At 43.3% G+C, this 126,701-nt stretch overlaps 5 protein-coding genes across 5 annotated transcripts; all 5 read left to right on the plus strand.

Annotated features, from left to right (window-relative positions):
* Nucleotides 1-11,915: 11,915 nt before the first annotated feature.
* LOC145341050 (granzyme K-like) lies at nucleotides 11,916-17,794 on the plus strand. The gene is made up of 5 exons (XM_080185799.1): nucleotides 11,916-11,967; nucleotides 12,113-12,257; nucleotides 13,419-13,566; nucleotides 14,651-14,908; nucleotides 17,395-17,794. The coding sequence occupies exons 1-5, from the start codon at nucleotides 11,958-11,960 to the stop codon at nucleotides 17,560-17,562; spliced, it is 729 nt and encodes a 242-aa protein (XP_080041925.1). The 5' UTR covers nucleotides 11,916-11,957; the 3' UTR covers nucleotides 17,563-17,794.
* An 18,056-nt stretch (nucleotides 17,795-35,850) lies between these two features.
* On the plus strand, nucleotides 35,851-45,798 carry LOC145341024 (granzyme K-like). Its single transcript, XM_080185737.1, has 5 exons — nucleotides 35,851-35,914; nucleotides 36,121-36,268; nucleotides 38,320-38,473; nucleotides 40,594-40,866; nucleotides 44,795-45,798. Exons 1-5 carry the CDS (start codon nucleotides 35,851-35,853, stop codon nucleotides 44,975-44,977), a joined length of 822 nt encoding a protein of 273 aa, XP_080041863.1. The 3' UTR covers nucleotides 44,978-45,798.
* A 3,666-nt stretch (nucleotides 45,799-49,464) lies between these two features.
* On the plus strand, nucleotides 49,465-64,549 carry LOC145341970 (granzyme K-like). Its single transcript, XM_080187502.1, has 4 exons — nucleotides 49,465-49,652; nucleotides 55,985-56,135; nucleotides 59,708-59,980; nucleotides 64,235-64,549. Exons 1-4 carry the CDS (start codon nucleotides 49,465-49,467, stop codon nucleotides 64,427-64,429), a joined length of 807 nt encoding a protein of 268 aa, XP_080043628.1. The 3' UTR covers nucleotides 64,430-64,549.
* A 6,811-nt stretch (nucleotides 64,550-71,360) lies between these two features.
* Nucleotides 71,361-84,132, plus strand: LOC145342721 (granzyme K-like). The gene is made up of 5 exons (XM_080188649.1): nucleotides 71,361-71,446; nucleotides 73,994-74,138; nucleotides 75,471-75,624; nucleotides 78,932-79,195; nucleotides 83,708-84,132. Exons 1-5 carry the CDS (start codon nucleotides 71,383-71,385, stop codon nucleotides 83,852-83,854), a joined length of 774 nt encoding a protein of 257 aa, XP_080044775.1. The 5' UTR covers nucleotides 71,361-71,382; the 3' UTR covers nucleotides 83,855-84,132.
* A 10,550-nt stretch (nucleotides 84,133-94,682) lies between these two features.
* LOC145341059 (granzyme K-like) lies at nucleotides 94,683-110,230 on the plus strand. Its single transcript, XM_080185828.1, has 5 exons — nucleotides 94,683-94,752; nucleotides 103,466-103,610; nucleotides 104,902-105,055; nucleotides 107,344-107,610; nucleotides 109,840-110,230. Exons 1-5 carry the CDS (start codon nucleotides 94,695-94,697, stop codon nucleotides 109,981-109,983), a joined length of 768 nt encoding a protein of 255 aa, XP_080041954.1. The 5' UTR covers nucleotides 94,683-94,694; the 3' UTR covers nucleotides 109,984-110,230.
* Nucleotides 110,231-126,701: the final 16,471 nt, after the last annotated feature.

Genomic DNA, 126,701 nt, shown 5'->3' on the forward strand with positions numbered 1-126,701 from the left:
TACAGGAGTTAGAAACAAGACAGAATTAAATGGGGACTACAGAGAATACAAGAAGGAATAAGTTAGGTTTGGAGTGCAGGGCCAGGATATTTCAGGAGGTGGTGGAACATTGGGGACAATACTGCCTCTACTGGCCAGTGAAGTCCTGATAGGATTTTACATTGAACAGGCAGTCAATTGCTGGTGTTGTGGCTTCCGATTCCTCTAAGAAAGGATAGTCTTCTTCTATGAGCTGCAAGCCAATCAGGTGATCTTCAGCCCCAGCAGCACCACCGGGAGGGGGGGAGGGGTCACAGCTGAGAGAGCAGCAGGCCCCAGACTAACAACTGTTGAGGAGGCCTGGAGTGCAGGTAAATGGGTTGGAACACTACAAGGTTAATCTGTCAGGCCTCAGCAACATTGGGAGGGGTCAATCGTTAGGAGAAAGAGAGATCTTCCAGCAGGGGTGGCACTTACTGTTGAAGGGGGTTAGGCCTCTGTGGGCCATAGTGAACCTGATCAGCAGGGACCTCACTAAGCCCTCAGGGAGATTTTATCTTGTGCAGTGGCTTGGGGGCCACTTCCCCTGAGCAAATTCCTCAAAAGTGGTGCCTTTTCAACAGGGTGTTCCTCACGGGCCCCTCAAATCTTTTCCCAAGATCTGAAGTCCTCGATCCGTGAACTGCAATTGCAGGATGCGATATGGATGCAGGGACTTCAGGCAGTGAGGAAGGCATGTAATCTCCCGAGAGGACATGCAATCACAAGGATAATTGCAGAGGCTGCGAAGGACATAAATACGCAGCCACCATGACAAATGGGCAGACGAGACTAAGCATCCCTCGCCGACAGACATCACCAGCCGAGATTGGGTTTTTATTATGTTTTGATTTTAAATACAAAATAAAAATGTAAAATGAATTTAAAATTATTTGTTATGTGTTGTGGTGCCTTTTTTAAGTGCTTGCTCCCTCTGACTTTAGAACCTGGCTACGCCCCTGATCTTGTGGCCCTCTTGATGCGGTGAAGTGCCCAGCTGCCACTGGCAAATAAGAGTGTTGGTGGTAAGAGGCTCTTAAGTGGCATCTTTTTGGCCATTTAAGGGTTTCAATTGGCCTTAGGGTGGATAAACTGCCTGCCACCTTTCTTACCAGTGATAAATCCCAGTGTTGGTGGGAGTTTTGGTGAACTGCAAGCATGAGTAGCCACGTGGTAATATGATGGGTGAGACTTCCCCAGAAATCAGCAAAAGCTGGCAGGAATAGCAGCATTGAAGCCATTTGCAGCAATGGCAACTGTCTTCAATGCATTCATAGAATCATAGAACCCTACAGTGCAGAAAGAGGCTCTTCGGCCCATCGAGTCTGTACTGAACACAATCCCACCCAGGCCCTACCTCCCGTATCCCTACATATTTTACCCACTAACCTACACATCTCAGGACACTAAAGGACAATTTTTAGCATGGCCAATCAACCTAATCTGCACATCTTTGGACTGTGGGAGGAAACCAGAGCACCGGAGGAAACCCACGCAGACACGAGGAGAATGTGCAAACTCCACATAGACAGTGACCCAAGCCGGGAATCGAACCCAGGTCCCTGGAGCTGTGAAGCAGCTGTGCTAACCACTGTGCTACCATGCCACCCATTTTTTGTTTGTTTTTATAATTAATAGATCATAAACTTTAATAAGCTCAGATTAAAAATACAGTTTAGTGATCAGATACAGAAGTCTGCTTATTATAAACAGCTCTAATAATTCTAACTGGTGGCTTTTAAAACAAAGAATTATTGCAATAATTTACATCAATACTCCATTACATTTTTCAAGAAAAAAGTATTATACTTCAATAAATACTGCCAAAACATTAGAATGGACTTACAAGTTTCAACATTCAAAAAAAAAGTAAGACGCTCTACGGTTTTTGAAAACGTTTTATAATTTAAGTTTACAATACCTAATACAGAAAAACATTGCCAGCCACTATATAATACCACCCTAAAGCATCATGATGCACCAATCATAAAGCATTGTTTAGTGAAGCAACCAATTGTTTAGTGGTGTTCAATGGAATGACCTTTTGCAATGATGATGGACAAAGTGCAACTACAGCACTCATTATATGTTCAGTATTATCTGGACAATATTGTCCCCACCACAAGTCCTTGTAAATACAGTATCCCTAAAAAAAACTTCCCAAGAATGAAGTATAATTGTTATTTTGCTTGCTTTTTTTTATCTTTCTCCACCACCTTACAAGCTCTGATGCCCATTACTGGTTCGAGGTCCCCTCTAGTCTTTTGACCTGACATCCCTTTTAGGAATTCCAGGGGTTCATAAGATTATCTTTCTCACAGATTCTGATAATTGCATCTACATCCAGCTTTTTTAGGCCAGATCATTCCGCTCGCCGAACCCTCAAGGCACCCGCATATAAATGGTGGAGGATATCTTTTTAAAGGCTATTTGAGACACATTGGTCTGTAAATGATGCTGTGCATCATGCATGGTCCTTTCGTTTTCTGTCAAGAAAGCCTTTCATTCCACATCATTGTAACTTCATCTGACTGTCTCCATCTGTTTCTTCCAAACCTCACCATCCTCACATCACAGTGCAACTTTGAGCCTTGTCCTTCCGCAAGTCTGGGAACACTGTGGACAGTTCTGGTCTGCTGGACACGTGTGAAATCCTTTTCGTGGCTCACTTTGATTGGTTGCGCTTGACGTTTTTATTTGGTTTGTTCATCCAAGCCAGCGTTGTCACGTGAAAAATGTCCCTCACGCTGTTCTCTGATGACAACGATGAGCATTGTATATATGTCGCTGCTCCAATCTGCTTCGCCATGTTGGTACCATTGGGTAGGGCTTTGGAAAAAAACTTTCAAGGATTGGTTCCCAATCGCATCACTGGTGGGGTGGCCTCTAATTTACCCACACCATCAACAACATAGCAACATGAGGATCAAGGCACCACATCGCAGAGCTTGCAAACCAGTTAACCCTGGAACCCAGGTAACCCTACGCTGTGTCAGGAAGTGCCTGGGTATTGCCCAGGAATGACCCACTCCCCTCTGAGCACTGCGCTCACCTGAGCTCTTCTGGTAAAGTCTGCCAGGCACATGCCTTAAGAAACCAAAGAACAAAGAACAAAAAAAATTCAGCACAGGAATAAGCCCTTCGACCCTCCAAGCCCGCACTGATCATGCTGCACGACTTAACTATTACCTCCTACCCTTCTGGGGACCATATCCCTCTATTCCCATCCTATTCATGGACTTGTCAAAACACCCCTTAAAAGTCACTACCATATCCACTTCCACTATCTCCCCTGGCAACGAGTTCCAGGCACCCACGACTCTCTGTGTAAAATGTTTGCCTTCTACACCTCCCTTAAACCTTGCCCCTCGCACCTTAAATATACGCCACCTAGTAACTGACTCTTCCACCCTGGGAAAAAGCTTCTGACTATTCATTCTGTCCATGCCTCTCGTAATCTTGTAGACTTCAATCAGGTCTCCCCTCAACCTCCATTGCTCCAATGAGGACAAACTAAGTTTCTCCAACCTCTCCTCATACCATACCAGGCAACATCCTGGTAAATCTTTTCTGTACTCTCTCTAAAGCCTCCACATCCTTCTGATAGTGTGGTGACCAGAATTGAACACTATATTCCAAGTGTGGCCTAACTAAGTTTCTATAAAGCTGCAACATGATTTGCCAATTTTTAAACTCAATACCCTGGCCGATGAAGGCAAGCATGTCGTATGCCTTTCTGACTACCTTCTCCACCTGCATTGCCACTTTCAGTGACCTGTGTATCTGTACACCCAGATCCCTTTGCCTATCAATACTCTTAAGGGTTCTGCCATTTACTGTACATTTCCTATCTGTATTAGGCCTCCCAAAATGCATTACCTCACATTTGTCTGGATTAAATTCCACCTGCCATCTCTCCACCCAAGTCTCCAACTGATCTATATCCTGCTTTATCCACTGATGGTCCTCATCGCTGTCATAAATCCACCAAACTTTGTGTTGTCCGCAAATTTACTAATCAATCTAGTTACATTTTCCTCAAAATTATTTACGTATATTACAACCAACAAAGGTCCCAGCACTGATCCCTGAGGAATACCACTTGTCACAGCCCTCCATTCAGAAACGCACCCTTCCACTGCTACCCTCTGTCTTCTTTGACTGAGTAAAAAGTCTGACAACACCAGGTTTTAGTCCAATCGATTTATTTGATAATAGACTCACAAGCTTTCGGGGTTAGCCCCTTCGTCAGGTGAATGGAGAGTTCTGGCCTCAGACAGAGCATATAAAGCACAGACTGTCTGTGCTTTATTAAGAACCATATTTACATTGTGTTCCTCTAGACCCAGGTTACCTTTCTAGGGGTGATTTTGCGCCTGCATTTGCCACCAGCGAGAGTTGGGAAACAAGATTCTCGCAGGGGAGATCTCATTTCCCAATTTTCCCTACCCCTTGCCAGTGGTGTAATGATATTCCGGCTCAGATGGATGGGAAATTCATTTACATACATTTTAATAAATCTGCATATTACTAAAGGGTGGATTGACTGGAGAAGTTCGAGTCGTTCACTTAGAGTAGGGGAGGTCCTGAGATGATTTGATCGGGGTGTTTAAGATCAGGAAGTGCTTCGAGTAAGTATAGGGATAGTCATTCCAGTGGCTGCAGGGCCAATAACCTGTTCAAACAGATTTAAATCCATTAGCAAAAGAACTTGAAGTGACATGAGGGAAAACATTTTAATGCAACAAATGATTAAATTTCAGAATGCACTGCCTGACAGGGTGGTGGAAACAGATTCAATAATAGCTTTCAAAAGGGAACTGGATAAAAACTTGAAGGAGAAATGTGGTAGGAGTATGGGGAAAGAACAAGGGGAAAACCAGGTTGTTGTTCAAAAGAACAGATTCAGACTCAATAGACCAAATGGCCTTGTACTGTAATATTCAATGATACAATGCCTGCTTGCATGTAGATTGAAGTTAAGACCTTAAATGTGCAGAAATAATATTCCCATGTACATTCATTGTTATTTCATGCAGACTGTTTTTGACACTTTTCATGCCCTGTATACTATGAACTGATTCTATTTTGTCTTTAGCATATACAAATTTTAACTTTAGATTCATCTGATTTCCTATGTTTCATTACTACTGGTAAAACAAATTCTGACATGCTCATATGAGGACCCCTGGTGGTAAACAAGTGCAGAGCAAAGGCAATTAGAACAGCGGATCCCGAGACAAAAATATTCAATGCCAAATAGTTTCTGTATTGTTTTGAATATTTTTATACTGTATTTTTTAATTTCCTGGGAGACAGAAATATCACAGAACCATTCATGGCTAACAGGCAGTGAATTGAACATGAGGAGAGGCCACAGTTTGCATAGATAATGCAAAGTATTCAATCCTGAACACTATGCACACTACTTAATATTCTGAAGAAAGTTTCTGGAACGTTTCTCTCTGCCCCAGGTGGTAAATTCAGTAAAATTCCAGAGTGATTGTCGAACCTTACATTCCAGATGATATATCCTAAGCTAAGCGCTTTCCTTGGCATGACTTCTTATGGTCCCACAAGTTCAAAACTCATTTTGGCTATGCCATGTTTGATTAATGTGAACAATCTCCAGATTGTGTTGAAATTGTTGCATAACATTTGGCATTTCTGACTTGACACATCCATACCAAGGGACCAGTTTTTAAGGTGGATGAGATCAAATAAAATATGAATGATTGAATGTAATCACAGAATTTCCATCATGTCACCACTGGCCCTCTGAATGAACAATTTTCTCACCTTCTCCCCATAGAGTCATAGAGGTTTATAGCATGGAAACAGGCCCTTCGACCCAACTTGTCCATGCTGCCCTTTTTTTTAAAACCTCAAAGCTAGTCCCAATTGCCTGTGTTTGGCCCTGCATATTGCTCCCTTTTCAACTAACATAGTCTTATGAATGCCTTGCTACCTCCACCAAACCTTCAGGCAGAGCATTCCAAATCCTAACCACTCGCTGCGTGAAAAGGGTTTTTCTCACGTTGCTTTCATTTCTTTTGCAAATTACCTTGAACCTGTGCACCCTTGATCCTTTCACCAATGAGAGCAGTTTCTCCAAATCTAGACTGTCCAGACTCCTCATGGTTTTGAATACCTCTATCAAATTCCCGCTCAACCTTCTCTTCTCCAGGGAGAATGATCCCAAATTCTTCAACCTATCTTCGTAACTGAAGTTCCACATCCCTGGAACCATTCTGATGAATCTTTTTTTCACTATCTCTAATGCTTTCACATCTTTCCTAAAGTGCTCAGAACTAATGCTGAGGCTGCATTAATGCCTTATACAAGGTCAACGTAACCTCCTTGTTCTTATACTCTATGCCCTATTAATAAAGACTATGATATTATATACTTTTTAAGATTGCTCCCTCAATCTGTCCTGCCACTTTCAAGACTCACATGCTTATACATGTATGTCCCTCTGTTCATGTTTGTTCGTTTATTTATTAGTGTCACAAGTACACGGCATTAACTTGCAATGAAGGTGCTGTGAAAATCCCCTAGTCACTACAGTCTCGCACCTATTCAGGTACACTGAGAGAGAATTTAGCTTGGCCAACGCACCTAATCAGCATGTCTTTGGGGGAAGAAACCGAAGCATCAGAGGAAACCCACGCAGAAACGGGGAGAACGCGCAGACTCCGCTCCGACAGTCATAAGAACATAAGAACATAAGAAATAGGAGCAGGAGTAGGCCATCTGGCCCTTCGAGCCTGCCCCGCCATTCAATAAGATCATGGCTGATCTGTCGTGGCTCAGTTCCACTTTCCCGCCCTCTCCCCATAACCCTTAATCCCCTCTCTTATCAAAAACCCATCAACCCGCTTCTTAAAAATATTTAGCGAGGCAGCCTCCACCACTTCAACGGGCAGAGAATTCCAGAGATTCACCACCCTTTGAGTGAAGAAGTTCCTCCTCAACTCCGTTCTGAACCGCCCCCCCTTTATCTTGAGGCTGTGCCCCCTAGTCCTACTGTCTTTTTTGAGCGGGAAGAGTCTTTCCACCTCTATCCTATCCATCCCATTCATCATCTTATACGTCTCAATGAGATCTCCCCTCATTCTTCTAAACTCTAACGAGTACAAGCCTAGTTTATTCAGCCTCTCCTCATAGCTCAACCCCCTCAACTCCGGTATCAGCCTAGTAAACCTCCTCTGCACTCCCTCCAAGGCCAAAATATCCTTGCGCAGGTGCGGCGCCCAAAACTGCACACAGTACTCCAGTTGCGGCCTCACCAATGCCCTATACAGCTGCAGCAAGACCTCCCTACTTTTATATTCAATCCCCCTCGCTATGAAGGCCAGCATCCCATTCGCCTTCCTGACCACCTGCTGCACCTGCAGGCTGGGTTTTTGCGACTCATGCACAAGGACCCCGAGGTCCCTCTGCACCGTCGCCTGCTGCAGTTTTTCGCCCCGTAAGTAATAGTCCTTCCTACCATTCTTCCTACCAAAGTGGACCACCTCACACTTGCCAACATTAAATTCCATTTGCCATTTCCTGGCCCATTCGCCCAGCCTATCTAGATCCTTCTGCAGACTCTCCACACCCTCCGCACAATTTGCCTTTCCCCCAATCTTGGTGTCATCAGCAAATTTCGACACCCTACACTCGGTTCCCTCCTCCAGATCATCTATATAAATGGTAAATAGCTGAGGCCCCAGCACCGACCCCTGGGGCACCCCACTAGTCACCAACCGCCAATCCGAATAGCACCCATTGACCCCCACTCTCTGCCTCCTATTTGACAACCAATCCTCTATCCACGCTAACACCCTACCCCCAACTCCATGTCCTCTGACCTTCTGCAGTAACCTCTTGTGAGGTACCTTATCAAACGCCTTCTGAAAATCCAGAAAGACCACATCCACCGGCTCTCCTCTATCCACCGCCCTAGACACATCCTCATAGAACTCCAGTAAATTTGTCAGACACGACTTCCCTTTAATGAAACCGTGTTGCGTCTGCCCTATCAAGCAATTCCCTTCAAGATGCCTCGCAATTTCCTCCTTAATGACGGATTCTAACATTTTACCTACCACAGACGTTAAACTAACCGGCCTGTAATTCCCCGCCTTTTGTCACCCAAGCCAAGAGTCGAACATGGGTTCCTGGCACTGTGAGACAGTGGTGCTAACCACTGTGCCACGTTTCTGTCCCCCCTCCACCATTCCTGTATCCCATTTAGAGTTGAACCCTTTGTTTTATATTGTCTCTCCCTGTTCTTCCTACCAATCATAGAATCATAGAATTCCTACAGTGCAGGAGGAGGCCATTCAGCCCATTGAGTCTGCACTGAACACAATCCCACCAAGGCCCCATCCTGATAACCTTACCTATATATCCTGCTAACCCTCCTGACAGTAAGGGGCAACTTAGCGTGGCCAATCCACCTAATCCGCACACCTTTGGCCTGTGGGAGGAAACAGGAGCACCCAGAGGAAACCCACCACAAGGGGGTCCTTGTGCATGAGTCGCAAAAACCCTGCCTGCAGGTGCAGCAGGTGGTCAGGAAGGCTAATGGGATGCTGGCCTTCATAGTGAGGGGGATTGAATATAAAAGTAGTGAGGTCTTGCTGCAACCGTACAGGGCACTGGTGAGGCCGCAGCTGGAGTACTGTGTGCAGTTTTGGTCGCCACACTTGCGCAAGGATATTTTGGCCTTGGAGGGAGTGCAGAGGAGGTTCACTAGGCTGATACCGGAGTTGAGGAGGTTGAGCTATGAAGAGAGGCTGAATAAACTAGGCTTGTACTCGTTAGAGTTTAGAAGGATGAGGGGGGATCTTATTGAGACGTATAAAATGATGAAAAGAATGGATAGGGTAGAGGTGGAGAGGTTCTTCCCACTGAGAAAGGACAGCAGGACTAGAGGGCACAGCCTCAAGATAAGGGGGGGCAGTTTAGAATGGAGTTGAGGAGGAACTTCTTCACTCAAAGGGTGGTGAATCTCTGAAATTCTCTGCCCGTTGAAGTGGTGGGGGCTACCTCGCTAAATATATTTAAGACGCGGGTAGATAGGTTTTTGGTAGGCAAGGGAATTAAGGGTGATGGGGAGAAAGCGGGAAAGTGGAACTGAGCCACTTCAGATCAGGCATGATCTTATTGAATGGCGGGGCAGGCTCGAAGAGCTAGATGGCCTCCTCCTGCTCCTATTTCTTATGTTCTTATGTTCACCACACACATGGAGAATGTGCAAACTCCACACAGACAGTGACCCAAGGCTGGAATTGAACACAGGTCCCTGGCGCTGTGAGGCAGCACTGCTAAGTAATATGCCAACGTGCTTCCCAAAATGAATCATTTCACACTTCTCCATATCAAACTTAATCTGCCACTTGTCCATCCATTCTACCAACTTATCTATGTCCTTTGAAGATGTATATTGTCTTCCTCACAGTTTGCAATGCTTCCAAGTTTCATATTCACAAATTTTGAAATTGTGCACTGTACTCCAAGATGTAGATTATTGATATGTATCAGGAAGTGCAAGGATCTTAATACTTGCCCCTGGGAATCTCCACCACAAACCTTCCTCCCAAAAAGCATCCTATAGTCAATATTTGCTATTTTCTGTCCCTCAGCCAATTTTGTATCCAAGTTGTATCCTTTTTCTCCATGAGCTATAACTTTGCTCATAAGTCTGTTGTGCGGCACTGTATCAAATTCTCTTTCGAAGTCCAGGTACACCATATCAACAGCACCATACTCATCAATCCTCACTGTCACCTCTTTAGAAAACTCCTGCACACTAGTTAAACACAATTTTCCCTTAAGAAAGATGTGTTCACTTTCCTTAATTAACCTGAATTTGTCCCCGTGACTATTAATTCTGTCCTGAAATATTGGCTGGAATTTTCTGGCAATCCAAAGTGGGATCTTTCACAGCCCACCTCAGCCACAGTGTTCCCAGCAGTGAGGGATTCATTCAATGGGGAACCCTACTGACAAGGTGGGACCAGAAGATCTCACCACCAGACGGTGTCGGACCATCTCCATCCTGATGAAACACACAGCAGGTGGCATAGAAAATCTTGTACACTTTTCTGGAAGTTTTCCCACTACTGAAGTTAAACAGATTGGCATGTAGTTGCTAGGCTTATCTTCAGACCTTTTTTTATTTTTTTTATTTGAATTATAATTGTCACATGTACCAACACAGTGAAAAGTATTGTTTCTTGCACGCTATACAGACAAAATATACTGTTCATAGAGAAGGAAACGGGAGAGTGCAGAATGTAGTGTTACAGTCATAGCTAGGGTGTAGAGAAAGATCAACTTAATGCAAGATAAGTCCATTCAAAAATCTGACAGCAACAGGGAAGATGGTTGAAGCATGACGTCAGACCTTTGTATCTTATTCCCAATGGAAGAAGGTGGAAGAGAGAATGTACGGGGTGCGTGGGTCCTTAATTACTGGCTGCTTAATTACTTAATTGCTGGCTGCTTTACCGAGGTAGTGGGAAGTGTACACAGAGTTAGAATCATAGAAATCCTACAGGGCAGAAAGAGGCCATCTGGTCCATCGAGTCTGCACTGACCACAATTCCACCCAGGCCCTATCCCCACACATATACTCGCTAATCCCTCTAACCTATGCATCTCAGGACACTAAGGGGCAATTTTAACATGGCCAATCAACCTAACCCACACACCTTTGGACTGTGGGAGGAAACCAGAGCACCTGGAGGAAATCAACGCAGACATGAGAAGAATGTGCAAACTCCACACAGACAGTGACCCAAGCCGGGATGGGGACGGGGGGGTCGCGATTGATCTGGGTAGTGGGTGGGGGTGGGTGGATAAGGGGGACAGTGATGTCTGTGGGGGCCATCACTCCCACTTTTTGCTCCCAGGCCACTTTCTCCGTTTTCTGCAGCCTGAGAGCGATGTGACACAGGCACACTTTTTCAAATCTTTTTTCTAATTGCGCATGCACAGTTCAGAGCTCTGATCATTTCGGTTGCAATAAGAGCTGTCCACAGGACAGTTCAGATCAGCGATTTTTTTCCAAGCTAAGTGCTAATGGAGGTGCTTGAGAACAGATTTCCAAGTCGGATCTGAATTACGCCCAGATTCAGCACTTAGAATGAAAATGGTAAAATCAGGCCCTGTGGGTCAATACTGGAGAAAGTGACTATTTCAAGTGGTAAGTTACTCACCACAGAATTCTACTCAACAGTAGCCTTCACAATGTTATTCAGAGGTTCAGCTATAGTAATGTCACTGAATGTCAGTGAAAGATGGTTAGATTCTCTCTTGTTGGAGATGGTCATTGCCTGGCACTTGTGTGGTGTGAATGTCACTTGCCACTGGAGGTTTTTGAAGAGGTGACATGAGAGTTGATGAGGGTGATGCCATATTAACAGAATGTTGCCCATGTTTGCTGCAAATGAATACAGACTACTTTGGTATCTGCAGAGTTGTGAATGCTGCTGAACACTATGCAATCATCAGTAAACATCCCCACTTCTGACCTTACAATGGTCCTGGTCAGGCTTTCTCTACTCTCCCTGAGAAGTAAACCATTTTCAGACCTGATGGGATTCTCTGTTGACCATTACCAATCAGATTGCACCATATCAGTGATACAAACCACACTGTTTTAACTTCCATTGATATTTGGATGAATCCAGAACCAAATATTAATATTCCATGGCACAATTTCGGACACTTAAAAACTATCATTTGTTACTGAATTGCAATCTCTCATTTGTTACCAGTAGTCAGAAGCATTGACCATTGTGGTCAATAACTTATTCTTCCCACTTCCTGTTCAGCTGTATAAAAGATGTTGTTGCCTTTGTGCTGAACATAACAGAACTGTCAAGATGAATAATTTACGGTCAGTGGTGTTGAACATTACTGCAGTCATCTACCTGTCCATGCAAGGATGTAAGTGTGTGAAATAAGTAATTTGGTGTTCATAAATCTTTGGTCTGTATTTTATTACTGGACCTTGTATTGACACTGAGAAAGAAAGCAGATCAAACTGTAGTTGCTCACATTCTACAACCTAGCTTCTGTTTCTCCATTGCAGATGATTTTTTGGATATCATCGGGGGTCAAGATGTTAACAGTCATTCAAGACTTTACATGGCATCTATTCAGCATCACAGAAAACATTTTTGTGGTGGAGCATTGATCGAGCCTCAGTGGGTATTGACTGCAGCACACTGCGACATGTAAGACAATGTCATTTGCTTAAATTGAGCCTATGTTCCATTTGCAACGGACCTCCAGTTTACAATAAAACTCTAGCTGTCAGATTTGGCTCAGTGGTAGCCCACTTATTAGTGTCAGAAGATTGTGCATTGATGCTCATTTCAAGAGATGAAGCCACAGCACCTAGGCTGACAATTCAGGCCAGGCACTAACTTCTGAGTGTGATTTTAAACTGAGACCTCTTTTCAGATGCACTTGTTCCTTGTGTGAATGTCACTTGCCACTTGTTAATTTATTAATCTGCTGGAGGTTTTTGAAGAGGTGACATGAGGGTTGATGAGGGTGATGCCATATTAACAGAATGTTGCCCATGTTTGCTGCAAATGAATACGTACTACTTTGGTATCTGAAGAGTTGTGAATGTTGCTGAACATTATGCAATCGTCAGTCATTCTAAGTTTTAACTATTGTATTTCTTAAAATTTATTCATTAAGTTAGAATCATTGAGTCATAGAGGCTTACAGCATGGAAACAGGCCCTTCGGCCCAACTTGTCCATGCCGCCCTTTTTTTAATCCCCAAAGCTAGTCCCAAATGCCCGTATTTGGCCCATACCCCTCTATACCCATCCTACCCATGTAACTATCTAAATGCTTTCTAAAAGACAAAATTGTACCCACCTCTACTACTACCTCTGATAGCTTGTTTCAGGCGCTCGCCACCCTCTGTATGAAAAAATTGCTGCTCTGGACACTTTGGTATCTCTCCTCACTCACCTTAAACTTATGCCCTCTAGTTTTAGACTACCCTACCTTTGGGAAAAGATATTGATTATCTTACTGATCTATGCCCCTCATTATTTTATAGACCTCTATAAGATCACCCCTCAGCCTTCTATGATCCAGAGAAAAAAGTCCCAGTCTATTCAGCCTCTCCTTATAACTCAAACAATCAAATCCAGGTAGCATCCTAGTAAATTCTTTGTATGTGACGTGTGATTCTTAACCCAATCTAACCCAGCAATAGCATAAATGCATAAAGTAGCCAACCTGACTGAAATATTAGAATAGAAATTAATTCCATTACACTACAGTGTGGGTTAAGGTTACTTCTCTTGTACTAAACCACTTGTAGTCACTTTTGACTTGAAAGTAATTAAGTTGTACTTGGAACAATTGCAGAGGTAATAAAGTAGAAGATCTAGAAGTGGTTCTTGGAGTTCATTCACTTTCCAAGCAAAAAAACAAGCAGAGAATAAAGGTGATGAAGATGGTTCCGCATCCAGACTATGAAAAGTCACCTCCTGAAAATGACATCATGCTACTTCAGGTAGAATCTTCATGTTTAGTAACAAGTCTGATGGGCTGTAAATTCATTCAGTGAACACCATCATGCAGGCTTCCACTGATTCCCTGCTGGCACGTGACATCATAGACAACTAGCTGCGTGCACTATTTATTCTTCTGCTCCCCTATCCCTTCCCATCCCTGGTAAGCTGACAAATGAACCATCCTTTACTCTTGGCCTGTCAACAGCCCACTCATGACTGGTGATTCACCATGTACTAGCATTCAATATCATTGTTGCAGCTCGTTGCTGCGAATATCAGATCAAGTGATAAGGCTGCTTCATCTGTTCTGCACTGTTAATATTTTTCCCCCATGATTGCTGTGTTAGGGCAGGTGTAGTTCTTGAGTGTCTGAAAGCAGTAGCTCAGAAGGGGAAAGCTGTTGAGAAGGAAAATGGGTGAGAGATGGTGATGCAGAGAACTCGATGGCTCAAGCAATGAAGGCATCTTTGTCCCTGCCAACATTGACTGCATTCACCACTGACACTTACACCATGAGGAGAGTACAAGGGGAGGACCCTGGCACAGGTAATCAGTGGAATCTAGAGGAGAGTGCAAGAGGAAGATCCCAAACCAGGCAGCCAGCAGCATGTAGAGGAGAGTGCGAAAGGAGGACCTTGAGTTAACTAGTCAGTAGCACCTAGAGGAGTAGGTGTGAGGGGTATCCAGGGGCTGCTAGTCAGCAGCACCTTGAGGAGAGTGCAAGAGAAGGACCCTGAGCCTGGCAGTCAGTAGTATCTAGCAGAAAGGGTGAGAGGAGGCCCCTGAGACAGGCTGCCAGCAGTACTTAGAGGGTGACAGGAGCACCCCAAGACAGGCAGTCAGCAGAACCTAAAGGACTGAGTGGATAAAAGAAAAATGAAAGGTGCACAAGAGGGTGTATTTTGAAAATATCCAGGAATGGCAGCACATGGGAAACTTAAGTGCATTGAGTGGGAGCCAGAACCAGTGCAGTAGGGACAGTAGTCTTAGTAAGTAGGACCTAGTGAGTATTTCTATTGTATAACCTTTAAACTTAAAATTAGAATAAATAACTAGCTGAAATTTCACCTTGCCCTTTTGCAGCTGAAGAATAAGGCCATTCTAAACACGTCGGTCTTGACTTTAAAGTTGCCTAAATCAACAGGAAGAGTCAAGCCTGGAACAAAATGCAGTGTTGCAGGATGGGGAGCAACTGGTGCATCTGACCCACAATCTGATACTCTTAAAGAAGCTAACGTGACTGTTCTGAAAATCAAAATCTGCAAGAAAATATATCCGTTTAGACTCACAAAAGACCAGATTTGTGCTGGTGATGAAAATCAAAAGCAGGATGCATGTAGGGTAAGTTGACAGCTTTTGTTAGAACTTAAAGAAAGCAATTTAAACTTCCTTTCTTTTACATTTTTTTCTGTGATTGTTAAGATGAGTAAAATTCCCTCTGCAGGGGCGGATGGTGGCCTGGTGGTATTATTGCTAGACTATTAATCCAGAGACTCAGCTAATGTTCTGGAGACTTGGGTTTGAATCCCACCACGGCAGATGATGGAAGTTGAATTCAATAAAATAATACCCAGAATTAAGAATCTATTGATCACCATGAAACCATTGTTGGAAAAACCCCTCTGTTCACTGATGTCCTTTAGGGAAGGAGATCTGTCTTCCTTATCTAGTCTGGCCTACATGTGGCTCCAGAGCTACAGCAATGTGGTTGATTTTCAACTGCCTTCTGAAATAGCCAAGCAAGACACTCAGTTCAATGGCATATAGGGATGGGCAATAAATGCTAGCCAGCCAGCGACGTCCATGTCCAAAAAATGAATAAAAAACTGTAAGCCTCTGTATAGTTTTAACCTGTTAATAAATGAGATTCACTTCCCTGACATGGTGAACAAGCATCTTTAAATCAGTCTCCAGGATGAATAACAAGGCGATTTGACAGAGATTACTTGCAGAGATCAATATAAAATTTAAACAAGTAATGGTGATAGCACAGGCAATGGAAAATGCTAGAAAAGGAGCACAAGAGTTACAGATCACACAAAATGGTGCCAATCACCAGTTAGGGCGAGAACCTGCGGTTAGCAGTGGCGTCAAAGCCAAAGTAGCAGCCGCAAGGTGGGAAACGAGTTCAGCTACAAATAAGACAAGAAGATTTCGAAGAGGCAATCAATCAACTACGTTTGAACCAGAAAGCTGCCTGTGTGGAGGTAACGATTCCCCTGAATCCTGCAGGTACAAAGAAGATGGGTGCTTTTTTTGTCACAAGAGGCTACATAAAGCACAGGTGTAAAGCCAAGTCAAGTCTACCGAGCAGCCAGATAAATAATGCATCACCAGTATACAATGTAGCAGTCTAGCACCAATGATTTAAATACTCACTCGCAGTTTAATATAAAAGCAGGCAAGACAGCCCCCATTACTGTAATGTTCTGGGTAAATGAGAAGACTCCTAAAATGAAGGGGCATCAGCTACTGTGATAGGTGAGCATATATATCGGCACTGGAGAGAAGGAATTGAACTGTTGAATTTGAGGAGTACTGTGGTCAAGTTAACAACTTATCTTGGAGACGGGCTAAAAAACAGCGGGCACTGCAATAGCGCCTGTAAGCTATGAGCGACAGTCTGACCCAACACCCGGTGATCAGGGTGACCGGTGAAGGATCAAGCCCTCTCAGCTACGATTGGCTTAAGGAACTCAAGTTAAATTGGGCTGAGATTTACCAACTGCAGGAAAAAAGATAGCTCGAACTGATGAAAACATATGAAAATGTCCTCAAGGATGAATTAGGCAAAAATAAAAGGCCTGCAAGTGAAGATCTATGAGAACGTAAAGTGACCCCTCAATTCTTTAGCGTGAGACCAGTGTCATATGCTTTACGAGAGAAAGTAGATAGTGAATTAAAGAGTTAGGAAAAACTAGACATTATCCAGCCAGTTCAATTCTTGGAATGGGCAGCACCACAGTTCTTCTGTTGCTCAAGTTGCAGGCATGGTGGAAAATAGACATGCTGTTATTGATAAAGTTGCAAAGTCAATTCTCTAACCATTGCCTCCCCCACCATCACCACAGACATTTTATTCTTCAGTGTTTCCAATCACACCTCAGGCTAAACGTCCTCTAGCATTTCCTGTGCAAGGCCTCTCATCATCTCTACCTTTGCAAAATCATTTTTCTTCTCATGAGCCGCAAGCCTACACCTAACTAAAATATATTTCCCCTGATAAGTGAAATGGTTTAGCCTTCATTTTAAAGATGGTCAGACCATCTCTTTACTGTCCAGATTAGTAAGAAATGTTAGAAAAGAGAATCTGTGTAATTACAAAACTGTTCTGCAAAATACAGATTCAGTAATTGGTCACTGATTGTGACCTTATTGATTTTGAGAAAGTAAAATATATATTATTTTTACTTGTACACCTTTTGCTACTCCACAAGAAATTGTGTATGTATTAACATACGTTTGTTCTTAAAGAGTGAAGGTTTGCTTATGCGAATGGAAGTGGCCTCTGAGAGTCAAATATCAGAGTAACAATTCTATAATGCTTCTGGCGTTATGAAATAATCAGCTACAGTATATGCAAAGGTCACAATATTGTACCATACTTCTGCGAAAGATTTGCAAAAGCCCCACCAGAACAGAGTAAAGAAGAATTATTTCTCCAGGATTTATGCCAAACCTCTGCTGGGGATGTGGTAGGTGATCACAAGAACTTTCTCCATTTCGGAAAATGCAGGCGTAATTACAGTGAGAAATAACATGAGAGATCTGCTAATATTTCCTATAATTATGTGGCTTTTCACTTTTGCTAACATTTGTTTTAACAGGGTGATTCTGGTGGTCCATTACTGTGTAAAAAGAAAGGGTCTCATCAAGATGAGTACAGGGGCATTGTTTCATGTGGAAGTCCCTGCAATTTTCCAACCAAACCTGGTGTTTACACACATTTATCAAAAAAGTATCTCACTTGGATCAAGAAAGTAATGCGAAATTAAAGTCATGGTATGACAAAGGATCAACTTTATCAGGAAAACTATTGTTTATGTTTGTGGAATATTACAAATTTTCTTAGTAGTCCTTAACTTCCATATCGACTGAACTGGCTCAAAGCCTGTAATTGAAAAAAACCTGCCTTAAGTAGAATTTTTATAATGTTTATTCTTTGGAAATTGTGCTATAAAAGAGCTTAAATGTTAAATTACACCTCCAATAAAATATCAGCTGAGCAACCCACTGTACGATTTCAATGCACAGTATTTCTATTTTTAAATGGATGTATTCTTTCTATCTCTAGTTTAACAGTTGCATTGTGACTAACAATTGATTTGTTATGAATAAATGTTTCTCAAGTGGAAAATGTTAACCTGGTTTTGCAAATATTTGATCATGTGCTTTAATCAAAATGCAATTACCAGAATGAGGGCGGCACAGTGGCACAGTGGTTAGCACTACTGCCTCACAGTAAGAAGTCTTACAACACCAGATTAAAGTATAACAGGTTTATTTGGTAGCACAAGCCACTAGGTTTCAGAGCACTGCCCCTTCACCAGGTGAGTGGGATTTCAGTTCACAGACAGGGTATATAAAGATACAAACTCAATTTACAAAATAATGGTTGGAATGCGGGTCTTTACATGTAATCAAGTCTTAAAGGTACAGACAATGTGAGTGGAGAGAGCGTTAAGCACAGGTTAAAGAGGTATGTATTGTCTCCAGCCAGGACAGTTAGTGAGATTTTGCAAGCCCAGGCAAGTCGTGGGGTTACAGATAGTGTGACATGAACCCAAAATCAAAGAACAAAGAACAAAGAACAAAAACAGCCCGGGAAACAGGCCCTTCGGCCAAATGAGCCCGCGCCGCCATTTTAACATTACCAGTCCCCCCTCCACCCATGACCCTTATCTATGCTTATGGCATTCCACATTGAGGGAAACTAATTTAGGGACAATTTATTACCTCCAATCAGCCTAATAGCACATCTTTGGGGTGTGAGAGGAAACCGGGGCACCCGGAGAAAACCCACGCAAGCACAGGGAGAATGCACAAACTCCCACAGACACTGGCCCAAATCCATGTGTCTGCACAGCAAACAGTGATAGTCACTGAGCTGTCGTGTTGCCCAGCATCTGGTCCAGTTTAAGCACACACTAACGACGTAAAGTACTAGGCTACTCTCGAACATCCAAGCGCAGCCCTTGTACGACCCATCATGTGTATGCCCTTTGTTGGACAACAAGGCGGACCGACTTAAAACCTGTGAATTAAAAGAGAAAAATCCCGGTTGAGGCCGTCCTCATATGTGCGGAACTTGGCTATCAGTGTCTGCTCAGCGACTCTCCACTGTCGTGTGTTGTGATGGCCGCCTTGGAGAACGTTTACCCAAAGATCAGAGGCCGAATGCCCGTGACCACTGAAGTATTCCCCAACAGGAAGAGAGCACTCTTGCCTGGTGATTGTTGAGTGGTGTTCATTCATCCGTTGTCGTAGTGTCTGCATGGTCTCCCCAATGTACCATGCCTCGGGACACCCTCACAGTGCCAAGGACCTGGGTTCAATACACGGCTTGGGTCACTGTCTGTGTGGAGTTTGCAGGTTTGTCCCATGTCTGTGTGGATTTCCTCTGGATGCTCCTATTTCCTTCCACAGTCCAAGTGCATTGGCCATGCTAAATTCTCCCTCAGTGTACCCAAACAGATGCAGGAGTATGGCAACTGAGGGATTTTCACACACAACAAAAACAGAGAATGCTGGAAAATCTCAGCAGGTCTGACAGCATCTGTGGGGAGAGAATAGAGCCAACATTTCAAGTCTAGGTGAGCCTTCGTCAGAGCGGATTTTCACAGTAACTTCTTTGCAGTGTTAATGTAAGCCAACTTGTGACACTAATAAATAAACTTTAAACTTCAAAACGTTTTTACAATACAGTATTTCATTAAGAAGCTCCTTTGCCAAGTCCATACCTTAACTATCGTACATTTCCTTTACTGGTCTAATGTCAAATAATTAAAAACAAAAGGGCTGCAATTATAGATCGGTGGCAGAGTTGTGGCAGGATTGAGTTTGGGAAACCCAAAGAGCTGACTATAAGTTGCCTGATTATAACTTGCTTTTCTCAGTCAGTCAGGATGAGAGGCTATCTGAATGCTGAGCAGCCAGGCTTCATTATCAGACTGCATCCAGGCAGCAGAGGGGAGTGAGTGAGGGGAGGGGCAGGGGAGACGGCAGGAGGTGGTCGGAAATGGAGGGTGGAGGGATGTTGACTAACAGGGTGAGAGGAGAAGGGAGTGATGGAAGATGAGTGGTCATTGGAATCAAATGCCAGGGCAACATGGGAAAATAGAGGTTTGAGTGAGAGTTAGGGGATTGTCGGAGATTGGATCATCAATGAACTATGACCCACCTCCTGAAGCGTTTCAGTTAAGGGTGATGTGGGGAGCCAGAAGGTGAGAGGTGCACGCAGCCCATTGCTAGTGCAGCTGCCAGCCTTCACTGGGTTATTAAAGATGGTGTAGCTGAGGGCCATGCAGCAGAAGTGGCTAAGACTTGTTATAATTCAGGCCAGAAACTTCAAAGTATTTTATGAAGTCTGTCTGGGCCGTAAGTTTTGCAATTTGAATTTGAAGAGGGTAAGCATGAGACGTTTCACTTTAGCTATGATTGAAATTACCCACTAAGGAGCTTTTATTAAACAAAGTTTATGAAGAATACAGTTAACATGTATAGAAAGAAAAATGAGCAATAACTTTTACCAATTACAGCCAAGAAAAGAAACATGACATTGTATAACCTTAACAGCTAAACACAGTTCCAATCAAACAAATCCATAAACAAAACCCTTGCCTCAGGTTTAGCACAGACAATATGAATGCTCACGTGATGATGGAACTTAGTCATTTGGTTTGATGCTGCAGTTTTCTTGATAAGCTTGAAATCAGAACAGCTTCCCAATACACTGGGGAGAAAGACAGAGGGAGACTCAAGTTACTAGCTAGCAACCACCAACAGCAGAATTTTCACTCCAAGAAGGCCAGACCTGCTCTCAGCTAGCCAGCAGAATTTACAAGACCAGGGAGAGAGAGAAAACCCTGCCTGCCACTTGACAACCAGGACAGATTCTGACTCAAAACCAAAACTCAAAATGAATTCTTCAATTCTTATGGGGAGGAAGCACCTGACTTTGATTTGCCAATCAATATCCCCCCCCCCCCGACCCTCACAATGGAAAAGGTCATCAAATCCCAGGAAGTACCTGAGGCCTAGAATAAAAATAAACAAAACCCCATTTAAATGCTTGAAGTAGCAATAAAAGGACTTCTAGCAGACAGTTTGGCAACACTGAAACCAAAAATCTTGAAACTGCAGAGAACATGATTTTAAAAAAAAATTTCTTAAGGTACACTAGTGACACAGACCCAATTGAGGTGCCATCATTGTCAGAGAAGCAGCCAGCACTGCAACATTCAATTGAAGACATCAATTTCCAGGAGGTCCAGTGATAGATAGTGGTATTGTGGTTATGTCACTGTACCAGTAATGCAGCTGTGGGGGCAAGAGTTCAAATCCCACAGCAGCTCCTGGAATTAGTTTAAATTAATAAATTTGGAATTAAAAGCTGATCTTGCTAATACTGACCATGACACCATTGTAATGATTGTCAGTTGTCATAAAACTACACCAGACATATCTAAAAATTAATTGTCAACCTGGTGAAAATACAATACAGCGCTACATGCATGCCGCACAGTGAAAGCTGTATGCAATAGACAAAACTAAGCAATCCCAAAACCAATAGATCAGATCGAAACTCTGCAGTTCTTCACCATCATTCACACTGATGTGAATGATGGTGGAAAAAAAACAATGAAGAGGAAAAGGAGGCTTCACAAATATCCCCATCTTCACTGATGAAGGAGGCCAGCAACCCAGTGCAAAAGATAAGGCTGAAGTATTTGTGGCCATCTTTAGACAGAAGTGCCAATTGGATGATCCATCTTGTCTCCACCTGAGGTCCTCAGCATCACAGATGTCAGTTTTCAGCCCATTCGATTCAGTCCACATGATATCAAGAAATGGCTGAAGACACTGGATACTGCAAAGGCAAAAGGCCCTGACAATATTAGAGCCCAGAAGCAGTGCCAAGGTGCCAGATGGGCAGTGCCAGGATGCCAGGCTCCCCCCATTGAGGCTCCTCCTGCCCCAACCTCCTGGGGAGGGTCCTCAATGGCCTCTATCCCCACCAGTGGGTTGATCATGCCTGGTCCCCATTTATAGGGACCAACTTTAATTGCCGCTGGTGGGAACCACTCCCGGCAGCATGGCAGACATTGGCAAGCCCAGAGAATACCGTCCTGGGCTTGCTAATGATATGGAATTTGTAATTTCCATGTTGTAATCAGCCTTGCACTGATTTCCATGAGGCGTGTGTGAGAGAGAGGTGAGAATTTGCGGGCTGATTCTCCCATTGCATCCAGCAACTTTTCTGGCGGGTTGGGTCAGGAGGTGTGCATGTCGGCCATTTCATGGGTTTCCCACAAGTGTTTACGACCCGCTCAGTTCTTCCAACTGGAAGAAAATGGCGCTGTCAGGAATGCGCAGAAAACCGGCGGGAATTGAGGTAAGTTATTTGAATATGTTTCACATATATTTTAAATATATTTTAAAAGTGATTATTGGGCCTGGAACAGAACTTGTCAGGCCCGATAGCATCTCCCACCCCACCAGGAGTACTTCATTCCTGCGGGGTTTACAGTAGCTCCCCACATTTGGGGAACTAGTGGGAGACCCCACTGGAGTGAAGGGTACAATCAGGGCCTTCCAGAGGGTTGGGCAGTGCCCCCTAGGCCTGGGTACCCTGACAGTGCCATTCTGTGCCCCCTGGCCTTGCCCAAGGGGCAAAGTGCCCATGCCCAGGGGGCACCTTGGCACTGCCCACTGGGCATTGGGCAGTGCCAATGGGTGGGGCTTATTGTGGGTGGGGCCTAGGGGCAATTGGTAGGAGTGATGGGGTCCCGCTGCCACTGTATTGGGATAGGTCTGGGCTGGAGGGAGGTCAGCAATCAGGGCGGGCTGGGGGGTGGTCTGCTGGTGGGGGGGAGGCATGCTTCCTGGGGAGGGGTTGGTGGGGGAGATCTGCCAGGATGAGAAGAATGGGGAGATCACCACTGCTGGAGGAGGTGGTCTGAACATCAGGGCGCTCTAGGGCAAGAGGGTTCAGGGCTGGCCCGGGAATTGTCCTGGGAGCCACAATCAGGTCATGGCGGGTGCTGGAGGGGTGGTATTGTGGGGGTCCCAGGCTAGCCAGCAAACAAATTGGCCAGCAAATGGGGAGACTGACAGATTGGGACCACTGCGCATGCGCAGAGTTTCAGAACTGTCTACTCTGGCTCAAATAGGCCCTGCGCCCCCCAGGTTTTTTTGATATTCACAGTTGCGACCTCTGCAGTGCACAGAATGCAGAGATTCAGGTCTGAAAAAATAGTTGTGATCCAGAACAGTTTTCTCATCAATTCAGAATATTTGGGGGGGGGGGGCGGATGCGGTGGTGGTGTGTGTGTGTGTGTGTGTGTGTGTGTGTGTGTGTGTGTGTGTGTGTAAGGTGAGAATATGTGTGTGTATGAAAGGTAAGAGGTGAAGAGTGTGTGAGAGGTGAGTGTGTGTGTGTTTGTGTGTGTGTTGTATGCATGTGTTTGTGTGTGTGTGTGTGTGTGTGTGAGATGTGAGAATCCACTCTCCATCAGCATTCATAATATTAGACGCACTTGTCAGCCTAAGAAGGCACAACACTTCTCCCACTAAAAGTAGCAAAAAGAGGGTAAGACTTAAGTATTTGTTGAATAAGATAACTTTTTAATTATAATAAATGTATACATAAAGGAAATAGAAAAGACTTTAGGAAATTTTTATTAAATGTTTGTACCTATTGTACAAAAAAATCTTTTGTGGTTTAACTTTTTGGGATTTCATCAGTAATCATGCAAAGTTAAAAATTGGGAAATACTGTTTTACATCAACAATAGTTTTAGTGAAAAGTGTGAAGTGTCGAAATATATTTCTCTGTTCACCAATGCTGCCAAACCTACTTAGTATTTACAGTATTTTCTATTTTGAAATTGGAGTATTTTAAGTTTATTGGTAAATTGATTCAAAATTAGGTTTCCGAAATGTGCAGGAAAACCAATGGAGCACCCAACACTTTAAAGTGGTGCTGCGCCAATCTTTAATAAAGTGCATTAGAAAAAACCTCAAGCAGTGTGAGCAGGTCTTACTTTGAGTCAGGTAGCTCCCAAGTTGCATTATCAAACTGCACTGTCCCTAGTATAGTTCAAGATTGATAAGGAGGAAGAAACATAGAAACATAGAAAAACTACAGCAAAATACAGGCCCTTCGGCCCGCAGATTTCTGCCGAACATGTCCCTACCTTACAGATAACTAGGCTTACGTATAACCCTCTATCTTACTAAGCTCCATGTACTTATCTAAAAGTCACTTAAAAGACCCTATCGAATCCGCCTCCACCACCGTTGCTGGCAGCCCATTCCATGCATCCACCACTCTCTGAGTGAAAAACTTACCCCTGACATCTCCTCTGTACCTACTCCCCAGCACCTTAAACCTGTGTCCTCTTGTGACAACCATTTCAACCCTGGGAAAAAGGCTCTGACTATCTACTCGATCAAAACCTCTCAACATCTTATACACCTCTATCAGGTCACCCCTCATCCTTCATCTCTCCAAGGTGAAAAGGCCGAGCTCCCTCAACCTATCCTCATAAGGCATGCTCCCCAATCCAGGCAACATCCTTGTAAATCTCCTCTGCACCCTTTCTATGACTTCCACATCCTTCCTGTAATGAGGCGACTAGAACTGAGCACAGTACTCCAAGTGGGGTCTGACCAGGGTCCTATTGAATAGATTGTCAGTTGAATAGATCATCAGTCCTTAAAGTTGACAAGGCATCAGGACCAGATGAGATGCATTCAAGGATATTGAAGGAAGTGAGAATGAAAATCACTGGAGCACTGGCCATGTTCCTCCTGTCTTCTCTAGACTCAAGGGAGGTGCCAGAGGACTGGAGAATTGCAAATGTTACACCCTTGTATAAAAAAGTTTCTAAGGATAGCCCCAGAAATTCCAGGCCAGTCAGTTTAACATCAGTTGTGGGCAAGCTTCTGGAAACAATTATTCAGGATAGGATCAGTAGTCAGATGGAAAAATGTGGGTTGATTAAGAAGACCTAACATGAATTTTTAAAGGGGAAATTGTGTTCAACCAACTTGCTGGCATTTTTTGCAGAGGTAACAGGAAGGGTCTATGAGCATAGTGCTGTTGATGTGGTGTATATAGACTTTCAAAAGGCAGTTGATATAATGCCACACAACAAATTTGAGATAAAGGTTATAGCTCATGAAGTAAAAGGGACGGTAGTATCATGAGTGCAAAATTTGCTGAATAATAATAAGCGGAAAGTAATAGTCAATGGATATTTTTCAGGCTGGAGGAATGTTTGTAGTGGTGCTCACCAGGTGTCAGTAAATACACCCTTGTGTTTCCTGATATATGTTAATCATGTAGATCTTGGTGTGCAGAGAATCATTTCAAAGTTTGTGAATGATACTAAATGTGGAAGTTTTGTAAGCTGTGAAGACGTGACCGTGCAGCCACAGAATGTTAAAAGGACAAGAGACAAGGTGGAGTAGGCAGATAGTTGGTAGATGAAGTTCAGTGCAAGAAGCGAGGGGTGATACATTTTGGTAGGAAAAAAACGAAGAGACAATTTTTAATAACAGGGAACATCCTTCAGTTGGTGCAGGAACAGAGGGACTTGGGTGATATGTGCATAGATCATTAAAAGTGGCAGGACCAGTGGAGAGCAATTAATAAATCACATAACATCTTGGGCTTTATAAAAAGGGACACAGAGTACAAGAAAAAGGAGGTTATACTGAACTTATACAAGACACTAGTTGTACATCAGCTAGAATATTGTGTAAAGTTTTGGGCACCATGCTACAGGAAGGATGGGAACACATTGGAGAGAGTGCAGAAGAGGTTTACAATGAATAGTTCTGGGATGAGAAACTTCAGTTCTGAGGATAGATTGGAGAGGTTGGGACTGTTCTTCTTGGAGAGAAGGCAGTTAAGGGGAGATTTAATAAGAGATGTACAAAATCTAGAGGCTAGACACAGTAGACAGGAAGAAATTGTCCCACTCATAAAAGGATCAAGAATGAGTGGGCACAGATTTAAAAGTCATTTGTAAAAGAATAAATGTGATGTGAGAAAATACTTTTTCACACAGCGATTTGTTCAAGTCTAGAATACACTGCCTGGAGGTGTGGTGGGGGTACATTCAACTGAGGCATTCAAGAGGGCATTACAGAATTACAGAATTATTATGGCACATAAGGAGGCCATTTAGCCCATCATGCCTGTACTGGCAATGTTCATTTGAGTCAAAACAATGTGCAGGGGAAACAGGCAGGGCAATGATACAAAGTCATTATGCTCATTTGGACAGCCAGTGCAGACACGATGGGCTGAATGGCCTTCTTTGTGCTGTAACTAGTCTGTGATTCTGTGTCATTCACTTTTATATCGAGACACAGGTACAGCCACTTCACAATGGCATTAAGGTGATAATCTAAGAGATGCTCTTAATTTGATTTCCTGTTACATTGTTACATGTTCAGTTGGCACCTTTCTGCTACTTTTTAATTCTTTTACTTGCAGAATATTTGATTCTCTTTCTGTTCCTGGTTGTTCATAGAAATCATAGAAACCCTACCATTCGGCCCATCTAGTCTGCACTGAACACAATCCCACCCAGGCTCTACTCCCATATCCCTACATATTTTACCCACTAAAAAAGGTGTTATACTGTTTGTGGGGAGGGCCACATACAATTACTGAGGAGGTGCAGAAACCTCATCTTCCATCAGCTGAATTTGAATTTACAGCCAGAAATAAATTCAATCATTTATGGGATTTTGTTTGAAATTGTTCAAATTGAACAGTTTAACAAGTGAACACAAGTGAGAGGAGTTATAGTAAACTAAAATTAATCATTTGTTTGTATGGGTCTGACATGGATTAGAACAATCAACATGTTAAAATGTCTCCAAATATCAAATGAATGAGGTAATACAATAATAGCATATCATGCATTTGAAGTTCACACTCTCTGTTTATGTTAGGTTAAATATTTTTCTGAACATGGAGAACTTTGGCAAGGACGTTGCTCAGGAGTCTTCAAATATATTGAGAGACACCTTTGAAATTGAACTCGCAAAAACAATACACCTACCCAACACAGAACATTGGTAAATTTCCATTAGACTGCACCTACACATCAAAACATTGGTTTACAGGATGGTCTGCAGTTGATTGCGAAACCGTTCCCCCGCTGCCCTATCCCCTCCCACTCCTGCCCCAGGTCCCCTTCTCACCTAGTTAATGCTTTTGAACACTCAGCAGCTATTAGAGGATGAAAAAAGTTATAAAAAGCAGCACCTCCTTCCATCTCTTCAACAAATTCCCGCTTGCATCAAAGTCAGCATTCATTCCTCATTACCCTCAGGCCACGCTATCTCCATTCTGAGCTCATCCACTTCCTGTGGAAGCGAATTCCACATTTTTACTATTTGTGTAAAGAGTTTCCTATTAGGTTTCTCATTGACTATTGGTGGCCTCAATTTATGCTCTTCAGCAGAAGAGGAAACATTTTCTCTGTATCCACTCATCAAAAGCATTCTCATGTTAAAGACCTCTATTAGATCACCCCTCGTGTTTCTTTTTTCAAAAGAAAAGATATCCAACCTGGCAATCCATTCCTCATATTTACAGCCAAACATTCCTGGTATCATCTTTGTAAATTTTCTCTGTACCCATTCCAGTGCCTCTATGTCTGTTTTATAAGATGGGGACCAGACTGCACACAGTGTGGTCTAATCAATTCAGGTTTAGTACAGCTTCCTAGCCTTTGACTTCTATCCCTCTAAAAATAAATCATTGTGCTTGGTTGGCATTTTTTTTAAGGCCTTGCTAGCCCATTGCACAGCTTTTAGTTTTAAAGTTTATTTATTAGTGTTGCAAGTAGGTTTACATTAACACTGCAATGAAGTTACTGTAAAAATCCCTGGTCATCAAACTGTTCACCTGTTCGGGCACACTGAGGGAGAATTTAGCATGGCCAACGCACCTAATCACCACATCTTTCGGACTGTGGGAGGAAACCAGTCCGTGATCCAAGCCAGGAATCAAACTTGGGACCCTGGCCCTGTGAGGCAGCAGCACTAACCACTGTTTTACTGTGTGATTGAAGTATCTGTGTTCTGAGATTGCTTGAGCTTGTACATTACTAAGACTTGCATCTACCAGGTAATAAGTGACCTTCCTAATCATTCCTACCAATATGTGCGACCTCAGATTTATCTGTGTTAAACTTCATTTGCCAATTATTTGACCATGCTGCAACACTGACTGTCTCCCCACACCCAATTTGGTGTCATCCACAAATTTAGAATGTGCTTTTGATACCAACACCCAAACTGTTAATATAAATTGTGCGCAGCAGCAGTGATCATTGTGGATTACCGCTTCCAATCATCAGACACTATGAATGAGCACCCTTTGCTTTCTGTCTTGAAGTCAGCCACCAATCCATTCTTCCATTTGTCCCTTAATGCTGCATTCATTAGTTTATTAAATTCAGATAAATTACATCACCATTGCCTCTGTTCTTCTTCAATTCGCTGCTCAAAAAAAAGTCTGACCTACAGAATCACCAGAGGTATGGCAGGGAGGCAGGTCCCAACTCTATGCCAGCCAGGATGTGAATCAAACCACATGATCTTGGCACCAACCTGATCCATACTGGCCGTCCAACCAACTGAAACAACCATCTCCCCCAAAGTGTCTGGTTTGCTGGAGTAGAATGCAATTGTACATGCTTGGAGAGTGCTGGTAGAGACTTCAATGTTGTTTGTGCCACATGGCTGCCCAGCAATTTCTCACCACCAGCCAATAGCATACACTGGAAGGATTTACAAGTTGATACTCAAAGAACAAAAACAGCCTGGGAAACAGGCCCTTCAGCCTAACGAGCCCGCGCTGCCATTTTAACATTACCAGTCCCCCCTCCACCCATGACCCTTATCTATGCTTATGGCATTCCACATTGAGGGAAACTAATTTAGGGACAATTTATTACCTCCAATCAGCCTAATAGCACATCTTTGGGGTGTGGGAGGAAACCGGAGCACCCGGAGAAAACCCACGCAAGCACGGGGAGAATGCGCAAACTCCCACAAACACTGGCCCAAATCCATTTGTCTGCACAGCAAACAGTGATAGTCACTGAGCTGTCATGTTGCCCAGTATCTGGTCCAGTTTAAGCACACACTAACGACATGAAGCACTAGGCCAATCTCGAAAATTCAAGAGCAGCCCTAGTATGACCCATTGCGTGTATGCCCCTCATTGGACAACAAGGCAAACCGACTTAAAACCTGTGAATTAAAAGAGAAAAACATTAGTATCATACCACATCCTTTTACATTACCAGGGATGTCCCAATGCTAATGAACCTTATTTAAAACAATCTCCTATATCCTCCCATTTCCAACCCACTCATGTGCCTGTCTAAGTTACTCTTAAACAACTCCAGCGTGCCTGCCTCCACCACCTTACTTGGCAGAGCATTCCATACCCCCACTACCCTCTATGTGAAAAACCTCCCTCTAATATCTGTGTTATACCTCTCCCCCCTCAACCTAAGCTCGTGGCCCCTCGTACTGTGTGTCTCTAACATAGGAAATAGCTTACCTCTGTTTACTCTACCCTTCATAATCTTATATACCTCTATTAGATCCCCCCTCAGTCGGCGTCTTTCAAGGGAAAACAGCCCCAATTTGCTCAATCTTTCCTCTTAACCCAGCCCTTCCATACCAGGCAGCATCCTGGTAAACCTCCTCTGCACTCTCTCCAGAGTCTCCACGTCCTTCTGGTAGTAAGGCGACCAGAACTGGACGCAGTACTCTAAATGCGGCCTAACCAACGTTCTATACGACTGCAACATTAGACTCCAGCTCTTATATTCTATACCCCTTCCTATAAAGGCTAACATATCATAGGCTTTCTTCACAACTTTCTCCACTTGTACTGCCACCTTCAAAGACTTGTGCACTTGCACACTCAGGTCCCGCTGCATTTCTATACTCTTTATAGGCCTACCCTCTATCATATAACTCCCTCCTACATTATTCCGGCCAAAATGCATCACCTCACATTTATCAGGATTAAACTCTATTTGCCACATATCTGCCCAATATACCAGCCTATCTATATCCCGTTGTACTGCCAGACATTGCTCCTCACTGCCCGCCAATCCAGCCATCTTAGTGTCATCTGCAAATTTGCTGATCACACCACTTACTCCCTCTTCCAAGTCATTTATATATACTACAAAGAGAAGAGGTCCCAGTCCTGAGCCCTGCGGCACACCACTAGTGACAGACCTCCAGCTAGAAAAGGACCCTTCCACTACTACTCTCTGTCTCCTCTTTGCAAGCCAGTTCTCAATCCATCTAGATACCTGGCCTTGTATCCCATGAGCCTTAATCTCTTCTACCAACCTACCATGAGGGACTTTGTCAAATGCCTTACTGAAATCCATATAGACAGCATCAACGGCTTGTCCTTCGTCGACCGTTTTTGTCACCTCCTCAAAAAATTCTACCAGGTTTGTAAGGCAAGACTTCCCCTTTACAAAGCCATGCTGTGTATCCTTAATCAGATCGCAACGCTCTAAGTGCTCATACATCCTATCCCTAAGAATCCTCTCCATCTATTTGCCTACCACCGACGTCAAACTCACCGGCCTATAGTTACCCAGGTTATCCTTCCTACCCTTTTTAAACAGCGGTACCACGTTCGCTATCTTCCAGACCTCTGGGACCTCACCTGTTATGACCATGTTATGAACGCACCTTCCATAGAGCCATTGAAAAGTTATGGTACAGAAGGAGGCCATTCAGTCCATCTTGTCCATGTCAGCCTGAGCACACCAGGTGCTCTTTTTAATCTTTCATCCAGCCCATAGCCCAGTAGCTAACAGCACTTAAGGTGCAGGTCTAGGCACTTCTAAAAGTGTTTAGGGTCTCTGCCTCCATCACCAACTTGGACAGTGGATTTCAGACCTTTAGTGTAAAAAGGTTCTTCCTCATGTCCCCTCTATACCTATTGCCACTTATCTTGAATCAATGTCCCCTGCTTCTAGAATTCTCCATCAAGGGAAACAATCTTGTCCTCTCCACTCTCTTCTCCTCAAAATTTTGTACACCTCCATCAAGTCACTCCCATGCCTTCTTTGTTCCAAGGAAAATAATCCCAGTCTATCCAATCTCTCCTCATAACTATATTTTTTGAACCCCAACAACATTCTTCTATACCTCTTTTGCACTCTCTCCAGAACAATTATGTCCTACCTGTAACACGATGACCAGAACTGCACACAATACTCCAGTTGTGATCTCATTATTATACAGTTCCAACATTATATTCTTACTTTTATATTCTATACCTCTGCCAATGAAGGAGAGCATTCCATGTCCCTTCTTTACAACCTTATCTACTTTACCTACTGCTTTTAGGGACTTGTGTACTTGTATGTCAAGATCTCTCACTTGCAAGTTAATGTTTTTGTCTTTTTATTCCGCAGGTGGAGGTCCACCTCGTTGTCAAACGAGGGGCATGCACACGGTGGGTCGTGCGTGGGCTGCTCTTGGAGGTTCCGGGAGTGGCCTAGTACTTTGTGTCGGTGTGTGTGCTTGATCCTGGACCGGTAGACGGGCGCCGCAACAGCTCAGGTGTAGGGTGATGCTGGCTGTGCAGATACATGGATTTGGGCCTGTGTCTGTGGGAGTTTGTGCATTCTCCCTGTGGTTGCGTGGGTTTCCTCCGGGCGCTCCGGTTTCCTCCCACACCCCAAAGATGTGCTCTTAGGCTGATTGGTGTAACAAATTGACACTATTCTCCCCTGAATCTGGCTAAGTCAGGGGTTCCATTCGTAGACACGCAGGGTAGAATAGGTGTAGGAGGATGCGGCGGCGCGGGCTCGTTGGGCCGAAGGGCCTGTTTCCCGTGCTGGGTTGTTCTTTGTTCTTGGTTCATCTATCCTTCTTAGTATAGTCCCATTTATTGTGTATTCCCTATAACTGTTAGACCTCCATAAATGCATTACCTCACACTTCTCTGTGTTAAAATCCATCTGCCATTTTACTGCCTACTCCACCAACACATTTATGTCATTTTGTAGATTATAGCTATCCTCTACAATTCCCACTACTCAGCCAATCTTTGTGTCAGCTGCAAATTTTCCAACTGTGTCCCCACATTCATGTCCAAAAGCAAATGGGATGGGCCCAATTCTGCCAAAAGAATTCTAAGTGCTGAATTGACAGGAAGGATGGTGTGATTCAGATTGTTTTTTTCAGTGTGAGTTCAGACTCAAGATTCCAAATGCAAAAATCATTAAAAGCTCAGGGGGCGGGGCCTACTCACGCCAGAGTCTGACAGTTTTGGAACTCTGTGCATGTGCAGTAGTCCTGATCTGTCAGCCTCCGGTTTGCTGACCAGCTCGATCGCTGGCCAGCCCGGGACCACACAGTGCTGCCCCTCCAGCCCCTCCCACAAGCATTCCAGTCCCGACCCCCACCCATTCCAGAGCACCCTGATCTCCAGCCCCACCCCCCTAGCGGTGATGATCCCACCCACCGCCCCCACCCCTGCAGACCCCCCAATCCCATGGGAGGCAGACCCCACCACCTCTGTGAGGCAGACACCCCTGGGAGGCAGACCACCACCCCCTCCCCAGCCCCCCGTCCTGATCACTGGCCTCTCTCCAGCCCCGACCAAATCCCCATGCAGAGAGGCAGTCCCTGCCTCTTTGGCACTGCCCCATGCCTGGTGGCAAGTGCCAAAGTATCCCCTGGCCATGGGCACCTTGCCTCTTGGGCACTTCCACGGTGTCCAGGCCCAGGGGCACCACCCCCTCACCACTCGACACCTCCCCCTTCACTCCAGCAATGTCTCCCGCTAGTTCCTCAAGTATGAGGAGCTATTCTAAACCCTACCGGAATGAAATACTCCTGGCAGGATGGGAGATGCTATCAAGCCAGAGAATTCAGTCCCCGGCCAGATAATGACATTTAAATGATCACTTACCTAATCTTCCTGCTGGTTTCCACCGTGGTCTCAACTGGGCCTGTTCTCTGGCATTGGGAAACGCACATGCATCAGGAACGCATGCGTGAATCCCGCAAAATGGTCGACATGCGCATCTCCAAACCCAACCCGCCAAAAATGTCGCAATGGGGGAATCAGGCCCGATGTGTCCCAACACTGAAGCCTGTGGAATATCACTTGAAACAACTTTCCATTCACAAGAGCAGCCATCAAACATTACGTTTCTTTCCTGTTACTTAGTCAACTTTTGGTCCAGTTTGCCACATTACCCTGTATCCCATTGGCTTTGACTGTTTTGACCAATCTGCCATATGGGGCCTTGTCAAACACCCTGCTAAAATCCATGTACACAACCTCCACTGAACTAACTGCATTAACCCTCTTGACACTTCCTCAAAGAATTCAATCAAGCTTGCCAGGCCTCGAGTCTTGAAGTGGGACTTGAACCCAGAGCTTCTGGCTCAGAGGTAGGATCATTACCCACTGCACCACAAGACCACCTACTGTTCCTATAACTTCCTCAAAATATCCAATGATCATGATCAAGCAAGATTTTTCATTTTGTAACCCATGCTTACACTGTATTGTTTTTCATTTTGAGATGTTCTTCTATTCTCTTTAGCAGGGATTCCATTATTTTTCCTAACAATGGTATTAAACTGCCTGGTTTATGGGATGGATGTTATGCTCACCATTGGCAGGTTTAAAAGCAAAAGGCAACCATAAAATCCAGAACTCGGCCTTACTTAAAGTTTTAAAGTTTAAAGTTTATTTATTAGTGTTACAAGTAGGCTGACGCTAACATTGCAATGTGAAAATCCCCTAGTCACTACATTTCAGCGGCCTGTTCAGGTACACTGAAAGAGAATTCAGCATGGCCAATGCATCTAACCAACAGGTCTTTCAGACTGTAGGAAGAATCTGAAGGATCCAGAGGAAATCCATGCAGGCACGCGGAGAATGGGCAAACGCCGCACAGTGACCCAAGCCCAGAATCAAACCAAGCTTCCCTGGTGCTGTGAGGCAGCAGTGCTAATCACTGTGTCACCATGCTGCCCCTGCCACATATCCTAAATTTTACAGGTGATAAATAATACCACATCACACAAGTGCAAGGCAATGGCTTTCTATGACATCACTTGAAACAAGTTTCCTTTCACAAGAGCAGCCATCAACCATTACCTTTCCCTGTCCACCCATGGCCCTTAAGTGGCCAATTTACACTTCTGCTGATTTCTATTCCCATAACAGTTGATGGTGAGCTTGACAGGGAGGAGTAGTTCAATAGTAATGCCATTGAAAACTGAGACAAGATGATTAGGCTATCATTGCCTTGCACCTGTGTGATGCGGTATTGTCACCTATCAGCTAGATCCTGAGCATCATCCAGGACTTGCTTCATTATCTGAGGAATTGTGAACAAGGCTTAAAACTTTGATTTATTATTATCACGTGTATAGTAGACAGTGAAAATTGTTTCTTGCATTATACAGACAAAGCATATCATACATAGAGACTGGAAGGAGAGGGTGCAGACGTAGTGTTACAGTCACAGTTGGGGTATGGAGAAAGATCAATTTTATATAAAACTGTGTAATGATCAATGAGCAGCTCTAATTTGGACCTTGTCCAGAGGGGAGACTCATTAATGGAAAAGTTGAAGACATTTGTGCTGATGGTATTCTAATGAACTCCTGCAATGATGTTTTAGGTGAGAAATGATGGTCTCCAACAGTTACACCACCTTCCTTTATGCTAGGTATGGCTCCAGCCAGTGAAGAATTGTCCCCAGGTTCTCATTCACCTTAGTGTCATAAGAACATAAGAACATAAGAAATAGGAGCAGGAGTAGGCCATCTAGCCCTTCGAGCCTTCCCCGCCATTCAATAAGATCATGGCTGATCTGTTGTGGCTCAGTTCCACTTTCCCGCCCTCTCCCCATAACCCTTAATCCCCTCTCTTATCAAAAACCCATCAACCCGCTTCTTAAAAATATTTAGCGAGGCAGCCTCCACCACTTCAACGGGCAGAGAATTCCAGAGATTCACCACCCTTTGAGTGAAGAAGTTCCTCCTCAACTCCGTTCTAAACCGCCTCCCCTTTATCTTGAGGCTGTGCCCCCTAGTCCTACTGTCTTTTTTGAGCGGGAAGAGTCTCTCCACCTCTATCCTATCCATCCCATTCATCATCTTATACGTCTCAATGAGATCTCCCCTCATTCTTCTAAACTCTAGCGAGTACAAGCCTAGTTTATTCAGCCTCTCCTCATAGCTCAACCCCCTCAACTCCGGTATCAGCCTAGTAAACCTCCTCTGCACTCCCTCCAGGGCCAAAATATCCTTGCACAGGTGCGGCGCCCAAAACTGCACACAGTACTCCAGCTGCGGCCTCACCAATGCCCTATACAGCTGCAGCAAGACCTCCCTACTTTTATATTCAATCCCCCTCGTTATTTGTGCTTTTGGTGGCTCACTTGGTCAGATGTCAAGGGCAGTTTGAGTCAAGAACAGCTTCTTCCCTGCCACTGTCAGACTTTTGAATGGACTTATCTTGCATTAAGTTGATCTTGCCCGACGCTCTAGCTATGACTGTAACACTACTTTCCTTCTCTAAGAACGGTATACTTTGTCTGTATAGTGCGCAAGAAACAATACTTTTCACTGTATGTTAACACATGTGACAGTAATAAATTAGATCAATTCAAATCAAAATCAAAGTTACTTTTATCCCACTTCTGAATTCAGCTCATGTCCACATTACAAACAAGGCTGTTGTGAGGTCTGAAACCAAGTAGACCTGACGAAATCCAAACTGAGCTTTGGTGAACAAGTTATCCGTGAGAAAGTGTTGCAAGATAACACTGTTGATGACACTTTTTGTGATGATTAAAAAGTAAGCTGATGATATTTGAATGTCAGTGAACTGCAAGGTGTTTGCTGTCACAAAAGTTGCCAATTGTTTTGCATGTAAAAATGTAACCACATCCTTGAATCAATGCTATAAATTGAAACACATTTTTTGTCTTTACTTATCTAACAAAATGGACAGCTTAATTTGGGTATCGTTCCTTGCTTTCAGAATTAATTTTTTGACATGGCAAGGGTGTAAGTTGAATATCTCTAATTAACAAACAAATCTATTATGCTAAAAGGGGTTTCCCTTCATTTCATGTTCAGTTTTGCCAAAACTCCACCGAAAATGAGAAATATTACCAGGACAGCGATCTCTGCAGTTTTTTGTTTTTGTTCCGATTTTCAATTTTTGCAGTTTTTTCAGAACATTCATGGCAAATTATTATCTTTTACCACAGGTGCCTGGGGCACAGAAATTATTGGGGGTCAAGAAGTTAAGCCCCATTCTAAGCCATACATGGCGTCTATCCAGATGAACAAACAACATATTTGCGGAGGAGCTTTGATCACATCGAGATGGGTATTGACTGCAGCACACTGTGAAAAGTAAGTAATATAACCCTCTTGCTGCATAACATAAGTAAGCTGGAACATTGTAAATTCTAATTTTGTTTAAATTTAATCATGTTGTCTAATGTAATAAGTTAAACATTTCTGGAATGTTAGTAGTTTAAGTAGAATGAAATAGATTAAGCACATAGATGGCATGTCTGAGAAATCTATTAAAATTTATAATCCCCATTATAGTGGTTAAAAAGGATTTACCTTATCCAAACAGTCTTCCAGATCTCCTCCCATTCCTGTGATTGATGCAACCCCCAAAATCCAACTGCTGGTGAGCCCTTGTAACTTTTCCATTGACACAATGGATATGTCATCCTGCCCATCCTCCCTAATTGGCAGCAAACCTGAATGCTGATGCCTTTGCTCTGGGCGAGAGCTGTGGCCAAGCCTGCCCATAAGGATAAGGGATTGTCAACAGAAAATGGCCCTACCAACCCAGCATCGACAAAATCTATAAGATTCCATTCAGGCTCGCTCCTAGGAGGATGTAGTGGTTTGCTTCTGGCTTTGTACAATCCCAGAAACCAGGGCTCCTCACTAAGAATGTTGGGGGTGGGGGGGGAGAGTGATCCTCCTACCCCCGCTGTGCTAATTATCTAGCGCAGAGTGGTGGGAGAGTTTCACGTCTGAGCGTGTGTGGGATTCATACGTGCATTCCTGCCATGTGCGCATCTCCCTGCACCAGATTTCCAGCGCTGTCTGATTCGCACTGGAAACCAACGGGAACACCAGCGGGAACACCAGGTAAGTCCTTTACATCTTATTTTAATATTCTATTAATGTGATTAGCGGGCCCGCTACTGAATTCTCTGGCCCTGCTACTGAATTCTCCTACCCTGCCAGGAATGTTTCACTCCAGCAGGGTTCAGACTAGCTCCCCACTTTCGGGAAAACTAGCGGGGTGGCCCCACTTGAGTGAAAGGGAGGCAATTGAGGATCCCAGGGGGTCGGGCACTGGGGAGGTGGTGCCCCGTGGGCATGGGCACCCTGGCAAAGCCCCAAGGGGCAAAGTGTCTATGCCCAGGGGCACTTTGGCACTGCCCACCACTCACAGGGCAGTGCTAAGGGGGTGGGGCATATTGGGGCAGGGCCTGGGGGCAGGGCCTGTTGATGGCGGGGCCTGGGGGGCAATAGGTGGGGGTGGGAAGGGTCCCGCTGCCATCTGCACTGGGATCCGATCAGGGTTGGAGGGAGGCCAGTGATCAGGGCAGGCTGATGGTCAACTGGGGTGAGGGGACGGTCTGCCGGGGGGGGTGGTATGATGTCTGCCATGGGGTGTCTGCCTGCAGGGGATCATCATCCCTTGACATTGGGGCAGGCCTGGTCCAGACGGGGGCTTGGGGCTGGCCCACAAATGGACAGGGGGCTGTGATTGGGCCATGGAGAGGTTGGAGGAGGAGCAGCAGTGCTGGGGTCCTGGCCCGAGAATCGTTGTGGGGGCTGCGATCGGGCTGTGGGGAGGCTGGAGGGGCAGCACTGTGGGGGTCCCGGGCTGGCCAGCTATCGAGCTGGCGAGCAAATGGGGAGACTGCCATATTGAGACCACTGCACATGCGCAGACTTCCAGAACTGTCAAACTCCGGCACGAATAGGCCCCACGCCCCAGGCTTTTATTGAGATCCACAACTGGAATCTCTGCAGTCAACGGAGTGTGGAAATTCAAGTGGGAAGTTGAACTGACAAAACAGTCGGGATCTAGAACAGTTTTCCTGCCAATTCAGTGCTTTTGGGGGAATCACAGCTGTTATTTCTGTTACTATGGTGTGATATAAAAAGCATGCACTTCTAAAAACTTACTGCAAACTTTTCCTATCATCACTTGAATATTAAATAATAGTTTTTCACATTTCTATTAATATAGTGGCTTGTTAGTTACTTGTGGAGTGTTAAAGGTTCTTATGTGATTTATTATGCGTTTCCCTTGTCACTAACAGCACCATATTCTTGTAATTTCATGGATGAATCTTTCAATTAGGACAAATGTTAAAGCCCTTGTATTTCTGCAATGGAATTTTTTTTTGGAACTGTTCCAGAGTTTGGAAGAATAGGGAGATTGAAGTGATACTTGGAGCTCATTCACTTTCCAAGAGAAAAGAAGAGGAACAGCAGGTGTTGAAAGTCCAGAAGTGTTTCCCTCACCCACATTTTAACTGGAAAAGGAAAGAAAATGATATTATGCTGGTTCAGGTACTTACGGCTGCATCACATCAGTAAGCATAGAGGTTTAATGATTATACCAGAGGACTAAATTCCCAGACTGGGTCACGGTTTTTGGGAGGGTGGGGAATTTTAACCCCCCTCACCTGCCGGAAACTGGGTGGGATGCCAATCAATATGAAACACAACACTTATAAATTACTTTCCCAACCTGTTGTGGCCAGCAATACATACTGCAAACCATAGGGACATACTTGCAAGTTTAGTGTGCCAATCATCTGCTATTTTAACTTGAGGGCTAAGCAGGTGGGAGGTCGTGACTTCCCACGAGGCCAAACTTGCTGGGAACAAGTTGCAGGTCAAGAAGAGGCCCAGTAATGTCAGTTAAATTTTTACAGGTTCCCTTGCAGGCCAAAGGAAACAGCAATGCACTTCTGTGCCTCAGGTTAAACCCTGGGTCTTTCCTGATTCTTTCCCTGATTGGGAATGCCCTCGTGAAGTGTTAGCCAGGTAAGTTCAAGGGATCCCAAAGCAGGAGGGTAGGAAAGGCCTCAGGGGAGCCCAAAAGGGATAATCAGGGTCTTAGAGGAGAGGCCATGTGGGAGAGAGATCTGGTGATCTGGTGACCACTTGACCTTAGGTGTCTTCACTAAGGTCTTCTGAGGGAGCCCCCCACCCCCTCCTGCTCCCCCCACTGCCACACTCAGAAACTTCCTGCCCAAGATGTAATTCTTTTATTTTTGGCCTTTTCCCACCTAAGTTCAATCCTCCTGCCAGTCTAAAAATTGAGAATGGCTGGAAAATAGCCCTTAAATGGCCAATAATTGATCACTTAAGGACCTTATTTCTTATGTTCTTATGTTCTTATGTTAAATGGGGCAAGGAGTCAAGGATGTCCAAAGATGTGCAAGTTAGGTTGATCAGCCATGATAAATTGTCCCTTAGTGTCAAGGGTACTCGCAGGGTAAATGCGTGGGGTTAATGAGATAGGGCAGTGGTAGGATTATTGTCAATGCAGGCTCAATGGGCCAAATAGCCTCCTTCTGCATTGTAGGGATTCTATCATTCTAAGGATGGACTTCCTATCTGAGGCCTTGCCAATCCCAGTGCAAAATCACTGATAAGTACAGGCAGGAACCTGGAGAGAATCCCATCCTTTCAATGTTACACTCTAACCCTCTCAACAGAGGAGCTGTCAGTGGGAGAGCTTAAAATTCTGGTCAATGCCTCAAGCTACATTTGTTTCTTAGCTTCAACAAAAGTAGAACCTTCTTCTGATGGTGGCTGTATCATATGTTTAAGGGAAACATCAATGTAAGGAAACTCGCTTCAACATTCAGAGGAAGCAATTGATGAATGGAATGACTCAAGAAGGGAAATTGTACCTGATATTTAACAGGCGTGGCCACATTTATAGCATACAGCTGGAATTAATGTATTCAAAATAATTTTCTCTACAAGTGCTTGCAGTGTTAAAAAAAATTCACAATTTTCCAAGCAAAAATAGCAGCAGGTATGCAGAGCAGCAATTATCATTCAAATAACCTTTCTTTTAGAAAGTATTCCAGTCAATCACTCTTGATAAGGTAAACAAATACTGAATCTTTATTGAAAACAGTAAGAAAAATTATGGTAAAAATATGTTCAGTGGGAGGAACCAACATTTACCCAACATCTTTTAACTAACTGAAACAAGTCTAATAAACAAATGACTGACCACTGAGGTTATTCAGAAGAAACTTACTTCCAACTAATGCTGCCAAATGAATAATGTCAAGTCTGGAAGAGTGTACAATGCTGGAGTTTATGTCAATGATTCAAGAACAGCTTCTTCCCTGCTGCCATCAGGCTTTTGAATGGACCTACCTTGCATTACGTTGATCTTTCTCTACACCCTAGCTATGACTGTAACACTACATTCTGCACTGTCTCCTTTCCTTCTCTATGAATGGTTTGTTATGTCTATATAGTGCGCAAGAAACAGTTCTTATCACTGTATACTAGTACATGTGACAATAATAAATCAAATCAAATCAAATCAAAATCAAATCAATTATGAATGATATCAATGATCTTGGTATTCAGTTCTTAGTTCTAATAGTCTAATAGTTCTAACAATACATTCTATTTTCCATGTTCATTTGGGACAGTTGGCCCGAGCGGCAGTTTTGAACAAGTACGTGTCAACTCTGGAGCTGCCTAAATCAACAGGAGATGTCAAAGCCAGAACCAAGTGTAGTGTTGCAGGATGGGGAGCAACAGATCCTAAAATTCTGAAAGTATCTGATACCCTGAGGGAAGTAAATATAGCCATCATTAGCAGGAAACAATGCAACAGTAACAAATACTATAATTATGATCCCTACATTACAAAGGACATGTTGTGCGCTGGTGATCGAGAAGCTAGAAAGGATTCATGTAAGGTAAGTTAAACAGAATTTTTTCACCTCCTGCTGCCTTGATTTTAAAGTTAGTTAAATGTAATTAAAATTCCAAACTGTTGATGCACTGTGCTTCAATGTTAGTGACACACTGGTACAAATGTGATGTGGAAATAACTAAATAACAGGTCCCGTAAGTATTTTTTTCTGAAGATAAATAATGCTCTGATCTGTGATTAACTATACTACTAAAATAATGCTGGATAAAAGCAAATTTCAGCGGATGTGGAAATCTGAAACCAAAAGAGAAAATGTTATAAAGCCTCAGCAGGGCTGGCAGCATGTGTAAGGAGAGAAAAGAGCTGAGAAAAGAGCTGACGACCCTTTGTCAAAGCTGAACGGCATAGAAAGTGGGAGATGTTTATACTGCAGTGTGAGGAATGAAAGATGAGTCATAGCCACAGAAACAAGGGGAAAGGTTGCTAACAGCAGTCCATAGAGAGAATAAAGGATGTGAACGGCCAAATGGCAGAGAAGCTGAAACCAGAGGGTAAACTATGACAGATTAGGATGTGAGGGGAGGAGGGGATAGATGGGAGAGAGGTAAAATTAATAAAAAGGGGGAAGGGGAAGCAAAGGGGAAGAAAGGTAAGGAAAAGAGGGACAATATATGGGGAAAGAGTGGAGGTAAGAAAAATATAGAAAGATAATAGAATTAGAAGGTAGAGAACAGTAAAAAAATTAAATAAAATGAACACAAAGGGGTCGAGGTGGGGTAGAGCTAATCACCTGAAGTTGTTGAATTCGATGTTGAGAGTGAAAGGCTGTAAAGTGCCTAGCTGGAACATGAGACCCTGTTCCTCCAGTTTGCGTTGAGCTCCACTGGCACATTGCAGCAGGCCACAGACAGACATGTGGGCATGGGAGCAGGATTGTGTGTTTAAACGGCAAGTAACCGGAAGGTCAGGGTCCTGATTGCACATAGACCAAAGGTTTTCAGCAAAGCGATCATCCAGTCTACGCTTGGTCTCTCCGATATAGAGGAGGCTACATTAGGAGCAGCAAATGCAATAAACCAAATTGGAAGAGGTGCAAGTGAAACACTGTTTAACCAGGAATGAGTGTTTTGGACCTTGGAAAGGTTGATTAGCTTTATCTCACCTCGACCCCTTTTTCATTTTATTTAATTTTTAACTGTTCTCTATCTTTTACTTCTATATTGTCTTCATTTTTCACCTCACCCACTGAGGTAAAGGGAGGGTATTGGCCGGGATAGGAGTTCCAACAAGGCACTTTCAGTTTTAAATCAGTTTTAATGCTGACTGACATTATAAGCCTGTTCTGCGTACATTCGGCAGATTTTAATTGTGATGTGCTAATGCTTTCACCAATGGCCCCTATTTAACCCACTAAAAGTCCAATTGCTTACCTAGAATTAAAATCAGTCTAAATAGTATTGGGCCATAATGAAGGAGTGTGTGCACACATAGTAAGTGTCACTTTGATCCTGAATCGTAGCTGAGCTGCCAAATAGCAGGGTTGTTGAGTTCCCCTACACTTCACCAACTCGCCCTCGACTGAGACATGGTTTTAGATCAACAACTGTTCAGAATGAATTTGGGTAGCATCAGAAATCAGAATACGAAAACAACATGTATTTATGTGAATTAAAAATTCTCTTTTTATTTAAATAATATAAATGGAAAAAACTCACGCCAAGTTTTATAAAATTAAATGTTGTAAAGAAAGTGCTGTTACACACCATTCTTTAAACATTTAACTACAGCGTGCATTGTATTGTATTCATGTTGAACAGTTCACACTATCTCTCCCTTTATATTGTCCCTTTTCTCATCTCATTTTGTCTTCTCACATTTACCCAAACCACAGACACCTTTTAGATGCTATAAACAAGCTAGGTATAGAGGATTTTTGGTTTCATCTATTGCGACCGCATGAGAAGGGGTAAAAATTGACTGCACTAATTTACCACTCCAGGTCTGACCTTGTGAATTTAGGAAGATGAAGACATTTTCTCAATGTCTGTAATTAACCATTCATGTACTGATTGCAAAGAAATGAGTCTGGCAATCTTTCTTGGAAATTTTAACACAAAAAGGATTTGTTTTCTACTGAGTTAAAAACCCACCCAGGTAAAGATAGCAAAATATCTAAGAACGGTAAACCCACATTTCTCAAAGTTTCATAGTCACACAAACACAACTGTACAAAGCTTTACAAGTTATACTGGAAGTAGTTACTTTCTTAGCCAAATTGAAAATTCAATTCTGAAAGGTAAAAAGAGAGTTCATGGTTTACGAGTTCTTTGATGTGGCAGAAACTTTTCCAAGTTTCTTTAGGTCTCAGGAGTTGAGCCAAAGCATATGTAACTGCAATTGCCAGACAATTTCCTTTTGAATCTGTAATCCATCTTTTCCAGAAGTTTATGAATTTTGCTCCTGAGGCTTCTTTTGATGAAAATTCACAATCTATATGCTTGATTTTCAGATTAAAGTTTATTTATTAGTCACAAATAAGGCTTACATTAACACTGCAATGAAGTCACTGTGAAATTCCCCTAGTCGCCACACTTCGGTGCCTGTTTGGGTCAATGCATCTAACGAGCGCATTTTCTAGATTGTGGGAGGAAACCAGAGTGCTGAGAGGAAGCACACACAGACACAGAGAGAACATGCAAACACCACAGAGACAGTGACCTAAGCCGTGAATTGAACCTGGGTTCCTGGCACAGTGAGGCAGCAGCGCTAACCACGGTGTTACTGCGCTGCCTGGATTGTAAAAGATATTACTTTAACTTGAGAAGTAAGAGAGGAGGGAACTCGTTTACTGCTCCATTAACAATTTCTCCAGAATACTCTTATTTCTGAGTTTATGATTGTATAAAGGGATTTCAGAATGGTTATTAGTCATATGATTTGCTTTCTCACAATGATTTCAGAAAGGGTTTATTTATTTGAAATTTCAATCTGGCTTTTGTTCGAAGGCTTATAATGTCCAAATCATTAGCTTCTATTATCCATTTTATGACCCTCCCCTACTTTCAGATAACCATTGTTCTGGAAGACTTTCAGTCTTCTATGGAGAGATGGTCTTATATAAACATAAATGCTGTGTCCCATTCCTTTAAATGGTTCCTTTTTTAAGTGGACGTTGACACCCTCAGGTATGACATTCCATAAACAGCATGTTGGGGCATATCTGCAGTGCTGAAACTTTTCGAGAAAAGCAGTCAATTTACAATACCAGACATCAAGTGTCTGGTGGCAGCCATCTTTGGTCAGTTTTGGCTATAAAAAGTCCCCATTAAACAGGTCAGTATATGTTTGGTTAGCTGGAAAAATTACAGCTTTATATTCCTCAGTCACCATGACAATATAAACTAGAATGGAGTTCAATTTTTATCTCTTTGCTACAAATCGTTTATAGTTTCATATTTTTCTAGCTTTGTTGTAATCCCTTCAGTTGTATGTATATTCTTTCAGTGGAATATTCCTGAGAGTTTACCCAATCAGTCATTGTCATTTTGGAACATGGGGTCGACATTTAATGAGATTTCTGTCAATCTTCTGCCAAACTTACAGTGGCTGATTGGCTGAGCACTAGGAAAATTTAATGCCTTTATCTTGATGTTAACATAATCATTTTACATTTTACAATGTAAAGCTTTTGTTACATAGTTCATATATATTTGTGTAGGGTTTTTCTTTGCTTTTGCATCTTTAAACACTTTCTTTATCTCTGTTTTGCACTCTTCAAATCTTACATATTATTAACTTATTATATATGCCCCACTCATAATTTCACCGTTTTCCCCAAGCAACTACGTTTGATTTTGACCACCAGTATACAACGCCATGGTGGATTGATCGTGATTTTCCAAATTTGAAATAAATGAAATTTGAAATTAGGTACCTTTTGACTGACATTATGTTTGTTTACTTTTCTTCAGGGGGATTCTGGTGGTCCACTCATGTGCAAAGTCAGCATGTTCAGTAAAAAATATAAATACAGAGGCATTGTTTCAGGAGGAGATGATTGTGCTAAACCGAAGAAACCTGGCATTTATACTCGTTTGTCTGAAGGATTCCTGAAATGGATAAACGAGACCATGAAAGTTAGAACAATTGATTAAAGTTCTTCTGGAAATAACAATGTTTTCCCCTCCACTCCTGGCACTGGTTTGCTTGAAAAATCTATCTTGTGATGTTTAATATTTTTCACGTGTAACATTTGAATAATTAATTTTCAATATAAATATCCACTATAAAATGTTTTAAAAGGGAATAATGCAAAAACATTGCTTTGTAAAATAAGATTTGTCATTTTCTTTCTGAATGAGCTGTTTTGAGTTTGGCTGACATGTTGTGAACAATTTAATTTTCTGAGGCCTGACACACATAGCTTTGATGCCAGTTCAATTTTTCTTGATTTATTTCTTGATATTAAAGACAACTTTTTGTTCATCTGCAACCACCAGAATTACTGTACCTAATGTCCCTGGCTTGTGACCTCTAGATATATGTACAGTCACTCAGCCAAGAGACCGAATTTAGCAGTCAGTTAGAAGACCATCTACTGGTTGGGAAACTGGGAAGCCCATCAATAAACTTTGGGGAGACCAGTGTGATTAAATCTCAATCGGACACTTACGTGTTCAGCGCTAGACTTCCTGGTGCCTGTGCCTGGTGCCTGTGTGCAGAGAGATGTCCTGATCCCAAGAGCAGTCATCATGCAGTGGTTAGCAATTCTCCAGCATTGGCAGTGCCAGACGATGTGATGTCCACAGCTCATTGTGCAATGTGGCCTGCACCAGTGACCAATAATGGAGCCCAAGGAATGTGTTAGTGGGGCAGGTTTGCTGGGGTGAGACATAGAGAGGTAAGGGGTGCAGGATGGTTGGAGGTTGATTTAAAGGGCAAAGGGCTTCTTACTTCAGATTCCTCCATTCCTGCTGGTGGGTGCCTGCATCAGGCATGGCATGCCCAGCAAGAAATTCCCACACCACCCACTGGCACTAAGTAAATTGCTCGTACAGCAAGCAGGCATGGGGTGGCACAGTAGCACAGCGGTTAGTCCTACTTCTTCATAGTGCCAGGGACCCAGGTTTGATTCCCAGCTTGGGTCACTGTCTGTGTGGATTTTGTACCTTCTTCCCATGTCTGCATGGGTTTCCTCCAGATGCTCCAGTTTCCTCCCACATTCTGAAAGATGTGCTGATTAGGTGCATTGACCCGAACAGACACCAGACTGTGGCCACTAGGGGAATTTCACAGTAACATCATTGCAGTGTTAATGTAAGCCTTACTTGTAGCTAATAAATAAATAAACTTTAAACAGGCATTGACATGACAGACCAGATTGTCTCCTTCTGTGCTGTAACAATTCTGCTATTCTGGCTACAAATATCCAGCCCCTAGTTTCAATAGCTAAATGAGTATATGGTGACAGTTTACTAATGTAACCTATACTACCTTTAGATCAACAGCTAGTTGGATTAGATAGGGTAGCATCAGGTATCAGAAGACTGGACTGTTTAATGTTTAATAAATTCAATACTGCAAAGAATTTTTTTACGTCTGATAGATTTAGATTTGAAATAGATTTGATTTATTATTATTATATCTTTTAGTATACAGTGAAAAATATTGTTTCTTGCATGCTATACAGACAAAGCATATTGTTCATAGAGAAGGAAACGAGAGAAAAAAGAATGTAGTGTTGTAGTCAAAGCTGGGTGTAGAGAAACTTAATGCAAGGTAAGTCCATTCAAAAATCTAATGGAATTAGGGAAGAAGCTGTTCTTGAGTCAGTTGGTATGTGATCTCAGGCTTCTGTATCTTCTTCCCGATAGAGGTGGAAGAGAGAGAATGTCCAAGGTACATGAGGTCCTTAATTATGCTGGCTGCTTTTCCAAGGCAGTGGGAAGTATAGACAGAGTCAATGGTGGGAGGCTGGTTTGCGTGATGGATTGGGCTACATTCACGACCTTTTGTAGTTTCTTGCCGTCTTGGGCAGAGCAGAAGGCACTACCAAGCTTCCTATGGTGCATCTGTAAAAGTTGATGAGAGCTGCAGCAGACATGCCAAATTTCCTTAGCCTTCTGAGAAAATAGGGGCATTGGTGGGCTTTTTTAACCATTGTGTCGGCATGGGGGTACCAGAACAGGTTTTGGTGATCTGGACATCTAAAAACTTGAAGCTCTCAACTCTTTCTACTTCATCCCTGTTGATATAGACAGGAGTGTGTTCTCATCTATGCTTCACTAGCTCCTAAACATGTAACCACATTGCATCTTCGCAGGTTTGAGCATCTCACACCATCTCTTCGCTTTGTGTTGTCTTTTTCCTCATCTTAGATTAATCTCTCACCTCAATTCAAAACATCTAAACTTGCAGTTGCTATAGTCAAACCATGTTTTGTTCGGTTTTGGTTGTATTGATTTTGAATGCTGATAGTCTGAAGCATCGATGGTATCATTATTATATATTTTAAATCTCTAAATTATACCTCATTTTGTGTTTGAAACTGCCACCTTCAATTTTGTCCACTTGGGCAGGAAGAATAAAAAAAAGTATCATTTGAAAAACTGCAGAGATTTGAGTTGCAGAAGTTCCAGCTGTCGTTGTGTATGAATCATGGAAGGCCTCCACATGGGTCCAAAAGTAATTAGGAAAGGCAATAAATTGTTATCATTTGTTGCAAGGAGAATTGAATACAAAAGTAGGGAGGTTATGCTTCAGTTGTACAGGGCATTGGTGAGACCATGTCTAGAGTATTGGGTACAGTATTGGTCTCTTTACTTAAGGGAGGATGTAAATGCATTCAAAGCAGTTCAGAGAAGGTTTAATAAATTAATACCTGGAAGAGAATGGGTATCTTATAAGGAAAGGCTGGACATGTTGGTTTGTATCCTCAGGAATGGCCTGCACCTGTTTGAAATTCATATGTTCTTATGTTAAACGATGGCCTTAAACGATGTTAAATGTCTTTGACATTTAACTAGGACAATTGTAGATTATTTTTTAAGCTTTTTTGCTTGTCCCATCATCCTCCAAGGTGATGCTATGTTAGCAAACTTGGACATCATACGTTGTGGCCACACCCTTTAATATCTTGAAACATTCAATCAAGTCATCCCTAATTCAAGAGAATTTTTGTCTCATTCCTTCATAATTTAACTCTCGGAGTCCAGGTATCATTCAGGTAAACCTCCCATTGAGGCCAAGATATTCTTCCAGTGGTGTTGTGCCTAGAATTGTTCAATGTGGCCCAACCAGGGATTTATAAAGCTGCAGCAGACTGGTCCCCTAGTTATAAAGGCCAGCATTCCTTCAGCACTTTATTTCTATTGTCAGTCCGTGACATTTTGATGATCTCCTGGCTGAATCCTAGATCTCTTCAGACCCCCACTGTTTATGGCTTTTCAATAAAAATAGAAAATAAAGTTAAAGTTTATTTCTTTGTCACAAGTTCAGCTTACATTAACACTGCAATGAAGTTATTGTGAAATTTCCCCTAGTCACCACAGTCCTGCACCTATTCGGGTCAATGCATCTCACCAGTACATCTTTCAGAATGTGGGAGGAAACCGGAGCACCCGGGAGGAAACCCATGCAGACATGGGGAGAACCTGCAGATCCGCACAGACAGTGACACAAGCCAGGAATTGAACCCAGGTCCCTGGCTCTGTGAAGCATCAATGCTAACCATGAAAAATAAAAAAAAGTAGAAAAGAAAATTAGAGGTAATCTTTGACAATGTAATTTTAAATGTTATGTACTAGTTATGGTAGTAAATCTCTTTCTGGGTATTGAGGGATATTATGGTGTCAGAAGTAGGTCTTGGACACTGTGGGTCATCCCTGGCACCAAGACAGAAGCTCCAATTTCAGGTCCCAATCCAAGACCTGGGGCACAATTCTCCCAAAACAGTGTTTCCTCAGCAGAGCAAGCAGTGTGGTTCTCACCAGATGGGGTCGGCATGATCCAGATCACAATCCACCCATACTTAGACATTTCTTTGGAGCTTGGGGTGAGGCCCGCTGGGAAAGAAATATGGAGGACATAATGGTGCCAGCTCCTCGGAGATTGTGGCGCCTTTTTTAAAGGGCACTCCAATCTCCAGAGAACCTCACAGACCACTCCTCCTCCTCTCCTACTTGCCAGCCAAGAAACCACCCTCCCCCACTCATTGGCATTAGCGCCCCCCACCCCCCCCCCCCCCCATCCCCAACACACACATACACAATCGCCACTACCAGCACACCCTCGGAGTGATTGAAATCTCACCATGGAGTCAGCAAAAGAACCCCCATTCAGAACCTTCTTTTATGCCCTCCTTCTTAACCCCTGGTTAGGCCCTGCCCCTTTGCAGTGCCAACGTGGCAGTACATGGTGGAAGTCCTTGACCACCTAATAGCACCAATGGCCTCTGATTCCACCTCCCCCAGCATGGCCATCAAATCCAATCTCTGTTTGTGGATTTCTGCCAGCTTTGTGTTGCGCCAGTGTGTTAGTGCATTTAAAGAGCCGGCTGAATTCAGCTGATTTGTATAATTAAATCATGATTTAAATTTGCTAATATGGTTCATGCCCAGTGAGGGCCAGGGAGAATCTCAAAATGAGCTCTCCTCCACTCAAATCGTGTTCGGCTCCTCTCGCGGGATTCTTTGGCAATAACATGATTTGCGCCCACGCTGCAGGACCGGAGAGTTGTCCCCCGGTGACCAAAGAAAGTGTGTTCATAATGCAGCCCAACAGGCTGGATATCGACATGCAAACCCTTCCAACAGAGGCCCATGACAAGCAGTAAGGGTGAGAGAGATTCTTAGTCAACCATGCACTGAAAATAATTTTGGAACCTTTACCATCACTATCCATGATTTGTTTCAGCAAGCGTGCAGCCATATTTCTTTTTAAATTCACAATCCTAAAAGTCTGAGTTACTTTAAGCTGCTAGAGTTCAAAAGTGACTAATTTTAAGAACGCCAGAATTTCCACCTGAGGTGTGTCAGGACGTTTGCTGCTACAGAGTGTTAAACGGTTTTGGGAGCCTGTAAGTCATAGTATCGTCCACACAGTAATCACTCACTAGTAATTTGACTAACTTCTGTCCATTGCAAATATTACAATTGACTATGTGCTAAATTCAGTTCATGCTTCTACATAAGCCTGGGATGCGTTAAAAAAAAAGTGTTATCGAGTTGCTCAAACAATATCATTTCCCAGAGTAAGCCACACAAACTATGTGATGTGTCAAAAGGCTTTACCCATAGCTGCTCTGTGGCCTGCGCTGTGGCTGTTTTGCCTCAGAGGGGGGAGCTGGAACGTAAAGTGGGTGTAAAATTGCACAGTTGCACAAGGCAGGATAGCATCACCATGGATTAGTAATATAGCTCAGCATGTAAATCAACAAAGGTTTGACTTGAACAAGGTTTGAAACTCTATAATGCAACAACAACAACTGGCATACATAGAGCAGCTTTACTGAAAGCTTCTAAAAATGTTTCACAGGGGCATTATGAAGAAAAATGTGAAACCAAGACATATAAGAAATTATTAGGGCAAATGACCAATAGCTTGGTCAAAGAGGTAGGTTTTGAGGAGTGCTTGAAAGGAGGAAAGATATTCACGTGTAATTTCCTGATAGAGAGTGCACGCTGTCTCAGGACACTGAGCATTGCAAAACTTTTTGCTGTTTGTTCAGTCAGGGGAAGTCCTGTTTACGAGGAAAGCAAAATACTGTCAAAGCTGGAAATCAGGTATCAACATAGAAAGTGCTGGAAATACTCAACAGGTCTAGTAGCATCTGTGAGGCAATAAACAGAGTTAATGAATGAATTTAACCCAGGCGTTTCCCATCCAATGGCATTGAGTTATAATCAGGCCCAATGGTTTCAGATCAATGGCCTCAGGACAAAAATGTTATTAAACTGAAATGTGAAGAGAATTTTATTCCCCTGTCTCCAGAACTCCCAGAAACAGGCTGGAAGGCAGGGGTTGTGTAAAATAGGGTAGGATTGCAGGGATGTCATTACCCATCAATCTCTGGCCTCATCATATATTTTACCAGTGGCAGATAAGCATCTTGCCACCTGGGGAAGCCTCAGTAAACCTGGTGGCATCCATGTTAGTCCCTGGTGGTGGTGGGAGGAGGAAGGAGAGACAGAGAGGGGTGGGATACTCCCTCTGTTCAGTCAACCTGTGGCCCAAGGAAAGCTGCCCCTATGGCCACCCTAGCTGGAAGCATCCTTCTGCCTTTGTGATCAATCCTTCCATTCGCTGAAGCCATAGTGATTGGCCCCAGCATTCCCCAAGCTCATTTACCATTATTCTGGGCGTCCTCGATGGCTGCTGGTCTAGGGATTGCTGCAGCTTCAGCAGTGACCATCAAGGAGCTGTCAGCCCTCTGATTAGCCTGCAGGTCTAGGAGGTGGGATTTGCTGCCCCAGAGGTGCACAAAATTACTTTGTGACTTCCAGGCCTAGAGGAGACCAAGTTACACCAGATACCTGGAATCCCAACCATTAACTCTGCGGCAGATGGCAATGTGGCACAGAGGTTACACTATAGCCTCACAATTCCAGGGACCCGGGTTCAATTGCAGCCTTGGGTTGCTGTCTGTGTGGAGTTTACATGTTCTCCCTGTGTCTGCTTGGGTTTCCTCCGGGTGCTCCGGTTTCCTCCCACAATCCAAAGACGTCCAAGTTAGGTGGATTGGCCATGCTGAATTGCTCCTTAGTTTCCAAAAATTGTGTGGGTTAGGTAGATGTCTGTTGGCTACAGGGATAGGGCAGTGGGGTGGAGTTTTGATGAAAGTTGGTGCAGGCTCAATGGGCTGAATGGCCTCCTTCTGCACTGTAAAAATTCCATTGTATGGTTCTATGCTAGTGCTTCTGTCTTCAAAGTTATTGCCAGACCTACTGAATTTTTGTAGCATTTTCTGAATTGACCCCTGGCTGTTAAGCAATGGTTTGCATGGTTATTTGGAGCCACCTTGAAAATATTCTAGCTCCCAATCTCTCTGCAAGTCTCATTAATGAATCAGGGTAACTGTTCATGCTGATGAATATGTTCCTACTGTGTCACGGATGTGTTCAGTACAGACATTCATTAACAAGGCTACCACAGCAGTACCATCTTTTCTCCGAGGAGGAGCATGAGTAATAGGGAAATAACTGATACCACAGACTCTTCAGTCGTGTTAAATGTGGCTCAGCTGCCTCTGAGTCCAAAGGTTGTTGGTTCATGGCCCGCTCCAGAGAGCTCAGCACACATGAAATCCCGGCTGGCACTTCAATACTGTAATGAAATGCTGCACTGTCAGAGGAAACATTTTTCACGTCACTTGTGAAACCAAGGCCTCATCTGCCTTCTCAAGTGGATAGGAAAGATCCCACGGCATTATTTCAAAGAAAGGAGGAACAGCCAATCCTTATCCTTCAATAAATAGTGCCCAAAAAGGAATGATCTGGGAATGTTCTTAGTGCCATTTAGAAACTTGCTGTCATTTTTCCTATATTTCAATAGTGACTATGGGCCCTATTTTACCATTTTGATTCCAAGTGCTGGGTGGACTTGAAACAAGGAGTGTTTCAGATCCGACGTTCAGACCTGTTCTCAGGCACCCCCATACACACTCTGCCCGAAAAAAAAAATCACGATTCCAAATCACGCTGCTGAAGCCTGTGGGCAGGGCTTAACGCGCCTGAAATCCTGCAGCTCCGATCGGCACTTCCAACTGTGCCTGCATGGAAAAAAATTAGAGAATCCTGCTCCCCTGCCACATCCCTCCCTGGCCGGATAATGCCTCCCTCTGGCCTCCACAGACATTGCCCCATCCCCACAACATTACTGACCCCCTTATCCACCCCACCCCCCCCCCCACCCCACACCACCCAGACTGATCATGGGCCCCTCCCCTTCTCCCCACCAATCTCAGGCAGAAACCCCCCTTCCCCCCCCCCCCACCAACTGATCAGAGGCAGAGCAGCAGCGGACCCACTCCCTCCACCCCGGCGATCTCAAGCAGACAGCAATCAGATGCTCGGCACTTAATTTCTCGCTAGCCTGTAATGCAATGTAAAGCGGAAAACAGAGAAGCAGCAGGTATATGAGGGAGCACACCATAATAAAGTTACGCGCCTTTATTGAGTCTTCCTGAATGTCATTCTCCAAAGACACAACAAAACTGGTGACAAGGATAACAGACGTGTGCTTGCTAAACCACTTGAAAGAAGTTTAAGCAAAGAAATGTCAGAAAAGGGGATACTATTCACACGTGCATTGTTGTCTATGGAGAAAATCAGCTAGTTAGTGGGGTCTATGAATAAAAGATACACTGACAATAGATTCTAGAACTGGCTATAGTAAATAAAAAAACTGAGGTAACTGCAAAGTTTCATACAAGAAACCTGTATGAGTAAAAATGGCAGGACGTCATGACTTCCACTGCAGCCCACCCTGCACGTCCCCTTCCTGTGCTGGTCCCCACTGCTCCCCCCTGCCGATGCCAATCCTCCTCCCCACCAATTGCCCCCTATGCTGCCCTTTCATCCGCCTATTTGCTGATCCCTGTGCTGGCTGCCCCCTCTGCCAATCAACCCCCTTGCGTACCCTCCCTGCCGATCACCCCCCCTTTGCAGAGCTATACCTCCCACAGAACTCGCCCTCTTGTCTCCCTCTTTGCAGAGACCCCACCCTGCCCTGCAGAGCTCCCCCCTTTCCCTCCCCCCCGTTCCTTCTTAGGTTCCAACCCAGTAAGGCCCCATCCCTAGGCACTGCCCCTGGCATAGTTATCTTCCTTGTGTGGCCATGGCCCCTTATCTCCGCTGATAGAGACGAGTAGTGATTCTTGCCAGTGTGACATCGCACCAGTGAGGGGAGAGATTTCGGGAGGCCAGAAGATGCCGTGCAGGACCACGGTAAGTCATTTTAACTCTTGTTATTTGGCTTCTTGCTGTTTCTCATCAGCAAAACAGGGCGTGGAGGACAGGTGTGAATTGGATTTTTATCCTCACCGGCTATCTTCCTGTCTCACCACATTGATCAACAGGGGTGGCAACCCAGCAACTTTTATTGCAACTGTATGGAGCCCAGGGGTGTTGAAAACTTTTCAGTGCTTTGCTGTAGAGCTTGGTGAAACCACTTCCTTCTGAAAAGAAACTTGCCGTGAATCTGCCATTCCGTTCACTGTAACAACATGAAGAAAATGCTCAATTTACCTTGTATGGTGCTTCTAATTCTAACTATTCTTTTTTTCACTCTGCAAGTCTGTAAGTATGTAAAGGGCCAATTGTTATATTAGCCAGGCTTACTATTCAATAACTAATCCTCTATTATCTACTTCTGTAGGTGTCTGCACTGAAATTATTGGAGGCCGTGTGATTAAACCTCACTCTAGACCATACATGGTCTCTATTCAGATGAATAAACAACATGTTTGTGGAGGGGCTTTGATCAAACCAAGATGGGTATTGACTGCAGCACATTGTGAAATGTGAGTTACTATATTTTACTTTGTGTGAAGTGTGTGTTATTTTCAGGTTAATATGTCTTTCTTATTTTGTGAGATGTGAATGGTATTTTCAAAGGAATATTGAGGATTAACACCACCAGTAATTTTCATGTGAAGCATATGGTATAGAGCCAGGGACAACACTGTCTGGAAACTTCCCAGATGGTTTTGCAAAAATATGACTGCGAAGATGTTTATCCCCTTTCCTTCCTCAACCATAAATTGAGTTTCTAATCAGATGTTTGATCGGACATTAGTCAGCTGATCCCTTCTCAGCCTTGGTTTACCAATTTGTGAGCTCACCCATTTGATTTGCTAACATCAGCTTTATTTGTATTGGAAGCTTACTGACAGAGTATGGGAAAGCTGTACTTTTCTGAAAGGCTGGGACCACAGCAAATGTTTATATCTTTAATTAAAAATTGCTAATGTCGTTGGGTATATTTCAGTCTATGCAAATACTTTTAGTAAAAAACTGTTTGGCTGTCCACTTTATCCAGGTCATTCTGTGTCATGGTCTTTGTAGCCTCTCACAGTTTAGTATCACATACAAACTTTGAGTTTATTTTCATTTGTATGCACACTTTAAATGTCCCCAGCATTGATAGATGAGGTACTCCACTAGCTACTACCTTACTGAGAGGGCCATTTTCCAGCCCTATTTGTCACGGACACAGATCTCAATATGGGTGCTAACTCTCCAAGAGGTTCATAATGGGATTTGCTCTGGCAAAATCTCAGAATGTAGTGAGGAAAGGTTGTGGGAAAATTGTGCACATATAGTTATGCTATAAGATGGTTTTCATCTCGGCTCATGACAACACCTGATGGTATGTTAGCTATTTTTGATACCACAATAAAAGAGTATCATAAAGGTAGAAAATAAACAATAATGTTTTCTAGACTGATATAAAGTGATAGAAAGAGGTATACTGTCTCTGGCCTTTTATACAACTGACCTAATAATGATTTGCGTCGACAAGGGGCGCCAAAAATGCAACACTTTCCATTCACCAAAACTCATACTTAGGGACAGCACGGTGGCACAGTGGTTAGCTGCTGCCTCACAGTGCCAGGAACCCAGGTTCGATTCCTGGCTTGGGACACTGTGCAAAGGCTGCACGTTCGTCCCATGTCTGCATGGGTTTCCTCCAGGTGCTTCGATTTCTTCCCACAGTCCGTGCTGGTTCGATGCATTGGTCATGCTAAATTCCCCCTCAGTGTACCTGAACAGTCACCAGAGTGTGGTGACTAGGGGATTTTCACAGTAACTTCATTGCAGTATTAATGTATGCCTACTTGCGACTAATAAATTGACTTTAAACTTATACCCTGTTTTGAAGAGTATAAAATTCATAAAAGAAAAAGTTCCTTAATAAACTTTGGAACTTTGATGCTGATGTTATATAGTTAGGACTATTTGTTTGCATGAGTAGATTTGATTGAATTCAAGATAGTTGCCAATATTTACTGCCTCATTATAATTATTCTGATTTTTGTTAGCAATATAATGCTACTTCATACTGATTGAAAGTCAAGAGTAAACCTGGACAATTAAAATATATATTTTTTAACAAAATGTTTTCTGAAACTTTGGACAACTCATTCACCTTTTCAAATGCAGGTCCTGTCAAACAAGCCGTTGTAAAGTGCTCCTTGGTGCACATTCACTTACTAAGCTGCAAAAAGGGAAAAAGACAATCAAAGTGTTGAAGGCATTTCCTCACCCCAAGTTTGATGAGAAAATTGCAGAAAATGACCTTATGCTGCTTCAGGTACTGAATGTTTATTCGGCTAGATCCAGAAGGTGAGGTTGCAGGGGATTGGGAATAAAGAACTAGATTGGATTGGGCATTGGTTGATTGACAGAAAGCAGAAGGTCGGGCTAAGTGGGTCCTTCTCTGGCTGGCAAACTAGTAGGGTGCCGCAGGGGTCAGTCTTCGGACCTCAATTGTTTATAATCAATATAAAGGATACGCAAGCGGGGACGGAGTGTAATGTAGCAAAATTTGCGGATGATACTACTATCTCCCTATAAAGTCCAGATCAATATGTTTCTGACCCTTTCTGGTCCCATTGATAAACTCTGACAATAGCTTGAAGTGCTCTTGTTCCACCCAGTCATCCTCTGTTGTGAAGTCATGTTTGGCGGGGAACTTAGCAGAAGGCTGAATGTTAGCTCAAATCCCGTGACAGCACAGAAGGAGACCCTTCAACCCACTTTATCCGTGCAGACTCTTTATTAGAGTTATCCAATTAATCTTCTGCTTTTATCCATAGTTCTCGTAACACGTTTTCCCTCTTTAATTTGTTTTTGGGTGTTACTTCTGAATCTGCTTTCATCATCAATTCTGGCAGCGCATTCCATATCACAGCAACTCAATGAGTTGAAAAAAATCCTTAAACGTCTCTGGTTCCATTTCAGGCACCTTAAATTTGTGGCCTTTGTGTAACAATATCTTCTGCTATTTGAAGCAGATTCTCCTAATACCCTATAAAAACCATTCATGAAATTCCTCTTAAGCACATTGCTCGAAGGGAACAATCCCAGCTTCTTCTGTCTGTCCACACTACTGAAGACCCACATCCCTGATACCATTCTCGTAAATCTCTTCTTCATCCTAACCAAATCCTTGACATCTTTCCTAAAGTGTATTTCTCAGAATGAGATAATATTCCATCTGAAAATCTGTCTGAGCTTTGGAAAGGTTTAACATAATCATCTTGCACTGGTACCATGTTCCTCTGCTAACAAAGCCAAGAATTCTATATGCTTTTGAATAGCATTCTCAGCTTGTCGAGCCAATTTGGGTACATATACAATTCCTTCTGTTCAACATCAACATTTTGGTGTTGCCTCTGTTCATTCTGTCTGTCAAAATCTACCATCTCACATTTTTCTGCATTAAATTTCATCTTTTACGTGTCGGCCCATTTTCCCTACTATTGTCCTGTTTGTACTATCCACCCCGTTGTTTAGTACATTTCCAAATTTCCTATCATCTGCAAACTTTGAAATTACAACACATACATACCAAGGTCAGGTCAATAATATATTAAAAAGAGCAGTGATCCTGATACCAGTTGTGGGGAACACCACTGTATATTTATCTCCAATCTGGAAACCATCATTCACCAACACTCTCTGCTTGCTTTCTCTTGGTCAATTTTATATCCATAGTGCCATTGCCTTTCCAAATCCATGGCCTTTCATTTTGCTAACGATTTATTACATATTACTTAACCATACACATTTTTGAAAGCCCATATAGGCTATATAAAGCATACTACTCTCAATAATCTTCCCTTTAATCCAGAAATTCAGCTAATATTCTGGGGACTGGTGTTTGAATCCCATCACTGCAGATGGTAGAATTTGAATTCAATAAAAACAATCTGGAATTAAAAATCTACTGACGACCATGAAACCACTTTCGCTTATTGGAAAAAACCTACCTGGTTCACCAATGTCCTTTCAGGAAGGAAATCTGCTGTCCTTACCTGGTCTAGCCTGCATGTGACTCCAGCGCCACAGCAATGTGGTTGATTCTCAACTGCCCTTGGGCAACTAGGGATGGGCAATGAATGTTGCCCAGCCAGCGACACACATGTCCCACGAATGAATAAAAAACAATGATGTGCAGCACCTCAGGAAAAGTTTCAATTCTTGGCCATGGTTTGCCAAATTGCCTCTGATGAGAAATCCTGGGAAAAATAAATCTAATGAATAAAGTCTACCATTTTGTTAGACAGTTACCTACTCGTAGATGTTCTTCATGACAAATATCTTGAATGGTGAATGAACCAAAATTAAAAATTCACAGCAAGGTGATGGGCAACAGCAAAATAAAACAGGTGAATTTCTTGGGTGTGTCAATATTTGGATGATGAGGTTATTGATTATGCTATCAGTCCTGTAAATGTTCACTAATATTTCAAAAAATATTCCTAGAAATGAATTCCCCTGATTGCATTTAAATATGCAAATACCAGAAGCCTATGGATCTGGTCTTCTATGCAACGGAATAAAGCGAGTATTTCTACATTGCTCTACCAAAGTCTTGCTACAAATTTTGTTGGGAATTCAGTGGAAACTCCAAGTGCAATTTGCATTTATTTGGGATAGCACGGTGGCACAGTGGTTAGCACCACTGCCTCACAGCACCAGGGACCCGGGTTCAATTCCTGGCTTGGGTCACTGTCTGTGTGGAGTTTGCACATTCTCCCGGTGTCTATGTGGGTTTTCTCTGGGTGCTGTGGTTTCCTCCAAAGTCCAAAGATCTGCTGGTTAGGTGAACTGCTCATGCTAAGTTGTCATTCACATCCGAAGATGTGTTGGTTCAGGGGATTAGCGAGGTAAATATGTGGGGTTCCGGGATTAGGGCTTGGGTTTTTCTATCACAGAGTCAATGCAGATTCAATGGGCTGAATGGCATCCTTCTGCACTGTAGGGATTCTATGATCATAGTCATTTATGTAATTTCACTGGGGTTCCACCAATCTTCCAGGCATTGGTTTAATGCCACAGATATAGATAAATTTATAATTCCAAAGGCATGGAAGTGAATAATGAAAGAAAAAATGATTACATTTGTTGTGAATTGGATGACAAATGGTGCTTTAAGGGAGGTGTTAAATTAAGGAATGGTGTCCTATATGGGGCAACAATGCTGCCTTATTCATCAGTAGATAACAATGAAAAGAAACTGGCCGGAATTTTACCACCCCACCCACCACGGGAATCGGAGTGGGCGAGAAGCGGAACGTGAAAAATCCGTCAACCTCAGGTGGGATTTTATGGTTTCGAGATGAGTGAGGCTGTTAAATCCCACCCACTATGTCTAACATTTATTGACATTTATTCCTGTTTTTAAAAATCAGCTTAATTACTGGGTTAGATGTTTGCAGTCTGGCAGTAATTCATACCTATTTAGCCGATTTAGTCTCTTAATTTGTTTGCTGTCTTTGATGTCACATTAGAAGTGGAATTAGAATTGGCAGTCTTGTAACCAGCTGTTTTCATGTATTTTAACAAACTGAAGATAAAGGTGGCAGCATATTGGCACCGATATGAGAGATAAACAGATAGTGATCATAGAAATAAATTTCTTTCCCCAGAAGCTGAACAAGCAGACTAAATAATTCAGAAACACAATGCAGCTAATCGCATTAGGAAAAAAGATAATCACAAGCAATCGTGTTCACTTGGCCGAGCTCTTGAAAGCTCAAAAGATTTATAGCTGAAAACTTAAACAAAGGTATTTTCAGTTTAATGCATCATAGTTGACCAATGACATTTGCACTAAATCTAATAATACATTCTATTTTCCATGTTCATTTGGGACAGTTGGCCCGAGCAGCAGTTTTGAACAAGTACGTGTCAACTCTGAAGCTGCCTAAATCAACAGGAGATGTCAAAGCCGGAACCAAGTGTAGTGTTGCAGGATGGGGAGCAACAGATCCTGAAGTTATGAAGGCATCTGATACCCTGAGGGAAGTAAATATAACCATTATTGACAGGAAGGTCTGCAACAGTAAAACATACTATAACAAAAATCCCCTCATAACAAAGGACATGTTATGTGCTGGTGATAGTAAAGCTAGGAAGGATTCTTGTGCGGTAAGCTACTGTTCTCTAAACTAAAATTAAACTTCTAAGATTTTTAAATGCATTACAAGGCAGATTGTGAGTTGTCTTCTTTCATTTAAAGTTGCATTGGGTTCTGCAGGACAATTAAGGGTGCTCGCCATTATTAATGTGGAAATCACAGAGGCCCCATCAATGGACTACACATAGAAAATTCAGTGCCCTATTCTCACATGTCCAAGATCACTGACTTGCTTCAGGACAACGTGATTCGCAAGATCACCAAAGCAGTTAAGATAAAACTTAATCTGGTCTTCCTCTGAATCTTTTCTGAGACTTACTGCTACCATTTGTGGGGCTCACCAAAACCAGCAAGCACAGGAAATCCTTTTGTCTGCAATGAACACTGATGGCATTTTGAAAGCTTGAATCCTCTTAAAGCCATACCCACACTCTAAACATTTTTAATGCCATTTCCCACTGTCTACTCCACTTGGAACAAATCAAAGGCTGAATTCAACAGGAAACTTAGCATCCTTGAGAAGCAACTTTTCATATTATTTGAATGGCATTTCCTTAGCAACAATCCGCTCACTGATGATCAGCTTAGGTTCTGCCAGGATCATTCAGCTCCTGACCTCATTATAGTCTAGGTTCCAACATGGAGCTGAACTTGACAAGTGAGGTGAGAGTGACTGCCCTTGACATCAAGGCTGCACTTGACCAAGCGTGGTATCAAGGAGCCCTGGCAAAACTGAAGTCAATCAAAATCGGTAAAACTTTCCGGTGGTTGGTGCCATATCTTGCACAAATTTTGTGGTTGTTGGAGAGCAATCATCGCAACTTCAGGACATCACTCCAGAAGTTCCTCAGGGAAGGGTCTTAGGCCCAACCATCTTCAACTGCTTCATCAATGACCTTCCCTTCAGCATAAGGTCTGAAGTGGGGATGGTCAGTGATGAATGCACAATATCCAGCACCATGCACAACTCTTCAGGTACTGAAGCAGTTCATGTCTCAATGCAACAAGATCTGGACAATATCCAGGCTTGTGCTGACAAGTGGCAAGTAACATTTGTGCCAGACAGTGACCACTTCTAACAACAGAAGAACATACCATCTCCCCATGACATTCAATGGCATTACTATAACTGAATTCCCCACTATCAACACCCTGGGGTTACCAGTGACCAGAAACTGAACAGGTTGAGCTACATAAATATTGTGGCTACAAGAGAGAGTCAGAGGCTAGAAATCCTGTGGTGAGTAACTCACCTCCTTACTCCCAAAGTCTGTCCACAATCTACAAGGCACAAGTCAAAAGTCTGATGGAATACTCTCCCATTGCCTGGATGAGCGCAGCTCCAACAACACTTAAGGAGCCTGGTGTCATCAAGTACAAGCAGTCTGCTTGATTGCTGCCCCTTGCACAAACATTCATTCCCTCCACCACCAGTAAACAGTGGAAGCAGTGAGTACCATCTACAATACGAACTGCAGAAACTCACCATGGTTCCTCCAAGTCACTCAGCATCCTGCCTTGGAAACGTATCACCGTTTCATCACTGTCACTGGGTCAACATTCTGTAATTCCCTCTCCACATATCCTACAGGGACTGCAGCGGTTGAAGAAGGCAGCTACCACCACCTTCTCAAGGGCAAATGGAATGGGCAATAAATGCTGGCCTAGCCAGTGACACCCACATCCCATGAATTATTTTAAATCAGATCTCAGTAAAGATCCAGAGAAAGACCAAGTTAAGAATGAAGTATTGATGTGGAGACGCCGGTGTTGGGCTGGGATAGGCACTGCAAGTAGTCTCACAACACCAAGTTAAAGTCCAACAGGTTTATTTGGTAGCAAGAGCTTTCGGAGCACTGCTCCTTCATCAGGCAAGCACAGGATTTGTTTCACAAATAGGGCATATAAAGTCACAAACTCAATTACAAGGTAATGGTTGGAATGCGAGTTTTAAAAGGTAATCAAGTCTTTACAGATGCAAACAATATGAGTGGAGAGAGGGTTAAGCACAGATTAAAGAGGTGTGTATTGTCTCCAGCCTTGACAGTTAGTGAGATTTTGCAAATTAGGTATTGGTTTGGTGATCTTGTGCACCATATTGTCCTGAAGTAAAGAATTAATGTATCCTTAATCAGCCACCAGGAACTATAAACTGTCTCTGACAAATATGTTAATCTTCAAGCTAAGAAGGGTTCAGACCTAAAAAAAAGCACCGAAATGCCCCAGCAAAGTGGAAAAAAAGCAAAAGACAACACCCAAACTTACCACATGAGGGTGATAGAGGCACAAAACTTGCCAAAAGTCCCAGTAACGCATCTTTACGGGAAGCCCAAGACAGAAGTCCCAAATAATTTCCTTTCTGGTGACACAGACAAGTTTCCAGAACTGTACAAGTAGATAGTAGTGAATGACAAGAAAAAGCCCAGTGGCAGGCAGAGCAAAAAAAAGCAGAAGAACAATCAGAGAATGTTTGTATCAAAGTTGAGTTGGAAGAACTCCACCTGCAGTACAGCCAGGCACAACAGCAGACGAGAAATATGCTCAAAAAAGCTGTTGCCTTGAAAGACTTTTTGAGAAACAAATGTAGGTGAAATCACTTAGTCCCAGATGAGCTTTCGAAGGGGAGAGCTGACTGGTGGTGATTTTAACCTGAGGATCACCATACCTTTCAGTTTAGTTTTTTTAATTAGTCACAAGTAGGCTTACATTAACACTGCAATGAAGTTACTGTGAAAATCCCCTAGTCGCCACACTCCGGCGCCTGTTCTGATATACTAAGGGAGAATTTAGGATGGCCAGTTTACCTGACTTGCACATCTTTCGGACTGTGGGGGGGAACCACAGCACCTGGAGGAAACCCACATAGATATGGGGAGAACGTGCAGACTCCGCACAGACAGTGACCCAAGCCAGGAATTGAACCTGAGTCCCTGACGCCATGAGGCAGCAGTGCTAACTGTGTCACCATGCCACCCAAATGAGGGGGTACGGTCGAGATGATAGGGCCTTCATGAATAACTTTGGAATTGAACCCACACTGTTGGCCTCACTCTGCATCATGAACCAGCCAACCAGCCAACTGAGCTAAACCAACTCCCATTAGAGGTACATGGCATACTGCAGTGGCTCCAATCTGAAACAAAAACAGAAAATACTGGAAAATCTTGGCAGGTCTGACAGAAAATAGAGCCGAAGGGTCATCCAGATTTGAAAAGTTGGCTCTGATCTCTCTTCACAGATGCTGTCAGACCTGCTGAAATATTCCAGCAATTTCTGTTCTTGAAGTAAATGGTTGTTGGTTGAGTATAATCTTGGCATTGGCTGTGATGTCTTCTTGTAGTTACTGGCACTCAAACAGTGGCCACATTGAACAGCTACTTGAGGCCAAGTGAGCCAAGGATCTGTATCCGAGGAAGGGAGAGCAGAAAACTGGGCAAGAAAGGGTGAAAACGAATGGGCTTGTTTGATCTAATTGCTTTCTGATTCATTTTCCTCAAAAGTTTTCACTTTAAGTAGCTGTGCATCATATGTTCCAGAGTCTATTGAATAATGGTGGTTAGCACTGCTGCCTCACTCCACCGTGGACCCAGGTTCGATTCCCGGCTCGGTCACTGTCTGTGTGGAGTCTGCACGCTCCCTCCGTAACTATGTGGGTTTTCTCTGGTTTCCTCCCACAAACCAAAGATGTACAGGTTAGGTGGATTGGCCATTGCCGCTTGGTGTGCCCAAACAGGCATGGACTGTGGCAGCTGGGGGATTTTCACAGTAACTTCATTGCAGTGTTAATGTGGCTTTAATAAATAAACTTCAAACTTCTGACTCGTCAGCATGAGGAACTGAGGGAGAATCTGGATCGCAGGGCATGAATGGTTCTGGACATCTGATTGGTCAGAAGCTCTCCCCATACTCACCAAATCTAAGGCAGTGTGTACTCCATTGCTAACTAAAGAAGTGTCTGATTGGTTTTAAATCAGATCAGTGAGCCCAAAATAGCCACGGGCAGGGGAGGGGAAGCATGGGGTGGGTGGGGATTTGCCACCTGTTGGTCAACAGGCCCATCACCAAAATGATTAAATTCCACCCTTTAACTCTTGCTCCTACCCACAGATACTGTCTGACCTGCCAGGATTTCCAGTATTTTCTGTTTTTGTTTCAAATTGCCAGACACTGCAGTATTTTAGTTTAGATACATTAACATGTGCTGTATTAAATACTTTTGAGGTGTATTTCTAATCAATAACCTGTTATTTACTTATCGGTTGCAGGGTGACTCTGGTGGACCATTAATATGTATGATGATGAACAAGAAGAAAGAGTACAAGGGCATTGTTTCAGGTGGTAGTGACTGCGGACAGCCCACCAAACCTGGCATCTATACCCTGTTATCAAAGCAATATGTCAACTGGATAACAAAGCTTATCCGGAATAAGAACTACAACATGACAAAGGATCAGATCTGATGGTTGATTTGTGTGTAACTTGCAATGCCTTTCTCTTGAATTGACATTAGCCTTTGCAAGTTATCTCGTCTGATTGGTTGTAGAATTCAGCAACCTGATTGCTGAAATTGGACAGAGGTTCAGAATAATTAAACATGTATCATCTTAAATAATTAAATCTTGTATTCTTGATTAATCTGAGTGCAAACCATTCATTATATTGGAGCATTCCTGCTCATCCTACATGATATAATGCTTCTGAAACAACTAAGTGTTGCACCAAACCAGATCTGGAGCTAAGTCAACTGGCAATTCAGATTGGGGTTTATTCACTATCTGATCTCCTACACAAGAAAAAAGCCTAAACGTCCTGAGCAAGTTGTCACCCACAGGCCTCATGTAAATTTAGATGTTCAAAACGCGTAAGTAGATTTCAACACACTCTGAGATGTCCACACACAGATGATGTGCTTCAATCCTGTAGGTCCTGTGCAGTTAGGCTCAAAGTAACACGATGGTGTTTAATTTGAGAAATTCTTTCATTATGATTAAAAGTGGAACAGAATATTTTTATTGCACTCTTTGCCTCATTCATCTGTGACAAGGCAATTCTCACCTTTGGCTCTTCCTTTAGAATCCAGGGACCCCCAAACTCATCATTTCATTGTGATGTACAGTGAGATGAAGGACACCAGTCTGATGTGATAGTCTGTTTTTACATTTGTGATTTGTGGGAAACTAATTTTTTTGCAAAGATACCATGGTCTTTAAGCATTAAATACCTTTGCACAAATCAATAGGCTCATTGGTGAATTACAAATATTGTTCAAAAGGCAAAATACAGAACAATGTAGTCAGCACAGTGGAGTATGCAAGTAGTATGACAGCACAGTGGGTTAGCACTGCTGCATCACAGTGCCAGGAACCGGGTTCAATTCCAGTCTTGGGTTACTGTCTGTGTGGAGTTTGCATGGTCTCCCCGCGTCAGCATGAGTTTCCTCCGGGTGCTCTGGTTTCCTCCCACAGTCCAAAGATGTGTAGGGTAGGTGGATTGGCCCTTAGAGTCAAGAGGGTTAGTGGGGTAAATGTGTGGGGTTATGGGGATATGGCCCAGGTGGGATTGGTGTCTGTGCAGGCTTGATGAGCCACATGACCTCCTTCTGCAGTGTACAGATTTTATGATTCTACAGAACATGTGAGATGAGACCAGGTAAATTGGAGCTGTATTTGCTGGTGGCAATGGAGATATTTATGTTGGCAGCTAGGAGAAGCTGGTCTCTTTTTGTGAGGTAAGTCCCTCTCTATATTTGGATAGGATTCACATCCATGGAGTCTGACCTGAAAGTTAGTTAGTTGATATATGAAAATCTGGGTTAGCCAGAAGGTCTTGAAGGGCTGTTATTCAGATAGGTGCTTTTTCTTTACAATTGTTCAATTGGAGGTTAATGAGTCCCAACTCTGATAAAATGTCATGAGAGGTGTTCCTATCAAATGGGTAACAAAGAAAGGTAATCCCGTGCCAAAGGGCATCCACCTAAAAGAAGGATATTATAGAGTCATAGATGCTTACAGAATGGAAACAGGCCCTTCGGCCCAACTTGTCTATGCCACCTTTTTTTTAACCCCTAAGCTAGTCTCAATTGCCTGCGTTTGGCCCATGTCTCGCTATACCCATCTTATCCATGCAACTATCTAAATGCTTTTTAAAAGACAAAATTGTACCCATCTCTACTACTACCTCTGGCAGTTCATTCCAGATACTCACCACCCTCTGTGTGAAAAACTTGCCCATCTCACCTTAAACCTATGCCCTCTAGTTTTAGAATCCCCTGTTTTTGGGAAATGATATTGACTATCTAGCTGATCTACGCCCCTCATTATTTTATAGACCTCTACAAGATCACCCCTCAGCCTCCTACACTCAAAGAACAACACAGCACGGGAAACAGGCCCTTCAGCCCAACGAGCCCGCGCCGCCGTCCCACTGTCTCAGTGAGCTATTCATGATTTTAGTCTACGCCTAATGTGCGAGGATCAGGGAGGTCCAATTTAGGGACAATTTAGTACCCAATCAATCAGCCTAAAAGCACATCTTTGGGATGTGGGAGGAAACCGGAGCACCCGGAGGAAACCCACGCAACCACGGGGAGAACGTGCAAACTCCCACAGACACAGGCCCAAATCCATGTGTCCGCACAGCAACAGAGATAGTCTCTGAGCTGTCATGTTGCCCTCAAGATGGTCCAGTTTAAGCACACTAACGACATGAAGCAATAGGCAACTCCCGAAGCAACGTCCAAGAGCAGCCCACTACAACCTGCCGCACGCATGCCCCTTGCTGGACTTAAATGCCTGTGGAGACAAAAAAATTCATTATTAAACAGGCAAAGACTGTAACATCCCTGAGGCAAAAACGTAATCCCAAGCCTACAATGTTTAGTAAGGCCTGCTATATCCCCCTATATGTAGCCCGCTCATGTGGCTGTCTAAGTGACTCTTAAACAACCCTAGCGTGCCTGCTTCCACCACCTTACTCGGTAGTGCATTCCACACCCCCACTACCCTTTGCGTGAAAAACTGCCCTCTAATATTTGTCTTATACCTAGCCCCCCTCACCCTAAGCCCGTGACCCCTCGTTCTATCCATTTCTAATAGCGGAAAAAGCTTACCACCATTTACTCTATCTATCCCCTTCATAATCTTATAAACCTCTATTAGATCCCCCCTCAGCCGACGTCTCTCAAGGGAAAACAGCCCTCCAAAGAAAAAAGTCTCAGTCTGTCCCGCCTCTCCTTATAACTCAAACCATCAAGTCCCAGTAGCATCCTAGTAAATCTTTTCTGCACTCTTTCTAGTTTAGTAATATCCTTTCTATAATAGGGTGACCAGAACGGCATACAGTATTCCAAGTGTGGCCTTAACAATGTCTTGTATAACTTCAATAAGATGTCCCAATTCCTGTATTCAATGTTCTGACCAATGAAACCAAGCATGCTGAATGCCTTCTTCACCACTCTGTCCACCTGTGACTCCACTTTTAAGGAGTTATGAATATGTATCCCTAGATGTCTTTGTCCTATAACTCTCCCCAGTGCCCTGCTATTAACTGAGTAAGTCCTGCCCTGGTTCAATCAACCAAAATGCATCACCTCACATATATCTAAATTAAACTCCATCTGCCATTCGTCAGCCTACTGACCCAATTGATCAAGATCCCATTGCAACCCTAGAAAACTTTCTTCACTGTCCACACCAATCTTGGTGTCATCTGCAAACTTCCCAATCATGCCTATTAAATTCTCATCCAAATCATTAATGTAATTTAATGATATTGATGTAAGGATAACATAACCTGGAGGGCCAGATTAATATTCTGCCTCAAATTGCACCACAGCCACTGGTGGAATTTGAACTAAATTAAGAAATCTGGAATTTAAAACTAACCTCAGTAACGGTGAGTAACATGAAGCTATCATCGATTGCTCTAAAAACCAATCTGACAAACTAATATCCTTTAGGGAAGGAAATCTGACTTCAGATGCACAGCAATGTAGTTGACTCTTAACTGCCCCCTTCAATGATCAAGCAAGCCACTCAGCTCAAAGGCCATTAAGGGTAAGCAACAAATACTGACCTTGCCAGTGATGCCCACATCCCATGAAAGAATAAAGAAAAACAAATGTCATGTACAAGCTGGATAGAGTTAATTGTTTCAATACATCACTGCAGTTTCCAAGATTCATCATACTTGGAAGTAAATGAGTAAGTTCAATGGCACTAGCTGACATGTGAAGATAAATTACTCTTCTTTCTGATCAAGTAAGAACCCAATATAAATGCTCATCTGTTATACCGTCCCCAATCCCCACTCCCAACAAATATCCCACATAGTGCCTTACTGCCCATGAAAAACACATCTTGAGCTTTGGGAGATATTCATTAGAAGAGCTCCACTAGGAAAGAGAGTGAAAAGGTAGGTCATGCTGATTAGTGCTTGTTTGATTTATATGTGAGTGGCCCATTGCCTAATACTGCAGTGTTAGCAGGAATGAACAATCAGTGAAACAAATGTGGGTAATGGTGATCTTATCCCATCATTGGTGCTGAAATCCCTATTGCGTAAAATGAATTTCCTCCACAATTCTTTCAGAAATATTGAAAATGAAAACATGTCTGGAAAGAAGATGTACTAAAAGATACTGTGCAAAAATAACACCATAAAGCAACTTACCATTTGCTCATAGAGCTTTTCCTGCTTCCATTCCAAATAGACGCTGAAGGAAAAAAGATGCTGGAAACCGAAAATGAAAGCAAAGAAGTGCTAGAAATGCTCAGTAGGCCAGACAGCATCTGTGGAGAGAAATAGTGTTTCAGGCTGAGATGGCCTTTCATCAGCTCTGAAACATTGACGCTATCTCTCCACAATTCTGCTGAATTGTCTGAGGTGCTGATTTGAATACATTTCAAACAAATCAGAGGTAATTGTTGAGGCTAACGGATGTTGCAATGAGTAGAAACAAAAATTGGATAGTTTCTTTAATGGATTTTCAGCAATGTTTTCTTGCCTGCCGCACAGCCTGTTTTAACCCTTATACAGTGGACAAATAACTACGAGTAGACGTCTTGTTAGTATGACCAATATTTATTTAAACCCACACAATCAATAATCACCCACCCGACCAACAATATGTTATCTTACAGAAAATACTAGAATTCAAGTCCAATACAAGACCTTGACTTAACTTTGCGTGACTGACAAGTACCCAAGCAGATATTGGCCTTTATCTGTGCGTCGGTCTCGGTAGTCGTCTGCATAGTCTGGTCCTTTGGTCTGGTGTGGCACTCTGGCTCTGCTCTTTCTTCCCTCCTTCTCGGGTGTGGTGGCTGTCCTCTTGCTGGCGATGGTCACCATTGTTGAGGCTCGCTCGTGGGGTCAGAGAGAGACAGAGATTCCTGGTTGTGCAGCACCCTTTATACCCCGTTTGGTTTCACACCTCTTTTTGGCCATTGCCAATGAATCAATCAGGACTTGATCACCCTGATCGATAAGAGTCCAATCAGGTGCTACCACACTAATCTAGGTGTGTCCCTAACGGCCATGTCTGTAGGTGCTGGAAGCACATAGGTCACATACCTTCCTCCTAAATAAGGATTCCCGGTGTCCCTATGTCTGGCACACAACCCAATGTGACCAGAAAGTCTCTTTCATTCTGGAGATGACCCATATCCTGTTTATTCACTCGTCAGGGTTGCAGCCTGTTTGTCTCAGTCTTTAAACCGCAGCGTGTCGGTTTAGTTTCTTGCCCAATTGTCCCAGAGTGCTTTACAAAACGCCATTTTAGATAGCCCATTTGGCTACAGTTTTTATGCCCAGACTGTACAAAATAAAATTACAAACTCAACTTTGAGGTGTAAGGGAGGAATTATGAATACAGATATTAGAAGCCAGTAGGATACTGCAGAAAAAGTGGATATAGAATCCATAGAAGATCATAGAATCCTTGCAGTGCAGATGGAGGCCATTTGGCCCATTGAGTCTGCACCAATAACAATCCCAAACAGCCCCTATCCCCATAACCCCACATATTTACCCTGCTAGTCCCCCTGACACTAAGGGGCAATTTACCATGGCCAATTGACCTAACCTGCACATCTTTGGACTGTGGGAGGAAACTGGAGCACCCAGAGGAAACCCACACAGACACGAACAGAATGTGCAAACTCCACACGGATAGTGACCCAAGTCCATGAGTTAAACCCAGGTCCCTGGCACTGTTAGGCAGCATTGCTAACCATTAGGCAGGGAAAGTAAACTAGACAAGATCAAGACGGTAACATCTGTACTTGACACACAGGCCGATGGCACAAGATAAGAGTCCAGTGTAATTAATTCTGCAATCAACACTTAAGAGATCAACAAACATAATATATGAATATTATATTGATGCTGCTTATACATATTAGTTTCATATTTCTCATATTATACCCAAATGAGATGGGTTCCAATACTGTGTATAAACGTATTGATTATAATAGAGTCATAGCATCACAGAGGTTTACAACATGGAAACAGGCCCTTCGGCCCAACTTGTCCATGCCGCCATTTTTTTGAAAACCCCTAAACTAATCCCAATTGCCCACATTTGGCCCATATCCCTCTATACCCATCATACTCACGTAACTATTGAAATGCTTTTTAAAAGACAAAATTGTACCCGCCTCTACTATTACCGCTTGCAGCTTGTTCCAGGCACTCACCACCCTCTGTGTGAAAAATTGCCCCTCTGGACGCCTTTGTATCTCTCCCCTCTCACCTTAAACCTATGCCCTCTAGTTTTAGACTCCCCTACCTTTGGGAAAAGATATTAACTATTTAGCTGATCTGTGCCCCTCATTATTTTATAAACCTCTTTAAGATCACCCCTCAGCCTCCTACGCTCCAGAGAAAGAAGTCCCAGTCTATCCAGCCTCTCCTTTCAACTCAATCCATCAAATCCCAGTAGCATCCTAGTAAATCTTTTCTGCACTCTTTGTAGTTGAATAGATCCTTTCTATAATAGGGTGACCAGAATTGCACACAGTAATCCAAGTGTGGCCTTACCAATGTCTTGTACAACTTCAACAAGACATTCCAACTCCTGTATTCAATGTTCTGACCGATGAAACCAAGCATGCTGAATGCCTTCTTCACCACTCTATAATCTTCTATAATTTTTTTTGTTAATAGGCCAGTTATGTTACATATTTTGCACTGATAAAATCTTTATATTCCTGTTCGATGTAGATTATACCCAATATATAACTTATTTTGTTTCTGGATTGATAGTTTATGCACACATTAGATTTCAAGGAACCTTGATCTTGATGAAATATTCACAGTCACATGTCTAACCACATCCTTTATCCAAACTTAAATAGAAGATCTAAGATAGAAAGCATATTCACTGACTCAGTTCTCACCCACACACTGACTGATGAAAATGCTGTCCCCAGCTCTGTCCAGCTTGGTGGTGATTATTTCCTTACTAATGCCAGGCTGTAAGTAAAACTATAGAGTTTCAACTCTTTTATATTGTGGCCTCAAACTTAATTTTGTATATTTGAAGATTTATTATTAAACTCCATACTGCAAATGTAATGAAAATCAGGAATCTGGTAAATTTATATAAAGTGCTGAGTATTTCCCGAATTTTCTGCTTTTATTTCATACAAACTGTATGTGCATGTTGTGTATGGTAGCCATAACGTGGCAATGCCAGCACTGGACTGGGGTGGGCACAGTACGAAGTCACACAGCACCAGATTAAAGTCCAACAGGTTTATTTGGAATCAAGAGCTTTTGGAGAACTGCTCCTTCCTCGGGTGAGTGTAATTAATTAACTCAACAAAACTGTGCGGTTTTGCTTTTGATGTTAATGTAGGCTGAAAATCTCCCACTCACCTGATGAAGGAGCAGCGCACTGAAAGCTCCTGATTCCAAATAAACCTGTTGGACTTTAACCTGGTGTTGTGAGACTTCTCACCGTGTTGTGTATGATTGGTTTAATACTTCTAAGTGTGTAACAGCTTCAATAAAAGGCCAGTTACATGAGACATTTTGTATTAAATGTAAGTATTCTGTCTTTATTTTATAACGTGTTCTGTTCATTTGTATAAATTCTGCAAAATGAAGGCGCTTTATAGTTTACCACAGAGAGTGAGACTATCTTAAAGAATTGCAACAAGTTAAAGATAAGCTTGCAATGTTTACACCTAATTTTCAGAGACTCTTCGTGCAAATATCTGGTAATGATTTAACTATTCTCTGCCTGTGTTGATTATAATTAATTAAATCATCAAAATTATGAGGTTTTGTTTTTGATGTTAATATAGGCTGAAAATCTCCCTTCTCACCCGCTACAGGAATTATAGCAGCAAGGCAGAAAATTTGGTGAAAATTAAAGGTCCGTTGCACTCGGGCGGGATTTTCCAGTCTTGGGGCATGCACAGTCAGAGAATCATAGAATCCCTACAGTGCAGAAGAGGCCATTTGGCTCATTGAGTCTGCACCAACTCTCTGACGGAGCATTTTGCCCAGACCATATCCCCAGTTCTATCACCATAAATCCATACATTTACCATAGCTAATCAATCCAACGCACACATCTTTGGACTGTAGGAGGGAACAGGAGCACCTGGAGGAAATCCAGGCAGGAGCATGGAGAATGTGCAAACTCCACACAGAAAGTCACCCAAGGTGAGAATTGAACTCGGGTCCCTGGCACTGTGAGACGACAGTGCAAACCACTGAGCCAATGTGCCATCCCTGGTTCCATCCGTACTTAATGTTTTCCCCAACGACTGTGTTTTACTGACTGTGACAATCTCCAATATAATTCACGGAATTATTGAATTGTTATGCTGCAGAAGGAGGCCATCTGACCCAACATGTGGATTAGGACTCCAAATGAGCAACTCACCTAATGTCATTCTCCTCTCTTCTCCCCATAACCCTGCACATTTTTCCTTTTCAGATAACATTTTAATTGTCATTTGAATATTTCAGTTGAACCAGCTTCCACCATACTCCCAGGCTGTATATCCTAGACTCTAAACACTCTCTGCATGGAAAAGCTCTTCTTCATCTCATTGCTGCTTTTTAAAATAATTGCTTTCAATCTGACCCTCTTGTCCTCGATCCTTTCACAAGTGGGAACATTTTCTCCCTGGCTGCTTTGCCCAGACTCCTCATGATTTTGAATACCTCTGTCAAATTTTCTCTCAGCCTTCTTTTCTCTCAGGATAACAAGCCTCACTTCTCCAATCTGCCACAGTGGCATGGTGGCACAGGGGTGGCTCGGTGGTTGGTACTGCTGCCTCACAGTGCCAGGAAACCTGGTTCGATTCCCGGTTTGGATCACTGCCTGCGCAGAGTCTACACATTCTCCCTGTATCCAGGTGAACTCCTCTGGGTGCTCCGATTTCCTCCCACTGTCCGAAAGACGTGCTGGTTTGGTGCATTGGCCATGCTAAATTCGCCCTTAGTGTACCCAAACAGGTGCCAGAGTATGGCGACTAAAGGGTTTTCACAGTAACTTCATTGCAGTGTTAATGAAAGCCTTTTTGTCACACTAATAAAAAAACTTTAAAAACTTCACCTGCTCTTTGTCTGCTTATTTCACCAATTTGTTGATACACTTTTGAAGTTCTGCACTAACATCATCACAGTTCTGTGACGATTTGTGTCGCCTGCAATTTCAGGCTTAGAAAGTACTGTTGGTAATATTAATCATAATTTGTATTCTGACCCTGGAAACATAAACATGTAATAAACCTACATGTTTAGTCATGTTCCCTGTGCAGGAGACTGCAGCCACTACTAGTCTGACCTACATGTAACTCCAGTCCCACACTGCATGATTTACTCTTAATACCCTCAAGGCAACTCGGGATGGGTACTAATTACCACTTGTCAATGTTGTCCATGTTTAACAAACAAATTGAAGAAAAATACAAAGGGGTAAGATGTCATTGGAATGCATTATCTGTGATTTTTTGATTCTACATTGTCACACTCTGAGAACCTCCACATTTTTATTATTATAGACAGCTGTATGGAGATTATTGGAGGCCAGGAGGTCGTGCCCCATTCCAAACCTTACATGGCGTCCGTCCAGTTTAACAGAAAACATAAGTGTGGTGGAGCTTTAATCCAAACTAACTGGGTCCTGACAGCTGCACACTGCCAGAAGTAAGTTACAATAGATGAATATCTCTTTGAAATGTAAATGCACTACGGGTAAAAACATTAAAGTTATGTTTGGAACAATATCTCTAAGATATATGGTATTTTTGCTGCACTGAGCTTCTCCTGTCACATTATTGTATAACTCATCTTACCATTGCAAAACTCTCCTTTCTGTCCTGCAACCTCCTGGAAACAGAGGAAAAGGTAACCAAAAACTTTAGCTATTTAGGAAGAATGTCCAAGAAATTTCTCTCCAACTCACAAGTGCAATAAAGCTATAGCCAAGAGAGCACGATACCAATTTGTGCATTTACATATTCAAATTATATATGTATAGCACCTTTAACATAACAAAATGTCCCAAAGCATTTCACAGAAACATTATGAAGCAAAATCTAATACGGAGCCACACAAGGAAGAAACTAAGGTAGAGAGGAAAAAAGTTTAGGGAGGAAATTCCAGAGCCTGGGATCGAATGGTTGAGCAATTCAAATCAGGGATGCTCAAGAGGCCTGAAATAGAGGCACAAAGATATCACAGCAGTGTTATATGGCTGGAGATGATTACAGAAATAGGAAGGAGGCAGACCATGGAGAGATTTGAAAACAAGAATGCAAATTTGAAGGTGATGTTCAAGGTGCTGCTTGACTGGGAGCCATTGCAGCTCAGCGAGCACAGGGGTAATGGGTAAATGGAGCTCGTTGTGATTTAGGACAAGGGCAGTAGAGATTTGGATGACCTGTTGATGAAACTTCTGGCATGATCTTATTGGCCATTTAAGGCATGCTCCTGCTGCAGCGAGGTCGGACAATTTGGTGCTCAGCCAAATCTCCGTTCACTGCAGCGGGATGAGAAAATCCTGCCAGCATGAATGGCATGAATTCCCGCTACAGAATATGGGATCAGCCCCAAGTCCACGAGGATGGTCAATTCTGAAGGCAAGAAAGGCATGGATGAGTTTTTCAGCAGCAGATTAGTTAAGACAGGGATGAAAAGCAGGCAATATTTTGGAGATGGAAGGTGGTAGTTTTAGTTATAGTGCAGCTTTGTGGTCAGAAGCTCATTTCAAGGATTAATTTGTGTATTTCTTTGCTTCTTGTTTAAATAAAGGTCTTAATCCAAGTTCACAATTCCAATCAAACAAAGGACAGAGCATTTGGAAAGAAACACATTTGCTGTTATTATTACAAGCTGTGACTTCAACTCAAATGATGGCATTTGTATTCTTTCCAATTCTCTGTTATATTGCTACAATTATTCCTCCTGTGGTACTATATAAACTACAAAAAATGTTAACAAAAATAATTGATCTAATTTCCGTCATGTCTTTTACAGCAAAAGGCCTCCTAATCGTTGGTTTCGAGTAGTCCTTGGAGCTCACTCACTTTTTAAAAGAGAGAAGGAAAAACAAATATTTACTGTTCGAAGAATGATCCCGCATCAACTGTATGACTCAAAATTGATGACAAATGACATCATGCTTCTCGAGGTAAAAACGTTAACGCTTTATATTTCTAATTAGATTGTGTAGAGATTCATTTGTTTCAGCCTGTAGCTATCGACTGGGTGCAGGGAATGATTGCTGTATCTGAACTGCTTGGTTTGAACTGTATCCAATATTAGACCTCCAGCCTCATTTAAATGAGGTCATGACCTATGCTGGACATTCCAACACAGCTCACCAGTGAAAAGGTATAGCGGGTGATTTTGTGCCCAAACTCTCCCTGTGCGGGATCGCTGTTGCGGGCACAAAATCTGGAGAGAATCTGAAAATGCAAATTTTGGCGCAAAATTGCAAATTCCAATTTTCGACACTCCACACCAGTGGAGAAACGTGACTCTCACTGCAGGAGCCCGGGAAACTCATTTTAATACATCGGCATATCATTATCAAGCATTCGCGCCAGAAATTCCGAGTACTCAGGTCACCATCATCTTTCAGGGTGTTCAGTACTCAGGGACACAGTTCAGGACACAGGGGACACATGTAGGTTCAACTCAGAGTGGGGATCACTGTCATGATTTTGGGGAGAGGGGTCGTTTACAGGCTTTACCCTCCCTTCATGTCAAGTTGCTCTTTACTCCAAGGAGGTCTGGTGACTAACATGCAGGCATGGCTTCACATGCCTCCCATGCTGGGCTTGTGTCCAAATCATCACTGAGTAATTGCCCTTCCTTTGTGGGAGCTTCAAAGTGTTCGGGAAAAGTTAAAATTGCAAGTAGGCCTACATTAACACTGCAATGAAGTTACGGTGAAAATCCCTTAGTTGCCACACTCCGGCGCCTATTCAGGTACAGTGAGGGAAATTTAGCATGGTCAATGCACCAAACCAGCATGTCTTTTGGACTGTGAGAGGAAACTGGAGCACCCAGAGGAAATCCATGCAGATGCGGTGAGAACGTGAAGAATTCACATAGATAGTGACCCAAGCTGGGAATTGAACCCAGGTCCCTAGAGTTGTGAGGCAGCAGTGCTAACCAATGTGCTAGAGGGGCAGTGCTGGAGATGACTATGAGGTCCCTGGGTGTGGGTTTGTGAGAAACCAGGTGGGAAAGGGCAGAGAAGGGCTCACAATAATGGAGTGTTTCCCTGCATCAAGAGGCACGAAGACTCTCACTTGGGGAAGGGCGGCTGGAGTATGTCCTGAATAGACTCAGGTAATAGTTTGAGCCCAAAGGGGATTAGTATAATGGAAGTTCAAATCCACTTCTCAGAGAAGTTTGACTATCAGAAGGAGCACGGTGCCATAGTAGGCTGATTCACTCTACAGCTCTTGTCACCTGGGGGCCCTCTGGGGAAGTGCTGGACATGCTAATTGCTGTTTTCTCAATAATCAGCTTTGTCTCATCAACCAGAAGAGGAAGCCAGTAGTCAGAGCAACATTCTCATCCTCCCTAGACTAGTCAATCCCCTGATTAACTCTCCAGAGCTAAACATTAATGGCACAGGTTGGAGGCAAGCCATTTACCAGTACAGAGAGTGACAGGGTTGGAGGAGCATTTCCTCATGAACCTGCTCCTGAGCCTGGTCAAACTTGCTATCAATAGGTCCAGGCTGTGTGGGGTAAGGGGAGGATCATTCGACAGTCTACCCCTCTATCGCAGCTATATTCACAGATGGGTGTCCCCGGAAGGGAGCATGCAGAATCCACTGACATCCTTGAGGCCTTCTGTGCTCAATAAACACAGTAAGAAGACTCACAACACCAGGTTAAAGTCCAACCAGTTTATTTGATAGTAAACTCACAAGCTTTCGGGGTTTGCCCCTTCATCAGGTGAGTGGAGAGTTCTAGTCTCAAACAGGGCATATAAAGGCTCACACAGTTTACAGAATACTGATTAGAATGTGAGTCTTTACAGCTAACCTGCTATTTTAGTCTTAAAGGTGCAGACAATGTGAGTGGAGATAGCGTTAGGCATAGGTTAAAGAGATGTGTATTGTCTGGAGACTTTGTCCCTCAGTTTATTTGATTTAGTTTATTTGGGTTTGGTCTCAAACAAAAGAGTTAGAGCCTAGCCGTTAACCCTTTGGAACCCAAGACTTCTTGCAAGCTTCAACACTACACCGATCACACTGGTGTGTACCACTATGCAAGGCATGATGGTGATGTGTAGCCTTCCTAACTGTGCAGCCCCCAATTGCTAAGCAATGACCACATGCTTCTACTACCTTTATTTATTCTTCATGCTATAAGCTGCTCTAAGCACAATGAAAGCACTGTTGGAACTGAGCCAACCTCCACACATACAAACATCTTGGTCTATCTTGAACTAACTATAGGTTTGCCCTTCTTTGCATGGAAACACTAAATTGAACACACTTAAAACTATGCCTTATTTCTAATGTTTACCAATGCAAATCCCTTTGTTTTCCTAACCTGCCCCAGGGAAGTCATTAAAAGGACAGGGATGTCATTGTGCAGAGTGACTGAGAAGAGGAGCACAGGGCAATTAAAGGGAAAAAACAAAATACGTTCAGGAAATGGGGTAGGGCTGTGGAATTTGAACCGCGATCCACATTCAGGAAAGTGTTTGTAATACACTTATCGTTTTGACGGATGTTTGCTGCAATCTCTTTAAGGACTATCTATCAGGCTGCGTGTAACCTTGGCTTTCCCAAATGCAATCGGGTGGGCTTATTTTAGCTATTCTAATATTGAATGTTTATTCTAAATGAGTCCAGTAACCTACAAAGTATTGTGGAACGCTATCTATGGGTGCTAATCCAGCAAAAGTTCAAAGTCATGATTAACTGAATTGTGTGATGTTTTATTTGTTTCCTCGGAATAAATTCTAGAAATATCAATGCAGCAATATGTGCAACAAAAAACATACAAAGCTATGTAGTCGCCAAGGTGGCACAGTGGTTAGCACTGCTGCTTCACAGCGCCAGAGGCCTGGGTTTGATTCCCAATTTGGGTGACTGTGCGGAATCTGCACATTCTGCTTGTCTGCGTGGCTTTCCTCCAGGTGCTCTGATTTCTACCCAAGGTCCGAAAGACGTGCTGGTAAGGTGCATTGGTTATGTTAAATTCTCCCTCAGTGTACCCAAACAGGTGCTGGAATGTGGCGATAGGGGGTTTTCATAGTAACTTCATTGCAGTGTTAATGTAAGCCTACTTGTGACACTAATAAATAATATTTTACTTTAAGTCATTGGCTGCTCAAACCTGACTCAATAAATACCCGTCTGTTTTTCACAAAATTGACTGCATGCCCAGTAACTGAAGATGGAATTTGAGAAAACTCAAATCGCATGTAAAAATAATTCATATGCTTTTTAAATGTAATTCCAGCTCAATGGCACTGCGACTCTGAACCAGTTTGTGAATGTCCTGAAACTGCCTACAAATGGAAAGGATGTTAGGAGTGGAACCATTTGTAATGTTGCAGGTTGGGGAAAGACCGAGACTTGGTCCAGCGTTTCTGACACAATGCAAGAAGTGAATGTGACTGTCATAGACAGGAACTTGTGCTTGCAATATTACACCTACCACCCCACAATATCACAGGACGTGCTTTGTGCTGGTGACAAAAATGGAGAGAAAGACTCTTGCCAAGTAAGTATCCATGAAATAAAAGTTACTCCAAAATTCTAGATTAATAGATAGCTGAATGCAAGCTAAGAACTTCTACAAAAAAAAAGAAGCTGTTGCTGTGTTTAGCAGATTCCGAGCTCTGTATTGTCCAGCAGTGGAAGAAGCTTCAAAAGCCCTGGCTATCAGACAGTGGGGCAAATTCACTGATCTCACAATTCCCATGGGCATTGGCCTACAATCTGCAATGCTGCTTCTCTTGTTCCATGCCCCTAGGAAGTCCATCTGCTTGCTGGGAGCATAGGCTACTGAATTTATGCTGGCAAGTTCTCCAATCTCTGTTTCGTAATGTGTGCTGGACAGGGGTCAGTCCCATTGGGCAAAGGAGAAAGGACTTTAAGGGGCAGCTGCCCAGTGAAAGTGTTCTTCCAGCTTCCCAGGGGCCAGGCTTTTATACCATGTGCCAAAAAGTAAATTTACAAATATAAAATACAAAACAATCTGACAGCTGCAGAAGGGGGAATTTAATGGGATGCCACAGTCCCTTTCCTGCCAGTTAAAAGTTCAGAGGAGCTTGCCCACTGTCCTAATGGGCCCTACAGTAATTTAATGCTGGAAGCAATATTAGTTATTTCAACAGAGGGGAGGAGACATTTCTTCACCCAAAGAGTGGTGAGCCTGTGGAATTCATTACCACAGGAAGTAGTTGATGCCAGAACATTGAATATATTCAAGAGATGGCTGGATATAGCACTTGGGGCGAATGGGATCAAAGGTTATGGGGAGAAAGCAGGATTAGGCTACTGAGTTGGATGATCAGCCATGATCGTAATGAATGGTGGAGCAGGCTCGAAGGGCCAAATGGTCTCCTCCTGCTCCTATCTTCTATGTTTCCATGTTTCTGTGAAATACTTCCATCTTGATCTCATGAGGAGGTCTAGCCTGGGAGCACTGCAGATCAATCAAATGGACACCAGCTCTATAGTTCCCACAGTGACTAATCATCCCAGCAACATGTTTTAAACCATTGTCTGCCAAAAAAAAACACACCATCTACCACGGTGGGGGCTGGCAATACACTGTATAAAGAAAACAGCATTGCATTATAAAATGCCGTGGCTTTGCACATGAGGTCACTGCAACAGAAAAAGAATCCCGTCTTTTTTTTATGTATTGCCCCTTCCCTCTTCTGAATGTATTGACGTTTCACTGGGTTACAATCCTGTAGCCGTCTTTGAAGTACCTTGTGCAAGTGATCATTCTTTGTATGTGAACTTATACAATGAGTTTTGGCAGCTACTCAACCAATGTTGCACTTAATCAAAGTTTACAACGTGCCACTTGTATCAGGGCCTATTGAATGAGGGTCAGAAGCAGAAACCCCAGTCAATTTACATCTCTCAAACACAAGGATAACAATTTATTAGGTGAGGTGGGAGCAGGGGCTGCTTTTAAAAAAATACCTTTCATGGGATGTCGGCATTGCTGACTGGGTCAGCATTTATTGCTCATTGGCTAACTGCCAACCAACTGAGGGCATTAACATTCAGCATTGCTGTAGATTTAGAGGCACCTGTAGGCCAGACCAGATAAAGATGGCAGATTTCTTTCTCTAAAGGACATTGGTGAATCAGATGGGTTTTTAAACAACAATTGGTAGTGACTCCCTGGTCATCATTAGGCATTTAATTCAAAATTTTAATGAATTCCCACCTGCCATGGTGGGATTTGAACCTGGGTCCCCAGAGAATTGCCCTGGGTCACTAGATTATTAGTCCAGTGACAGGACCATTATGCCCCTCCCTCCCTTGTTTTCTGGTGAGGAAATATGGAATAATTAATTTCTTCAGGTCCAGCTAATGATAATGGCAGCACCTGATTGGTACCTTTTGTTTCCATTTCCTGGCCACAGCCAGCCAGATTGAGAGATGGACTGCGTGTTGAACAAGTCAACCTGTGATCAGAAAGGCCAAGGGAGGGGTGAGAGATTAGAATAGACAATAGTAGAGGAAATTCCAAGTGCTTCAGAATTGGAAGGGCCTCAGGAGGGAAATCAGAAGAGTTAGTGATGAAGGAGGAAAATGATGACTGATTGTAAGGCAGGCAACCTCATTATAATTTTAAAGGAATTGCGCTGTAATTTCATTAACCCCAAAAAGAGCTTTGATTTGGCTTCAGACTTTGTACATTTTCACATGGCCACCTGGCCAAATTCCTATCTTGAGGGTTAAAATTCTCCTCATCAATTCTAAAAGCCCACACTGGGGCCAACTTGCTCTACAAACTGAGGAATCACTGTCTAAACCTTTCTGGCTTGCATATTGATAATAGCATTAGATTAACAAGGCAGAATCATAGGGCACTGAAAGGGACTATTCAGCTTACTGAGTCCTTGCCTGCTCTCTGCAGAACAATCTAGTCCATCCCATTCACTCACTTTATTCCAGTTGCCCTGCAAGTTTATTTCCCCCAAGTGCCATCCAATTCATTTTGGACAGCATTCAGTGTCTCCATTTCCACCACTCCATAGGCTGCAAGTTCTAGATTGTTACCATTTGCTGTGTAAAAAAGATTCTTCCTCATTGCCCCTCTGTACCTGTTGCCCAAAATCTTATATCTCTGTCCCCGAGTCCTTGTTTATCAGCTACTGGGAACAACTTTTCTTTGTCTACCTTGTCTAAACTTGTCATAATCTCGGACGTTTCCATCAAATCTTCCCTCAGTATCCTTTGCATTACTGGAAATAACCTGTTTCTCCAGCCTAACATTGCAGCTAAATTCCCTCATTAAATAGAATGACCTAGAGGTTTATAGTACTGAAACAGGCTGTTTGAGTCTATAGGCCTTTGCAGTGTTCATACTTCACATAAGTCACCTTCCACCACATTTTATATTCTTTTCTCTCTTACGTGCTTATTTGGCTTCCCATTAAATGTACCTATTAGTTCACCTCAACAATTCAATCTGGCAGCAAATCCAGCATCAGTACCACTTTTAGTTACTCAGTTTGAGTTCTTATTGAAAAAGGTGGAGAGAGGAGGAGGAATGATACAGCATGTAAGAAAGAAATTAACATCTAGCAACAGCCTACCACAACACCACTGATGTAATGGAAACCCTGGGTGAACATAAGAACATAAGAAATAGGAGCAGGAGTAGGCCATCTAGCCCTTCGAGCCTGCCCCACCATTCAATAAGATCATGGCTGATCTGTCGTGGCTCAGTTCCACATTCCTGCCCTCTCCCCATAACCCTTAATCCCCTCGCTTATCAAAAACCCATCAACCCGCGTCTTAAAAATATTTAGCAAGGCAGCCTCCACCACTTCAACGGGCAGAGAATTCCAGAGATTCACCACCCTTTGAGTGAAGAAGTTCCTCCTCAACTCCATTCTAAATCGCCCCCCCTTTATCTTGAGGCTGTGCCCCCTAGTCCTACTGTCCTTTCTGAGCAGGAAGAGTCTCTCCACCTCTATCCTATCCATCCCATTCATCATCTTATCCGTCTCAATGAGATCTCCCCTCATTCTTCTAAACTCTAACGAGTACAAGCGTGAATGACATTCTGTATGACCTCCAGTCATTTAGATAGTTCAAAAGTAGTGGTGACGTCCCATTCAGGTTTAGTGCACTGGCTGCATTTTCAAGTTGATTTCAGCTTTTTTTGACAAATATTACCGATATAGACCATCAGATTTTGCAGATATCTTTCTGAAAATGCCTTTTTAGTGACAATTTAACTCTTTTATTTGGTTGAAATTGTAATTTGAACTCAAGATTAATAGCAATCTCTAAGGGGTTGTGGATAAGTTGATCCATTGTTAGAAGGGCCAATTTTGAAGGATACAAATATCAGGCATCACTGCAAATCATGTCTGGAGAGTCAGTGCCACATAAGGGGGAACAGAGAGGAAGGATGGGAATGGCATTGGCTGGGCTGCTTGGAATGGAAAGGATGTGGTGGCGGGCAAAGTATGAAAAAGAAAATGCTGTTTTCCACATTCCTATCACATTGAGTTGCTGCATGGGGTGGGTGGAGTGAGGGGGTTGGAAGGAACGAGTACAGGCCCCTGCCCAAGCTTTAATGAGGTAAGTGGACTAAGCATTAACATGCTGAATGTGAAGCCATTCGGTGCCAGACAGTGGCCAGGCCAATTAAAAAATAGACTGCCCGGTAAAGGACCTCTGGTCAGCTTACCATTGACGTAATCTGAATTCCCAGATGGGTAGGTTGGCAATAATTCACACTGCTTCAAATAATTGACTAACTATCATGGTTTAGTACCAAATCAAGACAAATAGACTAATACGAGGGATGCAGTAATTAGTCAACAACTTCATCTTTGTGTATCACGGGACAACCTGGATGGTGGATGGTAAATTAGAAGGCCTTGATCCTTTTTTTAAAATTGGCAATTGCTCTGTTCATAATTTGGTTCGGGCTATCTTAAACAGAGCTATTCCTACAGTGACAGTCACACAAACTTGGAAAGAGAATCCAATCACTTGAAATCATTCTGTATTTCTTCTATTTCAGGGAGATTCAGGTGGTCCATTACTATGCAATGGAAATTACAACGGAATTGTTTCTTTCGGATGCAGTTGTGCAATCGCCCATAAACCAGGTGTTTACACACGTCTCACGGAGAAATACCTTACCTGGATTAAGAGGATAATTCAATAATGAGACTTCCAGAGATAGCTTAAGCTTTGCCTGCTATATTATTTGTGTCCTATTAATTGTCACAGCTCAAATAGTAAAACATAGAAATGGAATAGCTGCAGTGAGAAGTTAAGTGTTTGCCAAAAAGTTATTTCCTATTCAACAATTACGCTGAAAAAAATTCATACATCCTTTTATATCTAGAGCAGAACTGAACACTTTTAACTCGAATGATACCCTGTCAAGATTATGAAGGGTTTAATAAATTAAGATGGCAATGAAAGATGACCATAGAAAGAAATAACTATCACCCTAACTATCAGCTCTAACTATCACCAGAATTACACCCATCCAACTATGCAGGATTTGCATCTCATTTATTTGTGACCACTGCAAATGTATCTCACAGACCCATCTATCTCCTGTAGCCAGATTGCCTCGCTCACATACATTCCTCCTTGTCCTCTTCAATGGGCTCCACTTACACACAAGGGAATCCAGTATGCCTCAATTCTTCCAGCATGTTGCCATCCTGCAAGAGTCAAATACTTGGTGTAGGAAGATCTCACCCTAGTATTGTCCCCCTGGCATGCAGATCTTGTAAGTGGCTAAGTGAGATTCCATCTTTTTCAAGGTCAACCACAAGATTCTGGAATTGGCAGGGGCTGTGAATAACCATGGGTGGAATTCTCCCATTTTGAGACGAAGTGCTCTGGCAGGGCAGGAATGTAGAACATTTCCCACTGTGGAGGCTGGTGGGAAAACATGCCAACTCTTCCAGTCCTGACCTGGATGTTTCACGCCATATCCCATGATAGGGCAGGCCTGGATAGCAGGTAGTCCACTGTCGAGTGCCATATTGAAAAGTCACCCAACATCACTGACCCACTATTGAGGGAAGAAGGTGGACCTCCTGAGAACGAAAATAGATCTCCAGAAACCTTCTAAGATTGAAAGATGGGATCTCTTCAGGGCACAGGATCTGGAGACTCCACCTGCAGATGCTTCCCTGACCCATTGCTTTGGGTTCCAGGGTTGTCTCCATCCTGATCTCTGGGTGTTCTGGTGAATGCCAACAACTGCATGCCACATTGTTCCAAACACCTTTCATGCTGACATGTTTTCCTGTCGGCATCGTGGGGGATCTGGCATGGGGCTTTTGGCCCTTCATCTGCATCCCATTAATGGCCTCTGGTGGGTTTTCCAACCTATGCTGGGCACCAGTGGAAGATCCTGCTGTAAATGCACACTGACACGGAACCAATTTTCAGGCATCCTACCATATTCTTCCCCCACACACACCATCAAACTCATCAGCAGGGACTTGGGAGAATTCCACCCTATGTTCCTGTCTTCTTCTGACAAGTTCTGCAATAGACCTTTTGAACAAGTATACGGTTGCTTCTTCTAGGATTCTCTGCACAAACAGTTTTTGATGCGCAGTCTATAAATTCTGGTAAAAAGGAATTAGATAGGAATGGGATGGATGCAAATAGCTGTGTGAAGTCCCATTGCCCTTTTCTAACTCAATTCTCAGCTTTGACATCTAAACTTTACTTTCTTTTAGATGCTTAGGTATACCCCAACTCAAATGAAAGTTCATGAATATATTAACATAAGATCCTAATGACATTTTGATGGCCTACTGAGTGGAGTTGTCTGAAAGCTGCCTCTCTGCCTCTTTCACCCTTCTCCAGGAAGTTAGATGGTCAATGGGATGTTTCAGTAAGACACAGGAGAGAGACAGGAGTTAAGGAAGCCTAGACCGCAGCCTGATGGTGTCAGATAGATTTAATTCTCGCATTACTGACTGAAACTTCTCGGTAATTAAAATTCGCCATCTCTCCATAATTTCTTAAAATAGAGGGAATTTACAGAAGTTCGGAAGCAAGAATCAGAGAGATAGAAATTCTGATCCTGCGCATATCAGCCATAATTATCATCCTTTACACGGACTCAGAAGTAGAATCTTTACCACAAGCCAGGTGACATAATTCAAATTTCACCATTTGCTGACAATGTTAACTCTGTTTAAATATCTGCTGGTAGTAAGCTTTAAGATGCTACATTTCAGCTCTGAGGAATAAGTTGCAATATATCCTTCTTTGCAAAATAAAAATGAGTTTATGACTTAAAGTGTATTGTTTTGTATTCTATACACCACTGAAATCTAACAGCTCAGCTTGTTACCCCCCATACCAACACTATCTGATATCAACTTAGTACAGCATATCCTATGGACTGAACTTCACAGAATCATAGAATCCCTACATAGCATAAGGAGGCCATTTGGCCATTGAATTTGCATTGACACGGACAGGCGGTTCTGTGGGCGCAAACGAGATTCCAGGATGGTAGTCTGCCTCCCTGGTGCCAGGGTACTGGATGTCTCTGAGAGGGTAGGAAGCATATTAAAAAGGGAAGGTAAACAGATGTAATTGTACACATTGGTGAAAATGATGTAGGTAAAAAGAGCATGGGGGGCCATACAAGAGCAATTCAGGGAGGTGGGTGCTAAGCTAAAAAGTAAGGCCTCTAGGGTAGCAATCTCTGGACTGCTCCCAGTGCCTAGTGCCAATGAGGCTAGGAACAGGGAGATTCTACAATTGAACGCATTGTAGAATGCGTTCTACAATGAAAGAGGGAGGGTTTCAAATTTGTAGATCATTGGGAAGTCTTCAGGAGAGGATGACACCTGTACAGAAAGGATGGGTTACACCTGAACTGGAAGGGCACAAATATCCTGGCTAGGAGTTTTGCTACAGTGTTTCGGCAGGGTTTAAACTAATGTGGCAGGGGAGTGGGGATCAAAACAGTAGGTCAGTAAGCACTGAGGCTGGGGTCGAGCTGGGGGCCAGGACAAGGCTAGCTAAGAAGAAGAGCATTCTGGAGGAGGATGACCTAAGTGGACCTGGAGGTCTGGAGTGCATCTGCTTCAATGCGAGGAGCGTAACGGGTAAAACAGACGAACTTAGGGCCTTAACGCTTACACAGAATTTGGATGTGGTTGCAGTGACAGAGACTTGGTTAAAAGAAGGACAGGACTGGCAGCTGAATATTCTGGGGTACAAGTGTTTTAGGCGAGACAGAGGAGGGGCTAAAAGAGGTGGGGGAGTAGCAATATTAGTTAGGGAGCATATTACAGCCGTGCAGAGGATGGACAATTTAGAGGGGTCATGTAATGAGTCGCTGTGGGTGGAGCTCAGAAACAAGAAGGGTGCAATCACTATGCTGGGGGTATATTAGAGGCCACCCAATAGCCCACGGGAAGTGGAGGAACGGATATGTAAGGAGATTCTGGATAGGTGCAGAAAAAATGGGGTTGTTGTCGTGAGAGACTTTAATTTTTTGGTATAGACTGGAAAGTGCTTAGGGCTGGGGGTCTGTACAGGGACGAATTTGTAAAATGCATCTTGGAAGGTTCTTTAGAACAGTATGTAGATAGCCCAACTAGAGAGGGGGCTATACTGGACCTAGTTCTGGGAAATGAGTCCGGTCAGGTTGTCAAAGTTTCAGTAGGGGAACATGTGGCAAATAGTAACTGCTAACAATTCTGTTAACTTTAGGATAGTAATGGACAAGGATGAGTTTTATCCTACAGGTAGGGTACTAAATTGGGGGAAGGCTGACTATAGCCAGATTAGGCAGGAATTGGTGGCCGTTGATTGCGAGAGCACGTTCGAGGGTAAGTCCATGTCTGGCATGTGGGAGTCTTTTAAGGAGCAATTGATAAGGCTGCAGGACAGGCATGTGCCTGTAAAAAGGAAGGATAGGAAAGGTAGGATTCGAGAGCCATGGATAACCAGGAAAATTGAGGATCTGATCAAAAACAAAAGAGGTGTACGTTAGGTCCAGGCAACTAAAAACAGATGGAGCTCTGGAGGAATACAGAGAGAGTAGGTAAGAGCTCAAACGGGGAGTTAGACAGGCAAAAAGAGGTCACGAAATGTTCTTGGCAGATAGGATTAAGGAGAATCCAAAGGCATTTTATTCATATGTTAGGAACAAAAGAGATGTCAGGGGAAAAAATTGGACCTCTCAGGGACCAAGGAGGGGAATTATGCTTAGAACCCAAGGGAATAGGGGAGATCCTAAATGAATACTTTGCATCAGTATTCACAAAGGAGAGGGACGTGTTGATTGGGAGTGTCTCAGAGGGAAGTGTTGACCTGTTAGAGAGAATTTCCATTACAAGGGAGGAAGTGTGGGGTTTTTTAGGGAACATTAAAACTGACAAATCCCCAGGGCCTGATGGCATCTATCCTAGACTGCTCAGGGAGACAAGAGATGAAATTGCTGGGCATCTGATGGAAATCTTTGTCTCTTCATTGGACACAGGTGAGGTCCCTGAGGATTGGAGGACAGCGAATGTGGTACCATTATTTAAGAAAGGTAGCAGGGATAACCTGGGTAGTTACAGGCCGGTGAGCTTGACGTCCGTGGTATAGAAGTTGTTGGAGGGGATTCTTAGAGATAGGATGTACATGCATTTAGAACGGAATAATCTCATTAGTGACAGACAGCATGGTTTTGAAAGAGGGAGGTCATGCCTTACAAATTTGGTAGAGTTTTTTGAGGGGGTGACAAAAACGGTTGACGAAGAAAGGGCCGTGGATGTCGTCTATATGGATTTCAGTAAGGCGTTTGACAAAGTCCCTCATGGCAGGTTGGTGAAGAAGGTTAAGGCTCATGGGATACAAGGAGAGGTTGCAAGATGGGTAGAGAACTGGCTTGGCCACAGGAGACAGAGGGTAACAGTCGAAGGGTCTTTTTCCGGCTGGAGGTCTGTGACCAGTGGTGTTCTGCAGGACTCTGTACTGGGACCTCTGCTATTTGTGATATATATAAATGATCTGGAAGAAGGTGTAACTGGTGTTATCAGCAAGTTTGCGGATGACACGAAGATGGTTGGACTTGCGGATAGCGATGAACATTGTCAGACAATACAGCAGGATATAGAAAGGGTGGAAAATTCGGCACAGAAATGGCAGATGGAATTTAATCTAGATAAATGCAAAATGATGCATTTTGAAGAATTAATGTAGGGGGTAGTTATACAGTAAATGGCAGAACCATCAAGAGTATAGAAACACAGAGGGACCTAGGTGTGCAAGTCCACAAATCCTTAAAGATGGCAGCACAGATGGAGAAGGTGGTGAAGAAGGCATATGGTATGCTTGCCTTTATAGGAAGGGGTATAGAGTGTAAAAGCTGGAGTCTGATGTTGCAGCTGTATAGAATGCTGGTTAGGCCACATGTGGAGTACTGTGTCCAGTTCTGGTCGCCGCACTACCAGAAGGACGTGGAGGCTTTACAGAGAGTGCAGAGAGTTTACCAGGATGTTGGCTGGTATGGAGGGTCTTAGCTATGAGAAGCAACTGGGTAAACTGGGGTTGTTCTCCCTGAAAAGACGGAAAATGAGGGGAGACCTAATAGAGGTGTACAAAATTATGAAGGGTATAGATAGGGCGAATAGTAGGAAGCTTTTTCCCAGGTCGGAGGTGACGATCACGAGGGGTCACGGGCTCAAGGTGAGAGGGGCGAGGTATAACTCCAATATCAGAGGGATGTTTTTTACACAGAGGGTGGTAGGGGCCTGGAATGCACTGCCAAAGTAGGGTGGTGGAGGCAGACATGCTGGCATCATTTAAGACTTACTTGGATAGTCACATGAGCAGACTGGGAATGGAGAGATACAAACAAATGGTCTAGTTGGACTGATGAGCAGCACAGGCTTGGAGGGCCAAAGGGCCTGTTTCCTGTGCTGTACTGTTCGTTGTTCTTTGACTCTCCAACAGAGCATCTTACCCAGGCCCATCCTATCCCCCTGCCCTATCCCCATAATCCTACATATTTAAATCATAACTGATTTTTGGGTACATCTTATGGAAGGGGACTGATTTCTCCCTGATCGGAAATTCAATCGGCATCTCACCAACATGAAATCAGGTTGCCTGCCCTTACACTGGAGTCTGCATGAATAGCTTAAGACAGGAACTGCAACCCCTCAAACCAATCTGATTGGCAGTTCTATAGATTTGCAGCACCAGAAGAGTGTAGTGAACACAGCTGGGATTACAACCAGTTCCGAAAATGTTGGCCGACGTTTTACTGGCACAGCTGCCCCAGGATCGGGGCGGGCAAGGCTTGCAGAACGACATTCTCTGTTGGCTTCGGATGGGCAAGGTGGTAAAATTCCAGCAGTAGGGTGGGCTTTTCCGGCAGCGCACACCCCCAGGTCAGACAATCCTGTCCAAGGTCAACAGACCTTTGCATGCTGCATGTCCATCCTACTATGATTACCATGGTGGGCGGGATGGGACAACTGCACCCATTGTCTCCCAGACTTGAAGCAAGTTTGGGGATTTTGGGTGGACAAAACTGGGAGACCCCAGGAATGGGGAAGGCAGGGGGTTTGTGTTTAGAAGGGCTGGGAGGGGAGGGAGAAAGGGGAGACACAAGGCACACGGCCCCACCTCAAAGAAGCTACCCACCCTTCCTGCTCAACAGAGGCTGACATTGTCAAAGCCCCCTTTTTTTCATCTTAGCCAGCAGACTGAAAACTTGCAGCAGAAGCAGAATGAGGACCTTAAGTGGCAGTTAATTAATCACATAACAGCCTCAGATAAGCCTACATTTGGCTGCCTGATGCATCATCCAGGCTCTGTGATATTGGGTGACCAGTCAGGCGTGAACGAATCAGCAGAAGGACGGCCACCCACTTTACCTTCAGATTCACCATTAAAGGCTGCCATAAAACTAATCTCCATAATTTTATTGGGGCGGCACAGTGGCACAGTGGTTAGCACTGCTGCCTCACAGCATCAGGGACCCCGGTTCGATTCCCGATTTGGGTCATTGGCTGTGCGGAATTTGCATGTTCTCCCCATGCCTGCGTGGGTTTGCTCCCACAGTCTGAAAGATCTGCTGGTTAAGTGTATTGATCCGAACAGGTGCCGGAATGTGGCAAGTAGGGAAATTTCACTGCAACTTCATTGCAGTGTTAATGAAAGCCTTAGCTGTGACTAATAAATATAATTTAACTTTTAATTTTAATTAAGATTCAAAATTTGAATGGAGCGCATTGTCCATTCTACCAGACATAGATTCAAGGGGTGGGGAGAAAGGTTTCAGGAGGATGTGAGAAAACGTTTTTACTCAGAGGGTGCTGACAGTCTGGAATGCGCTGCCTGGGAGAATGGTAGAGGTAGGTTACCTCACAACCTTAAAAAGTACCTGGGTGAGCACTTGACACATCATAACATTCAAGGCTAAGTCGGCTAAGTGCTGGTCGATGGGATTAGGAAGGAGCTCAGGTGTTTCTTGCATGTCGGTGCAGACTCGATGGGCTGAAGGGTCCCTTCCCCGCTGTATGATTCTATGATACTGGCTTAATTTATCTGCTGAGCTGGAAGGCCCATGGCAGGGCTGGAAGGAAAAGATGATTGAGCCTTGGTAAAACCTGGGACAGCAGATTTCTAGTGGTGGTCAGTTAAGAGGCCACTGCTGACAGGGCTGTGATCCAGAAAGGGAAGCAGCTCTCTCCCAGGATCTGCCATCCCTTCACTTTATTGTGGCTAGTACTAGAGCTGCAACTCCATGTATGGAGCACCCTCAAACAGATGTAAGTTTGGTTAGGGGGAAGCCAGAGCCAGGAAGAAAGGTCCCGGTGCATGCAAACTGCAGAGAGTAAAACACTGAGAGCTTGACTAAGTGTGGGAGTTTAAGAAAATAAATCTTAATCTTTTGTCTTCTTAAACTCTAACGAACTGCTGGTAATTGAAGGATAGACATTTAAGCTTCTTTCAGACCTAAGGAAAGTTAAAAAAAACAAGCTCTCCTGGTGTTGTAATTCACAGGGGGCAGCTAATCAAGTAAAGCAGTTAAATCTGGATTTTGAAGCAGGACAAGCTTAAGGTATACAAACAAGGCTAAAGTGGAACCAGCACAGAGTGCAAGCTTCAGAGAGTGAAACACAAAGAATTGAGGTAAGCCTGAGAGCCTCTGCAATCAAACGATTATCCTCTGCCATTTCCAACTCCAATATGATGACACCACCAGATACATCTTCCCCTCACTACCCCCTATCAGCATTCCACAGGAAACATTCCCTCTGGAATACCCTGGTCCACTCCTCTTTCACGGCCAATACCTGCCCCCTTCCCACAACATCTTGCTATGCAAGCCCAGAAGGAACAACACCTACCCCTTTACCTCCTTCCTGCTCACCATCCAAAACGTAAATACTCTATTCAATTGAAGCAACACTTCATCTGCACCTCCTTTAATCTGGTCTATTGCATTCGCTGCTCCTAAAGCAATCGACCCTACATTGTAGAGACTAAACACAGATTGTGTGATCGCTTTGCAGAACATCTTCAGTCCCTCTGCAAGTATGACCACGATCTTCCTGTTGTTTGTCATTTCAATGCACCAGCCTGCCCCATCCTAGGCCTATTGCAATGTTCCAGTGAAGCACAATGTAAACTGGAGGAACTGCACCTGATGTTTGCATTAGGCACTGCCTTTCAGACTTCAGACCATGAACTCTCTCCTCTACCTTCGCCCCATTTCAATGGAAGAATTAAAAAAAAAGATAGAAATGGGGCAGAGGCAGAGGAGAGAGTTCATGGTCTGAAGTCTGAAAGGTGAGTGGGGGGGAAATGGAAAAATAAATCAATGGAAGAATTAAAAAAAAAGATTTATTTTTCCATTCCCCCCCTCGCCTTTTTCTCTTTTGTTTTATGCTGCTTTCCATGTTTTTTACCCTTACACTCATCCCACCCCACTGGAGCCATCTGTTAGCCATCCCAGGTTGTCCTTTGACACACTGTTTACCATCGTTCTGCCATTAACACATTATGATCTCTTAATGTGCCGCAATGAACAGCCTTCTTCGCCAGGATCCCCACCATTTACATTCCCTTTGTCTGTTTGTCCATGATATCTTTGTAAATCATCCCCTTGTCTCCATCCAATGTTGGCCCTCTATCCATCCCCTCCTGGTCCACCAACCTCTCCCCACCCCTATCAACAGTATAACTCTCATCCTATTTCTGACAAAGAGTCATTCTGACCTGAAACGTTAGCTCAGTTTCACTCTCCATAGATGTTATCAAACCTGTTGAGACTTCTCAGCATTTTCTGTTTTTATTTCAAATTCTAGCATCCACAGTAATTCACTTTTATTTTATCATATAAACGTATGTTTGCTCTTCCTTCTTAATGGTACTGGGCAACAGCCTGCTTCAATATCAGACCGGCTGAGCAAAAGAAAATGACATCTAAAAGATCCAACAGTAGACAATAGGTGGAAAAGTTTGCTAAAGTGTCTAGAATATTTTTGTGGGACCAAGATAGAATTCCTGCTGTTGTGCCTGCTGCACAGTCTGTTTTAATTCTTATACAGTGGACAAATAACTGCGAGTCTTGTTAGTCTTGTCTTGTCTTGTTAGTATGACCAATATTTATTTAAACCCATACAATCAATAATCACCCACCCGACTAAGAATAAGTTATCTTACAGAAAATGCTAGAATTCAAGTCCAACACAAGACCTTGACTTAACTTTGCATGACTGGCAAGTACCCAAGCAGATATTTGCCTTTATCTGTGTGTTGGTCTCAGACATCCTCTGCGTAGTCTGGTCCTTTGGTCTGGTCTGGCACTCTGGCTCCGGTTTTCCTTCTTGGTTTTCTTGGTTGTGGTGGATCTCCTCGTGCTGGTCGTCACTAGCGATGGTCACCAATGTTGTAGCACATTTGTGGGGTCAGAGAGAGAGAGAGATTCCTGGTTGCTCAGCACCCTTTATACCCCATTGGCTTTCGCGTGCCTTTTGGCCATTGCCAAACAATCGGTCAGGACTTGATTGCACTAATCGATAAGAGTCCAATCAGGTGCGGCCACACTGATCTCTGGATGTGTACCCAATGGTCATACCTGTAGGTGCTGGAGGCACATAGAGTTCACACCTTCCCCCAAAACAAGGGGCCACGGCGCCCTCATGTCTGGTAAACAACCCAGTGTGATCAGAAAGTCTCTTTCATCCTGGAGATGACCCATATCTTGCTTATTCACTTGTCAGGGCTGCAGCCTGTTAGGTTTAGTTTTGCTCAATTGCCCCAGAGTGCTTTACAAATCACCATTTTAGATGGCTTATTTGGCCACACTGCCCATTTGTACCTCAGAATTACACCACAGCAATCCAATTAACGCATAAAAAAATGCTCCTACGCTGAACCAGACAGACAGTCTAGACTCTGTCACCTCGATTAGGGCCTTTTGGTGGACAGCTGGATTGCAGATTGGACAGTAAACGGTCTGACATCATATTCGGTCACCACAGCCAATTCCCGCCAAGTGGTCAGTTAGAATTGACTTCCACCCCCTGTGCCATTGGTACTGGCTTGGAGCTGGTTGTGGTGATGATTCTAGAACATTCCAGATGCTCAGTTCAAACTGCAATTGGCAGAAGCAGGGAACCTTGGCAGGACGGGAAATAATGTCATGAATGTTCAATAAAGAGCGCATACCCTGTACTGTGAACTATTCACGTCCTTATGATTTACACTTGGCTTTGTCTTATTATTTATTTATTTTCATTTTTCTGTCCCATCAGTTATTTCCAACAATCTTCACTGATCAAACTGTCATTCACATTGCTCACTCCTGTCAGTGTCAGTCAAAAATGAGGAATTAACATATTAACATGAGAACTTTCTGCGAAATTGTACCCAAGAGTTTCATAAGGTAATGAAACGTGTTAGAGAACATATCAAACTGACAAACCACATCCTCAGTCTTTGTTATAAATAGACAGAAGACTCTACACGTAAACTCCACTCACAACTTGACTGCAACAATGATATTTCAGGCTTTCCTCAGATCTGTAATGATTATTTACTTCCTAACACCAGGCGGTAAGTATGCCAAAGTATTTTGACCAGACCTATATTGATAAGAATTATGAGTTGAAATGTATGTGTGAGTTGGAATTCTGGACTCATAGAGAATTTCAATTAGTATGAGCTATGAAAAGCATATCTGCTAGAAATATAATGAAAATAAAAAGAGGTATTTTAATAAAAAGAGGTGGGCACAAGGCAGCACCAAGGAGGTGGGACCTGAGGGAATGGGTCAAGACCCGGGGATGGGCCGATCGGTGGTGCAGAAGCCACTGTGCATTCTGCACAGTGATCGGTGGGGAGAGGTAGAGAGAAATGCTCCTGCTGTGTATAGTAATCGGTGTGGGGGGAGAGGGAATGGCAACCAGTCCCATGGGGGTGCGGGGGGGGTGGTGGTGAGTTGGGGGGGTGGTGGTGTGATTGGTCCGGCTGGGGTGAGGCAATCCGTGCTACTAGGTGCGGTTTAAAAAACAATTGAGCCTGGCAATATCTAATGGAGGCAGAGACCTGCACATGCACAATTGTACCCTCCGCTGCTCAGTTAGCTTTCAGATGATATAGGCCCACCCTTACAGGCGAGAAACAGATTTCTGGGTCTTTTTCATGCACAAAGTGCAAAAGATTCGACATCTGACCTAGCCGGGAAAAAAACGGATCCACAACTCTCCCGTTTTCATGCTCGTTCTGAGCTTAGAATTTCTTTCTTAAGATCGTTCCCAAGGAATTTGAGAGATGTAGACAGTCAAATGCACAGATTGGCGGATCAAAATTGGTGCAATTGCCAGCACTAGCAGAAGCAGGCAGGCCAGTTTACATCTAACAGTCAAGAGACCAGTCCAAAACTCACAGCCAGGAGGCTGGGCCAGCAGTTACATCTTTTAGCCAATATGGTGCAGAAAATTGTGCAAAGGCAGTTTAACTATCTTCACGGGACCAGGAAAAGGCCTTTCCCATATTTGATCCTCAGCCGTACATTGTGTGGTAACCATAAGGTGGTAGGGCAGACTGGTTGGTAGGACAGCTGAAGAACAGTGGAGGATTTTTAAGAAGATCTTTTTCAGTACTCAGCAAAAATATATTCCGGTGATAAAGAAGGACTGTAAGAAAAGGGATAACTAGCCATGGATATCGAAGGAAATAAAGGAGAGTATTAAATTAGAAACCGATGTGTACAGAGCAGCTAAAAATAGTGGAGAATTAGAAGATTGAGAAAGATTTAAAAAACAACAAAGAATGACTAAGAGAGAGATAAAAAAAGGAAAGATAGAGTATGAAACTAAACTAGCTCTAAATATAAAAAACGATTGTGAAAGTTTTTACAAATATATAAAGAAGAGACTGGCTAGAGTGAATGTTGGACCCTTGGAGGACGAAAGAGGGGATTTAATGGTGGGAAACAAGGAAATGGCTGAGACTTTAAATAAGTTTTTTGTGCCGGTCTTCATGGAAGAGGACACAAATAACTTGCCGAGTATTAAAGATAGAGAGTTGGTAGGAGATAAGGTCCTTAATACAATTATTGTTACTAGAGAGGTAGTGCTTAGTAAACTAACAGGACTGAAGGTAGACAAGTCCCGGGACTGGATGGAATGCATCCCAGGGTTCTGAGAGAAATGGCAGAAGTAATAGCAGATGTGTTAGTAATTATTTATCAAAATTCGCTGGACTCTGGAGAAGTGCCAGCGGATTGGAAAACAGCTACCGTTACACTGCTGTTTAGAAAAGGTAGCAGACAAAAGGTGGATAACTACAGGCCGGTTAGCTTAACATCCGTAGTTGGAAAAATGCTAGAATCCATCATTAAAGAAGAAATAGCAGGACACCTAGAAAAGAACGGTTCGTTCAAACAGACACAGCACGGATTCATGAGGGGGAAGTCATGTTTAACAAATCTACTGGATTTCTATGAAGATGTGACTAGTGCGGTAGACAGAAGGGAACTGGTGGATGTGGTGTTTTTAGATTTCCAGAAGGCATTCAATAAGGTGCCTCACAAAAGTTTGCTGCAGGAGGTTAGGGTACACAGAGTTGGGGGTAAAGTGTTAGCGTGGATTGAGGATTGGTTATCTAACAGGAAGCAGAGAGTTGGAATCAGTGGGTGCTTTTCTGGTTGGCAGTTGGTGACTAGTGGAGTGCCGCACGGATCAGTGCTGGGACCTCAACTGTTTACAATTTACATAGACGATCTGGAAGAGGGGGCTGAGTGTAGGGTAACAAAATTTGCTGATGACAAGAAGATGAGTGGAAAAGCGAATTGTGTGGAGGGTGTGGAAAGTCTGCAGAGAGATCTGGATAGGCTGTGTGAGTGGGTGAGGACCTGGCAGATGGAGTATAACATTAGCAAATGTGAGGTTATCCACTTTGGAAGAAATAATAGTAGGATGGAATATTATTTAAATGGTGAAAAGTTGCAGCATGCTTCAGTGCAGAGGGACCTGGGGGTCCTTGTGCACGAATCGCAAAAACCCAGTCTGCAGGTGCAGCAGGTGATCAAGAAGGCAAATGTAATGTTGGCCTTTATAGCGAGGGGGATAGAATATAAAAGCAGGGAGGTCTTGCTGCAACTGTACAGGGTACTGGTGAGGCTGCAACTGGAGTACTGTGTGCAGTTTTGGTCCCCTTATTTACGAAAGGATATATTGGCCTTGGAGGGAGTACAGAGAAGGTTCACCAGGCTGATACCGGGGATGAGGGGGTTAGCTTATGAGGAGAGATTAAATAGACTGGGCCTGTACTCATTAGAGTTTAGAAGGCTGAGGGGAATCTTATAGAGTCTTACAAGATAATGAAGGGGATAGATAGGGTAGAGGTAGAGAGATTCTTTCCGCTTAGAAAGGAAACCAGAACTAGAGGGCACAGCCTCAAAGTAAGAGGTGGGGGGTGGTGGTGGGATCAGTTTAGAACAGAGCTGGTGAGGAACTTCTTCTCTCAGAGGGTGGTGAATCTCTAGAGTTCTCTGCCCATTGAAGTGGCGGAGGCTACCTTGCTGAATATATTTATAAAGAACAAAGAACAACCCAGCACGGGAAACAGGCCCTTCAGCCCAACGAGCCCCTGCCACCATCTTAACAAAGCATTTTCCTATACCTACCTTGACCCGTGTCTATGCGTATGGTACACCCATTGGAAACCAGATTCAGGGGAGAATAGTTTAGGGACAATTAGTTACACCAATCAGCCTAAGAGCACATCTTTGGGGTGTGGAGGAAACCAGAGCACCCGGAGGAAACCCACGCAACCACAGGGAGAATGCGCAAACTCCCACAGACACTGGCCCAAATCCATGTGTCTGCACAGCTAGCAGTCACTGAGCTGTTGTGGTGCCCATCTGCTGGTCCAGTTTTAAGCACACGCATCGACTCGAAGTACTAAGCCACTCTTGAAACATCCAAGAGCAGCCCACGCACGACCCACCGTGTGCATGCCCCCGTTAGACAACAAGGTGGACCGACACACCTGCGGAGTAAAAGAGACAAAACATCAACATGCAGCATTAGATTTCCAGTAACGTCCCGAGGCTCTGACCCTTTTTAAAACCATCTCCCATAACCCTCCATCCCTGTTTCACTCATGTGCCTATCTAAGTAAACCTTAAACAAGTTCAGCGTGCCTGCCTCCACCACCTTACTTGGTAGTGCATTCCATACCCCCACATCCCTCTGTGTGAAAAACCTTCCTCTAGTATCCAAATTATACTTCTCCCCCCTCACCCTTAGCTCGTGACCCCTCGTGATATTTGTCTCCAATCTAGGAAAAAGCCTACCACTGTTTACTCTATCTATACCCTTCATTATTTTATACACCTCTATCAGATCCCCCCTTAATCTCCGTCTTTCTAAGGAAAAGAGCCCCAGTTTACCCAATCTTTCCTCATAGCCCAGTCCTTCCATACCAGGCAGCAGCCTGGTAAACCTCCTCTGCACTCCCTCCAGGGTCTCCACGTCCTTCCGGTAGTAAGGTGACCAGAACTGGACGCAGTACTCCAAATGCAGTCTAACCAACGTTCTGTACAACTGAAGCATTAGATGCCAGCTCTTATACTCTATACCCCTTCCTATAAAGGCTAGCATTCCGTAAGCTTTCTTTGCAACCTTCTCCACCTGGGTTGCCACCTTCAGAGACTTGTGCACTTGCACTCCCAGGTCCCTCTGCATTTCTATACTCTTAATTGGTCTACACTTTATCATGTATCTTCTCCCTGCATTATTCCTTCCAAAATGTATCACCTCGCATTTATCAGGATTAAATTCCATCTGCCATCTATCTGCCCAATATACCAGCCTATCTATATCCTGCTGTGTCACCTGACAATCCTCCACGCTATCCGCCAATCCTGCCATCTTGCTGTCATCCACAAACTTGCTGATCACACCACGTACGCCCGCTTCCAAATCATTTATATATATTACGAAGAGAAGAGGTCCCAGTACTGAGCCCTGCGGCACACCACTGGTGACAGACCTCCAGTTAGAAAAGGACCCTTCCACTACTACTCTCTGTCTCCTATTGCCTAGCCAGTTTTCAATCCATCTAGATACCTGGCCTTGTATCCCATGTGCCTTAACCTTTTCTACCAGCCTACCGTGAGGGACTTTGCCAAACGCCTTACTGAAATCCGTATAGATGACATCAAAGGCTCATCCATCATCAGCCGTTTTTGTCACCTCCTCAAAAAATTCTACCAGATTCGTAAAGCAAGACTTCCCCTGTACAAAGCCATGCTGCATATCCCTAATCAGACTCCAACGCTCTAAATGCATTTACATCTTATCCCTAAGAATTTTTTCCATCAACTTTCCTACCACCGATGTCAAACTCACTGGCCTATAATTACCAGGGTTATCCTTACTGCCCTTTTTAAACAGCGGTACCACATTAGCTATCCTCCAGTCCTCTGGGACCTCACCTGTGTCCAACGAAGAGACAAAGATTTGCATCAGAGGCCCAGCAATTTCATCTCTCACCTCCCTAAGCAGCCTGGGATAAATGCCATCAGGCCCCGGAGCTTTATCAGTTTTTATGCTACCTAAAAACCCTAACACTTCCTCCCTCGTAATGGATATTTCCTTCAACTGGTCTACAGCTCCCTCCAAGGCATTACAAGACACCAAGCCCCTCTCCTTTGTGAATACCGACGCAAAATATTCATTCAGGATCTCCCCCATTCCCTCAGACTCAATGCATAGTTCCCCTCCTTTGTCCCTAAGAGGACCTATTTTCCCTCTAACCACCCTCTTACTCCTAATATAGGAATAAAATGCCTTTGGATTTTCCTTAATCCTATCAGCCAAAGCAATTTCATGCCCCCTTTTCGCCTTCTAACTCCCCTTTTGAGCTCCCTCCTGCTCTCTCTATATTCATAAGAACATAAGAAATAGGAACAGGAGTAGGCCATCCAGCCCTTCGAGCCTGCCCCGCCATTCAATAAGATCATGGCTCATCTGTCGTGTCTCAGTTCCACATTCCCGCCCTCTCCCCATAACCCTTAATCCCCTCGCTTATCAAAAACCTATCAACCCGCGTCTTAAAAATATTTAGCGAGGTAGCCTCCACCACCTCAACGGGCAGAGAATTCCAGAGATTCACCACCCTTTGAGTGAAGAAGTTCCTCCTCAACTCCGTTCTAAACCGCCCCCCCTTTATCTTGAGGCTGTGCCCCCTAGTCCTACTGTCCTTTCTGAGCGGGAAGAGTCTCTCCACCTCTATCCTATCCATCCCATTCATCATCTTATACGTCTCAATGAGATCGCCCCTCATTCTTCTAAACTCTAACGAGTACAAGCCCAGTTTATTCAGCCTCTCCTCATAGCTCAACCCCCTCAACTCCGGTATCAGCCTAGTAAACCTCCTCTGCACTCCCTCCAAGGCCAAAATATCCTTGCTACCAAAACTGCACACAGTACTCCAGCTGCGGCCTCACCAATGCCCTATACAGCCGCAGCAAGACCTCCCTACTTTTATATTCAATCCCCCTCGCTATGAAGGCCAACATCCCATTAGCCTTCCTGACCACCTGCTGCACCTGCAGGCTGGGTTTTTGCGACTCATGCACAAGGACCCCGAGGTCCTTCTGCACCGTCGTCTGCTGCAGTTTTTCGCCACGTAAGTAATAGTCCTTCCTACCATTATTCCTACCAAAGTGGACCACCTCGCACTTGCCAACATTAAATTCCATTTGCCATTTCCTGGCCCATTCGCCCAGCCTATCTAGATCCTTCTGCAGACTCTCCACACCCTCCGCACAATTTGCCGTTCCACCAATCTTGGTGTCATCAGCAAATTTTGACACCATACACTCGGTTCCCTCCTCCAGATCATCTATATAAATGGTAAATAGCTGAGGCCCCAGCACCGACCCCTGGGGCATTCCACTAGTCACCAACCGCCAATCCTCCAGCGCTCTCTCCGTTCCCAGTTGCTTAGACCTAACATATGCCTCTCTCTTCTTCCTGACCATGTCCTCAATATCCCCTGTAATCCACAGCTCTCTAATCCTGCCCTTCCCATCCTTCCTCTTTACTGGCACATGTCTTTCCTGCAACATTTTCAGTTTGCCCTTGAAAGCCTCCCACTTGCCAACCGTGGACTTACCCGCTAACAACCTCTCCCAATCAGTGTCCTTCAGCTCCTTCCTAATCCAGCTATAGCTCGCCTTCCCCCAGCATCCTCCCCTTCGGACAGCACTCATCCTTTTCCATTTTTATCTTAAAGTAGACAGGCTTGTGGTCACTGTCAGCCACATGTTCGCCTACTGCAACCTCGACCACCTGACCCGGCTCATTACCCAAAACTAAATCCAGTATAGCCCCCTCCCTAGTCGGGCTAGTTACGTACTGCTCCCAGGACCCTTCCAGCACACATTTTACAAATTCCTCCCCATCCGAACCCCCAGCTCTAGGCACCTTCCAATCCACTCAGGAAGATTAAAGTCACCCACTACAACCACCCTATTCTTTCTGCACGTATCTAAAATGTCTTTACAAATGCCTTCTTCCACTGCCCTTGGGTGGCCTATAGTACACCCCTAGCATAGTAATCGCTCCCTTCCTATTCCTCAACTCCACCCACAGTGACTCAATCCCTAACTCCTCCATATTGTCCTCCCTCTGCACTGCTGTGATGTTCTCCTTTACTAACAGTGCCACCCCTCCACCTCTCTTCAATCCTCCTTTGTCACACCTAAAACACTTATACCCAGGAATATTCAGCTGCCAGTCCTGCCCTTCCTTTAACCACATCTCCATCACTGCCACCACATCTAAATTCCTCACGAACATCAAGGCCCTAAGCTCATCCATTTTACCTGTTACACTCCTCGCATTAAAACAGACGCAATCCAACCCTCCAGGCCCACTTGGATCCTCCTTTCCCCTGATAATTTTCCTTTCAACCAAACCTACCCTGTCATCCAACTCGCTCCCAATCCCAGTGCCTAATAAGCTATCAGTCTCATCCCCACCTTCCCTCCCTATTAGTTTATACTCTGCCAAAACACTCCAGCTAACCTCCCAGCTAAGATATTTGTCCCCTCCCATTCAAATGTTGCCCATCGCTCCTGTACAGGTATGTCACATGTAGATAGATTTCTGATAGGCAAGGGAATTAAGGGTTATGGGGAGCAGGCAGGAAAGTGGAACTGATCCACTTCAGATCAACCATGATCTTACTGAATGGCGGGGCAGGCTCGAAGGGCTAGATGGCCTACTCCTGCTCCTATTTCTTATGTTCTTATGTCCTTGACTTATATAATTATAGATTTGGTTGTTGTCTGGGAGAGGGAAATCTTAGAGAGTTCAGGGATCGTAGATATATTTTCAAACAAGGGGTAATTTCTACATAAAATGTGCCTGTAGTTAGTTTTTTATGTACTTAATTGTCTTGGAGTATTGTGTTCCTGCTCCTGTGTATTTGTCTTTTATTTAAAAATATTTTAATTAATTTTATTTGTCTTTAATGTAATAAATAGTCTTTACTAATTATATAGCAATGGTGGGACAAGAATCCTCACACCATTTTAAAAAACAAAACACCACTACAAACCACTATTCTAAGTTAGCACATCCTTGCTGGTCTGTCATCAAAGCGTGGTTTGTGAAAGAGACAGAACAAAGTGTGCTTGGCCTGACAAGAAACATTAAGGATCCTTCTGCTTTTATTTACCCACACGCACACCTTTAGCCACCCTTAACCACATAGCCACATTCCTATATACCCTGCTACTGGAAGGTCTCTCTTGTTTCTGACTGGTGGTCTTCTTCCCTCCATTTCTATCATCCAGCTGTCATTTCATTTCCAAAACAAGTGAGTAACTCCATATCCCCAAATTTACAGCAAGTCTATTCTGCCTTTTCTACAAGGAGTATAATTGAACAGAGTTTCTGCCTTACATGTGTGCCAGGTCTTAAATAGTGTTACCAGTGTTACCGAGAGAGAATGCTGAAGGCCACTGGGAAATGGCAGCAAACTGTGAAAATATCTCTATTTTGTGGAGTTGGAAGGTCTGTTTCTCCATGCCAAGCAGCACCCATAGCTTCCCGTTCCACAGAGATAAAGACCAGTGCTAACTTTCAGGTGCAAGCTCCATTTTTAGTCTCCAGATTTAACCAAGTATTGAAACAATTAGTGATCCTGACCAGACCATATACAGTTCAGCCCTTGTGGTGTTCTCTATATCAGTCACATTTCTCTGCTCAGCCAATATACAGTTTCTCTGTGTTTGCTCTTTCAGATGACGCTGTGGAAATCATTGGGGGTAAAGATGTTAAACCTCATTCCAAACCTTACATGGCATCAATCCAACTTTATCGACGTCATGTGTGTGGAGGGATGTTAATCAAACCAGGATGGGTACTGACTGCAGCACACTGCAATCTGTAAGTTACAGAAACTGTAATCTGTCTATGAACCATTTTCAGAACAGCTGAATGTTTTGGATCTTTTCCCTATGATGAAATCAATCAAGATTTACACAGTTTTTGGGGATCTAGAAATGGTTTATATCTTCTATCTGGCAGTCTATTGTTAATGTTTCTCATAATAGTCCTGAATTTCCTCATTACTTTCAGTACATACACTGCTGTTAGGCTGTTACTTGGCGGACAACTCAACAACCACTAATATTTGTGAATAATAAATTATGCAAGCGAGAACACCTTCAGTTTATCTATGATATAAACTCAGCTATGTCTCCCCCGGTCACTGCTGCAAGAGGAGAGCAGATGCTGCAGGACCCTTTCACTGGCTGGTCAACTGCAGTGGCAGCATCTTAGTCTTATCCTTCCCTAGCCCCCCTTCACAGTGTCACCACAGCCGCTCCCTTTGGCACAATGAGACTTTGCCATACACGTCAACTGGGTGAAAAAGAAACTTACCCAAATTAGTGCTTCTTCCTTCAGAGGTTTTCATGATCATGTGACACAGTGTGAGACACTTACATTACTTTTATGCGTAGAAAGATGTGTCCAAATTATAAGATTGCTCACATTACCTCAGTGCTCTGTTTGTCCCTGTACCTAACTGTACTTTCCTACTAGCTACATTTAAATGCTCCCTAAAAGCCTGCAGTGACTGGGGTAGGCTGCTCCTCTAATACTAAAAGATAATGGGATTAAATTGACCCTTTACTCAGGACAGCCGGTCCTAACAGTGAGCTGCTGCTGTTGCTGTACCTGTGGTGGGAACTCCTTGGCAGTCTGCTATTGCTCACCACTCCACGCTGCCATTGGGACAGGCTGTACCAAGGATTCAAGCTGTTGCCAATCCACAAGGCCCTGGATCTGTACCCACTGATCAGTTGGTGACAGGTCTAGTGGCCACCCTGGTTATTCAGTAAACTGTGCTGAGCATCCCAGAAACGGAGGTGGATGCACTCGTTATAATATAAGTTAGGAGACTCCTTGCCAGGGGAGAAGGCAGGGGAATGGCACCAAGTGAATCACTCTGTGAGCCTGTGCAGACATGATAGGCTGAGGCCTCCTTTGGTGCTGTAATTCTGTAAAGCTCAAACATCAAAATGGAGATTTTTACATGATTGTTCTTTAAAGCATTTACTGCAATTGAAATAATTTGAAATCCATGTTGAGTGCCTCTGGGATTTTGAGGTGACATTCTGAAGTGAATTTAACAGTTTACGTACTTAATGTGTCTTCTTCATATCACACATAGCAAATTTAAAGAACAAAATATTCAGGTGGTTCTTGGGACAGATTCACTGAGGAGAGACAAAGACAACTCAGCACAAAAACTCATGGTGAAGCAGAAATTTCCTCATGTTCGCTTTAACAGTAAAAGCTTTGAACACGACATCATGCTGCTTCAAGTAAGTGGGATTTAATAAATTATTTCCATATTCACTCCCATTGTGTTATGATAGAAATAGACACAATGTGGCGCCTTATCCTTTGTGTTGTTTGTACTACCGGGTAAAACATCTAAAATATAACAATTACCAATATTCTGCGTACCTTGTCTTTTTCTTAAAATGCATGATATTTTATTGTTTAATATTCCCAGAAACATGAGTCAAAAGACATTGTTTAGTTTCTTTCTTTCCTAAATGCTGATTTTTGCATTGGATGTCTATGTTCAAATTATTTTTAATGCTTTTGTGTGCCAGGGGATGTTAGTGATGTTTGCACAATGTTCAGCACCATTTCCAACTCCTCAGATACTGAGCTGATACTGAGATACCATGTGCCGTAAGACCTGGACAATATTGGGCTGATACATGACAATTAACATTCATGCCACACAAATGGCAGGCAATGACAATCCCCATCGTCCCTTGACATTCAATGGGATTACCATTACTGAATTCCCCGCTATCAGCATTCTGTCACCATTGCCCAGAAATGGAACTGGGTTATCCATATAAATACTGTGACTATGAGACCAGGTCAGAGGCTGGGAATTCTGTGGTAACTCCTGACTCCCCAAAGCCTACCCGTCTTCTACAAGGTACAAGTCAGGAGTATGATTGAATACTGTCCACTTGTCTGGATGACTGTGGCTCCAACAGCACTCAAAATGCTTAACATCATCCTGGACAAAGTGGCCCACTTGATTGACACTACAATAAACATTTGCTTCCTCACCATCAACACACAGTAGCAGCAGTGTGTATCATCTACAAGATGCGTTGTAGCAACACACCAAGGCTCCTTCTACAACACCTTCTAAACCCACAACCTCTACCATTTCGAAGTCAAGGGCAGCAGATGCATGAAAACAACACCACTTAGAAGTTTCCCTCCATGTCACACACCATCTTCACTTGAAAATTTTGCACCGTTCATTCACAGTTACTGGGTCAAAATCCTGGAATTCCTGTCTGAACAGAGCTGTCCGTTTACCCACAACACATGGACTACAGCAGTTCAAGAAGACAGCTCACCACCACCTTCTAAAGAATAATTAGTTATGGGTAATAAATGCTAGCTGGCCTGGTCAGTAGTGTCAACATCCCACAAGTGAATATATTTAAAAAAAATTAACCAAGTCAATTCCTATAATTATTTTACAGACTTCGTCATAATTTTATTGAATTACCCATTCAAATCCCTCTGATTTTTTATTGTTCCTAATAAAGTTAACTCAAAACTGAAGCATTCTTAATTAACACGGCTATGTGGTTGGTGCTCAAGTGGTCAGAAGACCCAGCCCTGAAGCTGCAGTCAAAAGCAAAGGGAGCAACTTACCTTTTTAGGCTCTTCATCAACCTGTTCCCCTCTGATCCCTCAATGTCTTCATCAGGACCATTCTAACCAACCTGGCTTTGAGACTGGGAAATGCTGCAAAGTTCTTCCCACCTCACTTATATAGCTCTTACATATTTCCGCATTCTGTAGGCATAAGCACATCACCACCAAGTACATACATGGCAGTGCAAGTTAGATGGAGAACCCAAAGTCATGGGATAAATTCAGAAAATGTTGGGAAAACTCATCAGGTCTGGAAGCATCGATGGGGAGAGAAACAGGTTTCAAGTCCAGAGACAGATATGGACAGTCCATACAAAATTTAAAATCACTGGGGCAGGAAAGTCAAATTAGATTTTATCCCTTCATTGGTAAATGTTTAAGGCAATTAAGGGAATTTAATCTATCAAAGATTCGTGTTTATATTTTTAAAGAGTTAGAAAGAACTGAATCAGAGATTCAGGAAAGATATATGAAACACAAAATATTATTATCATTTTATGAAAATAGGCCACGTTATTTAAGAATATAAGCCAGAAACAAACGTACAGAGGATGGAAATCAAAATCAACTGAAAATTCTGGAAAATCTCAAGAGGTCAGGCAACATCTATGGAGGAAGCAGAACTGGTGGAATTTACAGATAAACAGTATTTAAAGATCTGTTTATTTCCCATCCATCTTCCCTTTGTCCCATCCTGTTTGTTTCTCTGTAACAGCCTCCAGTTCTAATGAAGCTTCCACACTCGAAACATTAACCTGTCTGATCCCTCTACAGCTGTTAGCTGACCTGTGAGTGTTTCCAGCACTTTCTTCGCATCACATTAAGGAGAAGGTGGAAAAATAATCATTCATTTCAGAGGTTTTTCGTGAAAGAAAGAAAACGCACAAAAAATTTTTACTTCTTACAGCTAAAGACTGAGGCAAAACTAAACAAGTTTGTGAAAGTTCTCCCTCTGCCTAAATATGATGTGAGAAATGGAACTACCTGCACAGTTGTTGGATGGGGAAGGACAAACAGAAAGTCAAACAAGCTTTCTGACAATCTCAAGGAAGTGAACGTAACCATCATGGACAGAGAAAAGTGCAACAGTAAGAATTATTACAACAACAACCCTGTAATAACCAGGAACATGCTCTGTGCTGGTGACAGCAAAGGTGGAAAGGATGCATGCCAGGTGAGCTAGACTGTGTAAAAAGTGGCTGCAATATCAGACAGAATTATTAGTATTTGCTGCTTTAATTAGTGCTGCATAAAATGTGCTTCAAGCTTATCATCAATTGATTCTTGAGCTGTTAAAATGAATAATTAATTTAATCAATTCACACATTTTGTTAACATAACATACTTAAACTCTTTGTTGTAGGGGTGTCAATGCAGGAAAAAACAAAATATCGGTTCAATTTTCATGGTTTGATATTCCTATCCTAAAATCCGTGCAAAATGTTCAACTCCCAGGTTGAAAGTAAAGATAAAGTAATGGAAATATAGACATCCAGAACTGGGCTATCCTGCAACAACAATGGTCCCGGCTTTCATCCACTCTCATTTGGCACTTGAGACCCTCCTCACCCTCCTCAATCTGCTGATGTCTAAAACTGCGCTCGATGGAGAGGCAGAACCCCTCCATTAGTGGTTGCTTCAAACATTAGCGAAGTAAACAAGAGTGGGTATACAGGAACGGGGATGTGGAAGTGGGGTGGAGGTGTAGGTAACAGGAGGGCAACAGAGAGGAGCCTGGGGTGTGGGGAGGGGGGTGCAGAGGAGGGAGGGTATGGCAAGGGATGAGGTTTATAAAGGATGGGGCGTTGGAGAAGAGATGGTGCTGAAGAGGGAGGAGGGAGGAGTGCCACAGCAGCTAAGGGTCTGTTGAGGTGAGAGGTATTGAAGAAGTCAGGGGCGCAGCTTGGTGGGGGAGCGCTGGAGGAGTCAAAGGCACAGGGGAGATGGGAGGGTTCCTGGCAGAGGGGTAGTACAGGTGTGAGGAGGCTGTGGGGAGATGAGAAAGAGTGGAATGTGCCAGAGAAGCTGAGGTTATGGGATCGAGTGTACTGTTGGAGGAATCTGGAGTGTTCCAAGTAGTGGGATGGGTGCAAAAAAATTCCAGATTGTCCCAAAAGAGGAAATACCCTCTTCACATCCACCCTGTCAGGACCCCTCCGGATCTTTTATGTTTCAATCAAGTCACTTCTCATTCCAGCAGTACAAGACTAATCTGTTTAACCTTTCCAGTACAGATCTTAATCTAGTAGACCTTCTGTCAACTGCTTCCAATGCATTTACATCTTTCTTTAAATAAGGGGAAAAATGCTGGATACAACACTCTAAATGCGATCTCACCAATCTACAATTGAAGCACAATCTCCCTACTCTTGTAATCATTTCCCCTCACAAAAACAGTAACATCCTCTTCACTTTCCTAATTCCTTGCTGTACTTGTATATTAGCCTTTAATAATTCATGCACAAGACCTGAGATTGTCCCATTTATAGAAAAGATCTGTTACAATTACTCAAGGAAGGGAGACAGAGGAGGAAACCTCTTGGTGATAGGGCAAAGGACCAAAAGGTGATCTGCTCAAATGAACTGATATTCACAGAGATTGCCTACAGCAACTTCCAGTTCACCTGCAAATAGTCTTGGAAAAGGTTTAATGAACTTATCAGATCAACCAAAGCGGGAGGTTTCTATTTGAAAACATCAAAATGTGACACACAACACTTTTATGAGTAGACATAATATTGAAACATTGACAGGTGCCTCAGGATGTTAAAACACAAGTAGAACTCACTCCAATACCTATAACAACAACCAAAGCTTATCATTCATTATCTTTAAGTATTGCAGAATGTAAAGCATGTGTATTGCGTAAAACAAAACCACTCAGAAAAATACCTACAGTGATTCAGTCCATGTTGCTTTAGAAAATATGATAACAGGAGAGTGGTAGTGGGAGTTTAGTGTAAGTGTTTCCAATTCTGTACACAAAACAATTGATTTTAATTGTATTTGTGGGTATTGGCATTCACCTGTGCTCATATAGTTTGAAAGAATGGTTGTTGGTTTGAGGTGCATCATATGAAATGTGGCTCTGGAAATAAAGGCCTAAGTTTATAGGGACTTGGCCCTGTGTTGTAAACTTCATTCCCTCACTTTTCTGAGTTTAAGTTATGCCTTCTTGCATTTCTGATCACTGTAACAGTTACTGCTTGAGATTTGTGTGTCATCCATCACTACTGCCCTAAATGTGTTGCAAGATAAAATTTCAGTCCTTGTTTAATCTCTGCATAACCTTCAGGAAATAATCAAATTATAGCTGCTTATTAACTCTCATGAAATTATTAAACAGGAATGTTGATGCATTGTCTGTTGTTTGAGATTAATTAAGTATTTCTTGTTTTTTCAGGGAGATTCAGGTGGGCCATTGATGTGTGAGGGTGAGCTCCAAGGAATTGTGTCTTTTGGGGACGATTGTGGATTGCAATACAAGCCTGGAATTTATACAAGGGTCACACAGTATATTGAGTGGATTCAGGAAAAAATAGCTTAGAAACTGTTGAGGTTAATGCATTCTATTTGTCCTCTGTGGATTGCTATACCTTGAATAGCTACTGCAATGGCATTTACAATTTAAATTCATTGAGCTTATTTTAAAATAGGATCCTGCATCTATCCCTTGCTAAAAGTTCAGGCGAGTTATGCATAAAAATCTAAAAAAATGTGAATGCTCACAGCTGTGTTACTGGATTGGTGAAATACCTGTAGGTGCTTTGTTTAAACAGCAAAGTAGAACAATATTTTTACCAAATCTTTTATGTTTCAATAAATAAATGATCATATTTTGCATTTGATTGATTTGAAGTGTCAACTTGAATGAGTTAGCTGTACTTTCCTTCCTTAATCAGGGCATTGCAGCTAACACCGGCTCCAAGACATGAGACAATAACCTCAGGAAGTACCAAAGGAGTTCAGTGTTGTTGAGGTCTCGCCTTTACAAACATACAAAATGGATGATCCGGAAAAGACCAGCTGGTCTATCAAGTCTCCTCCACATTCATGATGGTTAGAACATGAAAAAAAAACACAACCTGACTCTGTGCACAGCCCTCATAATGTTTTGGAAGAGACTAATAAGGGGAAAAGTATTCTGAAACATTCCTTGCTCTTGTTGAGGGGATCACACAAAGAGGACAGAATTGTGGAATGCTAACAATAGGAAGGAAGTCATTTGGACCATTGTGTCTGTGCTAGCTCTTTCTCTCAGAGCTACTCAGTTGCCTTAATTTCTTGTATTGTGATTTGTCTTAAAACAAAGAACAAAGAACAAAAACAGCCCGGGAAACAGGCTCTTCGGCCCAACGAGCCCGCGCCGCCATCTCAACACCACCAGTCCACCTCTCTACCCACGACCCCTATCTAATGTTTTATGGCCATCCAGATTGAGGGAATCTGATTTAGGCACAATTTATTCCTGCCAATCAGCCTAACAGCACATCTTTGGGGTGTGGGAGGAAACCGGAGCACCCGGAGAAAACCCACGCAAGCACGGGGAGAATGTGCAAACTCCCACAGACACCGGCCCAAATCCATATGTCTGCACAGCAATCAGCAACAGTCACTGAGCTGTCGTCTTGCCCAGTATCTTGTCCAGTTTAGGCACACACTAACGACATGAAGCACTAGGCCAATCTCGAACAACCAAGAGCAGCCCCAGTACGACCCATTGCGTGTATGCCCCTCGTTGGACACAAGGTGGACCGACTTAAAACCTGTGACTGAAAAGAGAAAAAACATTATTATCATACTATACCCATTTACATTACCAGGGACGCCCCAGTGCTAATGACCCTTATTTAAAAGGTTCTCCTTTATCCACCCATCTCCAACTCAGTCATGTGCCTGTCTAAGTTTCTCTTAAAGGACTCTAGCATGTTTGCCTCCACCACCTTACTTGGCAGCGCATTCCATACCCCCACTACCCTCTGTGTGAAAAACCTCCCTCTAATATCTGTGTTATACCTCTCCCCCCTCACCTTAAGTCCATGGCCTCTTGTCCTACGTGTCTGTATTATAGGAAATAGCTTACCTCTGTTTACTCTATCTATACCCTTCATAATCTTATATACCTCTATTAGATCCCCCCTCAGTCGGCGTCTTTCAAGGGAAAACAGCCCCAATTTCTTCAATCTTTCCTCATACCCCAGCCCTTCCATACCAGGCAACATCCTGGTAAACCTCCTCTGCACTCTCTCCAGAGTCTCCACGTCCTTCTGGTAGTAAAGCGACCAGAACTGTACGCAGTACTCCAAATGCGGCCTAACCAACGTTCTGTACAACTGCAACATTAGGCTCCAGCTCTTATATTCTATACCCCTTCCTATAAAGGCTAACATACCATAGGCTTTCTTCACCACACTCTCCACTTGCACTGCCACCTTCAAAGACTTGTGCACTTGCACCCCCAGGTCTCGCTGCGACTCTATACACCTTACGGGCTTACCCTTTATCAAATTACTTCCCCCTACACTATTCCAGCCAAAATGCACCACCTCACATTTATCCGGATTAAACTCCATTTGCCACCTATCTGCCCAATCAACCAGCCTATCGATATCCTGCTGTATTGCCAGACACTGCTCCTCACTGCCCGCCAATCCAGGCATCTTGGTGTCATCAGCAAACCTGCTGATCACACCACCTACTCCCGCTTCCAAATCATTTATATACACTACAAAGAGAAGAGGTCCCAGTACCGAGCCCTGTGGCACACCACTAGTGACAGACCTCCAGCTAGAAAAAGACCCCTCCACAACTACTCTCTGACTCCTCTTTGCAAGCCAGTCCTCTACCCATCTAGATACCTGACCACATATCCCATGAGCTTTAATCTTCTGTACCAACCTACCATGAGGGACTTTGTCAAACGCCTTACTGAAATCCATATAGACGACATCAACGGCTTGTCCTTTGTCAACTGTTTTTGTCACCTCCTCAAAGAATTCTACCGGATTCGTAAGGCAAGGCTTCCCCTTGACAAAGCCATGCTGCGAATCCTTAATCAGATCACAACGGTCCAAGTGTGCATACAGCCTATCCCTAAGAATCCTCTCCATCAACTTACCTACCACTGACGTTAAGCTCACTGGCCTATAGTTACCCGGGCTATCCCTCCTACCCTTTTTAAACAACGGTACCACGTTCGCTATCCTCCAGTCCTCTGGGACCTCACCTGTGTCCAAAGAAGAGACAAAGATTCGCGTCAGAGGCCCAGCAATCTCATCCCTTGCCTCTCTAAGCAGCCTAGGATAAATGCAATCAGGCCCCGGAAATTTATTAGTTTTAATGCCCTCTAAAAGCCCTAACACTTCTTCCCTCGTAATCAATAGATCTTTCAATTGGTCTACCGCTCCCTCAATGACCGTACCAGACATCAAGCCCCTCTCCTTCGTGAATACCGATGCAAAGTATTCATTCAGGATCTCCCCCATTCCCTCTGCCTCTAAGCACAATTCCCCACGTCTGTCCCTGAGAGGACCGATTTTACCCCTACCATCCTTTTGTTCTTAAGATAGGAGTAAAACGCCTTTGGATTCTCCTTAACCCTACCTGCCAAAGCCATCTCATGCCCCCTCTTTGCTCTCCTAACTCCCTATTTGAGATCCCTCCTACTCTCTCTGTATTCCTCCAACGCTCTCTCCGTTCCCAGCTGCTTAGACCTGACATACGCCTCTCGTTTCTTCCTAACCAGGTCTTCTATATCTCTAGTAATCCACGGTTCCCTAATCCTACCCTTCCCATCCTTTCTCCTAACCGTCACATGCCTTTCCTGCACCCTTTGCAGTTTTCCCTTGAAAGACTCCCACATGCCTAACGTGGTCTTGCCTTCCAACAGCCTATCCCAGTCTGTATCCCTAAGCTCCTGCCTAATCCGGCTGTATCTAGCCTTCCCCCAATTTAGCACCCTCCCCTTAGGACAGCTCTCATCTTTTTCCATTCGTATCCTAAAGTAGATAGAGTTGTGGTCACTATTAGCCACATGTTCGCCTACCGCAACCTCAACCACCTGACCCGGCTCATTTCCCAGAACTAAATCCAGTATCGCCCCCTCTCTAGTCGGGCTATCTACATACTGTTGCAAGGATCCTTCCAATACACATCTTACGAATTCCTCCCCACCAGACCCCCCAGCTCTAGGCACCTTCCAATCCAACCCAGGGAGATTAAAATCTCCCACTACAACAACCCTATTCTTCCTACACTTATCCAAAATGTTCCTACATATACCCTCTTCCACTGCCTGCGGGCTATCGGGCGGCCTATAGTACACTCCTAGCATAGTAATGGCCCCCTTCCTATTCCTCAACTCCACCCACAGAGACTCAATTTCCAACCCCTCCATGTTATCCTCCCTCTGCACCGCTGTGATCTGCTCCCTAACTAAGAGTGCCACTCCCCCTCCTCTTTTCAACCCCCCTCTATCACGCCTAAAACACTTATACCCTGGAACATTTAGCTGCCAGTCCTGCCCCTCCTTTAACCACGTCTCTGTCACTGCCACCACATCTAAATTCCTCGCGAACATCAAGGCCCGAAGTTCATCCGACTTTCCCGTCACACTCCTCGCATTAAAACAGGTGCACCTAAGACCCTCAGGCCCTCTCGGATCCTCCTTCTCCTGGGAGATTTTCCTATCAACTAGACTTACCCTGACCTCCAACTCACTCCCAGTGCCTGAGCTGTCTCTCTCCTCCCCACCTCCCCTCCATACTAGTTTAAACCCTGCCCAAACACTCCAGCCAACCTCCCAGCTAAAATATGTGTCCCCTTCCCATTTAAGTGTTCCCTATCCCTCTTATACAAGTGCCCATCCTTTGCAAAGATTTCCCAATGGTCAACAAAACTAAAACCCTCTGTCCTGCACCAATCCCTCAGCCATGCATTCAGCTGCAGGATCTCATTATTCTTATCCCTGCTTAACATTCTAATCGCACAATATACCAAATATCCACTCATTCTAAAGCAGCAAAAGAAACTCAAAAACACTTGACCTGGAAGTGGCATGGTAACACCATCAATTAATACTGGTAAGGGAGTGCCCCTCACTTTGCTAAACACACATTCACCTGAGGGTGTAAGACTCTGCTTCACCGCATAATACAACCATTCATCTCATTTACACCGCATGCATGGTATGAACATGTTAGCTTTTTTACAGTCAGTGTGTACAGCACTTGTCACACTTCAAATTGCCAAAACTATTCTCCAAACATTTTAACAGTGCCAGGCACCCCCAACACCAGCACCATTGGGTATGCAGGTGAATTTGACAGCCTAGACTTATTCCAAACAAGGGCGCACAAGATAAATTCACTGCCTTGCAAATTGGCGTGAAAAAATACAAATATGAGGAATCGTCATAGCAGAGATTGGGAGCAGTGCAGGCAGGACAGAATAAAATAGGTCGAGATCAGACTGGAGCAGAATAAAGAAGACCAAGATTGGATACCTGCTGCTGGGATCAAGAATGGTTCCAAAGCATTCAAGGGCCATTTCAGTATCAATTACTGAAAGGGACGTCACATCCTTTAGGCAGAATTTAAGGAGTTAGGAAAGAAACCAACAGGTAAGACCGTAGAGGTAGTGATCGGCACATCATTCCAATGCCATGCACTAATCAGTGTAGAAATAAAGCAGATGATAGGCTTTGGCATCAGTTTTGGGGGAGATGGGACATATATATGCCAAAGGTTTGCATTTGAACAGAACCGGGATGAATCTCCTTGCTTATTGGTTTGTTAGTTCAATCATGGAACATTTAAAACTTCGGAGTTGAGAATCAGTTGATAGTATTAGATAGAAATAACAAAATGCACAACAATGTGAAAAATTGGATGCCATTAGAGTAAATAAGAGTAAGGTGAAGTGGAGTAAGATGAAATACAATCAGGCCCACATTATATTTACAGTGCCTGTGTGTGATTGCACTAAGTGAGGTATAAAGGATTGGTGAGTGGCAAGTTCAGGTCGCCCTGCGGAGTAGGTTATCATGGCGAGATAGGAATAGTCACTTACAATGGTAGATCAAAATGAGAAAAGATAGGAGGAGGTTCATGTCAAGTATAAAGCCAGCATGGACTGATTGGACTGAATGTCAGGGTTCTGACAGAATTAATGATAGCCCACATTGCCTCTACTTTCTGAAGAGACTAAGGAGATTTGGCATGTCTGCTACAACTCTCATGAACTTTTGCAGATGCACCATAGAAAGCATTCTTTCTGACTGTAGCACAGCTTGGTATGGCTCTTGCCCTGCCCAAGACCACATGAAACTATGAAGAGTCGTGAATGAAGCCCAGTCCATCATTCAAACGATAGTGGGGGAATGGTGGGGGGTGGAGAGGGGGTGGGGGTGTGGGGGTTGGTGAGGGGGTGGGGAGGGTGGTGGTGGAGGTGTTGGGGGGTTGGGGAGGGTGGCTGTGGGGGGGTGGGGTGGTGGTTTGCAGGGGGTGGGGGTGAGGTGGGGGAGTGGTGGGAGGGGTGGTGGGGGTGGTGGCGGCGTGGGGGAGTGGTGGGAGTGGTGTGGGGGTGGGAGGGGGTGGTTGGTGGGGGGGGGGGGGGGGGCGTGGTGGGGGAGGGGTGGTGTCATATTCAGCAAATCTGGAACATCCCACCAACGGGCAAGGCTAGAAAGTTCAGCCTCATAAGTATATAAAGACAAGGCTCCGTGTTTTCTCCTGCAGTCTGTCCCTATCTGAGTTTAAACAACACCCTCTTGGGATTCTGATAACTGTAAAGATGCTTGAGGTTTGCGTATCATACACCACCACTGCCTTAAATGTGTTAGATATTGCAGGATGAATCTCAGTCTTTGTTTATTCTCTGTACAGCCTTCAGGAAATGCTCTAAATAACTCTTTAATGCATACAATTATTGAGCAGGAGTCTTGATGTTTTTCCTATAGGTTTAGATTATTCAATGTTGCTTGTTGCTTCAGGAGGATTCAGGTGAACCATTGATATGTAAGAACAAGCTCAGAGGAATTGTATCTCTTGAGAAAAACTGTGGACTTTGTGGCAAGCCTGGAATTTATACAACGATCACAAATGAGTATATTAAGTGGATTCGGAAAATAACAGATTGAACCTAACAAAACGTTTAGATTATAATAAGTTTTATGCATTATCTTTGTCCTCTGTGGATGGCTGTTTCTTGGGTGGTCAAAAAAATTGTATTTACACTTTCAATTTAAATATATTGAGATTATTTTAAGATAACATGCTGTAATTTAAATTTAAGGTAGGACCATGTGCGTATTCTTTGCAAAAGGTTCAGGCACATTAAGCAACAGTTCAAAAAACTGAAACGTAGTGAATGCGCTCAACTGTGTAATTGAATTGGTGAAATATTTGTAGGTGCTTTGTATAAACAGCAAAGTAGAACAATATTTTCACACTTGACAGTTCAAATCTTTAATGCTTCAATAAATAAATAATCATATCTTGTGTCTGATTTGAAGTATCAAGTTGAGTGAGTTAGTTGTACTTTCCTCCCTTAATCAGGATATTGTGGCTAACGCTGCTGTAAGACACGAGACAATAACCTAAGGAAGTACTGAAGGAGTTCATTGTTGTTGAGGTGGCGTCTTTACAAACACACTAAACTGATGATCAGAAAAAGACCAGGTGCTCTATCAAGTCTCCCCCACATTCATGATAGTTAGAACATGAGGAAAAACATGGCCTGACCCACATAATATTTTGGAAAAGACCAATAAAGGAAAAAGTATTTTGAAACATTCCTTGCACTTGTTGATGGGATCACACAAAGCAAACAGAATTGTGGAATGATAACAACAGAAGGAGGCCATTTGGACCATCATATCTGTGCTATCTCTCTCTATCAGAACAACTCAATCAGTCTCATTCCCTGTAGCCATGTGATTTATCCTATTCTCATTCCCCCATATATTTTCCCTTCTAATCCCCTAACCCATACATCTAGGGACATTAAGGAGCAATGAAGCCTGGCCAATCTACCTAACCAGCACATCTTTGGACTGTGGGAGACACTGGAGCCCCCAGAGAGAACCCACACTAAATGGGGAGAACATGCAAATTCCACACAATTACCCAAGGCTTCAATCGAACCCGAGTCCCTGGCACTGTGAGGCAGAAATGCTACCACCGTGCCACCATACCAGAGTGTTGCATTCACTTGGGGCACCCCCCCCAGGAAGGATGGCAAAATTTTGAAGAAGTTGCATTTGAGATTTACTGACTGGTTCCAGGGATGATGGATTGAAAGCTGGGGTTGTTTCCTTTAGAGAAGAAAATACAAAGAGAAGATTTGATAGATGTATTTAAAAAAGTGAAAGGTTTAGACAGAGAAAATTCAGAGTAATTATTTCCAGTAGGTGAAGCATTGTGAACCAGATGACACAAATTTAAAGTGACTGACAAAAGAATAGGGGGGACATGAAAAGATTTATTTGCGATGAATGGTTGGGATGCTCTGCCTGGCAAGGTGGTGGGAACAGGTTCAAAAGAAGCTTGCAAAGGGAAATTGGATAAGTATTTGGAAGGAGAAACAATTTGCAGGGATGTGGGGAAAGGGTAGGACCAACTGGATTGGTCTTTGAAAAAGACTGCCCAGACCTGATGGGTCGAATGGCCTCCTGCTATGCTATATTATTCTATGTACTTTTTAGATTCCATGGCTGGGATTTTCCAGTCAGGTCCCCCAGAGGAATAGTTGCTGGCAGGAGGGGAAATTTCATGGATCTGTTGACTTTGGATGGAAATTTCTGTCCTGGAGCTGGCAAATTGCGGCCAATGGTGTGTATTTCTTTATGTGGAAGGCTGGTTCCTGACTCCAAATCACAAAGCACAAAATCTTACAAATGATAGACGGACTGCTATTGACCAACTCCAGAAGATATGAGATAAAAGACCTAGCTGTTCAAGTGATTTCTGGAAAGACTTTTGAACAGAGCCCTGGATAATAAGAGTGGAGAGGAGGAATCATTTTTGAAATTTGTTCAAGAGAATTTACTTGGTCAGTGTTTTGATGAGCTGATTGTATAATCATTGCTATTTAACATATATGGAAAGTTTAACATAGCATGTTCAATTGCAAGAAGATGATATTGTAAGCAAAGAAATTGGAATTCTAAAATGTTATATTATGTGGTCAAGAAACAGATGAAGCATCAAGGCCCACAATTTCTGTGAGTACTCCATTTAGGACGGACTTGAGGAGACATTTCTTCACCCAAAGAGTGGTGAGCCTATGGAATTTATTACCACAGGAAATAGTTGTCTCCAAAACATTGAATGTATTCAAGAAGTAGAATGGGATTAAAGTTTACGGTGAGAAAGCAGGATTAGGCTATTGAGTTGGATGATCAGCCGTGATCGTAATGAATGGTGGAGCAGGCTTGAAGGGCCAAATGGCCTCCTCCTGCTTCTATCTTCTATGTTGCTATGTTTCTCTCCCTGGCCCTGGGAGAGAGGCTAGAATGCATTGACCTTCAAAGGTCTTGTGTGTTCTTGTTCATGAGCCACTGAAAGTTAATTGCAGGTACAGCAAATAATTAAGAAGGCAAATGGCATGTTGTCATTTATTGAAGGATGGTTAGAGTACAGGAGTAAAAATTGTCTTCCCGCAATAATTGGTGAGACTACATCTGGAGTATTGGTGCGGTTTTGGTCTCCATATTTCACGAAAGATATTCTTACCATTGGTGGGAAGACAGCAAATGTTCACTACATTAATTCCTGGGATGGAGGAATTGTCCAATGAGAAAAGATGGAAAGACTGAGTCTCTGGAGTTTGAAAGTGTGGGAGGTGATCTCATTCAAACATACAAAATTCTTACAGGGTTTGGCATGGAAGATGCAAATAAGATGTTGGAGGTCTGGAACCAGGAAACACAGTCTCAGAATAAATGACCAGTTATTAGGACCGAGATGCAGAAGAATTTCTTCACTAGACAGTTGTGAATCTTTGGAATTATCTGCCTCAGAGGCTTGTAGAGACTCAGTCATTGGTTATGTTCAAAATTGAGATCCATAAATTAAAAACATCAGGGAATGTGGAGAAAGGGTAGGAAAATGGTGTTGAACCAGAAGATCAGCCATTATCTCATTGAATGGGGAGTGGGCTCAATAATACATTCTAACACTTTTTTTTAACATTGTTGTATTCTTACTTCATTACCTCAAACGAGATCCAGCAATATCTCCTTCCTTGGGCCAGAAATGCAGATCAAGAAAATTGTCCTGAAGAAATTTCAAATCATCTTGCCCCTCTCTACTCTACACTCCTGTTATTCCAGTCTAGACTGGGACAATCAAAGTCCACCATTAAAAAGACTTTGTAGTTTTTGCATCTCTGTAATTTCACTGAAAGTTTGTTCGTCTTTTGTCTGTGTGTTTTATATTGTTGAACGACACCCAAATAACTGAAAAGCAATTATGTATAACAGTTGTATAAATTACCAAATAATTAAAACGGAAGCATGTGGAATTCATCCAAGGTGTGACAAAACTTTGAGAGCAGCATGACTCAAATTGTCATAGATGACTGCGAATGATGAACCCTGGATGAGTGACTCATACAAAAAACATGTTTTCTCTCTTGATGGAAAGCTATATGTGGCTTTTTTGGCAAAAAGAAAACGATTGTTATTAATGAATATTTAAAACTTGTAGGAGCAGAGCTTTGATGTAACAAATTACTCTAATTGAATATGATTAACAAGTATGGTTTTAGTCAATGACTTGCAAAATCATTCTTCCCAGAAAGATGTTCTGAAACCATGTATTACTAAAGTATTAGTTCTGAAAATATTTTTTCATTGAAACAGTGAGCATATTTGCATTTCTATTGCAGAAAGGCAATATAATTAAATTTAACTACTTAAAATTTTCAAATGCCTAATTTCACTCATTGCAATTCATCTCACCCTGTGTAGGTTAGTTCTATAGCTTAACTCTCTAACTTACACAAGAAGCTTTGACATTAGTGAAGTTTATCCTTGTTTTGGTGGTACACCTCACTACTTGACTTCAAGCAGCACGTTTTAAATTTAACTGCGGTATGACTGCAGTCTTGTTGAGCATTTGATGCTCACATATCAATCTGCTGTAGCAAAAATATATGTTATATTTCTGCAGCTTTGTGGTCATTTCCTTTATTTGGCGAATGTCTAACTTGTCCCTTTCTGACTCTCAAAAGTAGCATTTAAATCGAGTATTATAGAATCATAGAATGGTTACAGCACTACAAAAGATTATTTGGCATGTGTGTGCCGGCTGTTTACAACAACTCTCCTTGTCTCACTCGCCTGTTTTTACCTGTAGTGCTGGAAATATGTTCTCTTCAGTGCACTAGTTCATTTTTTCTTGAAGGCCTTGCTTGAATCTGCCTCCATCACATTTGCAAACAGTCCATTCCAGGTTCCAACGACTCACTTTCTGAAAAAGCATCTCCTCATATTGCTTTTCCTGATTTATATTAATGTTGCAGACTTGGGTGTGAAGGCACAATTTCAACATTTTCAGATGACATTAAATCTGAAAGCATGGTGAACTGTGAGGAGGAAAGTGAATCTTTGACAGGACAATGTGTATTTATGTATTTCGAGAGGACATAGGCTCGTGATAAGCCAGTTGTTTAGCATTGTACTAATTCCTAAATTATAAGGGGAGGCAATGGCCTAGTGGTATTATCACTATGCTATTAATCCAGAAACTCAGATATTGCTTTAGGGGTGGCATAGTGACATGATGGTTAGCACAACTGCCTCACAGCACTAGGGACCCAAGTTTGATTCCGGGCTTGGGTCACTGTCTACGCAGAGTCCACATGTACTCTGTGTGTTTCCCCTAGGTACTCTGGTTTCCTCCCACAGTCTGAAAGACGTACTGGTTAGGTGCATTGGCCATGCTAAATTCTCCCTCAGTGTATCCAAATGGTGGCTGGGGGATTTTCACTGCAATGTAATTCATTGCAGTGTTAAAGTGAGCCTACTTGTGACATTAGTAAATAAATAATCCTTTTAGAAGTTCAACCACATTAGTCTCAACTTTCTCTGTTATCTCATCAAAAAGTTCAAGCAAATTTGTTAAACATGATATTCCCTTAACAAATCTGCAGTAGCTTTCCTTAATGAGTCCACATTTGTCCAAGTAACTGCCAACTTTGTCCCAAATGATCATTTCTGAAATCTTTCCCAGTTAAACTGACAGGCCTGCAGTTGCCAGGAGTATCCTTATAATCTTTTTCGTAACAATTCAATGCTCCAGTCCACTGGCACCATCCTTATAAATAGAGGCGGTTTGGAAGATTATGATCAGTGCCTCTGCAATTTCCACACTTATTTCACTCAGTATCCTTGGGTGTATCTAACCCGAGAGCCTTTAACAAGATCCCACTTGGAAGACTTGTAAAGAAGGTAAATGCACATGGGATACAAGGTAAAGTTGATAAAGTGGATTCAAAACTGGCTCAGTTGTAGGAGACAAAGGGTAATGACAGAAAGCTGCTTTGAAAGTCAGTGTCCTGTGGCATACCATAAGGATCTATGTTAGGCTCCCTATTATTTGTCATTAATATAAACAACATTGATGACTATGTAAGACGTAGGATTAGTAAGCTTGTGGATGACACAAAGATTGCCCAGGTGGTTAACAGTAAGGCAGAGTGTCTTGGGCTACAAAAAGATATAAACAGAATGGTCAAATGGGCAAATAAATGGCAGATGGAATTTAACCCTGAAAAGTGTGAGGTCTGAATAGAAGGGGAACTGCTTGATAGAGCAGACGCAGCACGGTTTCGTTAAAGGGAAGTCGTGTCTGACAAATTTACTGGAGTTCTATGAGGATGTGTCCAGGGCGGTGGATAGAGGAGAGCCGGTGGATGTGGTCTTTCTTGATTTTCAGAAGGCGTTTGACAAGGTACCTCACAAGAAGTTATTGCAGAAGGTCAGGGGGCATGGAGCTGGGGGTAGGGTGTTAGCGTGGATAGAGGACTGGTTGTCAAATAGGAGGCAGAGAGTGGGGGTTAATGGGTGCTATTCGGATTGATGGATGGTGACTAGTGGAGTGCCCCAGGGGTCGGTGCTGGGGCCTCAGCTATTTACCATTTATATAGATGATCTGGAGGAGGGAACCGAGTGTAGAGTGTCAAAATTTGCTGATGACACCAAGATTGGTGGAACGGCAAATTGTGCGGGGGGTGGGGGGAGTCTACAGAAGGATCTAGATAGGCTGGGCGAATGGGCCAGGAAATGGCAAATGGAATTTAATGTTGGCAAGTGTGAGGTGGTCCACTTTGGCAGGAATAATGGTAGGAAGGATTATTACTTACGTGGCGAAAAACTGCAGCAGGCAACGGTGCAGAGGGACCTCGGGGTCCTTGTGCATGAGTTGCAAAAACCCAGCCTGCAGGTGCAGCAGGTGGTCAGGAAGGCGAATGGGATGCTGGCCTTCATAGCGAGGGGGATTGAATATAAAAGTAGGGAGGTCTTGCTGCGGCTGTATAGGGCATTAGTGAGGCCGCAGCTGGAGTACTGTGTGCAGTTTTGGGCGCAGTACTTACGCAAGGATATTTTGGCCTTGGAGGGAGTGCAGAGGAGGTTTACTAGGCTGATGCCGGAGTTGAGGGGGTTGAGCTATGAGGAGAGACTGAATAAATCAGGCTTGTACTCGTTAGAGTTTAGAAGAATGAGGGGAGATCTCATTGAGACGTATAAGTTAATGAATGGGATGGATAGGATAGAGGTGGAGAGACTCTTCCCGCTCAGAAAGGACAGTAGGACTAGGGGGCACAGCCTCAAGATAAAGGGGGGGTGGTTTAGAACGGAGTTGAGGAGGAACTTCTTCACTCAAAGGGTGGTGAATCTCTGGAATTCTCTGCCCGTTGAAGTGGTGGAGGCTACCTCGCTAAATATTTTTAAGATGCGGGTTGATGGGTTTTTGATAAGAGAGGGGATTAAGGGTTATGGGGAGAGGGCGGGAATGTGGAACTGAGCCACGTCAGATCAGCCATGATCTTATTGAATGGCGGGGCAGGCTCGAAGGGCTAGTTGGCCTACTCCTGCTCCTATTTATTATGTTCTTATGTTCTTACGTAATTTGACAAGCAAGTATTCAATGAGTGGCATGACACTAGGAAGTTCTGTGGAACAAAGGGATCTTGACGTGTTTGTCCACAGATCTCTGAAAACAGAAAGGCATGTTAGTAGGGTGGCAAAAAAGGCAGATGGGTCACAACTTTATCAATCGAGGTATAGATTGCAAAAGAAGGAGGTCATGTTGGAGTTACATAGGACTTTGTTAAGGCGACAGCGAGAGTACTGTGAGCAGTTCTGGTCGCCACATTATTGGTAGTATGTAATTGCACTGGAAGAGGTGCGGAGGAGATTCACCTGGATGCTGCCTGGGATGGAACATTTAAGTTATAAAGAGAGGTTGGACAGGCTTGGATTGTTTTCGTTTCACTACGAAAGACTGAGGGATGATCTGATTGAGGTATATATAAGATTATGAGGACATGGGTAAAGTGGATCAGGAGCAGCTGTTCCTCTTAGTCAAAGGGTCAGTTAAGAGGAGACATAGATTCATGGTGCGGGGCAGGAGATTGAGGGGGCAGGTGATGGCCTGGAATGCATTTCCTGGGTGGGTGGTAGAGCCGGGTTGCCTCACAACCTTTAAAAAGTACCTGAATGAGCACTTGGCACATCATAACATTCAGGGCTATGGGCCAAGTGCTGATGAATGGGATTAGGTGGAAGTTCAAGTGTTTCTCATGTGTCGGTGCAGACTCGATGGCCTGAAGGGCCTCTTCTGCACCGTCTGATTCTATGATGCAATGGTGATTCATTGACTTTATGTAAACCAGCCAATTAATACTTCCAGTTTATTCATTTTTAGCCCATTAGTTTCAATTTCCTCTCCTTTCACTACGACGTGGCACCATCTTCTTCCTTGGTAAAGGCAGATGCAAAGTATTCATTTATTGCCATAGAATCCCTACAGTGCAGAAGGAGACCATTCAGCCCATCCAGCCTGCACCAACTCTTAGAAAGAGCATTTTACCCATTCCCACTTTATGTCCCACTTGAATACTGAACACTGTACATTGCATTCAGTTCTCATAACGAAACAAGTGAAAATCTAAGCTCTGGAAGGAGATGCCGAGATGACCCATGAGCCTAATAGCAAATGGCAGAGAACGGAATCATGTGAAATAAACCAATAAATCGTGAGTTAGGCAGTAATCAAAACATATTCATATATTTCAGTTTTTTCATTCATCACTTTTTCTCTATCTGTCAGGTAAACAATTGTTTGAAATTATCCCTGTAACTCAGTTATCCAGAAGTATAACACATTCATGGACGTTGGACTTGCATCTGTTCCCCTATTCAGTTAGATCATGGCTGATCTGTACCTCATGTCTATTCATCCACTTTTAAGCCACATCCCTCTGTCGGATTCGAGAATTCACTGACACCTCGTGGTCTTGGACAAGTGTACTAGGAATTCATTCAAAATATCTCTTACATGCAGATGTACACTGGCTTTTCAGTCTTGCTCACCCTCTCTCTCTCTCAGTCTTACGGTCAGGATGTTACCAATCCTCTCCTTTCTTTTGTTCTTACACAGTATTATTATTCATTTCTCCAGAGAACGCCCATTTACATTCATTGCTTAATTAAACACATCACATGAAGTGGTCAGTGCTGATTAGTCTGGACTTCTGACCATGCATGGTGCACGAGTTATTGCTCTTCTGCCAAGGTTAGCTAAATCACACACTGAGAGTACGTGACGAGCAGAGCAGTATATGTAACATTGTAACATAATAAGCATTCAGCGGGGTTTATCCCCTGTGAAAATGTTAACAAAAATATACTGTTGAAAATGTTATACAAATGTCACATAAAAAAAGCAAAACAGTGGCTTCCCACACCTTGATATCCTCACTGACAAAAATCAATCAATCTCAGTTCTGAAATTTCAATTGATCCAGCTTTGTGTATGAGAGAGCTCCACGGTTCCCACTACCATTAAAGTGAAAATTTAAATGTTCTAGCATCAATTTTGAAGTCACCTCTTGTTACCCTGAATCCATAAACCAGAGGAAATAATTTTTCAGTATCTATCCTACTGAATGTCTGAGCTAGGTCTTCAATCCAAGCTCGAGAACCTGACAGCCGGAAAACTTCTGGGTCTCGACCCTGTAGCATCCCTGCATCACTCACACTTGAGCAAGTTCAGTGCACAATTAATGGAGTCAAGCTATGTCAAGAGTTGGGGACTGCCTGCTGTGCATCGCCATCAAAGACAGATGGCAGCTATGAAGGAGTAGGGGGAGTCTTTTGATATCTTACTGAATAAAAGAGGCAGCAGCAATGCAAACAGGAGGCCAGTAGTTTCAAGGTGCACTGAAATGCCCAAGAAAGCAATTACAAAGCACTGCAGCTGAGCTGAGGAGAAAACAGTTTGGAAATTGACAAACACTGACAGGGCAACCAGACACACGATTTTCAAAACACAGCTCCTTCCCTCCTCTGGCCCACGGGTGATTGAAGACCCCAGCCTCTGACATTTTTGCCCTCTATCAATCTTGTTAACTTATCTGCCTGCAAGTGTGATCTCTTCACCTGTGAGCATAAGGAAGAATTGCATTTAGATAACACATTTTACAATTTCAAAGTGTTCCAAAGTGCTTCATAACATTGGTCAGGACACCTGGAGAACCCCACTGCTCTTCATTGGCTCACATATGACCATCTGATAGGGAAGATAGACATTCAGTCTAAAGTTACATCCAACAGAGGCTACCTTCAACAAATGCAAAAGTCTCTCAGATTGAGGCTACCATTGAGCCCATCTTGATTTTTAAGTCAACTAGATATGTAAATAGTTCACAGCATTATAGTGGACCTGATTCTTGGAGTTATTGGATACCAAACAGAAACAGAACCCTGAGAGTGAGTCCATTATCTTACCATTTTTTGTTGGCTCTAAGACAATTCCAACTAACTCACTGCAGACCACTGAATGACCTGGTACTTAGTGGGCTACAGGTTTGATCATTTGTTCCTTCATCAGCCTCTTAACACTTTTTTTCTTCCACTTCAATGTGTGAAAATGAACAATGGTTTGACGCAGACATATAGCAGAATGCAACTGAAACTATTGGCATCTATGACTTCTTTTAGAGCTGCCATTTGAAGGTAAACCACACCAAAGTGAT

This window comes from Carcharhinus amblyrhynchos, chromosome 1, assembly GCF_965287045.1.
Source record: "Carcharhinus amblyrhynchos chromosome 1, sCarAmb.v2.hapA, whole genome shotgun sequence".
NCBI classification, from domain to species: domain Eukaryota; kingdom Metazoa; phylum Chordata; class Chondrichthyes; order Carcharhiniformes; family Carcharhinidae; genus Carcharhinus; species Carcharhinus amblyrhynchos.

Excerpts from the sequence above, each read along its gene's own strand:
- LOC145342721 (XM_080188649.1), top strand. The coding sequence starts at position 71,383 with ATGAAAATGCTGTCCCCAGCTCTGTCCAGCTTGGTGGTGATTATTTCC. Across the intron at positions 74,139-75,470 it reads ACAGCTGCACACTGCCAGAA|CAAAAGGCCTCCTAATCGTT; the intron begins GTAAGTTACAAT and ends TGTCTTTTACAG. Across the intron at positions 79,196-83,707 it reads GAGAGAAAGACTCTTGCCAA|GGAGATTCAGGTGGTCCATT; the intron begins GTAAGTATCCAT and ends CTTCTATTTCAG.
- LOC145341050 (XM_080185799.1), top strand. Across the intron at positions 12,258-13,418 it reads ACTGCAGCACACTGCGACAT|AGGTAATAAAGTAGAAGATC; the intron begins GTAAGACAATGT and ends GAACAATTGCAG. Across the intron at positions 13,567-14,650 it reads ATGACATCATGCTACTTCAG|CTGAAGAATAAGGCCATTCT; the intron begins GTAGAATCTTCA and ends GCCCTTTTGCAG.
- LOC145341970 (XM_080187502.1), top strand. The coding sequence starts at position 49,465 with ATGAGCTCTCCTCCACTCAAATCGTGTTCGGCTCCTCTCGCGGGATTC. Across the intron at positions 49,653-55,984 it reads ACAGAGGCCCATGACAAGCA|GTCCTGTCAAACAAGCCGTT; the intron begins GTAAGGGTGAGA and ends TTTCAAATGCAG. Across the intron at positions 56,136-59,707 it reads ATGACCTTATGCTGCTTCAG|TTGGCCCGAGCAGCAGTTTT; the intron begins GTACTGAATGTT and ends CATTTGGGACAG.
- LOC145341059 (XM_080185828.1), top strand. The coding sequence starts at position 94,695 with ATGATATTTCAGGCTTTCCTCAGATCTGTAATGATTATTTACTTCCTA. Across the intron at positions 103,611-104,901 it reads ACTGCAGCACACTGCAATCT|CAAATTTAAAGAACAAAATA; the intron begins GTAAGTTACAGA and ends TATCACACATAG. Across the intron at positions 107,611-109,839 it reads GTGGAAAGGATGCATGCCAG|GGAGATTCAGGTGGGCCATT; the intron begins GTGAGCTAGACT and ends TTGTTTTTTCAG.
- LOC145341024 (XM_080185737.1), top strand. The coding sequence starts at position 35,851 with ATGGACAGCTTAATTTGGGTATCGTTCCTTGCTTTCAGAATTAATTTT. Across the intron at positions 35,915-36,120 it reads TTTTTTGACATGGCAAGGGT|GTGCCTGGGGCACAGAAATT; the intron begins GTAAGTTGAATA and ends CTTTTACCACAG. Across the intron at positions 40,867-44,794 it reads CTAGAAAGGATTCATGTAAG|GGGGATTCTGGTGGTCCACT; the intron begins GTAAGTTAAACA and ends ACTTTTCTTCAG.